Below are 126,204 nucleotides of genomic sequence, written 5' to 3' on the forward strand. Positions count from 1 at the left end.
TACAAATGAGAAGAAAACTAGAGAAAAATTTATGCAATTTATGTTCAGGTTCTCCGTTACCGCTTTTTAGAGGTAAAAAGATTAATTGGATTAATTGTTAAAAGATGAATTGGAGACGTGGCATAATCATATAAATTTAAAACAATGGAAAAAATGAACCAGACTTCACACATACAACTTTTAGAAAGATAAAAATATGTTTGTATTCAGAAGTCCGTATGACGAAGGACAAAAAAATCTTACAATGCTAGTGCATTTATTTATAGAAAATGAACATAAATTTTGAAACATAATTTGTTTATTTTTTTTATGTTTCGTCCCACATACCTCTTCAACGTCTGTGTGTCTGTCTGTCAACGTCTTCAAAATGAACACGGAGAATGAACACGTCGATTCCAACAAGCTGAGCGTTACTGAGCGAAGCCGCAGCTGCGTCCATAATATTTTTGTCTACAACCAGCCCTTGACAAGCGCGGTCGCGAGTACGGCGTGTTCGTTGTATATGCCTGGTAAGAGCCGTAACGGCTGTTCTGTTGTTTTTGTTGTTTACCGTGTCGCCCGAAACCTGTTTTTGTACGTTCGAAACCCTAACCGTCCTATGCAGTGCTCGTGAAACGTGTTAAGAATTGATCGTTTCCTCTTGTGCCTATAACCACATGGTCCAAGCGAAATTGTGTCTGCGGAACCTTTGCAAACCGTACCGTTCAAAGTATTATCTTCCACGGATCAGGGTACCGAGGAGATGCGGTTAGGTTAGCTGGGTGGAAGTGACAAGTGACGGCAGTGAACGGAGAATGGATGCGTTCCCTCCAATTTGATTCGTACGATCACCCTAGAGATTTGGATGGAAGAATAAAAGTAAATTCTGCATAGTGCTAGTGACAGTGGTGTGCTCTATTGCTACTAGTCTGTTGTTGTTTAGGAAATAGTTATCATACAATAGTTGTAACGAGCATCTCAATGCATCATAACTAAAGAAAAGTGTTAATGTATGCAATATATTATCGTGCTGCAGTCCAATTGTGGCAACTTGTTCAAAATAACAAAAGTAACTTTGTTTAGCTACCAGCCTAAAAGATGCATGCTTGCTTCATAGAGCATGTTGACCCTATTTACTCCAGAAACATCAATGACCTCTACCCACCCGTAGTAGTAGTGCTTTTGGTATAATAAAAAATCTACAATTTAAATGATAATCAAACCATGTGTACGCATTTGCCCTGATGAAGGGAGTGGACGGAAGAAAGGTCAAATATGCTGGCATCAATATGTTCCCGTGATACAGATGTGCTTATGATGCGAGTGTGTCTTCTTTTTCATAACGTGTTTGTCGTTAAATTTCAGCTCACTAATCCAGAGCGATTCATTTCCGTGGAATGCAGAGAAAGTACGTTGTTTCAACCAGAGCCACAAGAACATTAGCTTCTACAGATAAGCTATTGTTCTCAGAGTGATACAAAAAACAGTAACAGTAGTGTGTTAAGGTATGTACAAAAAAGTAAACTTAAGTGTTGCAAAACAACTAAGCTATGTTTAATGTTGAACTTGAGAATGGGTTTTAAAAAATAATGCCATGTTTGGAGGCAGTATGAATTTAAATATTGAAATACGTCTACGGCAACACATTGCGCCACCACTGATGACATCATTTGTGATGACCTTTTCGTCGAAAATTAATTCCAGCACCAAACTCCTCATGAGCCAAAACATATGAAAAAAAAACGTTTGAGTTAATTTAAGTGACTTTAAAATATCTTTCTTTTACTGTATCCCTTTTTGGTGTAATATTACCTTTCAAATTCCTCCTATGTATAGTCGATCATTTGAACGTTTATTTCGCTGTACAGCTGCGTTATTACCAATTGTTCAAATAACTCCATCGTAAGGTCGTATGAGATGTTTTAGAATTTCAAACATCTGATTGTTTTTTGCTCGCAACTCATCGATTTTCGACGAATTTCGGTTTTAAAAACGTTTGTACCAGATGAATCTGAGAGAGTATTTCACCAGTTTCTCTATTAGAGTTTTGTCTGCCAGCATAATAACAAATGCAATTATTGTTTTAAAAGCTTCCTTTTTTATGAAAGACGGTGTTTTGAACATGCTATGGCCGGTCATTGTTCACTTGCACCGTGATAAAACCGTCAAATTACACGACTCAACAACGTTCCCATCTGAGGTTCAACTATCGTATGAACCAAGTACCGCATCATTTTTCAAAACCTACAAAAATACAGCTAATATACAGCTCAAAATATAAAACAGTAGTAGCTGTCTGGTATGGTAACGTCCAGTAATCTGGATTCTGTTCCCTTAAAGTAAAATGATACTCAAAAATATATCTTTTTAAAGGTTGGCAGACAGTGAAGGTCTACGGCCGGTTAAACGTAGTCCGTTTTCAGACCTGTTGTCTGTTCATTGTGTGATACACTTTAAGGTTTCGAAACAGGTCACCAATACCTTTTTGTGGAATGGAAGATGTAGAGAGTGGATATTCTCATTAGGAACAGGTATTCTGTTTTTGGTTACTCTTTCTTACTTTTCATCTTAGTTTTTTTAGGAAAAGTTTTGGAATGGATGAAGGTACTGATAACTTTAAATGGAAGCTTCTACCACATTTATTACACATTTGTATATAAATAATTGTATTGTAAAAACTTAACCACACTCAAACCGGCCTCATTTAAACCATCTAGATCGGGAGGTGTACTTTTAATTGTGTAATAAACTTTCTTACCGAAAACGCTGAGCAATCTCGTTTCGATCGGGTGCATGCTGCGTTGCAAACTGTGCACAAAGGACACAACCGGTTGCATTAAATTGCAGGTGGTCTGAGCTAAATGTTTGCACGCATATTATGCAACCTACCGCCAGGGATACGATCGACCTGTTTTCGTTGTTTTGTAATATATTTCTGGAGCACGCTGCAACCATCTGGTGATGTATGCACTCAATACTGCAAGTTATGTATCAGTTGACTTGTTGAACTAACATAAAACAAAACTTTAACTCTAACATAGGCTCGTTTAACCTTTTAGGTACTCGACACGAATAGTTTTTCACAAGCAAATAGATCCGGTTTAGTATATAATACGTGTCCTAAAAGTGTCAGTTGCTGTGGTAAAGGGAAATATGATACGAATTTCCCCCCTTGGAGAAGACTTACAGCGAAATGACTATAATGTTTAACACTCGCTGTTTTGGCTTACATTAATGCACTACAAGCAGAGTTGGTAGTCAATGATTAATGAAAAGTTACTTTTTCAATGCAAAAATAAGGTAGTTGTTTAATAAATTTGATGGGATAAATTTATTAAAAATCAACTCTAAAATTCCTCGTTGAACTTCACCTTGGGCGGCTTGTTGTCTTAAAATAGACAATGTGGATGCATTTTTATATCCAATACACTAACAACGTAATCGAAACGACACAGATGAAGTACCTTGTGGCCCTTCGTTAACTACGGTAATTATAAATGTTTCCCTATTTTACGTTGATTTACTGCAGACTGCTAGTCAAAATACTTACTTGCTCAATGTTTTAGCCTCCGAGCAATTCGCTTGGTGCAACTTTTAAGCGAGCCTGTATTAAAACATTAGCATAGCAGTGACTAAAGCTACTAGTTCCGTACAGTGCAGTGATGTCATATCGTTCGGGTAACGAACCTATGCACCAGTATTAGCCAATTGTAGACAAACTAATCATAGTAGGTTCGGACGGCGCATTTTTGCGGTAGCCTTGTTGAGCTTTGTTGTACATTACTGATTTCGACAGCACTCAACCGCATCGTGAAACATGTGCTTAAATGTCATGAGAAAACTAGCATAAAAGTATAACATTACGATATTTAAAATATTTTAATAATTCTGCCAACCACCGATTATTAGGTGCTAAAGGTTCATCCTAAACACTTAGAGCACAAAACTTGAGATTATAAAGTTCCATAATTTTTTTCAATATCATCATCCTATGTAGACCTCTCGCATCCTCTCATATAGAAAGTTACTGGAGTTTATTTACTCAAATGCATTGTATCTACCATACGTAAACAGAATGACACACAAATTAAGAAATGTACTCCCCTCTTGACGCTCATTAACGCCACGTGTTTTACCGGCCTATTGACTAAACTAGGCTACCGTAGGCAAATATATCAGAAAAACGCTCTGTTACTAGTGATTATCTGCAAAGAAAATAAAACAAAGATTATTTTTACAATATTTTTTGACAACATGTCAAAGAAATGTTTCAAACTAAATACGAACTAAGATAAATAATTGAAAGTACTTTAAACAATTAGCAAGATTAACTGGGTTAAGTGATCAAATATTTCATTAATTTACTCAAGTCTAAGATCAGTGAATCGAACGATTTTTCTTTCTTCACCTCTCATGTGAAACAATGAATGATTTCCTCAATTTTCATTTCCAATTCTGAACGTGTTTCCTCTCCGTCAGTAAACCCATTCTTAAGTTTTTCGCTTGACCTCTCGCCGAAAACGTTTCCTGTACCAGTGGTTCTCGCTAGCTCTCAGACGATGGTGTTTATTTTTCCCTCTCCTAAAATGTGGCACCTTATTCGAGATTTCTGAAGCGGCAACTTGTGTGTGACATGGGCGATTTCAAGCCGGCCTTTGGGTATGTAATGGTTCCCAGCAACGCCACCAAGGTAAAAAGCGACGCACACCATCACAACCACTCACAAAGAGGCAAAGAGGGACATGGAAGAAAAAACTACACATTAAATGCAACCGACCGACCGGCCGCCTGCTTGTACCCCATGGAGCATAATTATGCTGACCGCATCGCAAGACGCCTGTAGAACGTGGAAGGAAATGACCACCGTTGCTTGACGAAGTGAGGGCTCTCGGTGCTGCGCGTGTGAGTAAAAAGCAAAGGGGCCAAAATACGGTCGTTCGTATGCGTGCATGGTCGCGAGTGAAAGGAATGAAAGCTGTGCACCACAAGAAGAGGAAAAAACAATACACACCATGTGTGGTGTTGTTTGTGTGAAGATTTTGATTTTTATTTTTCCTCAAAGACAATCAACCCTGCACACAAAGGGAACCCTAGCGCCAGCAGAGTGGTGACCCTCGATTTAGGTAATTCCCATCGCAAGTACGCACATACTAAGTACGCATCGAATCTCCCGCACCTGGGATTGCTTCTATTTTTATGCGGCCCGTTCGTGTCATGGCGAGACTTGTACGATCATACAAAACACACACACACACCGAGCAACATCGAGCTGCCCGGTAGCTACCCTTGCTCATGTAGGTTCTTTCGTTACATCCCTCGTTACAATCGATCTTATGCTGACAACAATAGCCGACGTCAACAAGGGGTTCTTCAAAAGACAACAGCGCGAATAGCTCAAGTTAGCTAGTGAATTTATAACATTTTCTGCTCCGCTGAAAAGCATGATGATCACGATACGCTGGGCAGGAAGTGGACGGAGAACGTTGTCGAGATGTACGAATAAGACACTGGTACGAGAACTAGCTTAAAAGCCGAAGCCTTAGTACGAAAAGTCCGATCGCTGTTTATGATTGTAGAGAATTACACTGGTCACCAGACCCGCGACCCGGGAATCAGTGGACCACGCGAATCAGCTGCAAGCACTACAGTGAACGCATTTGCATAATGTGTGGAAAATGTAATGTACGACGGATCATTACTAAATTGTGATTGCTGGAATAATGCTGCGCTGAGCAGTTTTTGCCGTTTTGATGGTAGTATGCTTCTATCTTGATGAGCTGTATAATTTTCTTAACATTTTATAACGCAGAACGATGGGGTTACTGCACATGCATATTCATGATTTTCGCTGGTCATTTCATTACCCAAGCGCTTTGTTTGATTTGTTAACGAAACAAAAACTAAAGAGGATTTTCAACTCGATATATTTTTTTTATTTTCTTTAACGCACTAGATTTGTTTTCTTAAGCAAATGCACCAGGTTTGTATTAAACGATTGACAATACTGAAGCGAACCATGATAATCAATCGCCTATCACTTTTGCCATGATGTTTCTCTTCTACTTTACATCTGATTGTAACGAAATTTTCTACACAAAGATCTGCTCCGAGACGCGCGCACGTTTGTAACACGAGAATTAAAAATAGCACACCGTCGTCTTAGACCAACAACAACACCATAGGGAAATAGCGAACCCAATGAAAATGGAAACCGTCGTACTCTCCTGTCGGTGATTTCTTCCTTTCAGCCAACGCCGTATCCGGTGGTAAACATAGTTGTGGTAAGCCTTGGCCTATGCTGTTGCGGTTAGTCCCAAAACGTGCCAAAGTTGAACGACCCAATCCCCTCGACGTGCTACAGGCACTGCAACAAGAGATTCAAATGCCCGAAATGCTTCCCCATTCAGTGGCTAAAATCGACTGCGATGACAAGACTCTACCGTTTTTTTTGGGCTCAATTAAAGACAACTAAATGATAAAATTCAGCCAATAAGTAATGCCGCAACTATACAAGGCCGTTAGATTAACGAAAATCGAACGACCCATATTTAACGCATAGCACAGTTTCATCCGGCTGGCGGAAGTTTTACTTCCGGTGTTGTGCATCCTTTCCGCGATGAAAACTTCCTGCTATTTACCTTGCTAAGTAATCCATCAGCCGAATGAATGGAATACATGCCCATATCCTGCTTTTACGAAAGTTGTTATTTTTGATAGCAAACTATAATTAAATATTTCAATCAAATTATTGTTATTTTATCTGTAAATACCATTGGACACGATTTTGTCCAAGGAGTTCTAAAATCCAAAAGCACAATTGAGGTAAATTTCGCTTCTAAAAATGTTCTTCTTATTCTTCTGAAAATGTTAAGCATCGAATTATTAAATCACAAGCAATTATTATGTCAATATCCTGCTACATTTAATTGTGATTAATATTTGTCTTATAAAAGAGCTGTTTTAACCAAGCTCAGCAATGGCAAACACTCTCAAACATGATATAACAATACTGATACAATATATTGAGCACGATAACGGTTTCAGTTACCTTATGTACGGTATGATGTTTTTTTTTTATTCAGTAGAAACTGACCGAATAGGCCGATTGATTAAAAAATTGTTAATTAAATTTACTGTATAACAGTGGTGTTGGTAAGCTTTACCGCTTCTAGCGATCATCTGTGTGACAGCTTTTTCGGTCGTCCATATGATCATTCAATGTCATAGTTCCAAAGTTACAGACCATCGTTACAAATGGTCATTTCTGAACGCATGACACAGAATTCCTGTCCCCGATCGCCATTGGACAGATGACAGATCGTTGTCATCTGTACCGTCATCAAAGTTTGGGCTCGTTGGACGGGTTCCTAATCAATAGTGCTTTTCCTTTTTGATCTATCTTCCTTAGTAGGCGGTTTAAATTTTGCGGTCATCCGATGTCAATCAAGCGTTTCCTGTGATGGAAGTTCAGCCATGTGTACGTTTCAAAGCTTCAATGTTGTGCTTTAAACGTTAACTCAGTTATGCAATCCAAACAACAATACGCACTGTTAATGGAATGCTGGGTCGATCGACAAACCAGTCCCCACTTTGCCAGTTTTGCCAAAACGGCGCCAAACTGTGATGATGTTACGCACAATAGTTTCACTTGTGCATTAGGTCGATTGTCTGTCGTTGCGAGCATTATTGCGTAACCAGTGTGCAGAAGCTCGCCAACCTTGACGCTCCAACAGCAGCAGCATTGAGATGTATATACGTGCGGAGATAGTGCGATAAGAATCGCAAGGTATCATGTGCATGCACGCAGTTTGCGTGCACCGTGTGGGAATACTCTGGACAATCTAGTGGAACCTAGTTGCACATCGTCAACACAAATGAAGGTTTCCACAGAATCATCAGCGAAGTCTCAAAACTGAGGACGAGTTTCAATATGCTTGTCCGGTTTTGTTGGTTTTCGCTCATGAACAACATCCCCACATCAATACTGGCGGCTAGAACTGGTCCTAAACACGTTTCATTGATGGTAGTAGAAGTGACATTTCAATCGACCTTGGAGACGGAGAGTTTATGTTTAGGCTTGGCTGGTACGGTACATTCCATTCTTCCACGCTTCCATAGCTGGCCAGTCCATAAATAAGGGTGTAGTTGTTTTTGTGAAGTGATGTACTAACGGTCTCACTGTAAAAAAAAACCCGTAATGTGTATTCGAACTGATGCGAGCAAATGTAGTATGGAGCGAAACAATTGTGTCTTGGCGGGGTCTTTTTAAACCTGTAGCCATTTACAACGCCTATTTAAAAAAAGGCAACAAAAGCGTACCTTGTTAGAAAGTACCTTCTTTCTTAACCCTAATCCATTGAATCTGAATCAAACAATTTGCGATGCTTTTATACTGTCAAAAGCAAAACAAACGATACAAAAGATTACAGATTGCATCAATAAAACGTGTATGCTTATTCAAATAAGATAACGTGCATGCACACAGCAACTGCACGGGCTACGTTAAATGCATTGTGGATGCATTGTGCGACGTGTTGCGATCGCTTCAATCATTAGACTGCTACCATTCCATTTCGTCAACTTTCACCGATGTAGCTGGCCGTTATGGGTGTTTGCAGTTGCCAACGGGGTGTCCATCCATTCGCAAAAGGGCATTTCTTATTAGGTCGTTTATCCATCGGGAATGAAAGTTTCGTTGATGTCGCCGTCTGTCTGGCCTTGATTGACGGTCGAGTTTCTTAAGTACGTTACAAGAGTACCGTTGGTTGTAAACGTCCATTTGTGGCTTCATTTCCATATCCTGACTTTTACCGCGATCTAAGCAAGAAAGAACGCATACAACATTTGCAAATCATACGCCAAATGTTGTATGTTTGTCACTAAAAATACAAAAGCATGTAGTGTAGCGTTTTGCCACTATTGTTTTGCACATTCATGTGTATTATTGAAATGTACTTCAACACGGTATGATTCCGTAAGATTATTACTACACTAATGCTGAATTAACGAAAGACGATGAATGCTATTGGCAAATCCACGGTCTACGCTCACCGGCGATGCAATCGAGCTTTAGTTTTAGATACATTCCACCGTTCCGTCTGAAGTACGTTCCGTAGCAGGTTTAGTTCCCTTTCCATTCGGCCGCTCTCTGCCACCACTTTTGATTTTCTATCATCTAACACCTTTATGGTTGTGTCTGGAACTGCAAGTTCAACGCAAACGCGAAAGAGAAAGTAAACCCTGGAGAGTGTGCAGTGTACTTTCCTACCAGGCAACATTGAAGCTGATCCCAGGCCTGTCACACGAAACGTTTCCTGTTTTATCGCACTACTTACATCTAGGAAGACTGTGAAACTGGCTACTACCAAGAGACACATTGAATTGTGGTTTTGTTGCTGTCCCATTCATCAGTATCCATGGCGGAAAGATATGGAAGTGATTTATAAGTTTCGGAGGCGGAAGAATATGTTTTTTGTGTTTGCATGCTTCGCTGAACTTATAAATACAGATTATTTAGCCTCGCAAGCTGGACATTTCAACTGCGTAGATAAAACACTTTTCCGGTGTGTTAGTTTTTTTACGTCGAAGAATATTAAAAGTATTAAGTGCTAATTAGCTTTTTAGTGTAAGGAAGTTGAATTATTCATATATTATAGATAATAGTTACTTTTATACACAGAATGTTTTGTATTTGAGAACGCAAAATACAATGTCTCAAGCAATCTTTACATTCTAGAGTCTAGACCATCAGCAATGCTATTGTATTTCATAGCGCCGTTTTGCCGCGTCGGGCATACCCTCGGTTGGGCATACAGTTTCGTAACAAGCATGAACATTTGCACAACTTTTGACGGTCGGCCAATCGACAGGCAGGCCTTTCACATAATATCGATGGGATAGTTTCAAGAACGTATGCAATAATGCATGCAGATTGGTTAATAGTTCCATTCTACTAGCAGACGTAGGTGTGCGTTGGATGTGCAATTAAGATGCTATTGTTTCTCTGCATGAAGTTTTCGCGCCTGCATCGCCGTATACAAGTTGCTTCTTTTCAAGCGTTCCAGCGCTGTAGCAAGTGTGCAAAGTTCAGCAGCCCAGGGGCGCTCACAGTGACCTATCCTTCACGCATGAGAGAATGTTGCTGGTGTGTGTATTTGTTGTTTTTTATATCGTGAGCTGATCTATGATTCATGAAAGGGAAAACTTAAAATGAAGAAAGATCCCCATCGACCACCTATCTACGATTTATCTACCAACTCATTTTTGTTGTTCAGTTGATGCATATTTCCTAAAGATATTTTCGAGTGCTGCATAGATTGTGCTTTTATGAATACTTAAGATTTCTCATAAAAAAACACCGAGAAAACATTCTACGCAACAGACACAAGGTAATCGCCTCTTATGTTAGCAACTTTCAACACAAAAATATGGCGTAATTTTTCCGTGTAATGTTGACAACAGATTTATTGCACACATAAACAAAAGTGCCGCTAGCGCATATTAAAACTTCCGACCATGCCTTGCATCGCTTTGATTGACTAAGACCAACTCTACGGTCAAAAGGTCGAACGTAAATAAAATGCTTTTATGAAAAGTTTGTTCACTTTCTTTTACTATGAACCGGCTTGAAAAAAATCCAACAAAACGGGTGGCCAACGTACACTTTACGGGTGGTGGAGTAAAAGTAATCTCACAACCTGAATCGTACACTCATTATGTTTCGACAATAAAAGGAAGGGAAAATTATCTTCTTTTTTTTTGGCAAAATTTACCCCATCCTCTCTGCTGCATCCATGCGTAAAGCAAAACAAAATGTCTTTGGAGGTGGTGAAAATTTCGAGCGCAATTAGACAACGATTCAAAGTTCACGGCTGACAAGGGGCTTTATGGAAGAAAGGACGGAAGTGGGGGGCTGTTATTCCCACAAATTGTTAACCCCATCCGAGATCGATCATTTCATATCTGTTGATTGGAGAAATTCTGATCCATCAGTGATAAATGATCAAAGATAGCGGAAATGAATGAAAATTTTGACACAATTCTGAGACACTTTCGACATGACAATAAGTTCCAAAAAAGCTGTGTGAACATTTCATTTTGAAACTTCATAATGTTATCAGATAAGTTGTACCAGTGATCTTCTAACGGTTTGCTGTTATAACATTGGTTCAAGTTCATGTCTCACGGTTAGTCTCTATGGACAGCAACCAAGTACTATCGAACGTACCTGCCTCCGATGCCAAAACAGCTTCGTTGAAAATCCCTAACGGGTTCGTGGTCACGCGTAACAGTTGGATTCAATCGTGGCACACCTTATGCGTTACACGGCGTGATCGTGCTCAGGGTTAGCACTGAATGATCGTGATCGAACAACACGGGATCGTTTTGACGGGAAGTTCTTTTTTTTATTAGCTTCCACTGTTCACTGTGTCATGTCCACTGTGCTGACTGACCGGATTACTCGCTGTCAAGTGGAGTGTAACGACAACAATTGAAACGTACCTGCCAACCCACCCACATCAACTGTGACGATTTTAAACGCCTATTCAGTAACCACTTCGTTCTGCAGGAATGCTTTTTTATCGAATTATTTTTCCGTTCATTCCTTGACTGGACAGACAGTTATATGATGTGCCTTTTTTACATGCATCGTAGCTAAATTCGCAAATCCGTTGGTGTTCCTATGATGATCAACCGCTCATTCGAAATAATTTAACGTTTTGGAAATAATTTCAATTTACGCTCTATTTTATAGTAGCATACAGATTCACTTTACGTCAATTGTAAGATATCAATATTCATACTTATGTTTTATAAAAAGTCTCTATAAAAATTCGCACAATGAGCCAAGACAAAAGTTCTACTTCCTTAACCACTTTCTAGGAATGAACGAAGCATATTTTAATCGAAGAAAATCACAGATTCGCTTACTAACCATTCCAACGGGAACGCTCACCGAATGGTAATATCTGCCTATATCAGTTCCAGTGGATCGTTTACTATGGCTTCATGCATATTTATTACGGTTTGTCAATTAAATGTCTACCGACGCCCGGGAGCCCATGGATTTTGATCAATGATATTTCATCGACGTCTGGCATGATTAAGCGTTTCATTTCTTTGCAACAGTTAGCCTATGTAGCACCCGCACCAGTTTGTCACAGCATAGGCTCATCACGGTAGCAGGGGCTTGATGTATTGTACACGTGGTTACAGCATTGTTCAACAGTCTGAGCGGCGCTTTTAGAGGCCAACTTTCTTCCATCCAGCTCCATACACCTTGCTTATTTACGCCCAAGGAGACATCACGGAAAGCTCTCACCTCTTTGATTTTTTTTTTGTTATTGTAGCATAGACTCATTCATTTTCCGTTTTCCAAGTTCCAACGCATACGAAGGTATTGATTTAAACAATTAGCATACCACCACCTGTACGGGGGCTGCTTGCTTGTACTTCACTGCGCACGACTTTCACATTTCACCCCAAAGGAGTAGTAGGAAAAAAGATCACCAGCAGTTCGCCAGCACCAAGCGAGTGTCCGAGCCAATGGAGAGATCCTGGAGCCAATTGTAGTACTGTGAAGATGGGTCCACATGCGCACCACTCGTACCGAAATCGCTCAAAGGTCTTAAATTACGGCTCACGTTACCATTGTCGGTGCCTTTTGTTATGTCCAGCGTACTTTCTAAACTGTGCGAGACGCCTCAAACGCCTATCACTTCCTCCGGGCAACTCGGCATGTGGGCTGTTGTAATGCAGTTTCCCACTTGTCGTTCGGATTTCTCGTTCGCATCCGATATCTAGTGTCCTATCACTCCCTAAGTGTGCTTATCAACGCTGCGAGAAATTGGCCCTCCAGGCAGCATCATTACATGCCACTAGCGAGTACAGCGATCGACACCGGCAACCGATGAAAAGCATCACTTGCTGGGTAATCAATCTTTTGAAAGATCAATTTTAGGTGATCAAGTATCGGAGTGTATCAAAGAAGAAAGCACAGTGAAGGGATGCTACAATTGTGCATCATTTGCGATTGCCGTCAATTGGCTATTGATGCTGCTGGAGTTGTATTTAGTGTTAGTTTCCTTCACTGTTGCGTACCGCACATTGTTTACAAACATGAAGACGGGTTAGTCCAATTTACTGCATATTACTGACATATCCCAAAGCACATTTGTACGGTTTGTTTGATCGGTACTGTCATGTAGGTCACTTCAGTAAACATATTCTGCAATCGATGGCGCATGAATGCAATCGGTATCATTTGATAACTGGTCCGAGTAGCACTGGCTAGTAATTATAGCAAACAACACGCAAATGCATTGCTGTCAGGAAGAGCTTCGGCAGGAAGAGCTCATACCTTGCGAAGTAATGCTAGTAGGAGAGCTGTCGATTTCATTACTTCACCGTACGTACAAGGTGGTGATATGATCGCATGTGCATTATCACTCCTGCATGATATGCGGAAAGCGGTAGGGGAAGGAATTTAAACTATGTCACACCATGACCAATGTAGGCGCAAAACATTGAAAATGTGTTTTACTATGTTCCCGTACACATGCATGAAACTGTATTCTGAGTAAATATTTTATTGCGACCCAGAAAAGGATGCATTGCTCTTTGTCGTAGCATGTTAAGCTGAAGCATGGGGTTGGATGAGAACGAACTTTATATCCGCGCCAATTAGGTCATTGTCTGGAAAAGTGAAATTGAATTTATAATGCATGGTGTTGCGTTCACATTTTCGTTTTCAATGTTCACGATGCGCCCTACGTTGCATACTGCAATCAACGTATGCATCCGTCAGCAGCAAAATGCATGATATTTTTAGTTAAAGCTACCAAACTATGTACAAACAAATCCTACATCACAAATGCAATAACCGAACCAACTGTTATGGAATAAAATTGCGTCAAATATAGAAACTTAGACTATCTTCCAACAGCAACGATGTTTGCTTTTTTCATCTACGCAGTATTATATCATTGCTTTAGCTATGGGGCAACTTTCTCCGATTTGTGTGCATAGGAGGCCGTTCACATTACAGTTGAGCCATGGAATTGACATTGGGGCACATGGATCGCTCCCGTCATGGTATGTGGTTAATCAGTCGATGATCGATCGGCCCACGGAACCTCTTTGCATCCGTTCAAACCGGCATACCCGCGGAAGCAGATAAACTAAAATGTCGGAAGTGGCTATGCATGATACTATGCAGCTAATAAGAAAATTACGCCACGAACAAATCAACACGATCAAAAATTGTCACATGCCATCTGCTGAGTACAGTTTTCGTTCTCTAAACATTTTTTTATTACATCTTTTATTCAAAATGTGTACATTCAACATACACTACTTCCTGCTTTGGTGTGATTCATGCTTTTGTTGGTAATTTCTGCATAAATAGAAGTTACTATATTCCATTCAGGTTAAGAACAAAAACTGCTCCAGCTGCGCACAGGCAGTGCTTGCGCAAAGGGAATGGATCCGTTAGCATGGCCGTTGAAAGATGGTAATGGATTAAGCAATGCCACTTTTTCACTTAAATCGACCAAACACTTCGTGAAGTATCGTGCAGCGTGTTGCGTGCATGCAGTGTACGATCCAGTATGGTAAGCTGATCAAAGATCCGTCCAAGCTAAACTCACCAGAATGGCTGGAAATGACTTTACCAGTGGGGTGTAAAGGCGTATAAAGGGTATGGGGAAGGGAGAACGAAGGGTATAAGCCTCTCCTATAACAAATGTAACGAATCGATTTGTCTAACGCATGTCTACACATCAACTTTCTCTGTTTTTGTTCATCAAAGAAAGTAAATGTAAAAAATGGAGGAAAGGGTCAATAGAATCTGAGCTCGAGATTGAATCACGTTAAATTTAAAAAAATATATTTTTAATGGATTTTATGTACTTTTTACTTATATCCGTTTGCATTCTATGTTCATGCCATACAGAAGATTTCATATCGTTTCATTATATAAATCAATATAACAGCTTACGCAGTTAAAAACGACCAGCTCTAATAGTAATTTTGTGACTAACAAAACCCATTATGGTAGAAGTTGCGTTACTGTCTCTAACCTCTTCATCATACGCGTGAACAGTTGAATCGCACGGTGCTGCTAGCTTTGACCTGTCATATCAGCTCTTCCGCTTGATTTGATTAAATTCTCCGAGACCAGCAGAGATGGTCTAAATTATGGAGATTCTTCTGGTGCATTTGTCCAGGGCTCGAGTCCAAGACGGACTCTAAACAAAATAAAGCATGCTCAAAACAAGGCAATCATTTAACATTTATCCAGCACCAATTAAGGCAAGTCCGCACATACTTGAAACAATGGTGAATGATCATATAAAGACTGATGTGATGCGTATGAAGTTTGTAATCAAGGAATAGGTAAATCCAAGTCAAGATGTTATCTGTGAATGGAACAGCAATTGAATCCAGTGCCTTAGTTAACCTGTGACTTCTTTAATTTAGACCATGCAAACACGATAACGGTTATCTTTATTCCGACCACGAAGCGATTCAACATGATGAAAAGTGTTCACGATGTCACTTTCCAAAAGTTGTTAATCAATCTTAAAGGATTCAATATTATTTATTACAATGATGGTTAGCAACGTTTCCGCGTTCAACGACTGCGGCACATTGAGAGATCCTAATCGATATACCACTTTTTATCTCCATTGCAGGTCATCTGCTGGTGTCGAGACATTAACCCCGACAATTTACTACATCTGCAGAGTGTGACTGTGTGCAGTATCGCAAACTCACCGTGATCTTTGGCCGGCAATCATCAACATTCCCTTAACAGATCTCTTTCAACATGGGGTGCGACTGTGAATCATGCATAGCAAAAACGCTACTATCCGTATTCAATTTTCTATTCTTTGTAAGTACATTTAGCGCGATCGTTTAAATATGCACTGGAAACGACCACTAGCAACGATGAACGCATCAATTCGAGCTGATCAAGCTTACCAATATACTAATGATTTTTATCGAACGATATTTTAGGTCCTAGGAACAATTGTGCTCGGTGTGGGCGTATGGCTAGCCACAGATAAAACATCGTTCATAGCGTTACTGAAAATGGTCGAAAACGATCAGCTCGAGGTAAGTAAATCGTAGCACCTTTCACTACTCGTACTGCCAATTGCAATACCTGAACGGAATACAAAATTTGTCTGGCACGACACGCCTGGCGTTCTATGGCGCTGCATCATCGGTCACACACAGTTGTATTAATTCGTCAATTTAAATTCAGCATTTGCTCGATGCACGCACCGTTTCGAAACCATACTGGCGTATATTTACTTCTTTTTTTTTTTAATTCTATGCAAGCCCTTGCGGACACCATATAAGACTTCAAAGAAGACTATATTTTTTCGTTCAGTGATTAATTGCACTTCGATGCTAAAACGCATTGCATCACCGAGTGTAGCTGAGAGGTGCAATATAACTTCTAACGTTCGTTGAATCGAATTTGCATCCGGTGTGCGTTGGCGTTTTGAGTTAAAGTCATAGAAACGTAGGCAAAACTAAGTAGGAATTGGCTGATAGTGGGAGCGGTAGTGACACTAACTTACAATCATAAATTATTCTTGTTTATTAGTCGGTTCTAACAATATCGACTGCATTAAATTTTACAATTGAAATGCTAAAGTAATTTAAAGTAAGTAAGCTTACAATCGTATTTTTTTACATTTTCACTATATGCAAAGCTACTTACTAAAGTTGTTACTACGGCAATACAGCAGTTAATACGACGCAAGCGAGGTCATTGACATCGCCACATGGCACATTCGAATAGCAGGTGGACTTGCACTATTTGCCGTCAAGACATTCGGACACATAATTGCATGGTTAATTATAAATTCATTCGTAGCAATTGCATGTAGAAACTTTATGATGGCCAGGTTTTCTTTACGTCTAGACATGGCAACTTATCATCAATTTTAAATCATACTCCGACGGCGCCTATCACCTGATTGAGAGACGAAGAGTTCATTACAGCACCTCAATGCAACGCAGTAAAAAAGCGCAAGATTTTTTATATTCTATAAGCAAGATAAATATTCCCTGTTGGTAATGAGAATTTCATTTTTGCTTGGATGATAAAATTTACTAAAATACATTCAATATATCACAGTACAAAGTTTATTATATTCCGTCGACAATCGTTGATCATAACACTGGCACATCATATATACTCTGCTCATAGAAGAAAAAAATGATGCCCTTCTACATTCACGCATGCAAACGCATCAACCCATCATCTGCAGAGGGGTTTAATTTGTACAAACATCAGTCACACTCGGAGCCATTGCAACACGGCTTACATGTGTACGATTAAGTGACACATTGTTTGTTAATTAAATAAACGAGACATACGTCTTGCATATGCCCACACTGTTGCCTCGGGATCACTTTGAAGATCGCACGTGGGATGAGAAATCTGTGACTAACGTGCTTACAGAGGTGTTTATGGTTAGTAATACAAGTTATCTTATCACTTTCTTCCTTTTCGTTTACAGCATTTTACGCAACCGGCAGTTATAGAGCAGCTAGCTTATCTGCTGATTGTAATCGGATCGGTAATGTTCTTCCTCAGCTTCCTCGGATATTGTGGAGCGATACGCGAAAGCCAGTGCCTTCTAACAACGGTATGTAAACAGAGAAATGCGGATTGAAGATAAGGAGGTTTTAAACGACTACCAAAATGGTCACCCCGTCCAATAGGTTCATCCCTTTAAACGGTTTATGGTCCATGCTATAGGTTCATCCTTCTCCTGTAATATAGTGTGTACTTATCGTGTTCCAAAAGACACATATCATGTTTTACAACCAGCTATTTCACGCACTGTTCTGCGTTTAACCTTTGGACGGGACACGTTATTAGTTGGGCAAATGATCCGTTTATGTCGCGTTTTGTTACACTGGGTACACTATTTTACATTTCAAATATCGCTTTTGTCATGCTCAAGCAAAAATAAATCAACTTTTAATGATAATTTTCCGGTAAGAAACCATTTAAAAAACCCATTATGCGAAATAGGGCCATTAAACAAATTTTCTTCTAGTTAAACGTTTACGTTTTTAACGCTACTAATACATAGCAAGTGATTCTTCGTAACCGTGTTAATGAGTAATGTTAATGAACGGCTCAGTTTAATATACTGCAGCATGGCCCATCATTTTTAGCATCATGCTCGACAATTGGGCATTGAATAGTTAGTTGATCTGATCGTTATGTTTTTTGGGCTCTACGACCCACTTATGTTAGGTAATAGGCGCTCTCGTGCAATGAGTGTCTGTTGGCATTCGTTTCATAGTCCGGTAGCGTCCAATGTGTTACGGTTTTGTAATGTTGAAAACGAAAGTAGTGGATGGCAGTAGTTAAAGTTTCTTTGCCGACGATTCGCTTTTTTTATATTTGTTGTATATGCATCGTTGCGCACACATGGCTTTACGTCATGTGCAAATGATGGCCTCATAGATAGAAGATACGGCTGGTATAGCAGCATCCACTAACGATGATGAGTCAATTTTACATTTTTTCTTAAGGAGTGCGTGAAGTATAAAATGTGTGTATGTGTGTTTTTTTCTATACGTTTCACCAGTTTTGTTTTCCCTTGCACACCACACACACATAATTTAATTTGAATGTTATAATATATTCAATAATTTAAACGTAATCAGTTATGCAAAGGGTAAAATGTTCATTGCATAATTTAATATACTTTCACCTAATAGTAACAGGAGCAGAGTAATAATAATAGTTTGCTTCCTTCCTTCTTTCAATTTTTCGGAACAACCGTAGACCGCCAAAGCTTGCGTTAAGCCACTAATGTGCTTTTTGTGACGGATTGGTCTACCCCATAGCTGGAGAGCACATGAGATTTGAACCCATGACGGGCATGTTGTTAAATCACACACTTTACGGCTGTGCCACGGGATCAACATGCGCAGATAAATAATAGTCATAGTGTTTTCTAAACAAATTATTTTTTACCATCCATCCCACAGTACGGCCTATTTTTGCTGGTAATTCTAGTAGCAGAGGTGACGGCCTTTGGACTAGCAGCAGCGTACAAGGATCGTGCGCGAACAGAAACCAAAAACTACCTCCAGACCACGATCTCGAATTACTACACCAGCAACGATCGTAACCAAACCGATGCAGTGACGTTAATGTGGAACTATATGATGTCGGAACTGCATTGCTGCGGCGTTGACGACTACCGAGACTTTGCTTTGTCTGAGAAGTGGAACGAAAGCAAACGGGATAAGATTATACCGACGGCTTGCTGCGTACAAACGTCCCTATTCCAGCCGCAAGACAAAAACTGTCCCTTCTCGCCAACCGATTCGAACAGCTACTTTAAAAAGGTGTGTGTTTGTTTTATTTTACCGTTTTACGACAATGGCTAAAGTATTGTCCTTCACCTCTTTCAGGGATGCTATAATGCGCTAATAGACTGGATCATGTACAACCGCAACCTGGTCATCATTGTTGCCATAGGAGTCGGATTAACGCAGCTGTTGGCGATTTTCCTGTCCTTCTGTTTGTGTAAATCGATTGAAAAGTATCGAGGAATGCGATTGTAGGTTTGTGTCGTGAAGCGAAGCACGATGCTACAGTACAACATCATCATCACCATCACCATCATCGTCACATTCTTGCATCACGGACCAGGCAGTGCCTCACTGAATTATTTTCATAAACAACGGAAAAGTGCACTTTTGACGTGAAAGTTAACAAAAGAACGATTTTTTCTGCGATTACTCCTTTGTTTACATACAGAAGGAATCTAGAAGGAATCTCTTGGAAACCTTTAACATTAACGCGAGTCTCAGAACAGTCTTGAACCCATGTTCAAGGTGGGTTGTCAATTAATTTGCAACCATTACAGTAATTACAGCCCGTGTGGATCGGTACGAACAGAAAATTAATAAACGGTTTATCGATTTGTTTCGCCCAAGCCATTATTAGATGCAGATGCACATCTTTACGGCGAATTTCGACTAGAGCTATAATTTAATTCATATTTACTTTTTCTCTATTTCCATTCTTCCTCGTATCTAAAGCAATAATTTGTTTCTCAAATTCCTTCCTTTGTTAAGTTACGTGTTTTTAAGAAATGAAAAGTAAAATATAACGATGTATCATAAGAAAATCATGGTAGTTTTGTGTATTTATTTATTTTTGTATTTTGTTTTTTCTTTTCATAATACGATACAGAAAAACGTAATCATTGTAATCAACAGTTTAATTTTCATAGTCCAAATACTGCTTTTCATATTCCATATTTGTTTCTATTATTATAAAAACCCGTCTCTTATTGCAAAAACCGCATCTCCAAATATTCAAAAATGCTTTAATTCTTCAGACAAAACTTTGAACGAACTGTTACAACTAGGCTGATGTTATCACCAAAAATTAATGATTTAAATGCGTTGATCTCTTTCACCCTTTCCCTAATCTTTTCTCTATTTAATATTTGGAAATTAAAGATATCATACAATGATTACTAAACTAATGCTTGAACAAGTTATATTAAACAAGTACAGTAGAACGTCGATTTTCCGGGGACTGATTAACCGGCGGGCGGCTTAACCGTGCGCATGAATTTGACAGTTGGTCTGTCGTAGCGAACATTTTCTACAATGAACCGATTAGCAAATACATTTGTTTTGCAGCAATCTAGTGTCTAGTGATACTTTTTGACTGGATGTTTGATAAAAGACAATAGTTAAATCTATTATTATTGATTCAAAAAATATTCTACTAGTGATTAATCGATTAATTTTATGTGAATTTAGAATAAAACCAGTGAATTTTAAAAATTTTATAGGAATTTGACATTTCTTGGACCATTATCCGTGGAAAACGATTAACCGGCATCCGCCTGGTCCGAGCTGCCCGGATAATCGACGTTCTACTGTAATATTATTGACAATAATAGACTAACATTTGTTCAAGTCTGGACCCCTAAACCCCTTCTTCTAAACGATGGCTTTGTACTGGCTTATGTTTACTCATAGCAGGATAGGCAGCAAGTTATGAGCCGGTGTGCCTTTCCTTTTATTCGGCTCATTACAAACTGTGCCACTACGGTTACCATAAACTATTTGTAAATAGTTGCAAATAAGTTAATAACCGCAATGAGGGTGACCTGGTGGTCTATTTGATGGGCGTGACAGTTGAAACAAGGCCAGACGATATCGATTTCCATCCGACATGTTCCTTCCATGACAAGAACGGATCTTCCGGCTTCATAGTACTTAAGGAAATTTGTATAATAAAACGGTATTTTTTGTCCGCCCTAAACAAATTATTCAGTTTGCAAAGAGCTGACTCTCCATGATTTATGGCTTAACTGATAACAATACTGTGTTTGAACGGTCATATTTTTTAAGCTATAAATTGGACACATATACCATAGCTACACTACATATAAATTAGCAAGCTTAGTTACAAATTTAGTGAGGAACCTTGTATCTTTTTGAATTTGCATTCTACAGTTTTATAATCGAAATCTTCACAATTAAAGGAAAGAAACTTATCGGCAGACAATTCATGATCACAAACAAAAAATAACCATTAATCCGATGAACCATATTTGCACAATCAAAATATTGATAACCAAACAATATAATTTATTGCTCGATATCATGTACTATCAGGATGATCTAACGACAACTGTTCAAGTGTGTCAGATAATAGACCAGTCGTTTCCAATATATTGTCAAATGTTGAGCGGCTCACTCTTCTTAATCTAATCTTTTTTATCACCACACTCTATCTGAAATAATGCAAACAAAACTACATGAAACAGCATTCTATTCTCCAATGAATGAACATGTAACGAATTGGCTCCATAATGAGCTTTCAACTTTAAGCCTTTGCCTGTTGACCAAGATAAGATACTGCAAAAACCCTTTCGTCATTAAGGCATCCAACATTTCATATAAATAGCTGATACCGTTGACAAACCTCGAACCGATCGGTCGATTGTATACTGGGTTCTTAGTGATGAAGAAATTTCGTGCATTCACCTGTAGTGCACTGCTGTTATCGGCCCTTCTGGCCGTAACACCGAGTGTTGTTCAAGCACGTGGCATAGTGTCCGGACGAGCGTTTGACTCCTACCGACTGCCGAATACCACGGTCCCAACGCACTACACTCTCCGCCTGGATACTGATATACACCGGGAAATCTTCGACTACACTGGAAATGTTCAAATTCGAATAAACGTACTGGAAGCGACCGACCAAATCGTGCTACACAGTTCGCGTAGTGAAATTACGCATGTGCAGCTCAGGAATGGCGTAGGATTAAGCGTTCCAGTGAAAAATTTTGAGTTGGACGAAGACAAAGAGTTTCTTGTGGTTAATGTTGGAACGACGTTGCAGCCTAATACTGGCACCTACACACTTGAGATAGATTTCACCAACAGTATCGCTCGTAACGATCAGGCCGGTTTCTACCGATCGTCTTACGATGACGAAAACGGTGTTAGACGGTAAGATTGTGGAATGTCAATGGAAAAACAATTAACAGAAATAAGATTAATGTATTCCCATTGCACTCCCCCCCTGTAGTTATCTGGGACTTACGCAGTTCGAATCGGTCGATGCAAGAACATCCTTTCCGTGCTATGATGAGCCCGGAATAAAGACAACTTATGATATTCTTATCGTTTGTGGCATCGACTATCACGCCCGCTCAAACGCACCACTGCGCGGGATCCAATTGCTAGAGGGCGGCAAAAAGCTTTCCACATTTGCCACGACCCCTCGTATGCAAACGTATCTTGTTGCCTGGTTGGTGTCCGATTTTAAATACGAACGCGAGGTGTTAACTGACCCACAACTGGCCATCGCTTCATGGTCCAAGCCCAGTTCGGTACATCTGCTATCCTATTCCGTCGATGCTTCCAAGCGCTTTATGCGTGCCATGGAAGAGTACTTCGATCAGCTTTACAGCATGTCCAAGATTGACAATGTGGCCATCAAAGATGAGGACTACGCTGCCGGAGCAATGGAAAATTGGGGTCTCGTGACCTACAAAGAGTCTGCTATCTCGTACGGACCAGAAGATGGTGAGCAACGACAGGTTGGCGTCGTAACGATCGTTGGCCATGAGTTCACACATCAGTTCTTCGGCAACCTGCTGGCACCGAAATGGTGGAGCTACCTGTGGCTAAACGAAGGTTTTGCTAGGCTCTATCAGTACTACCTCGGAGCGATCGTACGTACTATTCACCAAAACCAACTGCGCTCAATTTTCGTTAACACTGCTTTCCATTTTCTTATGCAGAGTCACCCAGAACTGCAACTTCGAGAGCGCTTCGTAACCGGACCATTCCAGACCGCACTGAGGGCGGATAATTCGCTTACTGTTCGCCCCATGACGTACTACACGGAAACGCGCCCCAGTATCAGCCGTCTTTTTGATAACATTGCATACGACAAGTCTGCGTGTGTGCTCCGTATGATGAACTACGCACTGGGCGAGCGCACTTTCCAAAAGGGGCTACGGTACTACCTTCAACAGAAGTAGGTTCTAACGATTTTTCTGGAGAAATCCACGCGATAGCAATGTGCATTTCAGATACTTATTCAACGATATTACCCATTTGTAATTACAGCAAAGAGCGTGGTGTTGTCGAGGAATCCAACCTATTCGACAGTCTCGAACAGGCCGCAAAAGAAGACGCTGTCCTTCCTATTTCTCTATCCATACACGAAATTTTTGGCTCCTGGTCACACCAGCCAGGCGTTCCACTGGTAAAAGTTCGCCGTGATGGCAATGAATATTTGTTTACACAGGAACGTTACATCGCGAACACTCCTCCGGAGGAACCATTCGAAAACTCGTGGTGGATACCCATTTCCTTTTCCACTCCGTCCAACAATGCCTTTGAAAAATTACCTGCATTCTGGATGCCCCCGAATGTCTCAGAGGTAGCGTACACAATTGAAACTGTCCAGGATGAGGTGGTGTCGTTCAACCCTCACTCTACCGGTTACTATCGAGTAGAGTACGAAGAAAGTATGCTCCGAGAGTTGATCGAGCGAATTAACAAAGATCATACTGGCTTCGAGCCTGCGACACGTGCTCGCCTCATCGACGATACTCTGAACATTGCACAATCACGAGGTGGCAATTATGATGTGGTACTTCAGCTGCTGAACTATCTGCAACGCGAAACTGACTACGTGCCCTGGGCTGTGGCGTACGAAAATTTGCGCCACATGCAGAGCATGTTGCGAACGAACGAAGTCGTGTCTCAGTTACTTGAAAGATTTATAGAAAAGATAGCCTCTCCGCTGCTGGAAAGGTACGGTGGTGTAGACCACCGTACAGGGGAGTCTGCATCAGTCGAGGAACTACGAACCATCGCCATCGATCTGGCGTGTAGTGGTAGTCAATCGTGCAACGATGACGCACAAAGTGCAGTTCGTTCTCTGGCAAGCAAGAAGCACTACACGATGGAGGATAATGCATTGTTGTGCCATGGACTGCAGCATTCAAACGCCGAACAACGCAAAGCATTACAAGCACAGTTCTCCCAAGCGCTGAGCGATAAAAATCTTGACAATCCTTCAGCTAAACATTTCCTGCATCAATCACTTAGCTGCTTGGGTGAGGATATGACGAAGGTGCAATCGTTTGCCAAATATTTACTCGCTCTTAGCGAATCTGATCGTACCAAAGCACTTCATCGCTTACTTGTAGAGTTGAATGTGCCGCTTGCAGAAATCGTACAATCGCTACAATCGGAACTATCGCAACGTCGCAGGTATGTATCACATCACGAGTCATTAAAAACGAGATCAAGAATAATTTAAAATAATACCGCTTATTTTTTCTTTTCATTCTTACGCACAGCAATTCTGTTTACTACAAACACGGACCCAAATTAATCTTTGAGATAGCTCGTTACGTCACAGACCCTGCGGATGTACAGCTACTGAGCTCTGTCGCTTCTTCTTATGACTCTTGGGTAGCTTCCGAAATCGAACAGCAAGTGAACGCTAATCTTAATTGGGTAGAACAGAACGTCGAACCATTGAAAAACGCCCTCACACGATATTTCGATGCCTAATATGTGGCTTAATATATATTAAGGGTTGAAAAACGAATAAAACGACAGTTTGATAATCCGTCATGTATGTGTTCCAAGACCATTATCATTATATTTATCTTTCAAGTACTATAGTACACATCTCCACCGAGTGATCTATTGCAGTGGTCTGCAACATTTGTGGTCCGTAGCGTTAACTGATATTCTCCGCGATATCTTTGATTTTTTTAAACAAAAACTTAACAACACATATCGTTTCAGTTTTTCCCACAAACAAGATCACATTTTCAACAGGCATACCTAGAATAATATTCAATATATTTTTAACCCAATGTATTTTCAAACACAAGTGGTCCGTGGTCCTAACATGGTTGGAGAGAATTGATCTATTGAATGGAAGCACGTAGCGTTGTAGAAACTGACTGTCCAGTTGCATGGTACTGATAAGTTTCGGAAGCCTATATTGCGTAGCCATGATTGCGTTGGTCGTTACGCCAAGTAGAAAAAATGTGTATCTCATGGTATCAGGCAAACAATCCCTAGGACGCAATACTATCTTACTTTAGACAATCATCTTATCCTGCATAATTGCCAGCTACTCAATTGACGTAAAGTATTTCACGTATCAGTTACCGATAATGCCTCGCCTTGTCATGTTTCTGAAAGCAGAGGATCTGCAATAAAAATGCTCCGTACACTTTGACCATTAATTGCAACCTCAATGTTATATCACGTACGTATCTCATTCTTCTTCGTGTACGGTTAGTATTCGCTAACTTGATGCTTTTTAACTGGATGCTCGCTAACTAGGTTGGATCAATGTGCCTACATAGGCTACAGGTGGTTCCTTAGTTCTGATTTTGGTAACCATGTGTATCAAGTCTTCTATGGAGATTGGCAGATAGGGCAATAGTTAGAGTTGTTAAGGACTAAAATATGGACGATGGTCGTAAGCAAACAGGCAGGCAGCAAACGAATGCGGCCCTCGTGCAGCGTTTGGTGCAACACTACAAGCAGCTAAGCCGACAGAAGTTTCTGTGCCGCCAGGAGCTGCTCAGCGAGCCAGCGAGGCAGATCACGGTACTATCCAGTCCACCCGTACCGGTAAATAGGGACGATCCTCTCGATCTTCTAGAGCTGATACTCCACAAACGGTGCCTGATGAAGGTTTCGACACACCCCAGCAAGCGGAAGATGGCCCCGGTTAACGGTGTAAAGAAGCCGCTCGACCCCTCGACGGTCAAGCAGGGCAGACGGTCGGGGATCGCTCCGCTGGATCCGTGTTATAGTCCGCTCCTGCTGACGTTTAACCGCTCAGTGCAGAGGAAGAATATCTCGGACACGCTCATATCGCCCGTCAATATTGTATTGTTGTATTGTTGTATGGTGCTGGATTATTTTAAGCTGCACGATTTAAACGACATCTTTGACGATTGCGCCAATGAGGCGGACACGCCCGTTTGTAACGTGAAGGAGGACCAGGTGGTTGCCACCAGAAACGTCAATCAATAGCATGCTGTTTGGGGAGTTTGTAGCCTACTCGCCTGTGACGAATGTTGTGCCCAAGCAAATCCAGACGAGTGAAGATCATTTATTTTTGAAAACGTCAAGAAGTTTATTTTCTACTTTTCTACTTCTTAGCGATTTATCTTCTGTAAAATACAAATACATATTTTTGTCTTTTTAAAATGAATGTCTTTTTAAGGCGAAAGGGTCTCTTTAAGCTGCCTGAGATTAGGTAAGTTTTCTTTTTCAATAGCAGTTCACAAAAATATAGGTCAATTGATTCCGGATTATTCCCGTGGTTTCTCAGGATTCTCCAAAGTAGTGATGTGCAATTCCGGTTATTGTTAGTCCGATTACGACTCCGGCAAAATTCGAATCACTAATTCCGCTCGGAGTTGAAGTCGTATGAAGTCGCCCGGAGTTGCCCGAAGTTGTTTGGAGTCGTCCGGGGTCGCCCGGAGTTGTTCGGAGTCGTCCGGAGTCGTCTGGAGTCGTCCGGAGTCATTCGGAGTCGTCCGGAGTCGTCCGGAATCAACTGGCGTCGGAATCGTCCGGAGTCCGTCGAAGTCATCCAGAGTCGAACGGAGACAACAGAAGCAGTCCGGTGCAATGTGCTTGTGAACAAGCATTTCATTTCGTTGAGTTTTTTTTGTCTTTCACTTTGCTTGTACACCTCGTTTATAGGCCTTTGTTTCGAAGGCCGACTCCGACCGACTCCGGAGGACTTCGACTCCAACTGATTCCGGATAACTAAAACCTCAACAACTCCGGCCGACTCCGGACGACTTCTAATAACTCCGAACGATTCCTAACGACTCCGGACGACTCCGTATGACTCCGACTCCCAACGACTCCCAACAACTCTGGACGACTCCGTACGACTCTGGATGTCTCTGGATAATGCTGGGTGGACCTACCTTCCGGAGTCGATTCCGAAATTATCCGAGTAGGATCGGAGTCGATTACGGATTTTAGCCAACTTGACCCATCTCTAGTTCAGACTGGCTTTTCCAACCACCACAGTGAAAAAGTTGTTGTCTGGAAAAAATAAACTTTTCGACAGTTGTTTCAAGTTACATGCATTCTTGATCTACTTGCTCATGAAGGCAAGAATTGCGATACCAAGAATTGATCAATGGATTACTGTTGCCACTTGAAGGTGTTCCGTATGGTTGTGATGCATATAATCCTAATATAACTGCACTTTTCTTGACCTGAAACCAATTGTATGAAAAAGTGCCTTCCGCATAACGAGTTGCGTGAGGCTCTTTTTCATTGAAACGGATTAAACTTGTTATGAGGGGTTTCACTGTATTAGCTATACTATTTCGTTTAAACAAACAAAAAAAAACTATCAATCTGATCATGTTACATATGGTTAACATTAAAATCTGAAACCTACTTCATATCCTATTCGGATTGAATTACCCAAAACTATAAAATAACAGTGACTCATTTTTAAAGAAGTAAATTGTGGTGTAGCTTTCATTACATATGTTCATTTCAATAACTACATTTTTTATAAATAACAAAAAAAAAAACATATAAATCAGCGATGAATTTGTAAAGAAAATGTAAAATCCCCATACCAAGATCGAACGATCACACTGATAGAAACGGCACACAAACCCATCACTAACACTATTGCGCACCAACGCAACAGGTTCTTCGTTCCATGTTGTTCAGCTCACTGCACATTAACAAGTGGATTGCGCTCCGGAGATGAAGTCGTTTGCGAAGATACTGTTCCTGTCGTCAGTGTTGTGTGTTGCTTTGCATGTACAGGGAATCTTCAGCCAAAATCCACAAACATCACACATTGTGAGTGAACTTTGAGACGCGTTAAAACGAGTATTTTATCAGTCTTTTCTTTATTACAGGTATTGCTCGGATCGACTAGACCGGATGGAACACGTGAATTTCGCTGTGGAGGATCGTACATTGGCCAAAACATTGTGCTCGCCGGGGCACATTGTGTTACAGGGAAAAATCAACCGGCCCTGGACACCGTACGTTTTGGCAGTGGCACGGATAACGTTATGCACTTTCGCATCGTTAATCACACGCTGCACTATCGCTACAAACCACAGTTCGAATATCACAACATGGCTGTCTACTATCTGGATGCGAGACCCGATCTCGTCAATGCAGGACGCTTCAAACCGGCTTGCATTCTGAAACCCCACATGAAGCAGGGCATTGTACAGATGGTTGGAGATAGCTCCAATGGTCGCGGATTGGCACTTCAGTCCACTTCGTTGGACGTTGTAGCGTCCGAGAAGTGTCACGAATACTATAATCCCATACCGAAGCTTCGCTTTGGTGTGTTGCTCTGCTGTTTCTGTGCAATGAACTCGGACACAACCGAATGCTCGGTGAGTGGTGCCGAAACTGTAACGCCCTAGCACATTGACCATTGATCTTTAATCGTCTATTGCACATTGTTTCAGAATATGCACAGTTCTCCTCTACAGCTGGTGATCAACCGAAATGGGAAAAGTGTTCCCTTCCTGATCGGCCACAAATCGATCGGTAAAGCTTGCGGTGTCAAAAGTCCCGCCGTATTCACGCGCTACGGCTCCTACTACGAGTGGCTGGAAACGATCACCGATCTACCGCTCGAGGCTACGGGTAATTAGTAGAAGAATTTCTGGTCATTTTTTTATTGATTTACAAAACGTGTTCTCGGCTACTTTCAGCTTGCTTTAGCCGCTACTGACAAAGAAGGATGAGTTTTAACAAACGCACCGTGTTGCCTTGTCTTGCGTGGTACACAATTTAGCTTTTAGACAAAAGTAGGACCAGCCACGAAAACCTGTTCACAATTCGGGGTTTCTTTGACGGTGGACGGGATTCCCCCAACCTATTACTTCGGGTTTAGTTGTCCAACCATTATGTGCTGTTTTTTTCAGTGGCTTTCAAACACTTCACAAGCTTTTTTCACATAACCATTTAACTTACATGGAGTTTGCTACTACTAAACATGTATATTTATTCCAATAAAACAACTTTAAAATAAACACTTTAACTTAACTTGTTATTGTTTAATAATTATTTCAATTTATTTTTATCTGCTTGCGAGTGATTTTCACGTTAGGAAATACATCTCACACAATAAAATATATTCTACCTAACTTTTATCAGGTTTTGATGATATTAGAATATGTTTTATAACTATACAATGAAGATGAAATAAATGAAGAAAGAATAAACAATAAAAAAGTCGTACTGCTTACTACAAATTCATTCCATACACATGTGAAACAACAATCAGCATTTTAACGAGGAGATTTAACGAACACACAGCACTTTTTGACCATCACCTCAGCGAGACAACATTTAAGTACTAATTAAGATATTAGTATTTAAATGATCTCTCGTTAAGTCTTCGTGGCGGAAGGGTAATATATTTTCATCAACAAATTTACACAAATCCTTCTACCTTTTTTTCTATGTGTTTCTGTCTTTATTTTTTTAATTTTACAATCATGACTAAATTGACCGCTGTTTTGCGCAGTTATTATATTGAAGAACTACGCACTTCTCTAATGTGAGTTAGCATGCTGCTCTTCGATGGACGCGAGGATTACAAATCATAAATTGATGAAACAATCAGTTCATTGTAAGGTACGATTATGCATGTGTGTCATACATGGATCAAAAATGAATAAAAATCGAAGTATATCCCCGTGATTTCATCGAGTAATTACAGCTAATTATACAACATTTAAAACAATCGCTTGATCGTACGGGTGTGAATTTTTATATTTACATCTCTGCTCGTCTTAGTGTTTGTTACTTCTCGGGCTGCATCTAACACAAGACACAACTTTACATTATCTCAATTAAATCACGCACACGCTAACGGATACCGGTCGACAACAAAAGTCCCCCAAATGCATTGCCTTTTCATTATACGTCTTAAAGGTGCTATTGCTCCCCAACGATCTATCAACAGAGCGCGTCTTTAGTGTGCGTATTGAGCACATTTAAAACTTGCTCTCTACCATCCCAGGCGACTTTGATAGATCCAGTACCGCGTGAACTGCGAGATCGAGCAGGTGCTCCCGGCATAGGGCAGAAACCGGCTTCTTCTAAGCGAACCGGCGAGGCGAGCACTCTAGATAGGGAGAACCAAACAAAAAAAATGGCAAGAATAAAAGGATTCCCTTTTGTTTTATTTCTGAGCTGCTTTTGCACCGTTCACAACCGGATTCAGCCCGCGGAACAAATCTTTCCAACCGACATTAACAAAGCGTTCATGCCCACTGTTCGTCAAACTCTCAACGGTGAGTAACATGATTTGTTTTACACTTGCACGATTAAACGGGGTATAATGCGGTGCTGCTTCTCCTGCGTGTCTTAGATTGTCATCTGCGTTATCACAAGTATGGGGATTACTATCTCATCTATCCGATCTATGGTGTGCCCGCACGGCAAGGAGAATTCGCTCATATGGCTGCAATCGGCTGGAGACAGACTAACGGATCGATCAGTTTCGACTGCGGCGGATCTCTCATAACGCCTCGCCACGTTCTAACTGCAGCGCATTGCGCACTGAATGATGATGGGTGAGTAGCAGAACATCATTGTGCTTTCGGCTGCACGGTTAGTAATGCTTATGTTTCCTGCGGGAACAGTGTGGCCCCGCAAGTGGTACGCCTAGGGGTAATTGACATCACGGCCGGCTTGTACGATCCACAAAACCAGTTTGCCCAGGAGTACGGTATCTCGAGCTTCAGGCGCCATCCGGAACATGAGTTTCGTGCCGAATATCACGACATCGGTCTAGTCACACTGGATCGCCCTGTAACATTGACGGATGCAGTAGTACCGGCATGCCTCTGGACGGGGGCGCAGGTTCCACTGCGCCGCTTAGAAGCGGTGGGATTCGGTCAAACTAGTTTCGGCGGGGAGCGTACTCCAATTCTGCTGAAGGTGCAACTTTCCCCGGTCGATAACTCAGCCTGTGGCCGGTTTTATCCTCCCAGTCGCCGACGGCGCCAAGGGTTAATCGATCAGCAAATGTGCGCATCAGACGAAAGGATGGACACTTGTCACGGCGATTCGGGCGGCCCGTTACAGCTGAAACTGATGGCAAACAATCGCCTCATACCGTTCGTGGTGGGAATCACCTCTTTTGGAAGATTTTGCGGAACAGCTACGCCCGCAGTTTATACAAGAGTGTCCTCATACGTGGATTGGTTACAGACGGAAACAGGAGTATCGTTCGATGCTAAAGGTAAGGATACTACTTCGATGCTAGCGGTAGGATACTAGCAAGTTCTGTATGGACTACATACTGCCTCCTTATAGCCTGTGCTGGAAGACACTTGAACATCCGCGAAATCGAGGAAGCCATGGTAGCTAATCGTATAGGTGGTAAGGTATTTGTTGAGCCAGAAAAAAGCTACATGGACCTGGAAACGGTAGCAAAGCATCGCGTTTACCTTGGATACAGCACTGCTAGTGGACGGATACAGTGGAACTGTGGTGGTATGCTTATCAATGAGAACTTCGTCCTAACGGTGGCTCACTGTGATCGATTCATTCTGAACAAAACGCCCGATTTCGTGAAAGTTGGCGATTTGGACATTTTCAACGATCATCCACATTCCCAAGTCATCAAAATCGAACGATTTATTAAGCATCCTGACTACCGAAGCGGCAGTACAATTGATAACGATATCGCCCTCGTTAAGCTGCAGCGTAACGTTAGGTAAGTGTTTTACGAAAAAAGAAATGCATTTTAGGATTGATTGATTTCATTTCTGTTAAGGTTGGAACCAAATGTGGTGCCAGCATGTATTCTGAACTCGGAAACGGTTACACTTCCATTCTACGAAATGGCTGGATTGGGTCCTTACAACATGAACAACTTCGTCATGGAGAACGAAGCGTTATCCAACAGTAAAGTATTACATGTCCTTCTTATTGTTTTATGTACAAAACATTTCTTTTTTTGAATCGCCACTTAAAAGTAAAACTGGTTAATCTATTAAAAGGAAGCTTCTTGCCAACTAAACCTCCATCGTAATCAATCTTCCAAACCCCGCAACATGCATTTCAACAACATCAATGGTTGAATGTCATATGGTATAGGGCTTCGTGATCATTAAACGTACAACTGGCAGAATATATCTAAAATTTTACGGATTAATTATAAGCTGGTTTGTGAGGTTGAGGCTAGATTAACTCTTTAAATATTACTTTTATAAGCATTTTAAGGATATGTCTCAATAAGACCAATTCGATGATTGATCGAATTGCATAAACATGATTCGATAATTAGATTAAATCATTTTTCAATCACAGATAATACGCTAGTATTAACGAGAATGAGAGCTGACAGTAACTCTTGCAGCTGGCAGAATAGCAACAAGATCATGTGCACTAAAAACAACCAATCCTTAGTTCCTGGAACATGTCGAGTAAGTAGAAATTAAGTTACAAATTATGTTTATAAAATATAATTATTTTAATTTTACTCAGATTGAGCATGGAGGACCATTGGAAAGGGAGATCTGGCATCATGATAGGTACTACTCCTACGTGTTCGGTTTGACCGTTGCTGGTGACGACTGCGGCTTTGGTTCGGAGGCGAGTTACGTTAAAATTGCTTCCCATATCAAATGGATAGAGGAAACAGTGCTGGGTAATAGTGTAAAAAGACGGCAAGTGCGATCGGCCAGACCCAAACGGCAAATTGTCTTCCCGGACTCGGGAGAATCGTTCTACTCCTATACAGTAAGTCAATCTTGTCAGCTGCAAGACGGGCGAACAGGTTCCTGCACACCGTACCGATCCTGTCCGAAAGAATCGGTGGGCACAACCATTTCTATCTGTCAACATGGGCTAGAACCGATTATTTGTTGCCCTACCACACCCACTAACACAATATCCCGACCAACACGGCTATCTGCCACCGGATCGCGACCAACGAATCCATCTTCCTCGTCCGGCTACAAGCTGAACAACTGTGTTTCCTACTGGAAGCAGTATAAACGTACTCCGACGGAAGAGTTCGAGCACATTCCTTCAGAAGGAAGACCAGTTGGACGGGAAGAGTATCCCCATATTGCCGCCATCGGCTATGCGCAACAGAATGTATGGCCTTGCACAGGAGTTTTAGTAAGTGATCAATACGTGCTCACCGCTGCGAGTTGCATTGCATCCGCACGTGGTTTGAAATCAATAGGACTGGGATTTGGAATACCAAGCTCCAACGTGCAAGAAATAGATGAGATCATCATTCATCCATCCTACGGGAAAGGATTAAATGACGCCAATAATGTGGCTTTGGTGCGGATGATGAATCGTGTGCAATTTTCCTCTAACGTCTTACCCGCTTGTCTATGGCCCAAGAGTGATAAGATTCCATTGAAACTATATGCTATTGGCAGTGGCACTGGTGGTAAGTGAGACAAAATGTTCTTCGAAACAGAATATAATGCTATTGTTAATATTATCTTTCATTCGTAGGTCTGAGATATGTCTATCCCAGAAGTGCCATGTACAATTCAGACTGCCGTTCCCTTCCCGGGGGCGACAATTCCATTACAGACGATGAAAATGTGTGCATAGAAAACTACTATGCCACCGACACGGTGTGTGCGGATTTACCTGGCAATCCCGTCGAGGGAATTGTCGATCAGAGCGGTATACGTATACCGTTGGTCGTAGGTACAACGTCCCGTACCATTGGATGTTTAACTTCCTCCAAAGCACAGACAGTATCAGTCTTATCGCGAATCGCAAATCACATGAACTGGATAAAAGGTGTCGTTGAGCGTTAGGTTAAATTCTTGCCCTAAATTAATGGAAATGGAAGAACGATAAAATCGCAACAATAAAAATATTAACGATTATTAAATTATATATTTAAAGCATGCTGTACCAATGTGATCCAATGATTTTGTATGCATGGCTTGCCTCTTTTCATAATGAAACGAAACAATTAAACAAACATATAAATGACTGCACCAAAGCATAGAGAGGAAAATGTTGTTGCCTTCACAAATTTCATGAATGTTTCATTAAACTTTTATTTTCGTTGAATAGTTGGTAACTTAGGGCTAGAACTGAGAATGTCTGTCGAAGGATTATTCATGACTAGTTTGCTACACAGCAGTTTGAAAATGTCGCTTTTCCTTAACGTTCGCGTTTGTCTTAACTCTAAGGCCATTCGTCAGCATTATCAGACGCGATTTCGTACGTTAACCATGTCAGTCCATTGCCTTCTGGCTTATGAGAGGACGGTAGAAGTACGTGCCGCCACCAAGTACGTTTGCGAGTAATTCCAAGAAATATTCTCCAATTCTGTCTCGAACCGAAATCGTACGGATTTCGATACACTTTGTTCATTGCTGCTAGCCGCTTGGTTTCGGATTTGTTTATGTGCGCTTCGATGCTGGTTTCACCTCGCGTAATTAGCGTACTGTGCCAGGCGGTGAGCGAACCAAGAGCGAACAAGGTGGCCACATTGATAAGAGCCATAAACAGTATTGCACCGTGAATAGTTTCCGTTCGATCGTTTGGATGTGGTATGGGCAGATCGTGCTCAGCAGGAGCCATCCCGTCATGTTCGTAGTCATTCATTTCCGTCTAAAATGGGATAAAGTAAAAAGGGAAACCGGAGTTTAGTCGATTCGTTGCGTTTGAACTGCTTCCTGCTTCTACATTTACCACGGGTATAATATGACCGGAAAGGTTGAATCGCACAGGATGTCCTTGCAACGGCTCCATCTCTTTCCAGCCCGCCTCATCGAGGAACAACACACCATAGCCCAACTCAAACCCAAAAGATATTATAAACAGTGTACCAATTGTCGTGTACAACATGTACAGGAAGAAATATCTATGATTGTGGTAACCAACACAATTATTGAGCCAGGCTAAAATATATATACAGGTTAAGCAACATTAGTAAACGTGTCAAAACGACCCACACGTTGAAACTTACGACAATGGTGGTCCATTTTTAGCACGCACCGGTTACACACGGAACAGTGATGTGTTCGAGGAGGTTTTGGGGCAATACACTTTTTGCATATGCTCACTGCTTCCGCTATCAGTTCTTTCTGTAAGATTTTAACAAAACCATGCATTCAGTATACATACAACTGGTTATGGAGGTCTTTGAATTGCTTTACCTCCGGTGGATAGCCTGGCGATACAGACGCAGCTTTATAGAAGTTGTACACCACGTTTAATAACAACCAATGTCCTACTATCATTAAGAACACGGTCATATACCGATTTCTGTTCCACCAGTAGGGCAATCCGATCCAGTAGCATATCGTAACTACCGCAGTTGTTAAACATATTACAGCAAATACAAAAAACTAGAGGAAAAAAGGGCAAACGTTTAGCACAACTCATACTATATGCGATGTCAAACGTGCATATTACCGGTCCTAGAAGATGGGTAAAATTGTCAACGAACCAAAATATTGGTTCCATGCAAACATCCGAAGCGTACGATTGGTTCATGTGATGATTGTAGGTTAGTGAGCGAATGCATTGTTTGCCGTACTGCCACCGAAATCGAATTGTTTGGCTAAAAGCAACAAAAAATACCATTAATCTCAGCACATACTCAGCAACAGCTTCCGAAAACAAATCGGTACACGAATGATCAATGAAATGTATGCATTCGCTCCATTTACCTGATGGTCTTTGGAAGCTCTCGAACACGCCATTGGATACGACTCATTATGCACAATCAAAGTACGTACGGTATCATCACAATTTACTTTTCTTATTACTTTATGAATCCCATGAGCTGCAGACAACACGGGCGGTGAAAAGATTGGGGTGAATTTGTTGATGTTTTGGAACCGCGCACGGGAGGGAGGCTGTCACTTTCAATTGACGCGTGCGCTAAACCAAGGTGTATATAGTTCTTACAACAGCCGAATGTGCAGCCATCCTGCACATCGGATTTTGGGGGTTCGACAGCCTTGCCAAAGGATTGTTTGCTACGAACATAGTTCCGCGAACACACCAGAAAAACAGTTGGTACACAAACAATTGAAAAGGAGTTTCTTTATGCCCTTGTCGATTCATCAGGAAAATAGAAATCGAGAAAGTTTTGCCGGTTCAACCAAGTGCATCCACCATAAATCGCTCGTGAATAGCCAACGGATTGTTTACATATCGAAGGATGTATCATAATTGGTAGCAACTAACGGACAACTGCATCCAGGAACTGTTGCCGCCCATAACAAAGCGAAATAATCACTGTAAGTTAGCATATTCATATTTGTGTATTATCTGGTTTGCCATATTTTACAGTATATAAGTTAGTATTATATTTTACAACAACGCAACGTTATGATAGCATTGTGTCTGGCAGTAGGAGATGCTAAGAAACAAGAAGTGTTACACACTCTCGCAACTACCACATAAAAGGACAAAAGTTGGTCGAAATTGGCCCATCTGGGTCAGTGAAGTTGTGCGTAGCATTTGTATAATTAACTATTCACACAAACTGCACTCACATTTGTTGTGAGCTAACCTGGACCCTAACCTGGACTACTAATTGTCCGCATTCGCTGTTCCATAGTTTAGCATAGCATTATTCGAATACTATGCAGTCGAGAGCGACACAGAGGATTTCCCAATTAGCATCAACGTGCAATTTGACCTCACGCTTTCACTGTAGTTGCGGTTTCACACCTCTCTGTAATTCACAATTTTCTCAGCTTCATTACCTTCCCTATGCTCCAGCCAACAACAAACCAGGCATTATCCGCAACGGGTATTGTAAAATTTAAATTTCATATCTTTATTGCTATTTTACATTCATTGCCAGTTGCCTATCGTTATCGTATTTAGTTACTATCATCGACACAGATAAACCCCAAAAAGTAGTGCTTGACGCAACCAAACGACCCAATTTTATGGCTTCATATTAGCCACTATCCAGTTCATGTAGCTCGTCACACGGGTGTAAATGCCGGGCACGCTTTCCTTTCCGCAGGACCGCACTCCTGCCGATACGATTCCGAACTGCACAAACTTTGCCCCAGCCACATCCACGCTAAACCCTAGCGGGCCACCCGAATCACCCTGGCAGGAATCGACCAGCCCCTCGCCCGCCGCACACATCTGCCACTCGTCCGCCAGCGTAACGTAGAGGAAGTTTTCGTTCATCTTTTGCTGACACTCCGGTACTGGCACATGGTTAACGATGGCTTGCAGCAGCAGGTCTGACAACGATTGCTGTTCCGTCGTACCCCAGCCGGTGATGATGTACTTTGGCAATACCTTTCGCCTTACGTCTTCATTAACCGGCAAGCAAATTGGTTTAACGGAATCTGCCGGTCGTGCGAGATGCGGGGAAAAAATAGTTGAACGTTATTTGACTGTCGATCGGCAAGGGCATCACTACACGTTCTTACCCGAGAACTCAACTTCCTGTGCCATCCTTAGCAGGGCAATGTCGTGCCGGAACTTGATCGGGCGATTGTAGTCTTTGTGCACGATCATGGACTCGATGTCGACATCGACTGCCGGATCTGCACAATCCTTTTCACCATCACTGTACACGTGACAGTCAATCTGCTGGCGTTTGTCATGCTCACCTAGTCGCACTTTCACCCTGCAATGAAACAATTCAAACGTTATATGCGCGCGTTACGACTATTAATGCAATGCTTTTGTACTAGCTATATGTTGGAACCCTTTTAGGAGCGATGGTAACGTAATTCGATGGTCGAAGCATTCATACTCACAATCGGATGCTGCTCGATGTCCGGACACAATGTGCCGCAGTCAGTACATAGCGATTATTTATCAGCGATCCACCACATCGGTCCGACAGCACACCGTTCGATTCGTACCGCAGCAACACCATCCACGGATACTCAAACACGCGTGTCGTATTACCGTGCGCTATCCGGTTGACCGTGATGGTGCCGCAGTTTCTCGTTGGCAGCAGATTCCAATTGAGCGTGGCGCCAGCGTCCGGCTCGACGCCAGTCACCATCACTGGCCCGGCGTTGGTTTTGACCGGTGCGACAACGGTACTCGGAGCGACGGTAGTAGTGGTGGTCGTTGTTGTCGTTGTAGTTGTTGTGGGAGCGGGTACGACCTCTAACGGTTGGCAACAGACGCTGCGGGGCACATCGGGCAGACTGCAGGCCGCTCGGTTGATGTAGTTCTGAATGCCTCGCGAAGGTGGCGTCGGCGAGATAATGATGGAGTAAATATTCCGGCACCGTTCAATGGACACGCAGAATCCGTCTGACATGGTCGGTGTTTTGCATTCGGGATCTTCCTCTGTAAGCGTGAGCACGAATCCCCGGAGAGACAAGGTCAAGGAACAAATTAAACAAACACGTATACATCGATGGCTTAGCTTATTAACCCATTTTTAGTGATCGGTAATGGGGCTTCGAAGGAGAGCGGAATATCAGGGGAAAACAGCACAGTTATTACAAATCAAACTCACGTGATAACACTCCGCTAGAGGATGTAATCAGCAGCAATGCTGCCAAAATCCTTCGAACGCCCATCATTGCACTGCTATATGTATGTGGGAAGATATCGTCCTTTTTGCCAGAGTTGTAGTAGTTAATATTTATAAATCGAACCTTGCAGCCTAAAAAACAGCGCAGATCGATTTATGGACGACTCTCCGACGCAGGCAGAGGTCTAAAAATGACTGATCAATTCGTAGATGCTCCAATCGGCAAGATCCCAGCACAAGATCATCATCTTTCGTAAAGCAGGCGAGAAGCTAAGATGTTGTTGATCACACTCACACTACCACTCCAGTATTACGGTGAGAGAAGGAATAGGTGGAAACAACACTCGGAGGAGCATTGTTTAATTCAGCTTTTTTTTTTATTTTTATTATGCTATGTTAATGAAATCATCACGATTGTATGAAAATCCGAACAGTGGTAGAATGTTGAACCGGTTACAAATTTCACACTTGCAAGATTGTTTTTTTTTTTTTCAACCAAACTAATTGCTTACGATTAATTTTTATCTGCTAATGACGCAGGCATATTTTGCGGGTATGAATATTTAACATTTCTTTTCGATGCTATCTTTTATATCGAATCATCACGGGTAAACTAATCGCAACTCCGCCCATAGTGCGGTACGTTTCTGCGAAGACAAATACACACACATACACTCACAGACATATGCATAAACGGGGCACCCTCTCTCTATCAGTTATCAAGGAACTTCAAGAGATGAGATGACCCCTATAAACTTGATCCGGTCAGCCCGTTTTGACTTATACACCCAATGGCTACGGTTCGTCCCTGGTGTATGTCAATGCCGTCAGTACACTCGCTGGAGGGATAGTTATTGATGCTCCACGGAGTCGTACGGCGGTTTGATTCACGTAGCCGCTGTGCCAAAGTGTATGTATTCGATCCGTAACCGATCCGAAAGAAAACAGTGCTATACTGTAGTCAGCAGGAATTTCTCGCTTTACGGGGATTCCCGTTTGGGACCTTCCGTAAGCGTAAGCTTTGGGCTTTGCACAGGACCGGTTCTGTGCATGGTAGTTTTAACCGTAGCCGCGTCCCATTTGCGGATAAATCCTTTGGGTATTTAATTAATCCATTTTATTTTAAATCGAAATACCCGGAAACCGAAATGTGTGAGAAAACGTGTTCGTTTACCGCGTTCGTAAATTGCGTAACGTTACTATCCCAAGGCATGTTGCACGTTTGATAGAAATCTACGTTTCTGATCTTGTGTCATCATAAGGAGGAAAATCCAAACAATGAATGAAACAAATAAACAAACAAGCAAACAAACTCCCCACACGATGCACTCGTTCCATTTATAGAATTGATATTCCGGAAAAGCTTAATTACCGGAATAGCTGAATTACGCGCAATGGTGTACGGAAGCATTGGGATATTCATTAATGAAGAAGGCAGACATTTAATAGTTCCTCAGAAGAATACCTACTTCAAATTTACGAAGAAGAACATTTAAAACCGGTTTTGTATTTACAGCTACCAAACTGTACAACTAAGATCAATGTTTGGAGGCTCGTCCAGTACCAGACATGCACATATGCTGCACACCCCAGATAGTGCAGAGAAGACTCCTTTCCTTCCACTATTGCAAGCAACATCTGAATGCTCTATCTTTTATTACTGACAACTGTGGACAACTTTGAAATAAAATGGAGAGTGCAGTTAGGATTTAATATTCTTTACTTGATGCATAATCGACACAATAGAAGCCGATCAGCTTAAGTTCGACTGAACTGTTATTGACTAAAGAGATATAAATGCAAATTGAAAATATACCTGTGTTCATATGCAAATGGCATTTGTGATACATTCGGAAAGAAAAATAACACAATATTCTATAGCTAGCCTTGATTGTTTATTACTAGAACGAAACAGGGCTATATAATTAATTTTTATTTGATGATTTCAAATTGCTGCAAGCTTTTCACAGAGCAGCCACTCACAAATAATTCTAACCCTGCGGTCTGGTCCAAAAGTGCTTAAAGGTGCGTGAGTGTGGTTTGGTGGATGCGCAGAATTATCTACGTAAGATTAGTTTCTTTTCATGCTTGCTAATTATTCCTGCAGGACCTTAATTAAGCCTTATTAAGCCTTATTATAGAGATCTACACCACCCCATTTCCCCATGAAGCTGGATTGAAACGCAGTACCGTAGCATAGCAAACGAAACTTGAAAAGGAAATACTTATTAAATCTATCCATGTGTTGTCTACTTCGATCGCAAATTGCACAAACGTGACATATGCTGCTGGTTTGAACCGTTTGTGTATGTTACAATTAAAAATAAGCATATGGAGAGGAATCTTGCAAGCCATAAACACGTCAATGTAATGCAGAACGTTCAACTAACGCATTGCATTTAGGAGCTTAAAAAAGGTACTACATAATGCGTACGCGCATTGCATCTTTCTTCCGAATGCAGCGGGCAAGACCTGGTTGCATTCTTGCAACAATGGCAACGGCGAACGGCCATATCATCAGCAGCAGTAGCAGTAGTAGTAGTAGTAGTAGTAATAGTAGTGCTAATCGTCATAGTTGCCAGTTCAACATGCGCACCCTTGTTTTAAATACATTGCCAGCACAATGTCAATCACTGGCATTTGTCCTTCTATTCCCCAAACACTATTGGCATGCTTTTGCTTCAATGTAAGAACAAAAACGTGTATCAAAATATCGTAAGGATGCGATGATGGTCTACGATTCCTAACGTTAATTACCTTTGTCCTACTGCTACTTTCTCATTTCTAACACTTCTACTACAAACATCTTCTGCGAAAAGGCTATACAAGCAGAAGTAAAATACACTTATTTCAAGCATTCGTCCACTAATTCTGCTTTTTTCTCAAAGGAATTCTTTTTTTTGTGTTATGAACTCTAGTCCAGTTGAGAAAATCTGTTTCCAAAACTTACTATCTAACAAAAAAGCTAGTGTCTAATAATTTAACCGAAACAATTCATTTTCGGACCTTACTACCTCTTCCTTAATTTGTTCATTCTCTTCGACCTCATCAAAACGGAGGATAAGAATCATCAGGTGGGCCGTTTTATACCTTTTTACACCTTTTTGTTTAGGTTTTTTTGTCACTTCAACACACAAATATGCGCTGAAGTAAATATACTCAAATTCACTTATTTCAGTCACTCGTTAACTCTCAATAACTCCACCTCATTTGTTTCCGTATCCCTCGACGATGGATCGCTGTCTGTGTCATCATAAGCTTGTTAGATTGCTCTGTGGGTTGTGTTCTTGTCGCTGCCGGTCGTGCGGTGGATAAGAAGCGTTCGTAGAGGTACTAACGCCGTTGGCACCGTTCGCATGACTTTTGCCATTTGCAGACACCACTGCCAACGGTTGACTAGTGCTCTCGGGACAGATGGTTTTAGTTGCACCGGTCACGGCCCCTTCTCCACCAGGGACTTTAGAGCTGTGTCGCATCTCCCTTTCCTCTTCATCGAGGTGCTCCACATCGTCTAGCGGTTCCTCTTTTATTCTAGCGCTTGTGCATGCCGGCAACAACCCACTTGGTTGCCGTTCCTTTTCGTCCGGCGGTTTGCAACCATGGCACCCATTCCGTCCCGTCGGTCCAAGACAGGCAGCTTCTTCCTCATCCTCGTCCTCATCTTCTGCTTTAACCTCATCTGCCGCCTCTTCGTCGTCTAGCTCGTCTTCCGCTTCGTCGTGTTCGCCAAATTTAAAGGAAAAATCGTCAAAACTGCTTCCTCCTTCAGCTGTTGTCCTTTCACTTGCTCCTTCCTTCTCGGGAAGAAAATCATCCTCGCTTAAAGTTTTCATTTGCAACAATTGTTCCATAGATGACAAACTATTACTATTACTGTGCTGCTGATGATTCTGCTCCTGTTTTACCTTGCTGTGCCTTTCATGATGCCGGCAATGATGATGATGCTGCTTATGCCGATACTTCCGTAACACGTTCGCTTTGGCCACCATCTCGTAGCACTTGGCGCAATGATAAACCACATCGCAACCACTGCTACAATTCAAACGATTTTCCTGCTGCTGCTTCATATTGTCGTAGCGTCCGAGCATGTTTTTATCGCTGCTGGTTCCCATGCCACCATCCGACTCGTTCCAGTCCAATAGCAGCTTAGCTCGCAGCAATCTCTTATCCTGTTCGGCGATGCTACTGTCCTCCTTTATTTTTTTCATGATTGTTTCCATTCCACTACCAGGTATTACCGGATCGTCCAGATTGGAGATTGAACCATTTCTTTTTCGCTTCTGCGACGATGCAGGCAAAGACGATTTATTGCGCCACTCGTCACCACTAGCTCCGATGAAGCCCATTGAGTTGAACAGTAGCATCTGACCACCATTTCGATTGTAGCAGCCACCGCCCGCAGTTGTTGTACCGAAAATTGTTTCACACAGCAGCTTGCTTTCCACCTCTACTGGCAGCAGCTTGGCGCGGTTGGCCAGATTTTGGAGTGTGTGGAAAAAGTTATAATTTTTGCTACTTTCTAGCGTTTCGATCGCATGTAACCATTCCTTCGATTTATGCAACGCGTCTTTCAGCTGACCAGCCAATGGCAAGAACTCCTCGATATTTTGCGCACGCTCTAGAAGACTATCAATTTCGCTGATCTTATGCTGCGTTTCCGTTTTGAAGCATTGGTTAGCAGATTGCTCCCAATCCACAATCTAACAAGAAATTCAGTAACGAGAAGTAATAGTCATTGGTTAGCTGCAAAACATGCAAAAATATTTAATTTCATAAACTTACCTGCAACATAATACCGTGCAACTGTGACAGTTCCTTCTCTAATACTGTGTGCGGTAGTATTCGCATTCCTTCATTGATGAGCTTTTTAATTTCCTCCAGCGACAAGCGATCGACCGTATTTTCACGTAAGGTTCGCACCTCTCGATACCATTTGTACTGCGTAAGTCGATCCCGCAACTCCACAATTTGCGGCAACTCAATGCATAGCGCATTTCCTTCTTCGATGAGCTGATTCAGCTGCTGCACATTCGTATCCTTAAAGCGCAATTTCAATGCCTTATCTGCCTGGCGCAGCCATTCTTGCCCGATGCGCTGCAGCTCTCGTACACTGTCACCCTCTCGAATTACACATCGGAGATTGTTGATTTCGTTGATGAACAACTCCAGCTCATCCATCGACAGCTTGTATTTGGCACACTCTAAAGAATTTCGCGTGCGCGTTCGTATTTTATTAATATCAAGCTGCTGAATGACCGTAATGCACTTCTGGGCCTCCAATATTGACAGATTTAAACGCTCCAGAATAACGCTGTTGGGGAACTTTTGACTTTCGGCTTCATGCGCTATGCTTTGCAATTCCTCGAGTGTAATGCTACTCGCAACCGATGGATCAAGAACGTCGCGCACACGGAACAACCATTTCTCAAACGATTCTGCCTTTACCTTCAACTTTTGCACCATCAACGGCAACTCGTCCAGTGTGTACCGATACTTGAGGGTGTGGTTTTCCGGGGGGCATTCGCACAGCTCAGCAAAATGGCGCAGACAAGCTAGGTTCTTGGTGCATTTACAATTCACCGCCGAAAGGAAGCAGGTAGTTTTGCAAATCTCGCATTGTCTAGCGTCGTCCGTCAGCAGCTCAAATGCCTCCCGTTCAGCATTCGATACACCCTATCAAAATACACAAATGGTGAAAAAAGGAATTAAATCTCAGAAACCAATACAGAAACCTTCCAGTAACTCACCCATTCTAGAAGATTTTTTCGTAGTTTCTTCTCGGTGTCAACCATCTCTGCCATATCGATATAGCATGCTGTTGCAATACCCAAATTCAGCCTGTCTGGTTCCAGTGCCATCTTGCAAACGAGCTCATCATGAGAAAATACGCAGTACCGCCGCAACTTTGAATAGTGGTTGACGCACTCTCTGCCCATCTTCATCCAATCAGCCGGCGCAAAATTGACTGCCTCGGCGAAGTTGTATCCTTGGTTAAAGCCGGCGTGATACGCACGCGGGAATGTTACGACAAATTCGCCCGCGTGCTGATCCGTCCGGTAAACAGGGACGTTGGCGTTCATCAGAATGTTGGGATTCATAATTGTAACCAGCTGGTGCAGCAAATCCGGCTGTGAATGGAACAACTCCGGGGCAGCCGATTTCATCGCTAGCTCAAAATCTTCTGCTCGGCTGCCGGGCACACCGTACCATGTTTTCGGTTCTCCCCAGTGCAAATAGTTAATGGAGTAACTCCAGTGGTCCTCATTATGCCAACAGAACGTGGCAAAGCACATTCCAACATACATCCATGGTACCTTCATGCCGCTGATATCGGCATTAATGTGTCCAAGGATTGATTCGTCAAGCACGGGCAAATTATTGAGGTTCCAGCTCGACTCTGCATACTCCTGATCAGTGGACGAAAGAGACGACGACTTGGTAGGAAAGCCACTGCCATGGTCCATCGTGTGCAAGTCGGCCCCATACTCTACCGTCACGTCTTCGTCAATAGATGATACGATGCGCCAAAATTCTCTCTCCACCAGCTCGGTCGGTACGAGATGAACCGGCATGTTAAAGTAGTTCGATTTGAATTGATCAGCCATCTCACCGAACTGCTGCAGTGTGTACTCACGTTGTGCCTGCTCAAACCCAAACGCTTCCACCGGTTTTGAGTGTTCCTCCACGATGCACTTGGGACAGCGCCAGTCTCCCTTCGGAATGTCTTGTAGCGGCGGCATTAGACAGAACGTGTGATACGAAGCATCGCATCCGTCGCACAGTAGCATCGATTCTTCGACATCACCACGATTGCACATATGACAAATGTACTTTGCCATCGGATCGTAACCGTGCGTTCCACCGACTCCAACTTTTTCCTCCTTCGACGCACCGCCGTTGGTTGCCGCTTGGTCTCGGGCGGCGGCCGCTAATTTACTCGCAAACTCAAGCATGCTTCTGTGTCGCAACTCTTTCTTGCTCGGAGACATCTCGTCGGATGAACCACGCACACTTCCACCGGCACTGCTTCCGGTGGTCGATGAGGGTTTGCTGTTGTTCTGTTGCTGGGCAAACCGCTGGGAGCGACGAGCTGCCGTCATCGGAGGTTGAACCTGTTGACGTGACTCAATACAGTGCGGCTCATACTCGCAGTCTTCGGATGGCTCTGGGTCAATGTTTGCCAAATCCACCACCTTGCCCGAGCGATACACATCAAACGGATACAGCAATCGGTCGTAGTGAGTTCGCAGATTTGATCCAACGCTCTTGCCTTGCTGGTAGCCCATACGACATGCTACTTTGGACCATTTGCGCTCCTTTGTAACCACTTCCAGGCCTCCTTCTTGATTAACGATCTTATGTAGGGTGTACAGATCTAGCGGCTTTCTTTCCACCATCGGTATCTTGAGAGTTGTCCCTTGCAACTCGCAAAACTTGGCAATCTGATCGAGAAAGTTAAGTTTAATGCGTGTTTCCGCTTCCAGTTCGTTCAACCGCTGAATGCGTGGCGTAAAGGTCAGCTTTTCTACATCCACAGTGAAGGGAGGCTGCCAGGACTGCAAGGTGCACCATCGATCGCAGGATAAAAACAGAGTAAAATCGATACAAAAAGAAGAAACATTATTTTTAGTCGTATTCTTACACGGTTATCAGTTTCTAAGCAACCAAACAGCCACCCATCAAGAAGGTACGTAAGCATGCATTTTATTTTACTTTTCAAAAACAACGTGGCGAACTTTTTTATAGATTTAATAACAACAATGAACAATAAGAAAGAAAAAAAACAAGCTCCTATATTGAATATACTCACGCTCGGTGGACGAATTTTGCAAATTCCGAACTTTTCTGCGGTCGGACGAATTTTGTTGATATACACGAGGGGATTTTTAAAATCTTCCTCCGACGGCTCGAAAACAGGAGCTTCCGGCGGAACATTGAATTGAAAATCATCGCACTTATCCAGCGATATATGTGGTCGGTGCGGATTATTGTGATGGTTCATCGGTTGCTGAGGCTGCTGCTGGTCTAGACAATCCGCATCCACACTCGCCACTCTGATATCGGTAGCGGAAATAGTTCGACATGGAATATTCTCAGCACTCAGGCTGGAAGAGGATTGTGGGTGTCTGCTGCTGCCTCCATTCATGGTCCCAGCGGAGGCACCACTGTTCCCCGCTGTGCCTGTCATCGATGCCCCGGCGGGCCCATAGTTGCTGCTACCATTGGCGTAATTATCACTGCCACTGCCACTACTGCTACTACCGCTACTGCCACTCCCGTTCGTCAAAGAGTTTTTGGACTTACTTTTCATCGTTCTTGGTTACTACCATAGCTTTCAGTGCCAACAGAACAACCGGACTCAAAGATGGTGTAATGCAATTGATTTGCTTTACCACTCAACTTGGATTATGCGAAGCAAGGTAGACTTTTCTTCAACCAAGGACACCATACGTACACATTTTTGGGTTTTCTCTCGCGTTTTCCCCCCTACCGTTTCACTTATCGTCCTCCCTAGCGGCCCAAGCAATTACTTCACGGGCGAACATTACACATCGGTAACATATTTGATTGCAATTGCTGAGGCGGAAGTGAGTGATGAAAAAAGGGCCTGCTGGATAACTCACTTTTGTTTGCACTTGGCGTGAAAGGCTAGCTCACATCAGTAGCCGATTGGACTCAGCACCAACGGAGAACCAATTGGCGATTGCCGATAATGTCTGGCCGACAGTTTTTCACTGCGAACGAGGAAAAATGAGTCGCACGCGAGTAATTTACCAGATTTTACTCTAATCTTTTACAACCAATCACGAAAACTTCACCGACTTTAATAACACACTACAAGATGCGAATTTTCACACGAATAACTGTCTGGGGTGGCAACATGAACGTATTTCGGTGCCTTTGCCTTTTTCGACGGCAAAGTGGCGTACGTGCAATTTGTTCGACGGTTCACCGTTCGGAGATTGGCTTTTTTGCTGCAATCACTGGCCAGAAGTTTCGTCAGGAAGAACGCACTGCTAGTTCGATGAAAGAAAATCGAGGTCATTTTCGACGAAAGTCCGTTCGTCGACACGATACGGAATTGTAGCATCGATTTGTATGAACACAAGGTTGCCTCACCTAAAACAAGATGACAATTAACGTCTAACGCCATTTCATGTTATTGACGTCTGAGGAACTTCCTGAAACGATTGGAACCCCAAGTGACATTTGCTCGAAATTGTTTTTCCATATCTGCTCGATTAGTACTCGATACGCCTGAAATTGTAAATTTGTGTGTGATCAAGTGTATTGAAAGCGTTAAGATTTGGTGAGTTCGTAAATTTGACTTTCTTCTATCGATGCACGATGAGAGAGCGGTACTTGTTCCGACGCAATGCGTTGCGATTTTGCCAAAATGTATGGGATTTGACAGACGCATGCGTTAACGACGCACGACGCAGCGTCAAAGTAGAAAAATTTCTATTTCGACGCACGTCGTGACGCGTCTGTCAAAATGGTTTAACCATATCGGGTGAAAATCGATATTTTTTCACGTTAAATTGTTTCGAGCGCAGTTTTGCGTGTAGTTGGACTACTAAATAATTTTATTAACAAAACAAAATAAATGTAGAGAAAGTAATTTCGTAATTGCTGCAAAACAGGTGTGTGCGGGTCAGCATCCCAAGTGCCACAAATCCACTAAACGACCACTAAACGGCTTCTAAACGACTCAAGCACTCTACCTAAACGGAATATAGAAAGACTTCGTTTAGCAGACGGCAAACGACTCATGCATTCTAAAAATAGCAAAAAAGCTGGTGGCGCTCTCTGTTTGTGGGATACCCCAACCAGTTGAGCTTCATCGCTTGGAGGAGAGCTTTCTCATTTCCTCTGTACTGTTGTATGGTTTTGCATTGAAGTTATGCATCGCTAGAACTAGAACGGCGATACAATTGTTTAAATACTAAACTCCAATGAAAACCACCAGCACTGAAGCAAGTGATATTTGAGTAATGGTCGTTGGTGTTGATACCCACGTATCTGACCACACGACCATTCATATAGATTTTTGCTCGGAAAGTTAGAAGGCTATATAGGTCATGATAAGATGAAACTTGCCGAAACACATTGCAAGAAAAGGATAGCAATATAATAATCAGTTTTAATACGCCATCTATTGATCAAACCAATGAAGCTGTGGAGCTTTCATTTTTTTTTCTATGGATATTCAATTTTCCAGTCGTTTAAGCTTAATCTGTGGCGCTTAGGATGCTGCGTCGAAACAAGTACCAAGCCCTGATGTCGAGCTCATTTTACATTCGTAGATTTTTTTGATTTTTTATGAAAAACAAAAGCAAATTTTGTGTGACATTATTTTATCAAAAATCGATATTATTTAAGTATAAAATGGCTACATGACCAACTATAACGATAAAAAACATCATTTTCGAGCGAATCTAGACGAAAACAACGAAAAAACCGCATCACAGTTGATTTTAAAGGCCTTTTTCTAAATTCCCTTAAACTGGTGCAGTTTACAGGCCGGGCTACATTGATCATACTCTTTGGTGTAATTTTGATTTTCACTAGCGCACCTGGTGGCGGCTGACCGAAGCTTTTTTTGGCCATCGAGGGAATGGTCGTGCTGGATCTCAAAATTAATTTGTTTTTCCATCGTTTTTTGCCATGAAAATGGATGCAATTCGCACAGGACATGTGCATCTACCTTTTACAAAACTTTTCTTGTCCAAATTAGGTAAAAACATGGAAAAATTACATATTTTCTGAAGCGGCTACAAATTGTTTGGAAAAATGCTTCGATCAGCCGCCGCCAGATGCGCTAGTGAAAATCGAAATTATACTTGCGACTACGATCAATGTAGCCCGGCCTTAAGGAAAGTTTAAGGCTAAGTTTAAGGGAATTTGCTCGAATTCCCGATTATTGGTGCTCGAAAATGTCAATTGGAACATGTAATTAATTACAGTAGAACCTCGATTATCTGGGGGCGGATTAACCGACGGGTGGCTTAACCGTGCGCATATATGTGACAGCTGTTCTAGCGCGCTGTTCTACGGCGAAAACTTGCAGCGATAGTCAAGTGGGCAATCAGTTTCTTGTGCAGCTCTGTAGTGTCTAGTGATATTTTCGAAATTCATTTTTGTTTATAAACAGTTGTAAAACCTATAGTTATTAATTAAAATAATATTCTACTAACGATTAATCGATTGATTCAAAGCGAATTAATCATAAAACTAGTGAGTTCTATAATTTTTATATGCGTTTGACATTTCTTGGACCATTATCCGTGCAAATCGATTAACCGCCAATCGTCCGGTCCCGAGCTGCCCGGATAATCGACGCTCTACTGTATTCACGACATTGGATTTGAAAACGAATTTTCTCCGAACGAATTTACTGTTACGTCACGTAAATTGTAGCATGCTGTACATGATTCTGAACAAATGATTTTTTTTGTGCAGCACCACAGATTAAGCTTAAACGACTGGAAAATTAAATGTATTCAAACAAATCGGAAGCTAAGAAGTTTCACTGGTTTGACTCATAGATCCCAAGCGCCACAGATTAAGCTTAAACGACTGGAAAATCGAATGTCCATAGAAAAAAAACGAAAGCCCCCTCTAGCTTCTTGGTTTACACAATAAATGGCTTATTACCACTCATCATTATATTGCTGTCCTTTTCTTGCAATGTGTTTCGACAAGTTTCATCTAATCAAGACCTATATAGCCTTCTAACTTTCCGAGCAAAATTCCGGTCGTGTGGTCACAGATACATGGGTATCAATACCATCGACCATTATTCAAATCTCACTTGCTTCAATGCTGGTGATTTACATTGGAGTTTAGTATTTAAACAATCGTATCGCCGTTCTAGTTCTAGCGATGCATAACTTCAAAGCGAAACCATACAACAGTACAGAGGAAATGAGAAAACTCTCCTACTCTAAGCGAGGAAGCTTCACTGGTTGGGAGATATCCCACCAACAGATGGCACCACCAGCTTTTTTCTATTTTTAGAATGCATGAGTCGTTTGCCGTCTGCTAAACGAAGTCTTTCTATATTCCGTTTAGATTGAAAGCTTGAGTCGTTTAGAACCCGTTTAGTGGTTGTTTAGTGGATTTGTGGCACTTAGGATGTTCATAGACCCAGGCCTTAAGGTCTCATTTATCCCAAGGTGCTTGCATCGGTCAAAACCGGTCTTCGTGAGCTCGTCAACATTCCAAACTGGTGCGAATTTCCCTCGCTGACGATACTTTTTGTAAGTCGTTGTGACGGTTTCTGGCGTTTCGAGCGAGGTTTTGTGCGTTCAAGATGGAAAGCAGTTTTGACAAAGTTGAAAAAAATTTCAACATTTTCACCTCCGTGGCCACGCTCCAAAATATGCACGAAGCGTTCGATGTAAAGTGCTACGGGGGGGAGACAAAAGCTCACTTTGAAACGAGCACTGTCGGCGAGTAAAGGAAGGGTAGAAAAAATGAGCGAGATGCAGCAATATGGGAACGTCAAAAACCCTCGCCATGTTGTACGGGTGACATTTTGTCAGAGGTATCGAATAACAACAACACATTAATAGCTCGCCACTCGTAGATATCAGGGAAAAAATCATAACTAGCTAAAGTTGGACCAAAATACGATGCTAAATTGCATCTCGCCTGCGTACGTTGTCGAATGATGCGCTATTCTGAAATACCGCGTGATCTCGCCGACAGACACACGTGCAAAAGTAAGGTAGGTCGAGATACGAAAACTGGTCGGAGCTTATCGTCAACAGGCGGTCACAACGAATCGTACGATGGCGATGGTGATGATGGATATGAGCAACTCTCCTCCTCCGATGGAAACGTTTCGCAACCGAACCAGCATGCGGAGAAAGCACTGGACGGAAGCATCGATACGCCATTGATCGAAGACGGTAAGCGAAAACCGGAGCGCCATCGCGATCGCCAACCCGATGATAAACACTTGTGCCATAAAGCGACCGCAGGCTCGATCGAAAGTCTCAACGATGGATGTTCAGCAACGTCGTCATTTAGGTAAATGGGCAAAGTCAATCAGTTTACACGATTGCTAGAGTGTTGATGTGTTTAGATAATGAAATATCATTGACGTAACATTACATCCTACAGGCCTTGGCATAGCTATTCCAAAAAATCATACAGTCTACCGCCGAATACAACGATTAGTGACGTCGGCTCAATCGTATTCAGCTGCCAGCAAGTGTCGCCGGCTGAGCTGGCCGCTCAGATAACACTTTTGGATTTTCCCATTTTTAATGCAATACAACCAGAGGAGCTGACCAGCTGCGGCTGGACGAAGAAAAACAAACATACCCTAGCGCCCAATGTGGTAGCATTCACGAAACGATTCAATCATACGACATTTTGGACTGTACAGGAAATACTCAACGGCGTTAGCCCGAAAGATCGGGCCGAGATCATCAGTCATTTTATAAAGGTACGAACTACTGGCTGTCATTACACATGTGCCTTCAATGGAACAGCTTCCTGAAGCAGAAAGAGCAATTAGGAATTGCTTTATGTTTAATACTGTGTTTTGTTTTAGGTGGCGAAGAAATTACATGACATCAACAATCTTCACTCACTGTTTGCCGTTATATCTGCACTGAAGAGTGCCAGCGTTCATCGGTTAAAAGAAAGTTGGTTGTTAGTGTCCCGAAAAGATCAGCAACAGCTGGATAGGTTGAGCCACCTGTTTGATGAAAGCGATAATTGGTCCTCATTGCGGAAATGTTTAAATCAATTCAAACTTCCGGGAATACCATACCTAGGTAAGCAATCTCGTTTCACAAGCAACAGCGATACATTATTGTTACTATTTTTTGTGTACTGTTTTTCTTCGGACTTAGGGATATTTCTTACGGACATTATCTATATCGATTTGATGCACCCCAACAAATCGGGAGAGGAGAGTTATGCACGCGAAACCAAAATGAACAACGTGTTGCGAGTGTTGTCTAGCTACCAAAGTTCGAACTATACGTTTATCAGTCCGGTACCTCCGACGCTACGTTACCTACAGTCTCGGCGGTATATAGACGAGCTACAGAATATATTTGAGGAGGATCAATATAAGTATGTATTGCTTTTGATGCTACCAGCCCAATCAATCGAAAATTATCCAAAAACCTCTTTTTTAGAAAATCTCTCAACTTGGAACCTACCGCCGGTGCATCAACCATGTCGTCTGGCGGTACTGTGCGATTACTAAAACCAAAAATAGAACAGAGTGATAGCATTGGCCGCAACGTGAAAACTACTATCGCTTTGGCGGAATGTAAAGATTCTCCAGACTCGACGACATGCGCACCAAACACTAGCCAAACTATCGTTTCGAGCGCACGACAGTTCATACCTGGCCATAGGAAATGCTATAGTTTAGGAACAAAGTATGATGTGGCGATAAGCAGTTGTTCTGTTTACCTGATATTGTGCGGAAAATTAATTTAATGTTCCTTTTTCTGATGTTTGTCGCAGCATTTTTTATCCTAGATCTTCCGAACAGTCAAGCAGCTCCTCATCGGCATCGAGCAGTCGTCATGCCAAGGTGGCAGATGGATTGAATAAGATGCGACACCTGCTCGATGATTCCTATGTCGAATCGAAACGCGCAAACAGTATCGCTGCAACAGGAAGCGGGGGTAGTCACAGTAGCGACCAGGAATCTGAACATCCGACGGCCCTGCAGTTGGTCGAGCTGGAGCCAATAACGAGTGGAAACTTGGTGGAAGGATACTTGAAACGTAAAACCGTACTCAAGTATGGACGCAAACCTACCGTAGCATCCTGGCAGCGGTATTGGGTGTTGATATGGTCCAACACGATGATATACTTTCCACCAAAAACATTCAAGGGGTATAATAGACTTCGAAATATCTCGTTATGTGTCATTTACAAAATAAATAAATAAATGCATGATTTATCTTCCAGCAACGAGCGAAGCAACTTCAAAAAGGAACCATCCAAAATATTTCCCCTCGAAGGATGGACGGCCGAAGAATCGGATCTTCCGCTGCAGGACGAGTTCTTCCAGCTGGTAAACTACAACCATGGACATGCGTATCGTTTCAAATCCGGCTCGAATGCTTCCGCTAATCGATGGCTTGCGGCGCTGAAACAAGTCACAACACCTAAACCGGCGGAACCATTGTCCATCTCACTGAATCTTATATCCTTTGAATAGTGCGCGCTTAACTTGCATCGACGTTTGCTTTCAAAAGGCTACTCCTGATATTGCACATGTACTCAACAAAATGTTCACAGTACAGATACATTTAGCAAGACTGGTTGACATTATGCATTATGATTTCCTCAAAATGAACAAAATGCACTTGTTTAGTTTTCTTTTGCATTGTGATTAGCTCCTTACGATTTGTTTTACCCACATAGTTTCCACGGCGAGTTCGGACATGAATTGCTTTGTGCCTAGTATTGATATCGGTGGTATCGATGGTGTTAATCAAATATCCATAGTTGTTATTACAGGCCTCTCTTTATGTTGTGGTATTTTGAAAAGGCTTAACCTCGTTTCTAGCGTAGATGAACGGTGAAAAGCAAGAAATAACTCACAGCAGGAACAACAATGTATGCTGTCTGCATGATCGTGTAACACATTATCAAGCTTACAAGTACCAATAAAGGTGTTTCAAAAATGTTTAAAAAAGGACTTACTATATTTCATTACAATCTTTGTATCGGGAAGAAGGATTATTCAACGCAATATTTCAGAAATTACAATTTGTAATTCAAAATTATGTTTTAAAACCAGTAAAAAAACTTTATTTTCTTAAAGAATCCTAGTACATACAAAATAATTTGATAAATCTCAGAATTTAATCAAACACAATCGTTCTTTTTTTTAACCACAGTAGAAAGTTGATTATCCGGGGGCGGATTAATCGTGTGTATGAATTTGACAGGGAGCGGTCCCGTGGTACAGTCGTCAACTCGAACGACTCAATAACATTCCCGTCATGGGTTCAAGCCTAGAATGGACCGTCCCCCCGTAGCAAGGATTGACTATCTGGCTACGTTGTAATGAATTAAGTCTCGAACGCCTGTATAGGCCGGTATGTCCACGTAAGAGGTTACGCCATATAGAAGAAGATGATGAATTGAGCAGGCGTTCTACCGTCATAAATATTTGGTCTAGTGATATTTTCGAATTTAATTTTTGTTCAACAATAATTGTTACGCCGTATTATCCCTGAAAACACCTGTAAGAATCAATCATCCCTGAGATGAAGAGTTTTTAATTAATGAAAAAAATGTATCTTAATTGTCCAAGCGGCTTAGCTCTTTTGCACAATAACTTCTTATATTAGTTAGTGGTTAAGCTCTCTCGAATCGTCATGTGTAATTTTTTTCAACCGAAAATTCTTACGGACTACCCTGTTCCGAATTAAACCACGCACATCGTATCTTAAATTGTGCAACCATTTTTATACACATCATCTGTCAAAATGACCGTCATGAGCTAACCTTATTTCCGCAACATTCGTCGGTAGAAAATTTTTCAAGTGCTCAGAGAAAGAAGACGCCGAGGCGAAATTGAACGAAAATTTGGGAACGGAAACAGTGCAGACAGGTGAATAATATTTAGACAAAGATATATCTGCTTTCTTGGGGTGCTGCTAGCGTAATACAATTGATATGTGCAGTGTTTGACTGGTGAATAGATATGCCCGAAAATAGGTCCCCGATCCAACAGTGGGCTCAGGTCAAAAAGTGAATCTAAATTGTCAGGGGCTCTCGCGGATGGGCGTGCCGCTGTATGTGCGATATCATTCGAATTTGGAAACGGCTTATGTGCGAGCGGCATTTCATGTGTGCGTGTGTGTAGTCGTTGCGGTCAATCAAAAAGAAGATGAGGTGATGATGATGATGATGATGATGATGGGTATTATGAGGAGGAAAAGTTTGGCTGACTAGCTGTAAAAGAAACACGAATGGCACAACTTCGCCCAAGTGGTGTTGTGCTGAAGAGGGCAAGATGGGGTGAAACGAAGCTCTATGCACCGCAATCGTGTATACGCGACATGCGTGTGCTTTTGTGTGTGCGTTGTTTTAAGGATTCCAAATTTTCTCTATTGCGCACCCATACGTACGCATGCGGGCGTATAGATTTATGTATGCATAATATATATGTCACACGCTATACATGCCCCATCGATAAGGAAAAGAGGATGGTGGGAGCATATACATTTAGGGTGAATGCGGTCATGAGGTGGATTTCGGTGTATGCGAGTGAAGGAAAAAAAAGATTGAGAGGAAACGCGCGCCTGCCTGTGTGTGTGCGTGCAGTTCGCCGTAGCGGGGTGACGAGATTGAATGGAACATAAAAAAATGCAGCAATAAACAGGGGGCGCGCGAGAGCATAAATGACCCGAAGAGCTCATAGATTGATAGAGATGACATCATTTCTATATATTTACCAAGTTTAGAGTGGCTCCGACATACAATGGAACAGTCTGTATGCGCGGCGCAGCGTTGGTGTTTGTTAGTCGTTTGCACTTGTTGTGTGTTCGATTCTTTTGAACTCTCGCAATCGTGTCAGATTGCGTTAAACGGCTAGATAATCGAATCTGATCTCGAGTAGAAATAGACAGTAGAGTACGGTTACAAAACCGAATCAACAGTCATCATCCATAGGGCTGGGCCAGGGCTGGGCCTACACCTCTAATAACTAGCCAAGTGCAGAAATCAAGTAGGCGATCGTAAATGTCAATATTTAATCATTCGCGAGCAGTGAAGAAGAGGAGCATCGCAAGAAGCAAAAGATTCAAGGTATCGCTATGTTATCGCTAATAGATATTGGGGGTAAAAAAATTCATTGCAGGATGGCAACCGAAACCGAAACGGCAACAATTCATACAAATGGAGGGCTGGAAACGGTATCCGAAGAGGAGGGCATGAAGCCGCGCCCGGCCGACATCGAGGCGGACATGCGAGAGATGGAACGACGTAAGCGCGTGGAATCAATCATGAACTCGCGCCTGTTCCGGGAGGAACTGGAACGAATCGTGGACGGTCAGATGCGCGAGGGATCATCGACCATACTGCAACAACTTTCCGACATCATGGGCATGCCGGCGGCTCGCATTGGTAGCGTATTCAAAAGCTCCAATTGCGTAGTGCCGATCAACGACATTCGTGGCGTAGAGTCGATGGGTTACGAAAAGGGGGAAAAGATCCTTCGCTGCAAGCTTGCGGCCACATTTAGGCTGATGGATCTGTTTGGCTGGACGCAAGGAATCGCGTGCCAGATAACGGCACGCCTCAATGCCGACCAGGAACTGTTCCTCGTCAACCCCTACGGTATGCTGTTTCATGAGGTTACTGCTTCTTCGCTGAACAAGGTGAACATGCAGGGGCAGATCGTCGAACATGGCACTACTAATTTCGGGATCAACAATAATCGTAAGTAGTAGACTGTTAATTTCGGGAAATGTGTTTGAGCTTTTTCCCTTTTTGTTATTGCAACATGTTTGAATCCTATTCATTCCACAGAGTTCACCCTCCACTCCGTTATACATGCTGCCAGACCGGACATTCGTTGTGCAATATATGTAGCTTACAGTGCCGTAACCGCCATATCGGCATTAAAGCAAGGATTGCAACCGCTCACGAAGCACACTGCCCTCTTGGGAGAAATAGCCTTCCACACGTATGCCGGAGGTAAGAACCTTGCTGATGCTAAATACTACACGGATATTTTTTGTTTGAGCTGTTTTTGACCAGAACACAGTTTTCTTGTTTATATGAAAATATACACAAATCAAACCAACATACCATAACCAAACCTCGTAAGAGAAGGCTGTATTCGACATTCTCGCTTCATGAATACAGTGAAACTTTGCAAATAATAATTAAAGAATAATGCGTCGTTCGGCATTTTTCGTATCTTTCGTTATCTCTGGATGAAGCGACATACGAGTTTCAATGATTAGACATTTTGACAGTCGATTAATGGTTTTATGTATATTTTGATACTCTCTTTTCTTCTATGACTTTGATTGTTATTATATCCGAAGCCTTGAACGAACCGGAAGAGAAGGATAAACTGTTGCGCAGCCTGGGACCAGTTTCCAAGGTATTGCTGCTTTCCAATCACGGAGCGTTGTGTTGTGGAGAAACTATTGAAGAAGCGTTCTATCATGTCACCCATATGGTGCATGCCTGCGAAGCTCAGTTGAAATTGTTGCCTGTTGGTTTGGAAAACTTGATTTTGATCCCGGAGGAAACCCGTAAAGCTATCTACGATGCTGCTCGCAAACCATCGGGCGAGGGACAGGAGGCAGCATCAGCTCAAACGGCGGATAATAAGGAGGGACAACTTACTAAGGTGAGCAGACTAGGTTTTCAATATCTCTGTTACAAATCAGCGCGAATACGTATGCGATAGGCGATTTTGTATGATTAACAATTTTATTCAATTCCATAACGTTTTCAGACCCCGAAGTGGCGTGTTGGGGGTTCCGAGTTTGAAGCCCTTATGCGAATGCTCGATAACGCCGGCTTCCGTACCGGTTACATCTTCCGCAATCCGTTGATAAAGGGCGATGTTCCAAAACCACGCAACGACATTGAGGTACCACCAGCTGTGTCATCATTAGGCTATTTAATCGAAGAAGAGGAGCTGTTCAAGCAAGGGTATGTTGAAAAAAGGGTAACAGGATCTATTATGAACTTTGAACAAAAAAAAAACATTATTTTTGCTTTCTTCTCACATTTCAGCATTTGGCGTAAGGGTGATCCGCGTAAGGTTGGAGATCGCACTCGTTGGCTGAATTCGCCTAATGTGTACCAGAAGGTGGAGGTGCTAGAAACTGGTACACCAGACCCGAAGAAGATTACCAAGGTAGAGATTGTTACCATTGAAGGAAACCTAAACTAATGCAGCTATTAATAGCATTTGACACTAAGCAATGAGCGATTTTTAAATACTTTATAATGGCTTCGTCTAATAACGCCTTCGGTCCAAACAACTAACGGTCATGAGATTGATCTTTTGACTGTTTGATCTTAGCAATTCGTCGGTTGGATTTGGAACCCTTACGCACGTATTTGTCTTCTCCTTTACACCACATTTACTCAATGCTACTAACAAACAATTGTAGTTTGATTTTACTTGCTTTTGGAAAAGGTTGGAAAGGGCTCGTGTGTTATATTATTATACATTCTAATGCACAAACTAATTGTAGCTATTCCAGCAAAACAAACAACAAAAAACAGGAGTTGTGCTTTTATTTCAATTATACTAGCAATTTATGAATAACCAAAAAACGAAGCTGTCGGTCAGCGAAGAATGTTTTATTTTATTAGCGTTTTATTTTTAACATATTTTGGTGTATTTGGTATGAGACAAGCTGCAATATTTTGTTATTTTGTCAAACCACACCAAAGAATTATTTAATTTGTTTTATTTATGTTATTCGAAACATTTATTCATCGCAAACACCAATTACCAATGTCTTAAAACATTCCTTTTTTAGTGAAGATACAGGTTCTATTGCTGACAAATGAAAGTAACTAACATTCCACGGTGAAAACAATAGAATATTCATTGTGCAAAAGTTACACAACACAGATTAATACTCGTACATTGAATGTGTTTAGATGCATATAATTAGTTGTCAGCGTAAACAACTGCTAAGGTTTTACTTTAATCTCTGTCACAAAAACAAAGCAATAGCCGATTGATCGTCTTACAAAATGAAATGGATTTTAATTTAACAAAATCAAATATAACATACATTTCAACGCCCAGTGTATTTAGCGTGAAGCGTTGTTAGCAAAGCACAGAAAGTAGTAACTAGTGTCAGAACATGGATAACTTGCGGCACTACAAAAAGAACCTTGTTACTCTAACTTCAAGCACATTAATCTATTAACAATAAAAGGCCACTAGCCACTTGTGTGAACCAATGCCGGTGGGTTTGTGCAAAAACTGAAGTTGTTGTTTTTTTGTGTTTGAACTGTTAAATGTTGTTCGAAACGTTGGCGCTTTATTGTAGCTTCTACATGAAAATCTAGTTCGAAAACAAAACAACACTCAGTTTTTCTCACCGCACTGTATGATGATGGCATTATGGTGCATCCACTACATCTTACAGCTATAAATGTAAATACAAATAATATATCGTACAGTTTGGTCTAACCCAATCCTTTCTAACATCTTTATCGTTTCATCAATCGTGCATTGAACTCGTGCAGTGGGTCGCCGAACCGTCTCCGACGCACTCGTCGACACCTGTTAAAATCGAACATGCCCATCAGTTTGTGCCGACAAACACGAACCCGCGGGAATTCAAAAGAATTCAGCAACAGGTAAGCGACTCTAACGGCAGTAAGATATTTGACATACATCCTAACATAAGTTAGCTTATGAAAATACTCGATCCATTTCTTTTTCTTTTGCAATACTATCGTGTGCATAGATAAAAGATAATCGCCGAGCCGATAAAATATCGGCTGGACCACAGTCCCACATTCTGGAAGGAGTTTCGTGGGATGAGGCAAACCGGCTGAAAGATGCCAATGTTTCGGCCGCTGGAGATCATGTAGTACTAATGGGTGCCGCTTCTAAGGGTATTATTCAACGTGGCTACCAGCACAACGCCACTGTCTACAAGGCACCGTACGCGAAAAATCCATTCGACTCCGTAACTGACGACGAGCTGAACGAATACAAAAAAACGGTCGAAAAGAAGCGACATGGTGACGGTGAGTAAAATTATCCTGTCCCTGACATTTGTATACACGCATCCGTAATGCAAATAACCAATGACCTTCATCACGTGCTTACAGGCACGGACACTGATTTCTCCGAATCGGAAGCACTGAGCTCATTGCAGATCAGCGGCCCTGCCAAGGGCGCCTCGCTCGTCAGCCCGCCCAGCCAGTCGGAGCAGGAAGACACAACAGCAGGTAAGTTGTTTTATTTTTGTGAGATAAAGTTGAGCGAAAAACGTGACCGTAACCACTTTTTACGTCCGATTTGGTTGTTTTGTAGAACATCACGTCCTAAGAATAGAAACTAAGCAAGCGCCCAAACCAAGCCAGCCAGAGGTGGTACTAAGCGATGGTAAGTACGAAAAAACAACCACAAATACCATTTTGGTAGGCGATCGATCGATCGCTTTACTGTTTTATGTTTGAAATGTTTATGTGTTGTGTTTTGCTTGTTGGTTGGAACAGAATCTGTTATTTTATATTTTACTAAACTTGTCTTCAGAAATTGGAGTTTCAGGTGTATGAATTAGCAAGGAACGCGCTACTAGTGAGTAAAGAAAAAATCGATTTAAGTGATCTTTTGCTACTTTGAACTTCCAAGCATCGGAAATTAAAGTTGATTTTCGAAATGCATGGTGGTTATGTTCACGGTAGAAAATATCATGTTGTAAGAGTAATTTTCCATTGTCCGGGCACACCAGATTGGTTGCTGTCAATGTGGTGGTGGACGGTTTTTAGTGACTATACTTCGTGTATGGTACATGTATGTATTTCAATGTTTTTTTTTTATTTAAAAATGAATGAAACTAACATTTTTGTTCTTTTTCTCCTAAACATGTTTAAACAAAAATTGTTTGAACAACGAACTCGAAAAAAACAATCCTATATTATGATGTTTTAGATCTAGGTGCCGTATATCCCACATTTAGGACAAATAATTACAATGGATTTCGTGTAGCCACAAATATGGCAAAAGTGCATCATTTCCATTGCGCGAATAGAAACAATCCCTTAACACAGCTTTCGTATGAACTTGCGGTGCCTATTTGGCGTTTAACAGACGGATGCGCTATATGGCGCATGCCCAGATTTACCGATTCACCAGAAGCGTATGGCGAAAATATTCGTTACCCGACGTTTCGGAACTCTCACAAAATTGGTGCATTACGAAATTGGCATTATAGAACAGACTGTAATAACAATGCTGCCGGCGTGAATTATAGTACACTGTTCGTGGAAAATAACTGGTCAGTACAGGAATACAATATGGTAGAAAACACTGACTTAGAGTATGAAAAGCTTACGGCAATCGATGTCTTTATCACCGTCGGAATAATTAACAGAGTGTTCTGTAAGATGGAGCATGACATGAAAGAGTTACAGGAGTCATTTACAACGATCGTCGAGACTATGGGAGAGAACAACAATAAGAGAATTAATATTTCTGAATGCGACGATTAGTAGAAGCATGTTTTGTGTTTTTGTTGATATAATTTAGCTTTTTTCAAAAGTGTGCCGTGTTAGAATAAAAAAAAAAAAACAATGCAATTTATCATGACAATTTTCAACAATTTTTGTCCCAGGCGAACAAGTACAAAATGGCGAACAATCCGATGCACACATGAGCACATTTTCCCACAGCAGCAAAGAGGTAAGAGAGGCAAGCTAAACATTGGCTTAGTCATAATCACAACGATTGGATTCGTGCATTCGATATTCTAAAAATGTGTCTTCCTTCTGAGTTGCAGGATATTTCAACCGATGGATCCCCCAAGAAGGACAAAAAGAAGAAGAAAGGATTGCGAACGCCGTCGTTCTTGAAAAAGCGAAAGGACAAGAAACGCGTTGAGTCCTAAACACACTCGACCAACATCACTATGCAGGCAGCAGGATAGATTTTTTCAGCAAACCTTTTTCCTAATCAATTGGAAGTACAGCAGCGGGCGTACCCTCGCTTGTCAAATTAGAACAAGGAGCAGATGCATCCATCACACGATTTCCTGAACGTGAGCCGAACCCCGCTCGACTCGATACAAATGCCCATTATTATACCCTTGTAGTATGTAAGTTTTTTCAAAAGAAAACAAATTGTATTTTGTTTTCTTGAGTTTATTGTTTACATTTTATATTCCCGTATTGTTTGTTGAAGCCTATTCTCCTTGAGCCTAGGATTTATAAAAAAAAAAATACCGCTGACGCTAAGTAATTCGATGATCGTAACGAATGATGATTTAAACAGAGAAAACAGTTAAACTCTAGCCAAGGAGACAGTGTAAAATGTATGGACAAGTGCTGATTAAAAGTATACAGATTTTGAGTTAGCAAACGTAAGTGAATATTAATACTATTTATGTATCGACGCAGTTTGCAGGATTTAGTTACATATTTATGTTTTTTTTTTGGGCAATGAATAAGAACATCGCGAGTCAACCAAGGGTACAAAAAATGACAAATCGCACATACTGTTTTGTTATTTAGTAAGGGTCGGCATTGAATCGGTGTGGCAATACTATCAAATAATTCAATTATTGGATATTAATGTCAATGCAACCGGAAAACCAATGGCTTTCGTCAACTGCTCTGCTCATCTGTTTATCATCCTGCCGTAAAATGTTAATGCGAACATGCAATCGCCGAAATGATGTACGACGTTTTTTTTTTCTTTTTTATTTAACTACTACAACATTACTCATTAACTGAAATGTAGTCACTGATCTAGCCTAAAATCAGTCCGAACACAGATCCATTGAATTTCTTTCCCATTGTCAGTGGCAATGAAATCACATAACAGTGGACAATGAGCTATTCATAATATTAAACAATGACCGGAAAAAAAGAAACATGCCAGCTTATTCATCGTAAATGAATGACGAAAGCAAAGAAGTACGATAAATCGAAGTTGATATACTGAAGAAGAAGAAAAAAAATAACGAGAAAAAAACATGGAGGGATTCGAGAAAGACGAAAAATTCGCGAAAACTAAGGTTTTATTATAAAATCAAAAACACCCCGCTAATAGCTTCCTACAATTTGCATCTTTATCGGCGCTGCAATATGCGACGCAATACTGCATCATTGTCACCCTTCAAACAAGCTGTGTGTGTGTGTGTGTGTGCGCGCGCGTGAGAAAACGAAAGAAACGTTTGTAATGAGACGAAAACTTGGAAGGGGCGTGATAGAAATGAAAATCATAACGAACAAGACGTTACATTTATAGCTAAAAGTCAGTTGAACAGGATATCCCTCAAGTTGTTGAAAGTGGAGAATTAGAACGTGGTTGATGCGCATTTGCATTGCATACTCTGATTGCATAAATAGCTTCTTACTACCGATGAACTGTCCTTTTTCTTTATTCTCTTCGTTAATGTGAGTTAATGTGAGTGTCCTTATTGCGTGCTATTATCCTCGGGCGTGAATATACACACGAGTGTGTGTATAGTAACGTCATGCTGGTTGCGTTACCGCATGACGCTCTAAACCGGAATGTGAAGGCTTCGTGACAGTTGTTTGAAGCAAGAATAGTGTTAATCCTTGCCTAAATTGCTAACATTACAATTTCCTATCTGCTGCACCAGGTGCGCTTTCGCAATTTATCTTCAACCGTTTGCACCTATTTATGACATTGTGTGGCATGCGTGCGAGCGGAGTCGTTTGCTCTATTCTATGCTTGAAAATGGACTATTTTTCTTATGTTACAAATAATGATTTGTTTATTTAGTTTTTCGTACATGTCGCAAATGATTTCTTTTTTAATTTAAAACTGAAGGAACCCTACCTATCTTTCCCTACCTGAACGCTTTTCGAGTCGGTTTAAATGTATGATATGGAATTTATCCGATGAAAGCATAAAACCCGAATAAGTGGCAGGATTACAAATTGAAGGGGGTCCTCTGTCGCATGAAGTGTAGATACACACAAGGGCCGCAACATTTACACGCAAAACGATTACGTTTGATTTTCCTTCCCCGGGGAAAGCAAAAAACAATACACAGCGCTTGGGTGTTGTATAATCTTTCCATAGTGCTTTTCTTATGAACCCTTCAGTATGTAGGATATTTACAAATGAAATTAAATCCGTAATAGATGAAACTAACGCATTTTGTGAACGTGTGAGTGTGTGTTGTTTATTACTCGGGGGGGGTGATGGCATTAAAAAGGTTCGTGGACGAGCTGCCCGACCAAACCATAGTGGGGAAAGAGACCACCGATGATGGTAGCGCAGTACATCCAATTATGCATCGAGAAATGTATTTTGTGCAGCGTTTGTGTGTGTGTGTGTGCAATGAAAATAAGAGATCCACAATGACTGCTTTTTTGTAAGTGAGCGCGCATATAAATGTATATCCTTGTAGTTCACACGTTCCTTGTGCTTATTTTTTTCCTATTAAAACTTGTATGCAGCTGTGTGTGTGCGTGTGTGGGGGACACGGATAATGCCACGAGAAAAAGCGAAACGTATTTCGATCTACAAACTGATCGGAGTGAACAAAAGCATCCCGTAAAAATACATCGGCCAGAACATATTTATTATAACTTCTAGCGTTACTGCATACATGGCTGCTTATCGTAAAGAGAAATGCTTTGAATCGATTGAGTGTGTAATTGTGGGGGGGGGGGGGGGGCATCCAATTGGAGAGGAAAAAAGAAAAAGAGTATAATCAAAATTACATTTCAGTTGCGTACATGTGAACCGAATGTTTCCAACAACGGCCCTCTAGCGTGCGCGTGCAAATGTGTTAATTTCGCAACCAGGATCATTCGTTTTGAGGTTTTTATTAAACATTTGAATTATGTTTTTAGTTTTCGTTTGTTCAATATCTTTGCTGGCACAAATTTAGCCGTTAGTGAAGCAAACAAAAAAAAAGCAGAAGAGGATAAATAAAAAGTCCTACATTTAAGAGATAAAGCTTGATTTTCCTTCAACTTAATAATGGGTTTTTTTATTTACAATACACATTGTTTTGTTAATTTATACTGTATTATATTATGTTCTAATAAGCCTCAAGAATCTGAATAGATCACACCGAAACCTAATTTTTGAGGAGCAGGTAAGTAAAATTTGTAAATAAAATTGGCAAAAGATAATAACACATTTTACGAGAAATGTTAACAAGCTGAGACAATGTGTGGAAACAATGATTAACTGGGACACAACTCCAACAATTGCGTGTTTGTTTTGCTTTCTTTTCCATTACAAATGCTGAACCCGGGACCGGAAACATGACCCACAACGTTTCTAAGTTCCTGTTTGGAGGGAATGGAAATGGTCGAAGAGAAATGGCAACTCTTTCGATCACCCACCACACCAAACTCAAAATGATAGAACTAAAAAAGCAAATAGACTGGTGGAGTACAGGTTTATGACATTGAGGCACAGGCACAAAATCAACATTGAGCAATTGGAAAGCAAAAATCCCCCATTTTACGGTCTTTCCTAAAAATCTTCCAATACATTACATTATTTTTCCATTCCAAGCTGAACCCGTGAACTGATTGTAACAAAGGTACAAAATGTACTGATAATGGTAACCTTTTTGGTGTTCCTCTTGCTAGTCTGGTTGCGTGATCGTGCGAGTGTGATAAAGTACAAACCGTTAAAGAATTCCCTTTGCATCAGAAACATTGCTTCCAGGCGGAGCAGTACATGATTTTATCAGGATGTTTTTTTTTATCTGTTTCACTCGAGGAGATAGAAATGATGCAGTATAAAAGAAAAACTTATTGGCGATATACTTTCATTTGTAGTTCCATACTCGTTCCAGTACTTTCGCCCACGTGTCCTATCACTTGCAGCTGTTGTTGCCCTGTAGCGGTTACTATTGGGCAGTTGGTATTGGTGTAAAAAGGGTTACAACATTGTAAAATGTTAACTCTGCCGGTGCGATTGGCTTTATTTGTGGTGGTACGTCTAACATCTAGGATCGGGATACAAACTATCGTCTATTGTACCAAAGTCGTGATGCAATCTTAGATCGGCAACATTATATGCACTGAACACTATCGGTAATCAAAACCATTTCCAAGAAAGGGCAACTGGTAAAAAACACCGACAGAAAAAGTTTTTTTTGTGGACATCGTTAATAAGAAGTGAATCAAGTGAATACTGCATGTACTGCAGTTGTAATTTGTTGTCTTGTTGTAGTATACGACTAATTTATTGCTGAAATTGAACTCATAATTTAGTATTTGCTTGACTAAATGTTTCAAATAATTCTTCATTCTCAACTTACAATTTTAGTATTTGGTTAGTGCCACCGGTGGAAGCCATGTAGTGTCGGTGACACAATTTCAAACTTCATCATGTGCCGACCGCCAAGCGCCCGGTATAATTTGCGCCAACTGCAACACGGTGGCCGTTTGCGTTAAGATAGGCTCGGTGTGGGAACCGTCTCTGGTCGAAGCCTGCAACGCGGACGAGGGCCTGTACTGTAACGAGTTCGAGGGAGGATGCTCTACCAGCATTGGGTCGTGCAATCCGACCGGGGGAGGTGGCTTTGAGTGTAACACGCCCGGCGTGTTTCCGGATCCGTTCAACTGTCGGCAGTACCACATGTGCTTCCTAAACGGCAACAATCCAGTTGCGATTAATATGGACTGTGGAGGGGCGGCCTTTTCACCAGCAAGTGGGGATTGCTCCCTACCGCTGAACGATACCGTCTGCCTAACGCCACAATTCAACTGCAGCTTCGTGGGACAAATGGCGGCCTGGCCGGGAAATAACAACATCTACTACATCTGTGCAGCGGAAACGGTACAGGGAAATCGTCTACTGCGCCCACGGTTGTACCGCTGCCCGGCCAATCAAATGTTCGTCGAAGGACAGTGTGTGCAGCGTGACTGGTCCAACATGCCACCCGGTACGATAGTTCCTTACGAATGCGTACGCCCGGGGTTGTTTGCTGATCCTGCCCACTGTCGGTACTACTACAGCTGTAACACGGAGCTGGTCGCAACGCATCTACAATGCCCAGAAGGAACCTTCTTCAATGAAAATACCCTCTCGTGTGTGTTGGGAGTTTGCTAGTAGGAAATGTTTAGTTGCCGTTTACTTCATGTTGCAATAAACAATCACTTGCGAATCGAAATGGCTACAAATAAGTTGTGCGAATGCTAGAATCATAAATTGAAAGAAAGGAATGAAATGCTGTTAAATGCGAACCAGCTTCATTTCAGATGAAACACGTAGACATTATCGTTTTAAAACGAAGTTATCGAAGTTGTAACGAACGCGTTTAATGTAAGGGATGATCCATAGCTAACGTAACGGACACAGGGGGTGGATATCTTCCATCGTTTTATTCAGGAAAATACGGGAGAGAGAGAGAGAGAGAGAGAGAGAGAGAGAGAGAGAGAGAGAAAGAAAGAAAGAAAGAGAGAGAGAGAGAGAGAGAGAGCTTTAACATTTTCTTTTGTTTTGTTTTGCACAACTTATGAATTAAACTTTCATAACGAAAAAATCAGGTTAGTGATAGTGATGGAGAAAATATGAATTTGATCCGCTACGACGCATATTCGTCACTGTCTTATGGTGTAACGTGGGACGCGTAATACGCGAAGAACATACTACTAGACCCCTTTAAGTAACGCGTTACTCTACGAGCTCACTGGTGGAACTGTTTTCTAATTTTTTCTTAATGTCCCATGAAATTTAAAAACATAAATATTATAATGGACCACACGGATATGAGGAATACAGAATACCAACGAAAAAAAATACTAAAAATCAAACACTGAAAAGAGGTAATGTTCTGTTTCACGTTCAGCAAAAAATTACGCAAAAGAGATTCCACTTTTTTTCAGCTATCTTATGCTTTGCATTAACATAAATTAATTTTTCTCAACATAATTCTACGCAAAGCCAATTCCATTTACGCGATATGTCAACCAATATATCCACGTGCGCGATTCATGTGCCTAGCAGGCTGCACGAAATTCGAGCAGTTCAGCATAGTTCGAGCACAGTGCAGGCGAGCAGGAGGGCGGTCTTCGTAGAGTAGCATTTAAATGGAGTAAAATAAATGAAATCCTAACTTTTAACTCTCAAATCAAGTTGTAAAGTGTGCGCGAAAGGTTTAAGAAGAACCAGTGATAAAGGGTTGCTTCGGAAAAGTAAGTTTTTGGGTAGTAAATTCAGTATTCCGTTCATGCAGTGTGCAGTGTTTGAACCTGTTTCCCGAAAAAAAGGAGAGGGAGAGATTTGTTTGCGAAGGTAGCGTTCCTTGGTGTGTATGGGTGTGTGGTGGTGTGCGTGACTCCCGGTGTTTGTGTTACCTTTATTTGAAAGCCAACGAGAAGAGCGATACAAAACGAAACTGGAGTATGTGCAATAAAGGTGGCAAAGAAAAGGGGCGAGAGAAAACATAAGAATGCGTGTGTTTCCTGCGTACAGTGGTTCATGAAATTGCACTTGTCGGTGCGGTGTATCCTTTAAGTTGTATAGTGTGTGTGTGTGTATGTTTTTTTTTAATTTAAAGGTGTGTTCTTTGGAAGTGTGTTTTGTGAGAATTCATTGAAAAGGTTAGATGATGGAAAGATTTAAATAATTGTTCAAGATCAACGTGCGCCTGGAGCCTCCATTAAACACTCAACCGTGTGAACCTACGCCGTAGTGAGCGAATTGTGGAGAACGATATTCAATGAATGAATTCCCGAAAGCAGGACGGGGTAGAAACGCCACATCTCTTGATGGACCATGCACACATCTCCCCCCCCCACCGCCACCCTTATTTGTGCAGTGAGATTGGCACACACACACACAAACCCTCGCATACATGCTTCTCTGGAGATAGTGTTAAGCCAGATCCGCAAGACATCCCCCCGCGTATGTGTTGCTCAAGACGACCCCAACAAAAAGTGGTTGAAGAAAGAAGTGGCGACGGTCATTGACAGTTTACCGCTAGATTGAGTTTGCCGTGTGTGTATGTCTGGCTGGCTGGCTGGGCGTATTAGGAGGTGCTGCACGGGGAGATCAAGCGTACGGTGCTGCGTATGCTGTAGCCAACATACGCGAGCGCGCTGGCATGATGCTGTAGGCTCGTGAAGCTGCTTTCTGCTCTCCGCAACCCGAAGCGCGAAGTTCTCGCGTGATTTTGCTTACGCAAGCATATTTTCCTTTCGCAGCATGCCTAGGGTGAAAGATGCTGTGCGGCTGGATCGTGGATAACCTGTTTGAGATAAGCATTTTTCAGCGCTCGCTGGAGAGTAGCGGGAAAATGTAGGGCGGTTGGTCTTGGCACAGGAAATGCTATGATAATGAAGATGGGCTCAAATTGGTTTGTTTGCTACCGAATTGTGGAATGCGTGTAGACGGGGTGTGAGTTATTTAAACCCTGTTTTATGATACTTAAATGCATTTTATTGAAAACCGGAATCGAACGCGGCGGTGAAATAGTGCTGTCATGCTGCTTGTCGTTTTGTTAAAGGCTTGTTATGGGCTTGTTCTATAAACAAATTAAGAAATCTTCTACAAACAGTAAAACATTAACTATTCCTTGCGAAAGTACTGCTCTTAAGACAAAAACTTACTCTGTTGCTCCATTTTTGTAGTAATAATATTTTTAAAAGCACCTTAAATCTTGCGTTAAAAATACCGATGTGTGTAGTTGGAGGGATACCGTTCCCCCAAGTTCAGAGTTCACATGTGCAAAAATGTCGTTTCTCTGTGAGATTACTTTATTTAAAAGCAAACTTCGCGTGTACGCTGCCCCGAAAGCCCCCCAACCCGTAATGCTTGCACGCTATGTGGGGAAATGTTTCTGCATTTCGCAAGCGAACGATGGATTGGCGTATTATATGTATATCAAGCCCTTGATAAACCAAATAACAGGCAAACTGTGTACCACCTTCTTCTGTATGTATAATTTACACTCGCCAATGGGGTGAGCGAGAGCCCTGCTTGTATTGCCTGTCTAACGTTCTTACCGATTTCTCGGAACGTAACGGCACCGGGAGAGCGAATTCTCTGTATATCCTTGTCGGCTGTCTGCCGTACACAAGAAATGGGGGAAAATCGATATTTCCCTCGAGTCAGCGGCATGTTAGGGAAAACGCCGCCGCTTGCGTTGATGATTCATCCTGTTTTCGGGGCGTACGGAGAAGAAAAGCGCTTGACTGCTAGGGGTGCATTTAATACGCGACCAATCGCCGTGCGTTGTGTACGGTTCGTGCGTAAGGCTACGTTTCGTTCGTTACCATAGGGTTGGAAAAAGTTTCAAATCCGTAGGGTGTGCGCTGTGCTAGTGGTTGTTGTTAATTATTAGTTCGGTATAGCGGATTCTTTCGGTTGGTGTTAGTGGCGTGCATTTGTTGACCGATTGTGTGGGATTCTCTTTTCTCCACAGATCGTCTACCATGTCCGGCAGTGTAGAACGCTAGTGAACAAAACTTAGGCTGGATACGCGGAACAACAAACGGTAGTGCCGGAAACAATTCGCCATGAACGTGCCACGGTGCACTCTGGCGGCAAGGCTTGCTCTGATAGCGGTGCTTTTGCAGCTTCTGTTGCTTTGTAGCACCTGCAATGGATATATGATAATAGCAAGTGAAGACGACGAACCAGGGAAGATACTGTTTAACTCTTCCGTTTACAAACTTGGATCGGAACGGCAGTACAAAATCAATGCCCATAAATCTGCCCACTACGTGCACCATCTGCTCCGGGTGGATCCGGACAATGGGCAAGTGAGCTTGAAGCGAAAGCTCAAATGTGATGGCATCTACTATCCTACACTATTTACGTTTTACGTCGATTCTACCTCGAACAGACTGCGTAGTATAGACTATTACAGTTTACCGATAAGGATATTCATCGTTGGGCGCAATTGCTCCGACGAGGACGAAGCGGTTGCGGCTAGTTTTCGTAAGCTCTTCGAGGAGGATGATACCGGATATCATCATCACCAGCGACACAGACGAGAAGCAGTGTATCGCTTAGCAACCGCGAAGGATACTCCGCTGCCAGTGCGGGAAGACGATGATGCTGAAGAGTACGAGCAACGCATGTACGGCGAGTACTTGGGCGATCGGTTCCATTACTATCGTTCCGAATATCCGTGGTTGGCGGCTACGAGTGTCACTAACTACACGACCTTTCGCGAAGGTGACATCCTGTTCGATACCGTGCTTGAGAATGAATATCGACACGGCATAATCACGCGAAAGCGCCGTGAAATACGGGATCTACCGGCCGATCGAATACATCGCAAAATTGCCGACGCCAAGCAGTGGATCTCCGAAACGTACGCATCGTATGCCATTCACACCACTGACAAGTGGAAACACATTTGCCTAAAGAAGTCACAGTATATTAACTCGATTGGTGCATTTTTGCCGAAAACGGTACTACATCACTGTACGGTTCGTTACCTAGATGTGAACGATGAGCGATTCGAGATTGAGACTCGCACAGGCGATTTGATCGCTACTGGAGATCTGTGCATACCGGAAACTCTATGGAAGGTGATTATAACGTACAATGTGCGATGCGATCGGAAGGATATCATAGATGCCGATCATCGCCTAAAGATCGTATACCACCACCAGGAGCTAAATGATACCGATATAGCAAAGCGCGTGCGACGAGAGTTGAGAAATCAAAGTCCCTATTTCGAGCAGGCATTGTACGTGGCCTCAGTACTGGAGGAGCAACCGCCCGGCGCAAATGTCATTACGGTGCGCGCGCGTGATCCGGAAGACTCGCCAGTGGTGTATTCACTCGTTTCGTTGCTGGACTCACGATCCCAGGCAATGTTCAAGGTCGACTCGCGCACTGGTGTGGTGACAACCTCCTCCACCCTCGACCGTGAGCTAATGGACGTACACTACTTTCGGGTGATAGCAACGGATGACAGTTTTCCCCCTCGTTCCGGCACCACCACGCTGCAGGTTAATGTGCTCGACTGCAACGATCATACACCAACGTTCGAGGCAGAACAATTCCATGCTACAGTGCGCGAGGGAGTGAGCGTTGGCTCAACCGTCATTACAATACGCGCGACGGATCAGGATATAGGCAAAAATGCTGACATCGAGTATGCCATCACAAGTATCCTCGGCGAGAACCAGGAACAATCGGGGACAGCGGCCAACGGTAGCAACGAGGGCAATCCAGTCGAGGGCGATAATAACGGCAGTTCACAAAAGTTCCGCATCGATGCGCGCAGTGGTACAATATCGACAAGAAGTGCATTAGATCGCGAAGTGTCGGGAATGTACACGATTATGGTAACTGCAACCGATATGGCAACGCCACAATCGGAACGCAAATCGGCCACCACGACGGTTTTGGTGAAAATTTTAGACGACAACGACAACTATCCGCAGTTTAGTGAGCGAACGTACACGGTGCAGGTGCGTGAAGATCAGTGGGCAAACGAAAATAATGTGATTGCCCATATACAAGCGTCGGATGCGGATCAGGGAAATAATGCTGCAATTCGGTGAGTATATTCTTCAATTAGACCTAAAAATCTGTTTAATATTGTATATTTAATATTGTCATCAGTTATAAGTTACTTTCAATATTTTGTATTTTCATATATAAATAACTTAAACCCTTTTTTAAAACTAATCATTTTTCTAATTCTTGTTAAAAGATATTGCCTATAAAACTGGCATAACAGAAAAGATAAATTTTGCAATAACGATTCCATTTCAATCATCGAAAACCAATTCCCTCTCAAGTCTCTCGTTTGCTTGCTAATCAATTCTATTGCTGATGTCAGCCACTAGCCAAGTGCCCTCAGTCAGACGCAGCTAATTACTTTCATGTACTTTTCTTTTCATGTTCCATGCGCACGCTTCATTCTGTACAGCTATGCCATAATCGGTGGAAATACGCAATCACAGTTTTCCATTGACTCGATGAGTGGTGATGTGTCTCTGGTGAAACCGTTGGACTACGAAAACGTCAGGAGCTATCGGCTGGTGATTCGTGCTCAAGACGGAGGAAGTCCTTCACGCTCAAACACAACACAGCTACTGGTGAACGTACTTGATGCGAACGACAATGCACCACGCTTTTATACCTCCCAGTTCCAAGAGGCGGTGCTTGAGAGTGTACCCGTGGGCTATAACATCGTACGCGTGCAGGCATACGATTCCGACGAAGGAGCGAATTCGGAGATAACGTACAGTATACAGAACCGCGACGATGGGATGCCACTAGCTGTAGATCCACGCACTGGCTGGATTCACACGACCAAGGCGCTGGATCGCGAAGAGCAAAGCCGGTACAGCTTTCAGGTGGTTGCGGTCGATGGTGGAATCCCTCCGAAATCGGCCAGCACGTCAGTGATAGTGACGATCCAGGACGTGAATGATAACGATCCGACATTTAGCCCCAAGTACTACGAAGCGATGTTGGCGGAGGATCAACCGCCAGGTACACCGGTAACGACAGTGACTGCCACCGATCCTGACGAAGATTCACGGTTGCATTATGAAATAACGGCCGGCAATACGCGTGGTCGGTTTGCAATAACATCGCAAAACGGTCGGGGACTGATAACCATTGCACAGCCGTTGGATTATAAGCAAGAGCGAAGATTTGCGCTTACCATCACTGCCACCGACAGTGGCCAGCGGACGGATACTGCGATAGTGAATATAAACATCACGGATGCTAACAATTTTGCTCCCGTTTTCGAGAACGCCCCCTACAGTGCTTCCGTTTTTGAGGATGCACCCATCGGTACAACCGTGCTGGTAGTGTCTGCATCTGATAGTGATGTAGGTATCAACGCACAAATAACATACCTACTGAACGATGAGTCAGTGAATGGACTCGGAGCGAACGAACCGTTCACCATTAACGCACAAACGGGCGCAATCATAACGAACGCTAAACTGGATCGGGAGAGTACGAGCGGATACCTGTTGACCGTAACGGCAAAGGACGGGGGCAACCCGTCCCTGAGCGATACAACGGATGTCGAAATCAGCGTGACGGACGTGAACGATAATGCGCCGGTGTTTAAAGTTCCGTTGTATCAAGCGACGATTCCCGAGGACGCATTAATCGGAACGTCGGTGGTACAGATTGCAGCTACCGATCTGGATATGGGGCTTAATGGGCGCGTAAAGTATGCGCTCGGTCAGAAGGACATGGACGAAGGTTCATTTGTGGTAGATCCCATCTCGGGCGTGATACGCACCAATAAAGGGCTCGATCGTGAGAGCATTCCGGTGTACCACCTGACTGCCATCGCTAGTGACAAAGGTACGCCCACAATGAGCAGTAGCGTTGAAGTGCAGATCCGGCTGGACGATGTGAATGATTCTCCGCCGACATTTGCATCCGATAAGCTGACGCTGTATGTGCCGGAAAACAGTCCAGTGGGTTCCGTGGTCGGGGAGATATACGCCCACGATCCTGACGAAGGTGTGAACGCGATCGTACACTATTCGATTATTGGAGGAGATGATTCGAACTCGTTTTCGCTCGTTACACGACCAGGTTCGGATCGAGCGCAGCTACTAACGATGACGGAGCTGGATTATGAATCGCCACGCAAACGGTTCGAGCTAATCATACGAGCAGCTAGTCCACCGCTTCGGAACGACGTTTATGTAGAGATTCTGGTGACGGATGTCAATGACAATGCTCCCGTATTACGCGACTTTCAAGTGATTTTCAACAACTTCCGGGACTGTTTTCCGAGTGGAGTTATTGGGCGTATTCCAGCGTTCGATGCAGACGTAACGGACAAGTTGACGTACCGAATCCTTTCGGGAAATAATGCAAACCTGCTAAGATTGAACAGCTCCACCGGTGGGTTAACATTGAGTCCGCAACTCAACACGAATGTACCGAAATTTGCAACCATGGAGGTATCGGTAACGGACGGAATCAATGAGGCAAAAGCAATCATGCAATTGATTGTGCGCCTGATAACGGAGGACATGTTGTTCAACTCGGTAACGGTACGACTGGACGAGATGACGGAGGAAGCATTTTTATCGCCGCTGCTAAGCTTCTTCCTCGATGGGCTGGCTGCAATCATACCGTGTCCCAAGGAGAACATCTTTTTGTTTTCAATACAAGAGGACATCGACGTAAGCGGAAAGATACTGAACGTTAGCTTCTCTGCACGCAGACCGGATGTGGCGTTCGAAGAGTACTACAGTTCACAGTATCTGCAGGAACGGATTTACCTAAACCGAGCCATACTGGCACGGCTGGCGACGGTGCGTGTGCTACCGTTTGATGATAATCTGTGCGTACGGGAGCCATGCCTAAACTACGAACAATGTCTGTCTGTGTTGAAGTTTGGCAATGCGTCTGGATTCATACACAGCGACACGGTTCTGTTTCGTCCGATCCATCCCGTCAACACGTTTGCCTGCAAGTGTCCGGAAGGATTCACCGGCAGTAGGGAACACTATTTGTGCGATACGGAGGTCGACCTGTGCTACTCGGATCCTTGCCAGAATGGCGGAAGTTGTATGCGCAGAGAAGGAGGATACTCGTGCGTCTGTACCGAGCAATACACTGGGGTTAATTGTGAAACGTCGATAGCCGGCTTGAAACCGTGCATATCAGAGGTGTGTGGCGATGGTTATAGTTGTCTTACCAGCGGGCAAGGCGGACATTGGCCACCGTACACGAAAACGTGCGAGCTTATGTCGCGATCGTTTACGAGAAATTCGTTCCTCACGTTCCCAGGGATGAGGCAACGGCACCGGTTCAATATACGGCTAAAGTTTGCGACCGTGCGCGACAGTGGGCTCCTGCTGTACAATGGTCGCTATAACGAGCAGCATGATTTCATTGCTCTCGAAATCATCAACGGAAAAGTGGTATTTTCCTTCTCGCTAGGCGACAAGGTGGAAACAGTGACGGTTAACCAGCAGCGCAAGGTGTCGGATGGCAATTGGCACACAGTGGAGGTGAAGTACTTCAACCGCACCGTGCTGCTTTCACTGGACAACTGTGACACTGCTACGGCACTGGCAGGCCTTGGCGAGCGGTGGAATTGTGCGAATCAAACGACTCTCGTGCTGGACCGAAGATGTGCTTCGCTTGTGGAACCGTGCCATCGATTTTTCGACCTAACTGGCCCTCTGCAGATCGGCGGTTTGCCGAAAATTCCAGCCTACTTTCAGATACGCTCGCACAGCTTTGTCGGTTGCATCTCGGACCTGTACATCGATCAGCGGTATGTGGATCTGGGGGCGTACATTGCCGACAACGGTACTGTGGCTGGCTGTCCGCAGAAGGCAGCATCATGTGCTTCGGAGCCTTGCTTCAATGGTGGCACCTGTCGTGAAGGCTGGGGGGAAGGATGGGAGTGCGACTGTCCGGACGGTTTCACTGGTAACGCATGCCAGGAGTCCGTTGCGTTACCGTGGCGCTTTCATGGCGATGGCATATTAAGCTTCAATCCTTTGCTGCGTCCGATTCAACTGCCCTGGCTGACTGCATTTTCATTGCGGACCCGTAAACGCGATTCGTTCGTGATGGAGATACAGGTAGGGCAGAACAGCTCCGCCGTTGTTTCGCTGCGAGATGGCATCCTGCAATACCTGTACAACGGTGAGCCGTTGCAACTGGCTGGTGCGGATCTGGCCGATGGGCGCTGGCATCGGGTGGAAATTAAATGGATGGGCACCGAGGTCTCGCTCACGGTAGACTACGGTCAGCGAAGCGGCGTGCTACCCGTGACACAAAAGATTCAGGGTCTGTACGTCGGTAGAATTGTGATCGGTGGATTGGAAGGCACGATCGGGCAGCACTATGGAGGGCCGTCGGAAAACTTTGAAGGATGCATTCAAGATGTGCGTGTCGGCGGAGTACAATCCGTTTTGAAACGCCCAACAGTGCGTGAGAACGTGCTTGACGGATGTGTTTCCAATGCAAAGTGTCCGGAGGGTTGCCCGGAAGAGTCCGTTTGTGTGAGCAACTGGGATGAAGCGTATTGCGAGTGTTTGCATGGATTTGTTGGCGGTGAGTGCAAACCAGTGTGCACAGTAAAACCGTGTTCCGATAACGGCATCTGTCGGGCGGATACGGTCAACACCAAGGGTTACCGATGCGAGTGCAATAGCAGCTTAAGCTCCGGAGAGTACTGTGAGAACACCGTGCAACAACCATGCCCTGCCGGGTGGTGGGGCGAACGTAGCTGTGGACCGTGCAAATGCAACGTTAAACAAGGGTACCATCCAAACTGCGACAAAAGCACAGGGCAGTGTTACTGTCGGGAGAACCACTATCAACCGGTGAATGATACGGTTTGCTTGCCCTGTGAATGTTATACGGTGGGATCGTATGGCAAATCCTGCAACAGCTCGGGACAGTGCGAATGTCGCGAAGGAGTCATCGGCAGGCGATGCGATTCGTGCTCCAATCCGTACGCGGAAGTCACCCTAAACGGGTGCGAGGTCGTCTACGACGGTTGTCCCAAGTCACACTCAGCTGGTTTGTGGTGGCCTCGGACAGCGTTTGGAGAGCTAGCGGTCGAAAACTGCCCTGCCCCGGCTCGAGGCAAAGGTACTAGACGCTGCGATCAGGTACAAAGTGGATGGGGTGCCCCTGACATGTTCAACTGCACATCGGAAGCGTTTTTAGATCTGCGAAAGCAACTATCGCAAATAGAGGTAGATGGACTGGAGCTGAACACGTTTATTTCTGTAAAAGTCGCCGCGAGCCTACAGCAGGCCTGTATCAGTGTAGGTGGCCAGACTAGTGAGAAGGATGGAAATGGATTGCGCGATAGTAGAATGAACGATTTCTACACAATTGGTGCAGAAAAGACGATGGGCAGTTCATCGGCGTCGCTTTGGCGAGAAGACGATTTCGAGCTCGACTACCTACTGAACGATGGTCAATCGTTCGTACAAAGCAAGCTGTATGGGGCAGATCTATTAATTACCGATCGGTTGCTGCACGAGCTAATGCGCTACGAGGCATACCAGCACGGGTTGAACCTTTCCCACAGCCAGGACAAGCACTACGTTCGGAATCTGGTGGAAAGCGCCGGAGAGATACTGGATAGACGATACGCGAGCGAATGGAAAAGGGTACAAGACTTGACCGGGCGTGGACCGGATGATTTGGTGGATGCGTTCAATCAGTATATGATCGTGCTGGCTCGATCACAACACGACACTTACACAAATCCGTTCGAGATAGTCCACAAGAACATGGTGCTCGGAATGGACATTGTAACTACCGAGTCGTTGTTCGGCTATGAATCGCAAATGGTAAAGCAGCAGCAATTCAAGCAGGCCAAAGGGCATCAGGACCTTCATGGGCATCCTGCGGAAACAGTCATCTTGCCGGATACGAGTTCATTCTTGCAAAACTCGCCAAAACAGAAGCAACCGTTGATTTCGTTTCCGAAGTACAACAACTACATCCAAGATCGGTCCAAATTTGATCGTTCCACAAAGGTGCTTGTTCCGCTGGATATGTTGGGCATCACCGCGCCCGACAAGAACGAGGTGGTCAATCAAATCGCTGAGCATCGTGCCATTTTTACCTACGCACAGTACAAGGATGCGGGCGAACTATTTCCGACCAATTTCGACGAAACTGTCACACGTCGATGGGGCGTAGAAATGCAAATTGCCAGTAGCGTTCTGTCAATCGCTATCGTTACACCGGAATTGGACAAAGATTCCTATACTCAACCGTTCCCATCGTCGGGAGGACTAGAGAAGTCGGGTGGCAATAATCAGGTGGAAACGATCGCTCCTCCGCCCGCGAAACCTGTACCAGAACGAACCAGTGAAAAGTTGTCGTTGAATGAGATTAAAATATCAATTCACGATATGAGCGACCGGGAGGAAGGTTTAGATACGCTGGATCAACATGCACCACAAGTGCCGATGGTAAATACGGCGGAGAATAGCGAAGACTTCTTCCACGATGATGATCTTCCCGAAACGGTAGTTCTAGCACGCAGTGAACAGATGTCCTCCATCGAACGTACAGCAGAAACAGCAATCCGAAAGCGGCGTAGAAGTATTGTGTCGGCCGATGGTGGCATTCCCGAGTCGGTTGAGATGGATTCAGCTTCCCGCACGAATTACGTTCCCCTCGGTCAGCCACATCTGAAGCAGGCGATCAAGTTGCAGATGTGGTTAAACATACCCCGGAATCGATTTGTTTCCCGTTCCAACCCCCAGTGCGTCCGGTGGAATACGCATGCAAACCTTTGGACGCGCATCGGCTGCCAGACGGAAATACCGAACTATGAGATGATCGGTCATAATGATACAATTGTGGTGAACTGTACGTGCAACCAGCTGGCAACGTATGCGGTACTAGTAGACATTATCGATCCGGAAGACATCCCCGAACCGTCGCTACTGGTACAGATTACCTCGTACTCAGCGTTCCTGCTTTCGTTGCCAATCCTTTTTGCGGTAATAGTGTCGTTGGCATTGCTACGCGGCCTGCAGACAAACTCGAACAGTATTCATCAGAATTTATTGTTTTGCATCTTCACTGCGGAGTTGCTGTTCTTCGTAGCCATTCAAGCACGCAGGGATCTGCTGGACAATGAGGTAAGTGTTTGTGGATTGTTCAGAATAGCTCATAGTGGATTGTTGGTTTGTTAATACAAACAATACATTTGTTTTCTAGTTCCCATGCAAACTGGTTGCTATTGCGCTGCATTACACGTGGCTGGCAGCATTCGCGTGGACGACAGTTGACTGCGTGCATCTATACCGAATGTTAACTGAAATGCGTGACATCAACCATGGACCGATGGGTTTCTATCATACGATAGGCTACGGTGCGCCCGCACTGCTTGTAGGCCTTTCTGTTGGAGTGCGTGTACATGAATATGGAAACAGTATGTTGTAAGTATTGTAGATAGAATGTGTTTTTGGTACGCGGTTTTTACAATATTTACTAATTTCCAACAAACGTTTCATATCGTTGCACTACAGTTGCTGGTTGTCGGTGTACGAATCCGTCATTTGGTGGATGGTTGGACCAATCGCAATCGTGTCGGTATTCGATCTTTTCATCCTATTTTTGTCGGTAAAAGCAGCATTTACGATCAAGGATCACGTGTTAGGATTTGGCAATCTACGTACACTGCTTTGGTTGTCAGTTGTGTCGCTACCGCTCTTGGGTATAATGTGGGTACTTGCAGTGCTTTCTGCGTCAGAAAATTCGCAGCTGCTCAATATGCTCCTATCAGCTGTGGTCATTATGCATTCGCTCTTTTCCATCATTGGATATTGCATTATTAATAAACGGGTGCGTGAAAACCTGCATAACGCGTTTCTACGCTGCATGGGGCGCAAAGTACCGCTACTCGAGTCTTCAATCGCCATCAGCAATAGCTCACAAAACGTAGGATCCCCGAAAACACCCGGGTTCGCCGGTAGCTCTGGTGGACAGTACGATACGGCAAGAAGAAACATTGGAATCAGCACGTCGAGCACCACTTCTCGCAGCACGGCTAAAACAAGCTCTAGTCCCTATCGAAGCGATGGTCAATTTAGACACACATCAACGTCCACTTCCAACTACAACAGCGACGGAGTGGCTTCGTATATGCGCGGACATTACGAGGAGAGTGCACTGCGTAAGATAAAGAATGGTGGACAAGGACGGGACGGAGAACGTCGAAGTCACAGAAGACATCGTCGAGATTCCGACTCTGGCAGTGAGACTGATGGGAGAAGTCTAGAGCTTGCCTCAAGCCACTCGAGCGATGATGAAGAATCTCGCGTCGGACGCAACAGTAGTACGCATCGTAGCACTGGAGTGTGCAGCACATCATACCTACCGAACATAACCGAGCATGTTGCAACAACTCCACCAGAATTGCACGTAGTGCAGAGTCCACAGGTAAGAAGTAACTGCCTTTATTTGCATCTTTATGAAATTAATAATGCGACCCTTGATTTTTGCAGCTATTCCCCAACGTAACGCCTACAAGATGGCCAAATCAAAATGCTAACAATTACATGCCACCAGGCAATGGTAAGTGAAATGGAAAACAATCCATTTAGACAAATGTTTCATTCGACTATTATATCTCTACAGGTCGATGGTCACAAGAAACGGCATCCGATAACGAGGCACATCCACATAAATCTCCTACAACCGGTGGCTCGCTCCCAAACCCGGATATCACGGAAACGTCATATCTGCATCAGAACCGCATGAACATGCCACCATCGATTTTGGAAAACATTCAGGAAAACTATAACATAGGATATTCAAACACGGACCTTCACAGTGATCGAAATTACAGCAACTATGGTAATGCGGATAATTATGTCCCTCCGGCTGATTACGCGAAGCGGTACGACTCGCAAGCATCGGTAAATCCTTCCAGCACTCTTCCCCATCATTACGCATCGTCGGTAAACGGTAGTAGTACTGGTGGAGGAGTGCCGATTGCCGAAGCAAGGCACACAGGCTCGATGCAGGTCATCAATCATATGCGTGCGTACCAGCATGAAAACCCATACGCACTGAAAGAATCGCTCTACGAACGGTCACGAACGCTCGGCTATGGTACTAGTGCAGGTGGCGCAGAGTCGCCGTACCACGCAGGCCACCCTCTAACCGCTCCCAACGATCTGTACAGCCCACCCGGAGCCATACACGGCATGTCATTCAAGTCGAGTGTGCAATCGCTACTCAAGAACGATTATCAACAGCAACAACGACAACAATACAAGCACCACCAAACAGGCAACGGGGGCGAATCAGACAGGATGTCGGAAGGCTCTGATAAAAATCCGTACAATTTTCCCTACACCGCCGAGGAGGACCATCTAGTGCATAATGGTACAGCGAGAATGCACCATACTGGAGGGATGGAAAATATTGGACACATGGAGCATATCGCTTCGTCGTCGCCTTCGCCACCACAGCTGTTGATGAGAGCCCCGGAAGGGCTTTCTCCGGCACCACTGCAATCGATAGGGCAGTTGAATGGTGCTACTAACGAGTAAGTATTCTCTGCTGCTTAATTAACCCCACTAACCAGATGGAGAGTCGCGATTGAATGATTGATATAATTCAGTAATTTAAATGATAAACTGAGCTAACTTTTGCTACACCGTTTCTGTTTACTCATAACATTGACTGTGCGTACATTGGATTAGCTGGTGTTGGGACCGTCTAAAAATGTTAGAGTAAAACCGTAACAGCTGGATCTGGAAATTATATAACACATCTGAAGAACAACAGCGATCGACCTGTATGTAAGTAGGGTGAGGGTAGTGGGCATGGGTTTTAATTTAACGTTATTATATAATTCTTTTGTTATCGTATTAATTTCTGTAGCATGCAAACCCCCTAACGAAACAAACCAAAAAATCTTAGTCACATGGCAGTATATAGTAACAATAGTGACGAAAAGTTGAAGACATGAGAAGTAAATTGCATTTGGGTGTTGAATCGTTTATTTTACAACACATTAATTGAATTACTCGTTTTTTTTCATCTAAAATACAGTGAAAGCTGGATAAGAGCGATCTCATGAAAGTGGATAAAGTTATCGCTTATTGAGTTTGGAGATTTTGTTTCACATCTACTAAATACTTTACTCAATTCCGTGTAGTAAAAAGTAAATTTACTTTATTTTCCATTTGAAGAGTTTAAGGAATTATTGTAGCAAAATAATTAAATAATTAAACAAATTAGTAGTTTATGATCGTACACAGATAATAAAAAGGGGAATGTATGGAACTTATAACCACAAATGTATTAATTTAATGAAATCGGCTTTTAATTTTATTCTCTTTTAATCTTTTAACCTATAATGTTCAATTTCTTGTTAAAATTCTATCGAGTTTTCTCTCAGAGTCTTTAATATCCTGGTTTCACTGTATATCAATTGATCGTGTTGTTTTAATTTTAACATCTTAAACAATTTTTTACAATCGCATATAGGTAGGGTAGTAGTATTTTAGTACCTGAAAATGTGTGATCCGCACTGTATCCTTAACTATAAAGTAATGGATTGAATTTATTTTACTTTTCACAGTACACCCAATGATGACGATGAAACAACGGTGTAAGCCTGAAGCAGTGAAAGAGCGCAAAATCACTGTTTTGATTGAATTGCGCAACGTGTGTACATCGTTGTGCTTGTTCTCTTACGAGAAGCTCTCTACATTAAAATAGATACTTCCCGCCGCAGATCCATTCGGTTGCATGTATATTTGTGAAAAAATGGGACTTACAAAAAAAACAAAAAGCAACAACTGAACAAGAAACAAAGTTTTGTAATATATTTATACTAACAATAGCATGAATATAGCCACATGGCTCAACGAGTGGTGCTGCATTCATGTTTTGGATGTATATATTTATACAGATCGATATATGATATACAATGAATGTGGTTGTATTTTAAGTACCAGGCTACTCCCTTACCGCTTTTGCTTTGTTTTCAATGCAAACGAACTGACATCCTGTTTCCTGAACGTGTGTCCTTTTTATGCAAAAGAAGCACACACAAAAACATCAACAGCAACTTACTCACTTATTTGTGGATGTTCCAAATGTAGTTAAAACGAGCAACGCCTGAAAAGCAACTCCGAACGAATCTCGTGCGGTAGGGTTATTTATGTATATTCGCACGCTTTACTGCAAGCAGCAGATCGATAAACTGAAGCCAACTGCCATCATCTACACGAGGGAGCAAAATCCGACCACTGCCTTGATTATACTCATTGTTATTGCAGTTAGAGGGGAAAGGCACTCGAACCCATCACACGCAGCAGGACCGGAGTAGACATTAAGAATTTGTAGCGCAATGTGCTTTTTATACGATATTTAGGTTGTTTTGAATGCTAAATTACTGCAGCAATGGAATGGTTCAGAGACAGTAAAAAACAGTAAACGGGATTTATTGCGAGGAAATTGAGGTTTGAAAATAAGAAAGCAAAAAAAAAAACAGAAACGAAAGTACGTTTACACACGATTAATGAAAGTGCCTGAAAGTAGGTGAATTTTGTTTAGATTTGATTTTGAACGTGTTTGAATGAATTTATGCAGCTGCATTTTTAGTACTAATTTATCATCGATTTTAATTTGCAACTTTGCAAGCTTGAATGAAGCAAAACGGTGGCAAAATTTTAGTGGAAAACATTTATCTAAAACATTACCAGTGGTGTACCAGTTTCTCGGTATTTTATGAAATTTTCCAATCCTACTCCCAGGAATACGACCCTGTACTCGATATTCACTCTCTCTCTCTCTCTCGCTTACTATAGGCATTCTTCATAATTACAATATTTTTGGCTTGAGACATCCAAAAGCCATTATAGCTAAGTTAATAAACTGGTCTCCTAATTATGTGAATGTCTCAGCTTAGGGATTATTGCATCTCAGACGAAACAAGCTTAGTAGTGCAGCAGAGAAGTGAATTATTGAAGGAATTGGGGAGAGGGGGGGGGGGGGGAGAGAAAAACTTCTACATTCGAAAGACTTATTGTAATCCTTACTGCTTTATGCCATACAACTTAGGAAATCCGCTAACAGATAAATTATTTTAGCAACTAGACTCAACGGTATTTGTACAACAATATTGATTAAGTTCCCTTGTTCCCATCGAACGTCGTACTCTCTTAATTTTACCTGTTCCCAGTGGTGATAGAGTCTAGCACGATATACTACACACATTCCATCCAATGATTTTATCTCAACGCTTTAGTTTAACTAGTTAGTTTTATCTCAACGTAACCACCGGCGTTGTGCAGGCTCTCCTTGTATGTATGTAGGTGTACAATTAAGGGCTACACAATAATGGGTGCTAAGCGACATTCCAGTGATATATTTTTATACTCGAGATTTTAAACGTAACAAAACCGCACTTTTAAGTTTACAAATCCATCTCTCTACACTAAGAACGGTATATTGTCGGTGTATGTGTGCTTGTATTCAGTATAACGATTTACGTGTTTTAACTTTACACACTGCTTTACCCGCTCAACCACACCCAATCTCCATTTGGGGGGGGAGTAGGTTTTATTTCCTTTTCAAGTCTGCGTGCTGAAACTGTTGTGTAACCGAGTAGTTATATTGACTATGTACTGCGAAAGTGAGATTTTTTTTTAAATTGCTTTAGTATATTAGCATTTTTTAGATAAGATTGAACATGTAACATTCCGTGTGTACTACTAACTCGACTCACAAGACGATCAAGAGTGCACAACTAAACAAGGAAAAGAGTAATAGTAAGACAGGCTGGAGGAGGTTGCGATTTTAAAGCGATTTCCACGAAACATGAATTATTTTCATGCAAAGAAGAGATTGCATCAATAAATATGAATGAATATGTGACGATAGCGTACGCGTAACACATCTTTTACTCACAGCCATCCGAATTCTGGCAATTCTGCGTTTCTAGAATATATCTACTCGGCTCTTTTATAATTCTGCAGTTTTCAATGCAAAATAATTGGATGCTTATTCGGGAGTTTATTTAACACATCTTATCAATCTTACAGGGTTTCGAGTAATAGTTAAGAGTCATAGTTAAGAGAATGATTCAAACCGGTAGTGGAATCTTGCAAGCGTTCTGTGGAGGTTTGCAATCATATAATGGAGTTTGCAACTGAGTTGTGGAGTTTTGCAAGCATACTGTGGAGCGGCTATCAGACTGTGTGTGCCGCTGTAAATACCCCAAATCATTTTCGTTAATTTTACTTATTTATCATGTTTAACTATGACTCCGCGACAGGATTTATTTAGTTTACCTTGAATAAATCCTGAATGCCTGAATGCCACACGGAAACAACTAAAAATGATAGTTAAAAAAATAAACATCACCGGCAGCTTATTTAAAACTAATAGTAGACTTAAGAACATTCACACGGATCACTGTTATCCATTGAACGAGAAATAAATAATTAAACAATTTAAAAAATCAACTCCAAAAGCTTTTTACGCTGGCACGCACAGTCTAACAGCCGCTTCACAGTATGCTTGCAAAACTCTTGCTTGCACGATTTCACTACCGGGAAAAATTCTCTTAACCGATTGAACTGCTCCATTATATGACTCGAAACCCTATATGTCCCGGGGCGGTCCCGTGGTACAGTCGTCAACTCGAACGGCTCAATAACATGGGTTCGAGCATAGAATGGGACCGTCTCCCCGTGGCAAGGATTAAGGATTGACTATAATCCGGCTTCGTTGCGTGGTAATCAGTTAAGTCTCCGAAAGCCTGTTGTGTTTTATAGGCCGGACATATCTGCGAGGACGTTACGTCAAATAGATGAAGAAGATATATGAATCTTATGTACGCTATTATTGGGATTTTCAGTTAATTAAGATGTATGTTAAATTAAAAATAAATAGATCGATGTAAGATGATCAACGGTTTTTTTTGCACATGAAGTGCATTCGAAAAGTCGTATGGAGTCGTTCAATCGAAAAGGTTCTTCCTCGGGGCTTCGAGTCGACCAGCTTCCAACGAATTAGTTCAAATGTCTGTTACCTGATTCAAGGAATGGAATCGATTAATTTGTGAATACATCTGGTTCTACTATGTAGCTAAAGTCTATTAATGGATTGAGCAGGCGTCTGAGAACCTCATCCGGCAGATAAACGATTCAAAGAACGAATTGATGGCGACACTACTAATAGTTCTGCCCGACAAATTGGGATCTAGAAAGAGGCAACTTACGGATAGGGGAACACCGACAACAGCATGGAAGATGAGTAATCAACGCGTCGAAGATTAAAAACCTGGTCAGTCGAGGTGGTGAAAGAGTCGGACAACGCACACATTAGCAGTGAATATAGGAAAGGATGTAGCTCTACGCAAGAGTGTGCTTTCGCGCAATAATGCTACTTCATTCAAGGATCTTGATATATTGTCCTTAACCCGAGTCACTACGGCCTTTGTGGATCATGCCATGGATTTCAAAATGGAAGATAGCGAAGACATTTGTCATACCCCCACCCTTTCTGGAAAATGTTTGGATCAATTAATCCTTTTCGTTAAGAACGATGTATTTTTGTTGTTTCTAGTATACTGCATGCAATTGCTTTATTGTAATGTAATTACCAATTACAAAAGTGGAGAGAGGTTCGCTTCATTATCGTTTGATTTGTTTCAATTAGTTTTCTTAGTTCCTGTTCAACTATCGCATCAAAGATGATTACAGAACCGAACCCGTAATGTATGTGCCAAGAATGCCACATTCGTGTGTCTTTCAAAACGGATTTATCACGAGTTAAATTTAAATTAATTCGCTTAAAAAGTAATGATTTTGAAGCGTGCAAATAGTAAAGGTGTTTCAATAATGTTGGATCATAAACTCGTTTTGCCGCAGAGCGCTTATTGTTAACCGGCTATAATCGGTAACCAGCTGTCGGTTGGCCCGCCTATCGGTAAATTTTATCATACTTGTGTTATTTGCGTTGGTCTCGAACCTACTTGGATGATTTTCTCTTCTTTGCTGACACCGGCTTTTTCGGAGCTGTCTTCGTTGACTGACGTACATTCCGTTTTGCTTGTTGTATCTTCCGTTTTTTGGGCGGTTCCTCTTCACTCTGGTAAAGCTCGTCGCTATCATCGTCATTGTTGCCATACTTTGCTTCTAGCGATTCAATCAAGGAGCTGAAAGCGCTCTTTCGCTTGAGTGCAATTTGCTGCTCCAACGAGGACGTATCATCCTGCTTCTTTTTCATCTGGCTGGCCATTTTGGCTTCGCGGGCGTACTTCTTGTGCCGTTGTTTGCGCTTTGCTTCCGGCTCATTCGTAAAGATCTTGTATTCTGGGACCTCCTTGCTGTCGATCATTTCTTGCACAATTGCTGCAATGCGCGGTTCGTCCTCGCACTGCATGAACGGAACCGTACACATCATCGAGTTTTTGCAACCTTTTCCACGCAAGTACGCACGCTTGATGTCATTTCGCTCCGTTTCCGACCCGACGTAGCTTTTCTGGTAGTTGTCGATGTCCTCTGTAGTCAGTGGTTTGAAGAACTGTTGCCATCTAGCTAACCAGTTCGTGCTAGCGTTGTCATCATCATCGACGGTGCCTCGCTCGTCGTAGATCGCGCGCGAGTCTTTGTTGCTGAGAATGTTGTACAGTTTGCTTAGAACCTTAAATTTTTCGGTCGCCTCTTGCTTATCACTTTCCGGCACACGATCCGGGTGAGTTTGTAGCGACAGTCGGTAGTAAGCTTTCTTTACTGCAAGAAATAATAGAACCGAGAAGGCACATTCGGCGTCAAAACGGCTTCCCTTGCCAGATCGGGCACAACAAAGCTTTACTTACTTTCTTGATCGGACGCGCTTTTTTCGACGCCGAACAGTTCGTAGATGTTTTTCGTACCGTAGTACTTTTCACACACCTCGAGGGTTGACATAATTTTCACTGGCGTTAGTTCAGAATGCGCTCAAAATTACCGGCAACAGCGACAAGCAACAAACAAACAATGAGTTCAGTGTAAATATCCAACTATTTCTACCAGCCAATCGACTTTAGCGGGAAAAGCAAAAAAATGACAGCCAGTTATGCTGGGTAAATTTCGCCCGTTTCAGCGGCGCTGAATCGCAGCGCCGAAAAGGGACTTCTAGTTGGTGATATTCGTCTTTTATTAAATAGAAATAATGATTTGAAACAAAATTTGCAATATTGCTGATCAATCAAAAGCGGTCCACATGATTTATTCGTAAAATAACTTTTAACTTTAACTTTTACATCAACCGATATTAGCGCCATCTAGCGTATATTTTCGTTCCGTGCGAAATTGCCCAGGGCTGTGCTGAGTGTTTCAGCGCTTCACGCTGACAGCTGTCATCTTAGGATTGCATCAGAAACGAAATTCAGCATTTTCAGCACAAAATGGCGAAAGAAAACAGGAATAAGCAGGAACACAAGTGAAATAATCCGAAAAGCGCGATTAATAATGGAAATACCAGCCAAAAATATAGTGTCCGACGAAACATTCTGCATCTGGAAAGGGTGTATTCTGAATAGTGTTGAAAATTCGCAACCGTTCGTGCATTGGAAGTCGCATAACTGTGGTCCACGAGTTGATGTTGTTGGTGGTGTTGGTGTGGCGGAACAAAAGATTTCGTGCTTAACCACTCGAGTTTTCTCGACGTCGTCGAACAACGGGCAGTCTGTTCTACGCGTAATTATGCCAATGTTATTGATGCTAAATTCGATCACGATGACTAAGAACGCACGTTTGGACTCTAATATCGTGACCGTGACGTCGCACCGCTGGGAATAATAGGAGATTTCCCCAGGTGGAGATTGCATCGCAATCGTTAGTGAAAATATTCTGTATATAGAAACCCGTTCTGGCGGTGATACTAAAGATTCGTAGCAATAACAGTGTAAATATTCACCTCGTACGCAATGCTGTCCGAACGAAAGCAACCTTACTACCCTTCGTCGGCTGGCGATATCAACGGTTCAGTTCCGCCCATGAAGGAGGCTGCATTTGATGAATGGTCAAAACATCGACTTCCGCAGCACAACTATTCCATTACAGATGGTAGCGAAAAGCTAGCCGACCTTAAGATGGGTGACTCTAAATCTCCCGCGGTTGCTGTGTTAGCGGCACTCAAGGGCACCTTTTTAAATATCGTCAGCTGGTCAGCTGGTCAACTGTCTGTTCTTAACGGAACGAAACCAGAGGCACACGTATCGCAAACCATGGTGGAGAAAGAGGAGCAGGCGAAGAAAGTGACGAACGCTTCATCGTCGTGCATTCCTATATTCGAAACGACCAGTAATGGAAAGGGTCAACTTACGGTGCCATTGGACTACAGTAGCACGGTCGACGATATTTCCATGACCCCAGCTGGTGTTTATTTCGAGGAAACAGCGCGTAGCGATCGAAACGCGTCACGGCCTGGGCGGCGAAAGCGAAGGAAAGACACTTCCAAAAGCAACCAGAACGTACATGCAGGTAGCGAGGGCGGCAGTAGCAAAGGCTGTGGTAAAAATCGAAAAGATAAGAAACGACACGCGCTGCGTAGAGACATTCTGAGCGATAATCTAGCCTTATCTATGGACGATAGCTGCTATGGCTACGATTTCCGGGAAGCTGTGTATAGCAATCCTGTGATGGAAACACACTCGCTGCCCCAACGATGTTTGTCGTCGAGCTTCAGCCCGTCATCGACTGGAAGTATTGGAAGCTTTCACGATGCACTGCAAGACATCGTTCCAACCGATAATATGCACCTTCATGCGTCTTCCGACAGTATGACCGCATCACCTGCGTTGTCGGTCAACGGGTGGTACCAAAATGTCCCTGCCAAACAAGCGCTTACTGTTGCGCCCGATTCGGTGGACAGGATCGGCGAACAAAGCAAGCTGAAATGTGATATCGAACCTAACAACCACAATGAATATGTAGTGTTCAGCGACTACGACGTGTTTACTACTCCATCTGCCAGCCCTGCGCGACGACGTCCTCCTCGTCGTAATTTTTGTCCAGCTTTGAGTTTTGTTTTGCACCACCAGCATTCAGACGATAGCCAAGAGGAAAATAATGACGAGGAGGAAGACGGCAAGAGTGATTACACGAGCGAGGACATTTCGGATGACGAGGGTACGGATGGCGCAGATGGGCTTGAATATGACGATGATGATGACGATAGTATCGTTTTCTGCGAAGATTATGACGCCCTGAACGATGATTCCAACTCTTCGTCCGGATTCGAGGAGAAGAAGGTGGGTGTGCTTTAACCATAATTTCTTACACCTAGATTTCTTTGATATGTTTACTGATTAAAACAATGCACACACACAAACAACAAAGCCGCAGCGACGATAAATAGTAAACAATCATTTAAACAACAACTTGATATAAAGTATCGAAAAAGTTTATTTATTTCGCAATGCACATAGATTGTGTCCAAGACTGTATGTTAGCTAGCTTTGATCTTTCGTCATTCATGAGTCAGCGATCACTGGGAATTCCCATCATAGCCATTCCTCCATGTAACGAACGGCTGAACGAACGGCTGAAGGTCATTAGTTGTTATTTTTTTACTGACGCAGTTTTGAATGGTTTGTGCAGTTAATTTGTCTAAAAGACGTATTTCATTCATTTGTTGTTGTTTGTTTCTGTTAATGACACCCTTAACGAAATATATGTTTTTTCGAATCCACGTGAAAATTAAAGCATTTAAGTGGTCATAACGAGTATAACATTAGGTATTAGAGCATTTAAAGAAAATTCCGTACGATCTATTATGTATGACTATTGCTTTCCATAAAGTGCATTCTATAATAGTAAGGAGTATTTTACAATGTATTAATGGCGTATCGTATCGTCCTGTTTCGTATCATTATTTCGTCGTTTAGGTTCGGTTCAACTCAAAACCGGTGGTGCACGTTATGAGAGCATGGGACTTTGCCTACCGCCAAGCACGCAAAGGCGAATGGGAGATGGCAGCCAGAGATAGAGAGCGATTCCGGAAGCGCATCGCCGAACTAGAACCTTTGCTAGGTCCAGCACTACAGCCAGCGTTACGTGATAAAGTGTACTCCGAGCGGTTCAGCGGGGAGGAAAGTACGCGCAAGATCTTAAACTGAAAGTGAAACAAACCCAAGAGGAGTCCCGTTACTAGAGTTACATGTGTATGCTAGTTTGTTTTTGTTTGCTTTTGGCATCATTACACATGTGCCCTGTACAGGCGGTTACTCCCCCACACACCTGCACATGCGCTTTCAAAGGGTAGCCAATAAGTAAAGTTTCTGCATTATATTTATACGGTAAAAACTGTTTTTGCTTTAATTTAAACATTACAAAGTTTTGTTTTATATTCCTATCCATGTGGAAATGTTAAAGGAAATTCAAACATTTTCGCATTGTGGTCACGAATTAGGAATAAACTTCTGGCTTTTTCAGGATCGTTGATAATTTTAAACACCTATGTAAAGCATAAAATAAAGTGAACCTGTGGTAATTAAGAATGAAAACAATAGAACTAACGATGTAAAATATTAGAAGGTTTTATTTGTTTGCTTTTAAATGAATGAATTATCACAAATCAGATGGCTCATGATGACCGTGAAAAGCGGCATACTGACACTGTAGGTTGTCTGTTACGATTCGGCGTGCTAGAGGCTAGTTAGTTGAGGTTTGGTATACTTTGCTGGAGATATTTTTCCTTGGATTTTGTAGCGTGCTGCCTCTCGGAACGCAACCGCCAGTAGCAACATAAAGCACAAGTACAACACGTAAGGCAAGTATGGTTCCACATCCCGTATGACGTAAAATGCCTGCAGTGTACGTATAATATAGATGGGCAGTTCTTGTTGATGCTGTTTGCAGGGGAGGGAAAAGTACATAAAATTATTTTTCATTCATTTCAGTCAGAGCACTGTCAGATAGACGTACATATTCAATCCAGAACATTGGAATGATCATGTCACTGAACCGTTTGATGTCTGCCGAGTAGCCGGTGAGTTCTGGTATAGCAAGATTCGTTTGGGTACGGGCGCACTGGTCCAATGGAATTCCGAAGGATGGATCCACAATTGCATAGCTGTGTTGTTTTTCCCGATCTGGTATCATTCCTGTAATCTTATGGGCGTTGGAGAAGTTGCGTGCATAAAAGTGTGGACTTGTAGCTACGATTGGAACATCTGGAAAACAAGGTAAAATGGTTTCGCATGAAATCACAAGGAATATGGTTGATATAGGAAGCTTGGAAAATGGAAAGGATTTATTAAAATCATGGACTACATCAACATGACATGGCAAAAGATAAGTGTTTTTATATCAAGCTGAAATTGCCCTTTCGCCAGGTATGTAGAACTTACATATGGTACGAATTAGTGTTGGGTCATACGATTATAACGGTAGGTTCAGTTTGACCCGAGGGTGCAGCGAGTTCGGGTCAGGTATTGAACCTACCTTGACTCGACCCGACCCGAACTCGCTGCACCAATGGGTCGGAGTCGCTTATGCTTTCTCGCACCTACTGATCTTTCGGGTCGACCTGAACTCGCTGCACCCGCGGGTCGGAATGAACCCCCTCGCACCTACTGATCTTTCGGGTCGACCCGAACTCGAACTCGCTCGGATCAGATATACAAAGGGGGTATACTGTATATGCAGTATATGCATATGGGTATATGCAGTGCATTTATAGTCGTTTAATGTAATACAAACACATAAAACCAGTTTTTCAGCCCCTGAAAGTTTACCATTAGGTTAATTCAAATGTAAATATAGAATGATAATAGCATAATTTTTAAAAATAGTTGTGCTTTCATTTTGAATGATACAAAATTTTGAACTTAATAGGTTTGGACGGAACGGTCGAATCGATCGAAAAGTTCTCATCGATCGGAAAGGTTGGAACGCTCAAACACAATGCAAGCAAGGTCACTAGTAAAACACAAATAGAAAAAAAATAAATAAAATAAAATATTTCACTGCTGACACACATAATGATACTTCATTGTGGATTTTAATATAGATCTTTTTTTATATCAGACGAAATTTTCAGTCAACAGAGCCTCACGGCCCATCAAACTCATAAATAATCACAACAGCATACCTAATACCTAATACCTGTAATACCTGTTAATCTACGCGTGTCGTTCCGTTCTCTTTTCATATAAATTGTGTTCCATTCCGTTCCTAAACATTCAACGTTTACCCAACACTGGGTTTGGCCTAGCCAAGGTCGGACTACACGTGGGTGACTCTGATAGTAGCATGGCAGGAGGGGAGCAATGTCTGTTAGATAGAGTGGTTTGTGTATGAATCTTTGTTCTTCCTGACTATCCATTGACGATTGGACAAAGTGCGCTGGACAAACAACCCTGTACTAATTTACAGGACCTCAAATTTAAGCTTTTAATTTGTAAAATGTTACCACTGAAATAACTCAAGTTTGACATATAATTCTGCTTCCATATCTTATTTCATTTGTCGTATTTTTCTTTAATAAGCCGTTGAGTCTAATATTAAAAGATATTACTACGACTTTCAAATCTACGTCTGAATACTCTATTGTAGTGGCCATTATTTGCAATGCGAAAAACTCACATTCCTCAATACTTTGTTGTAGAAAACAGCATTTTATTCGTAAAAAATTACAACCATATTCCACCAATTAAATATTGTGAACATCTGTGAAAAAGGAGGCGCGTCTTTAGCTTAGCATCGACTTTGAAAGGCTTTTAGTGAAAGTCTCCCAATGTCTAGCCACATTAGTGTTCTAGCTATTGTTGTTAATAGAAATTAGATTTTTTTTTGTCAATCCTTCTTCTTCTTTGGCAACACAACCGTTATCGGTCCAGGAATGCCTGTACCATTTGTGGGGTTGGCTCTCAGTGAGGTATGGATTACCCTCCATAGTAGGATAGTCAAGTCCTCTACACGTATGGCGGCACGGTCCATTTGGGGCTTGAACCCATACGAGTACGAGTTGACGACTGTACCACGAGACCGGCATTTTGTCAATATATTTTGTTTTATTAAGTATAGAGCGGATCGGAAATCTTTTGATTGGATCTACTAACTAACTCTTACAATGTCGGACGGGTTCGATTCCTATCACGACTATATCCCGTCCTAAGGACAACGGTACATTTTGTTTCCAGTACCTCTTATTGATCAATGGGTATTATTCCTACTATTTGCATTTGCAATCACAGCGTATCTATGCATGCAGCTACATTTGTCGTAACATGAATGAAACGAATTGATCTGTACTTCTTTTGGGATAGGTTAGGCTTGTTGACCCACTGATCCGTATCAGAACGACCTAGTGATAATGCTCTTGCTGCTTACCTCAAGGTCGAATGACAAAGCACGGCCAGAGATAATGAACCAAATCGTGTTTGTTTGTCTACACCGTGGCCTGCAAGACTCGAGCAATCAGCATTGGCTGACATTGACACTCTTTGGCTTGAAACATAACGATCCTGCTTAGCTCCATTAGACGATCGTATAAGCAGAGGCTGCTGACGTGTCGTGCATGTCAAAGCAAACACAAACAAGGGTTTCTTTCACATTTCGCTCGTAGTTACACCATCTCAATTCTGCTTGTTTTTCTCTACGTTAAAAACGATGGCTTGCGTACTTTTCACTCGCTTATAAGCTCGTTTGTTTTTAGTGGTTGATAATTGCTGCTCTCGAGATTTGGTTGCTTTTAGACAGATTACTGTGGCAAAAGTACGCTTTGTGGGCTCGGTCGAGGGGAAACGTTTCTTTTTAGCTTGCCGAAAGCTATGCTGGCCTTGCTCTACATTGAGGAAATTTTCGCTTGTGCTGCGTTTGGTGAAGCATGAAGTGATATTAAGTTAAGCTACACAGATAAACCTTTGTGTATAGTCACGATTAAAGCCTTGTAAATATTATGTGCTTGCATTGCTAATGACAAATGATTCTTATGCACATTGATCTACCAATAATGTATACTCACCATGGGAACATTTGGAGGTGTCCGTCATTCCATCCTCAAGTAATCCGAACTGGCCTTTGTAGCAGTCAGCGTCACTGTCTGGCAGACGATCGTACGAATTATCGGGTAGCACGTACTTATACCCCGTTAGTGGACCTTTCTGCACTCGTCGCTCAAAGTACAGTGGCACTGCCCTGCAGAGTGTCTTGCGCCAGTAGATCAGCACCGATTGTTCGTCCAAGTTTTGTGGATAGGTAGCTCCTTCGGAGGAGTTCAGAATGGAAGCAAAACAGTCGCCCTTGGCGAGACTGAAGCCCGGCACCGTGGGTTCGTACTCGTAAGTGTTCATCATGAAAAATTGATCATCACCGTACCGCTTTCCATGCCGTACATTTACGTGATCCTCGTGATCCTCGTACATCTAAGCGCATGACGATAGGAAAATACTGTATATTAACAAACATTCCGCGAGGATGGCGAAAACAATGCGAAAGGATCGTACCGTTTTCAAAACGCCCACATTATCTGATGGCACCATTCCCGGGACAAACTTTCTAGCCTGGTCCAAGAATGGTGGTCTCGTGTTCCATAAGTAGTCATAGATTGTCATGCGGCTGAATACAGTATCCCCAGACATGGAGTAAATGAAATTGAATCCTCGCTTCATGAAGAAGTTGTCGTTTTCCATCCTCGCGGCTACACCCTGCAAGCAGACACGTTGGATATTATTACATCTCGACAGTATACCTATTACAGTTAGCACATTGCACATTTGAGCACACTTACAAGCAATGAAATGTTTGGCACGATGATGGTTTTATTAAGTATGCCCGGAACATTACGATCGGGTAAAAACACTAGACGCCTTCTGGTGACGTACGACATGGTAGAGTTGTGCTCGTGGAAGGTAACGTTGTCGTGTTCCAGTATTTCACGGTACACGATTGGAACCACTTCTTGCATTTTAAGCTGATCGTCTAGCCCACCCAACCAACGTTCGGAGTTGGTTACATTGAAGATGAATATTCGACACGTGACCTACGGCAGATAAGTGTATTGTTTTGTAGAGAAAATATCGTACGATAGCTATTTTAGTAGCATTATTGCAATAATGATGATAAATGCTGCCACTCATACCAAAACATCATCTGTATCCTTCCACCATCGGTAATAGGGCATAATCTGACGCATCGTTAACCGATCATCTAGTATTAATTTTGTTGGTTTATAGATATGAAAGAACAGTCCCATCGTAAAGCACGCAATTGATAGAGTGGTAGTCAAGCAGATGATAAATAGGGCTGGAATGGATCGAGGAAGAAAAAAAAACAATATTGATCAAGAAATCTAAACTACTTTTCATCCGAAGTGTGCTACATGTTTTCGATCTTACAAAACCATGTTTAAACAAATAAGCATATTTAGTAAATAATAACACTTTATTAAATAATAATATAAAAAAACTTCGATACCTTACACCTGTTTTAATTCTCAATCAATTGATCAACCATAATTATTAATAATTGATAACATTCTTCTAGCATCTACAATATTTTTTATTTGTTACAGCAACTTCAATCAACCAAGTCATCTGCTGCTATTGCCCGTATGGAACTTAAAAAAAATATTTAAATTATAAATTATAAGAAACTTGTAAAAATCTGAGCTTTTGTCATATTATCGTACCCAGGAGGTGCAACAATACAAGTAAACATAAAACAAAATCACAAATATAAACGATTATTCAAAACGATACATTAACGGCTATTTGCACAGTAATTGATTGTAAAAATGAAGTAATGAAAAACTAATTCTTAATTCATTTCAACCCATGTGCTCATTTAGACGTTGTTTTTATTTTATTTTGAAAACTTATTTTTGTGCCGCAATACATGTCTTTTTTGCAGTTGAAAATGTTTATTTAGCTCTTCATGGTGATGTTGTGATCATGATCGTTCATTGCTAAGTAAACATTAAAATCACTCAATCATTTTCATTAAATCACCGAAGAAGACACATCACTATTGTTGTATCCAGAGTAATGTAATCCCGTTCTGTGGTTTGTGAGTGGCTCGGTCTAGACGAGAGTTGAATATGAGACGACTTGCCAACAACACCTCGGGACTAGAATCAACCAAGTCAGGCATACCCCAAGATGGGTGAGCTAAATTCCATAATTTCTCATAAAATCTGATTGTTTACAACTTTTCTGACCATTACTAAGGTTCAGTCTAAAGAGCAACCATCTTCTTTCTACAGAACATAACATCAGAAGGATGTTGTAATCAGTTTCGTAGCATGGTTTACGGGTGCCCTTTGACACAAAGTTTCACCTAGCCATATAGCCAGAGCCAGATGATGAAAATGTTTTTTGAATAATTTTTTTTTTTTATTCTTAGTACACACCACGCAATTGCAATAGGTAGTTAAGTTAAAATTCTTAAGTTTGTTTTTATATTAGGATACAAATCCTTGTTTTGATGCTGTGTTTCAGTAACAATAGACAGAGCCACGACTGCTGATATGAACAATCTGTTTCGCCATTTCGAAAAAATAAATGTAGCATTCCGTGCTGGCCCGTGTGACCCGAGATAGAATAAATGTTGATGAAAATATACAGCTACAATCAGGAATCTCCTTTGCATAAGAATGCTGTTTTGCCAAAATTTACCTGGATTGATTTGAATGTATGTGCGTATGTACGAATAATATGCTAGCCTTAATTATCGGTAACAGTCGGTTGTGTGGCTATCTGGGCTTTTGCATCGGTTCCACTAAACAATCTAATTAATTCATTTTTTATATTGCACACGGTAGCAACGTAGAAGAGACACACGTACATGATTCCTCCTTTGTAGTGTTTCTCGTCATTGCGTGTCAAGCTCATTAGTATTTTTTAAAGACAGTTTAAACATATCGTCTTGTAATCTAATGGTTCGAAATAAAAACAAAAAGTTTTCAGTTCACTCCCCAAAAAAAATGCAATGGATTCATACAGTAGTAGCGTAGTCAGATCTCTTTGTAGTCAGGTTACTTTGGAGCAAGCAAGAACTTTGAACAAGCTCAATAATCGTATTTAGGGAGCAAGTTTGCGTGATATAGCAGCCGTAAAAAATAGCAGTTGAACGATATCAAACTGTATCGACTTCAGGGAAATTGTCATTTTTGTTCATTGACAGAGGCCTAAAACTAAACAAGAAGTACTATTGGCAACACGTTATCATATGCCATTCAAATCAAATGTAGCCTTGCGCTAAAATACTATTTGGAAAAGACAGTTTTTGCTTTCAGCTGGGTTCAGCTCCAACCCATAAGGCTGCAATCCTTCGAAAATGGCGAGCGAGGAATTTGTTTTTATTTCATCAACTCATCTGAATGGCCTGCAGCTTCTCAAGAATTCATACCATTGGACTTTAGTGTTTGCGGATATATGCTAGGATATTTAGGCATTTGAGTTAGGACGAATTCAACAATCGTTTGGTGAAGATTTGGGATAAAATACCGAATGAAGTTTGTCAGTGCGGTTGGGAATGACATTGAAAAGAGTTGACGGGCCTTTTTCAAATACACAGGAGAAAGAATTAAACACAAATGAGAATAGTGTAATTTTACTATTTTGCTATTTTACTATGTAATTTACTATTACTATTATGTGGTAGACATCAATTCCGCAGATAATTAAAATTTAGTTTGTATTTTACAACATAAACCAAATGCATCACATTTATATTACCACCCTATTTAATTACATGTTTTTATGTTTTTTCATCTTGTCAAAACGCCAAAGTTCAATTGAAAATATATTTAAAAAATGCTAATTGTGTTCTTTTCTGATAATGGCTTTGTAGTTGGAAGTTACTATCGGTGCAAGAAGCTGTAGGAATATCCTTTGATGCTCAGATTATCGGTGGAGGTAACTTAATTTTTTGTATTATTCTTAATTAATTTTTAATTTTATTAAAAAAGTAATCTTAACTTCGTAAATTCTAATAAAAAAAACATCATAATAACGGTACATCGGTGCTAGCCTTAGTGAACGACTCTAATTGCCTATGAAACATTTTTTTATGCGTTGATAACACTTTATTGAAGCTTTGAGATGTTGCTGCGTGTCACAACAAGAAATATATGGACGTACCATTTCCACGAGGCGCGCAGTGCACACTTACGCGATGATTGATGGCTAGGAAATCAGTTATAACATAAAGCTTTGATCGATTTACTTATCTCGAAAGCACATGCTGTGTATCACATAATGTACGTAGCAATAATGTGCATGCAAACACTTGCTATTATTAATATACTAACGATTGGATTCTGTCTGTTGATCGTCATAGACGACTGTGTACTCCGAAGGTCATTTACGCAGTGAGGAGATAAGTGAATCTTTCTCGCAGAGGTATGTTTGCACTGGTAGATCGCGTGTAACGCGTGTGTCAGTAAGACGAGTGTCGGTAAATATCAATTTTTTCCGCCCATAACTTCCATTATTTGAGAAATGTTTGATTTTGTTAGCTTCTTCTTTCAAATACGTTACATTCACAATCCCTAAACAAACACATCTGGCGGCTACTGGGTTCATGTGATAGGAGCAGCGTTATTTTGATTTTTTCACTCACATTTCCTATTTGTTATTGTGTCGTGTCTAGCGATGAACATTGCGCGAATGCCTTATCAATGGCCTGGCCTGGCAAGCTACAATATCACACAATCATATTCCATTTCCCTATGCAAGCAATCAACGTCACATTGGGAATTTAGCAGTTTAGGTTTACAGTTCCAATGCAAGGTATGACGCTCATTACCTTTGGTGTTAGAATTCCTCCTTCGACTAGGAAGGTGAACAGGAACTTTATTTGTTTTCAGTAGCTTCACATCCATCGTCGGGCGTATATTCCGAGCAGTTTGCAAAATTAAACCTCACGCTTCACCAATTACACTTCACTTCACCACTTCATGCAAATGCGAGGGGATCTTTACTGTTGGGACACTGTGCAACCACACTCAGTCGTTTGTACAATATGTGTATGCACATTCGATCCTCTTCAAATGCTCGAACTCCCGCAATACCGCAGCAGAAGTCTCGTGTTACACCGCTTCTGTACCAACGAGCTGCTGGCAAAGAACTGGTGGGCATCCCTTGCGGCTATGATTAAAACCCAAATATGCCCGCAATAACTGAACTATCGCCTCTTATCAATCCTATTAAGCGATGCCGCTGCTACTCCTTACGATCATCGGCTCCATCGCGCTAGTAGTAGTCGGCAATGGTGTGTGAGTGCTGTGTTTATTATTTTTAAGACAGAAATGCCTCGTACTACATGCATTGATAAGTGCCAGCGGTTGGGTGTGATTGTTTGCAAACGGCGTGCGAAACGCTGCATGCTACAAAAGTCATGCCTCCAGCGAATTCCAAATAAGTATACCTTATTAGATCTTTGCATCCATGCCGTGGCCTATTGTATGTATTAAGTGCTCTGTTTTTTCTCGTAACAGTGGGATAATTTATTTATTTGCATTTTTTTTGTTACTTTTCGTTGATTACATTATTTTGGAGTTATTCCGGTGGGCGCATGTTTGAAATTGATAACGCTGAAAGTATCAATAGAGTTATCAATATGAACAGCTAAAGATACGGTGTGTGTGTGTGTATGGGGCGGTTAGTAAAAGCGTACCCATAATCAGAACCGCGTGGCATTCGATCCAGCGTGCTCAACTGTTGCGTAAGCCGGCGAGCTCCATAATGCTCTAGATTCAGTCTACACGCTGCTAGTCACCTAGTCAATCGTCGTACCAATTTGCCATTGATATTGAACCCCTTTCGAACTAGCGTATTTAGCGCAGCAACATTGACCACTGCCACCAAATGAATGTGCGGAATGAACTGTACAAGCATCGAACGAAGATGAATATGCGCGAAACGTCATTTCGTTTGCGCTGCGTGTTATCAAGCGCTGCGGGTCGTTATAGAATAGGATTAGAGTAGTAGAGTGATGTGTTTTTTTTTGTTTGTTTTGTAACAGTAGCTCATGGACGATGAACATAACGATCTTTCTATCATCTTGGGATCTTGGCCTGTCATTATGTGTTAGAATTAGAATACAAAAGCTTCGGAAATGGGGAATCTGTGAAATATTTTTACATGCCGTTTTTCTTTCTATGCAAGTACTCACCTTACAAATGTTCTGTCATTTTGATTACTGGGTGAAATAAAACTAAACCGTTTTTTTATTGATTGTTTATTTCTGTCCACTTTGTTCCATAGTACAAAAGTAACGCTGTAATCTTACGCGTCAGCAACGTGCTACGAAGAAAAAAGTATCTAAATGTACCTATTCACCCACGGGAGTCACGGCATATCTGCGTTTCATCGAGTCATTCTAATCAAACCTAAATTATTCGATACAATCTGTACCCATCACTCGCCTCATAGCGCACATGTAACGGGTTCGCTTGCCTGACCTATTATATATATAGTCTTACGTGTACAGTGTGTTTGCATTTATTGTTTTGTTGCTCATACCGTTTCCCGTTTTGTAGTTGTTGTTTTTTTTTTGTTGTTTATTGTTAAAGAATTAAATTTTATCCCCACCTGACCTTAGCCACCGTACTATTTATACACTTACTAGCTAAAATATTACATTTTACCAGTACACACAGTGCGGTGTACGATCGTAAAAATGGACGATGCTATGCCAGCAGTAGCAAGAGGATAAACAAATCGTTCATTTATATTTGGCAACTGAAGCACTACGCCGATGTGTCCAGCAATCAAATGCCGGGCTTGGAGTTGAGCGATTGTCCGAAACTGGATCGCAGTATGGTATGTTTTAGGGAGTTGCCTCTAATTGTCAAATGATTGGCTAATTTTCACGGTCGGTTAAGAACTGTTTTTGGAAGCGAATTTGACCTCCAGAAGAAATTTGAGCGCACATTTTAATTTGAATTTTAAACAAAATTTGAAAATGTTCCTGATCATGTTTTTCCTACGGTAGAAAGTTAGGTCAAAATATGATTAAAATAACAATTTTGAATTGCATTAAACACACACCAAGCACTTAATAAATCGTACGCATTGAGCAAAAGTGTGATGTGTGCAATAATGATTAAAATAGATGCCATTGATTAAAATCTCCTTTTCCTGCACGTTGATCGCTGCAGCAAGCAGGTGCCCGTAACCTAAGACACATACACCATCCACTATAATAGTTGTAAACGATTGTTTATTGCAAAAAAGGCTCTCTTCGTCGTATGACCTCAACCATTACCTTAGATGGCATATGCGTCTTAGCATAAATGTTTCCCCCCTTTTTTTGTATAAATCACATAGAATAATATAACAATGCAAAACTTTTGTTCATTTGCACTTTCTTTCTAATCCGTACGCTAGGCGTATTCGAGTTTCCCAGTTTTTATAGTTGTTTTAACCTCTGTTGTTATTGCTTTGATCTCCACAAGCGACTCTGTTTTACTTACTTACACACCAATTGGCAATAAAGAATAGAAATTTCCATGACCTTCACTTCCATTACGCTGTTTTGGGATACTTTTTCGAATGTGGCATGAAATAATCCCTCCTGATACGATAGCGATAGAGTGTTGAGCGAAGGATGTTACCAATAAACGATCGTGCTTTCGCGATCAGTGTTTCATTTCGACCAACGGATGTCCTTTATCACGCATGACACGATTCAGTATTCCACGAAATGGCTATCAGCCCTACATATATCATACAGCTTGCTTCCGCGATGAGTCTCTTAATGGTTTGCTTCACACCAGTTGCATCGCCGAATATCGTTTGCCTTGCGGCTTACAGGCGAAGAAGTTATAACCGACAGTGCTGCTTAGCGGTACTGTACCGAGTCTAGTTGCTCTTGCTGCTCATACCATTGTCCATTTTGGCCTTCTTCTTGGCTTGATCGACGGACGCCGTGGCCAGATAATTTGAACCTTCCAGATGCAGTGTACTCTGCCGGTGCGACTTTCGCACGAGACAGATTACGGCAACAACGAACAGGAAACCGCCGAGCCCGAACAGTGCGATCGTCAGAATGAACTTCGCTCGGGGCGGTATGTTCGTGGCCACCTTCATCAGGTCCAATATCTCATCCGGTAGCGAGTCGATACCCTCCTCGAACCACAGGATGGGGAAAACGATGTCAGGGAAGTTGGCAACCTGTTTGATGTCCACCACCTGGCTAACGGCAAGGTTGATCTGGATTCGTGCCCGTGCCCTCAGGGCAGTGCCCATGTCCTGTTCGGTGATACAATAGGAAAATTATTAGCATTCAGTATGCCGTGCCGTGGGTAATTGTGTCGATGTTGTACGGAAGTTACTTACCGGTTGCACATCAATGAACAGCTGGTGCTTGTCTTTTTCGGGCGGCGAAATACCCTCTACCGCGGTACGTAGCGTTTGGTCAGCCATGTAGAAATGCGGGAAACTGAGCAAAATCGGCGAGTCTGTCAATAGTCAATTCGATTAATTTCGATGAGGAAGCTAGCTATGAAGAAGTACTACATAGCTACTGAAAGCACAACATTCAGTTTGATTCGAATCTTTCAAATCTAACTTGCTTTCTTTGGAAATCATATCTGCAGCAATACGTACCATACTGGCAGAGTGATACATTGAACAATCCATGAGGTGCGCACGGCGGCCCGGCTGGGCAGTAGCACATATTGTTCGGGTTCTTGTCCACCGAAGCAAACACATCCGGGGACGGTGTGAAGCGGTATCCCTTCACTCCTCCACGCACGGTGACCTCCTTCTCGAAGCTTAGGGGCAACAGTCGGCACAGATCCTTCTCGTAGACATGGAGTGTCGAGTTTTTGGTAATGCGAGGTGGGAAGATCGACCCGTCCGTGCCGTTCAGCCGGTTGCACTGTTCCGACAGCCAGTGAGTTTGGTGCGATCGGCCATTATACTTGTCAATGATGCCGTACTGGTTAATATCGTCCACACCGGTCCAAACAGTCACAGTGTCCTACAGATCGGTGATATGAATAAAGCAGCAGATAAAGAATTACAATTTGTCGACAGACGATGGGCTAATTGGATTATCGTCGCATATTTCAACCCGGAATGCGGAAGTACTATGCTTCCGCTTCCAAGAAGGATCGTTCATTTACATTTTACAAATGTCAGACGATTGACGTCACGCTCTCAGGCGGCACAAGTGGCGGAACTCTTCCATCGGATCGGTCAGATAGAAGAGGTGTAAAATGTCACGTTGTTAATACGGCAAGTACGTGATTTTAAACAGCACCCTAGTGTATGCGCATACCTCCCCGACGGGTGCTTAACGTTTGCTTTTTCTATTATGAAGATGTCACACAATGCTTACGATCGCACTCGATCGGCCCGATAGTGTTTACATCGCTCGGCAGTTCACCATTCGTCAGTGGGACAGATGGTGGGATCGTTGACTCACCTTCGAGGTGCTGTTTTTGCCGTACATCAGTCCGAACTCTTCATACGGTAGCTTCTGCTCCTTCGGCACAACGTCCTTCGCCAGCTTTAGTAGCGGGTCTTCGTAGCCCCACAGCAATTGGCCAACCGACACCTCAACAAACGGTTTAATCTTCAGGATGTCCATAATGCTCGCCATCGCTAGTCGTAGAAACCTGTTCCCCAAAAGACATCGTAACCGTGCATTAGTTAACACGTGGAGCAATCGGCACCAGTCCGCCGTTGCTATTGAAAGCTAGATTTTTTTTCTTGGATTTTTTGGAATGTTTGCTACACCCCTGCTCTTCCAAAGATTCCGTGCTTACCGTGCAGCGTGTTTACTCTGCGACGTGGCGCTCAGCATTGGAATGTTCGGTACGATGACTACATCGTCTTCCAGACCCCCGGACAGGTCCTCGTTGAAGATATATACTCGCTTCTGGTTGTAGCTGATAGTGCCGTTCGGGTTTTCTTTAATGTTGACCTTTTCCCATGTTTGACTGGAGGAAGAGAGCGGAAAAAATAAACAGAAACGTACGAACAAAAACACTATCACACAATGATGAAAGGAAATGATGGGAAGTAAGAAAGCAAAATGACATCCAGTCCCAGTTTGTATTCTAATTATGTCTCTAAGCATGAAACCAAATGATTAAATAAAACTATCATCTTTGCATACTGTATTTTGTAGGTTATGCTAATTGCTAACTCAGCTTTGCACATTCAATTAAAGTCCTTGAACTAATCAGCCGATGTGCAAATCGAACAGGATATCGCAACAGAAAATGACCTTCTTTCAATTGGTTCATAGATCTTATAAATGTTGAATATCGCATATGAATGATAATCATATGCGTTCACCAGGTTAAATGTTTTAACAAAAGTTAAGTTGAATATCAAGTCCTTGAATAACAGCCATGGATGTATGGACTATTCTGCAATGAGTACACTGACAAGTCACAAATAGCTAAGCTCATTAGTGACTTACACAGGCCTAGATCGACTAATGTTGCTGCACCAACTAAGCAGATCTTGATTTTTTAGTATTGATATACTAATACAAATACTGGAACTGGATGGTTTTTTGTTGTCTGATCTTTATCACTGCGAAGCTAATTTCTTTCAAAAGTTGAAGGTCACAATTGCAATCAACTCATGCACTATGTCAACCTTCTTACAATTGCGCACGTAAAGACGTCGGTTAGTGCTTTACAAATAGAAGAAAAACAGATATCTGGATGTACACATCGGTAATTGCGGTTTAATGACTTACACATAAACGTATGGTCCCAGCTCGTCCAGAATGGGTTTGGTTCCGTTGTTCAGGAACTCGTCGGCATTCGTGACGTTGTAGACGAAGATTCTGATGATTGGCTCGACTGGAGGCCGCGACCACCAGCCAAAAGACTGTCCGCCCACCCTCAGCGCTACCTGATGATCAATGATCGTCCTGATAAAGGCCGTGAAACCGAATGTGACTAGAGCACCAAGCACGAGCAGGCTTAGTGCGAACGCTATCACGAACCCTGCGGATGGATACAAATAGGAAATAAATAATAAGTACACTGAACATATAAGAAGTTTATCTAGTGCAATCTTTGCAGCTTGAGTTATGCAGCTGCAGCTTCCCTTGAGTTATGGAAATGATTGCTAAATATTCTAATATTGCGGCCTGAATGCGATCGATCAAACCCCTGGAGGTGATCCGGTTCCGGTAGCATGTAACACATCAGAAGTTTGATGCCATGGGAATGCATTGATGCCAGAACGTAGATTTATCGATTAGACGGACAGCTGACCTGCCACCGCGGTGATAAGTTGTCGTGCAAGTGCTCGCCCACCAGAAGGTCAAGATCACCGCGAGGCCGGTGCTAAGGGCAACTAGGTCTCGCACGGGCCAGCAAATGCAAATAAATTAATCTCCAATAGCAAATATCGCGAGATGTGCATCTTTGTTCGTGTTGATTGCATCTCTCTCAGTCTCGTGGTAGCTTTCGCTGGCTTGTTCGACGGAATGCCTTGAGGTGGCGAAGGTGATTGCTTGACTACAAGGGGCCACTGGTTAACGAGGCCTTTTTGCGAGCTAACAAATGAAGAGGCTGGAATTGCATTTCGAGGATGACCTAACCCGAACTCGCCGGTCACCTGCTACGGTGGTTCGGTATGATGCAATGCGCTTATGTCGGTGGTATGGCGGTACGGTTTTGCAGCAGTTTGTGGAACACATTTTTTTCCAACGGCTCAAAACCCACCCACCGCACCCTCTCTAATTCACACCCCACTCCATCTTGTGACTACGCCCCGGTAGGCCGGCCATTCCGCTGTATTGCCTTTGTGGTTCGCAAATGACCCGAAGCCGTTGTAACCATGGCTGTCTTGAGGGGTGGTCGACGGGCGAAAAGCTGAGAAAAATTCCCACCTGACTGATTGGTGGAGTCGGTTTAGCTTTTTTTTCTAGGTGGATAATGAGATGGCCGCGGGTAAGCCACGAGCGTAGAAACAAACCCTCTGCACGGTATATGCATTGTTTTATGACCGAACGCAAAGGTAATTCCTCGGTGCGCGGGTATGTGTGGGAAAAACGCACGCCGAAACGATAGCTCACCAGCAGCGGATGGCGCAATAGGGCGTTTGTTTGTGTAACCGAGTACGTGTGCCATGTGGTTTTTGGTTTCAATTTCGGTTTCAGTTTCTGCTCTGCTTCGATTCTCCTTTGGCGCACCGAAACTAGGTTTCGAGAGTGTCCTTACATTGTAGCTTCATTAGCAGCGTGTCAGCACGTGGGCATTGAACGGGTTTCGGTAAAGAGTCGTCTATGTGGTATGTGACCGCATACAGGGGTTGACACTAATGCTAGATTTAGTTTTGTAAATATGACTCAAACGATGTAAAATTTCTGTTAGAAGGCAACAACTTAGACAACTTATGTTACAACAGCGTTCATAAAGATCGATTATGTTATCTAAATTTTTATTTCGAATTATTGCGATATTTTGAAGTCAGTTCCCCTACAAACTCTGCGCAACATTAACGTTAACATAAGCATACAACAAATAAAACAAAAAAAACGCTGCTCATAGATGATCGTTAAGGCTACAATGAAAATTTACCTCAATTCTTTTTCGCTTCATTTACGAACACCAACCAACCGCATATGATCGTTCTAAACCAAATGTTGTTGCGCATAATTGAACATTCCTTGAACTTCTTGCTTCATGGTGCTTTCTCGTACCATTTGCCAAAGACGAAAAAACGGGCTAATGTATCTTGTCGTACCATTAGACGACCAGAAAGCAACCTTATACCGGTGGGTAACGACGTTACTATCATTAACAAACGTCGTAGCTTTGCTACTCGTTGCCTAATTGATATCGCTTCCGTCGGTGACCCTGAAACGGCCATCAAAATTATCCTTCAAACGCCATCGCACTAAACCTCGAAACGTACGTTGAAAGTCACACTAGGTCCACCATCTCAGGTTGTTTCTACCCTCACACAAACACAGCACCACAGCATGCAAGATGGGCAAATTAAACCGGATGAAGCATCAACGTTTGCGGGCCCGGGTACCACGTAGCCGTCGTAGAATAGAAGAGATGAGATTTCCTCTTCCAACGTCATCGGACCTCTCTTTCCTGTCCCTGGTTCGATCTCCGATTTCTTAATTGCCTACGAAAACAGGTCTTTGACCCGAAATACCCTTACCATCTTGGCGAGTTCTATGGTGCATCATCAGACATGCGGGGACCGTTTAGCAGGAAATAGCGTCACGAGCTAAAAACCTGATTCGTTTTATTAACATGCAAATTCCAAAGTCTCGCCGAGTCTCAGCGCAAGCTGTCGAGAAGCTTTAGTTTCAATTTATATCGCACAACATGGTTGGAATGTGTTTGTTTGTGTTTGTTGATTTTAAAATCATATAATTTTGCAATGAGAAATATAAAAACATATTCAATACATTTGAATTTTGAGTTAAGTTGGGGTGAAAAATCTGTACTCTATGTGAAGATGATATGTTCTTACGCGCCTTACGTTGATGGCCTTACATGAAACAACAGTCAATTTCTGGGCAAAAATGTACGCACAAGTGTATACAAATGACTATGATTCGTGGACTATTTTTACCACTTTCAATTTCGCCCCAAACTGTTAGTTTCAACAAACTCTCTATTTTTTCTTCCCCAGGGGATAAGTTTAGGAAAAAAAAGAAACGTATCAAAATTTCAATCCAATTTTATTCATACTACTTGATCTTTCATTTACCAGCAATGCATGAGAAAGAAAGCATGCACAGTCCAAAAAACGAAAGGAAGCACGACCTAAACAGATTGAGGTTTAATCTGTAAACGTTATCTGAAGCACACTAAAGGTTTATTTAAATAGCTGGTGATGTAACGTAACACAATTATTTCTATCTCATGGACCGTTTTCTCACCCCCAAAAGCTCATCTTCGTTGCCATTGATTGCTTTCGCGTCGTGTGAACTGCTTGAACGTAGCGCTATTTTCTCATGAATTACTTTTAGCACTGCGACTCATGTGCGATACTGCAGTCTTTGTAACACAACTCAAAAGCAACACCGAAACACCGGGCGCAATGTGTCGCCTTGAGTTTCCGAAAAGGTGTACACAAACCAAGTGCGCATTCGGCTCTTTGCGGTGTGCGCATGACAGCCAACATGGTATTTCGGGGTTACTGCTTTTTGCCGTGGTGTTTTTACAACAAAACACACCTTTTTTATGTGTGCCATATTTTTGCTTTCTTTGTTTTCCGCCCGTTTGCCTGCGTAGCCTTTCCCCTATCTACCCACGACTTCGCCAACTCCCTTACGCAATGGCAATTTCTTTCCATTAACCCAGCACCAAATCACCAACACTATGCCACGTGCTTTCGGCATGGGGAAAGGAACCGGATTCATTACGTATGGCTCACACCGGCCGCTCTAGACCGAGGGACAGTGTGGAAAGGAACTTTCGTCTCAAGGTGGACGGACGGCGGCTGTACCACATACAGCAATCATCAATGAACACCACTACCACCGCACGTTTGGTTCAACGTTAGCCATGGCTGATCATAGCAAACCGCACACCAATAGGCAGCGAATGGGTCACAACTCATAGCTGCTGCACTCACGATCGCGAAGAAAGCCATGCAGATTTTGCTTCGGTTGCTAAATCCACCGTCTCGGAATAGTGATGGTTGGCAGCGTTGCGCGTTGGTCAGGTGGCTTTCGATCGTTTGCGGCAGACAAAGAAACAGAAAATAGCACAAAGAGAAAGAACGATGGAAAGCAGTGTGGAGAAGTATTGGTAAAATTGAAAATTGTACATTCCCTGGTAGATGTTCATCATCCACTAACTACAGCGCTGCTGCAAAACAGGCCCTATGTGAATAATCTTGTAGCAGAGTAGAAACTCCAGTTTAGGACCATGTTAATTTCATCATATGAAAATGTTATGCTTTGTAGTAAGATAAATGCTTACTAAGCTTCAAATGACACCGCAAGAGGAAATAAACTCGTACGGAAAGTGAAATACTTTCACTCTATATCATTTAAACCCTTGCATGATAAGCATCTAATTGCTTCCTAATGGATTTTTTTTAAACTTTATAGTTAGTAATGGTTTTTTTTCGAATTATACTATTAATTTGATTGCATAGTATTCCATCAAGAAAATTTCATACTAAGCTCCTAAATACTAGATTGGCATCACTCGTTTCCCACAAATGTTTAATTGAAATTGTACAGTTTTAAGCTACCAAGCTCAATATTTGATGGTTTTTTAAACTTTCTAAACGCATCATACTTACACCACTTTCGAAGAAAAGCGCTGGACAGTTTAGCACATAACCGATTGCTTCTGCCGTACATTTTTTATGTTTGTTCCGTCGTGCTGTAGATGGACCGATATTTGTAGATCTATTCCGGCGAGTTGAGGTATGTGCGAAAAAATTTCCGCAATTTCTAAACACTATCGCTATTTTAACGGAAAAAATATAGAGTCACACATGAATGGAAGAAAAGCCGTGCCACGAATATCTTAGCTACACTTATTACAATCTTTTACGACCAAGGTGATCTGCTTCGTTCACTCCACCATACGAATGGAATGGTGGAAAATGGGGTCCCTGGTACTAGTTTTACTCTTTGCGCATCGTGAGTTATTCGTTTACTGGTGTTCATTGTTCACTACACGTCTACACTCTCCTTGGTGATCACTTTCGAGGAGGGATGGTGTAAGTCTGCTTTGTTTACACGATATACACGAGCCTGTGAACGATCCGTTCTCTCTCTCGCGATTCGATAGCGTGGCACGACCTTGCATTTATGTCCGGTTTGGTTTTGGGGTATGTTTTGTTTTCATCATTTACGCATATCCCATTTGTTCCGATGATCATTTTGATGATCACTTTAGTTACTTCTTCGATCCCGTGGCATACGTATTTAGCTTAAAAAATCTCTTAAAATCTTTGCCCTCTTATCAACCAGAAACCGACACCGAACCATTCAAATTAGCTTAATTTTAATGCAGATTTGAGCTGCATGGCTACCATAATCCTTTTTTGTTAAGGGTTTGCGGCCATTTTATCTCACGGACGACCAGTGTAATGAGTCGATCATTGGCTACGAAGTTCGCCTTGTTCATACGGCGATCGCTTGAAGGCAGGCTGCCCGGAAAAGTGATACCCTTCGCCGACGGAAACCAGTTCTCAAACTCGATCGTCCACAGCCGTACCATGCCCATACTGTTCGTGTTTGTTTATACGTTCGAAAGGTAACACTGGTAGAACGCGGAAGTCAGTCGTTTTGGAGTGCTGTGTGAAGGAAGAAGGTCGTTCAGGGATTGTCTTGTCGTTTTTGTGTTATCAGACTGGTTCATATTTTGTTATTGTTGCTTGTGTATAAGATTAGCATCATCTTCGCATTATCTTGCCAAAGTTAAGCTTCCGAAACCTTTTTGCATAAACTACGTTAGCCCACTCCACGCCACACCATGCGATATCGAACGAGCATGGTAGCGCAACCGAATTGCAACAGCCGCATGAAGCAGGTCCTCGTGCAAATGTCACGTTTGCGATCGCCATCGTCATAGAAAAATAAAACTGGTTGGCGCAAAATGATACCACCGGTAAACGGGGTCCTAACGATTGCTAAACTGAAGAAGAAATATCCTATCGAAAACCCGGCCCGTTCGGGACGGGCGGAATTTGCCGTTCGCCTTCAAGCACACGTTCGGGGTCTGCGTATGGCGGCAATTCAAGGGTTTCAGTGTTGGGCGAACGAACGAACGGCATTATGCAATACATGGCCGAGTATGTAGCAACCATGCAGCAGCAATAGGCCATGTGCACTGGAACGTCGTTTACGTTACCGCTTGCACCGTATCACCGTGCCCATAACGCACTCATTGTACACCATGTGCTCTTGCTGTTGTTCTTATGCGATGAAGAAGACCCCAAAACCGTATGAAACGTTTCGAGTGTGGTAACGTGAGCCCACAAACTGCAGGCTCAATTCTAAAACGTGTCGTTTGACATGTTTCAGGCATAACGTAGAAAAAAGACACACAAATGCTCGTAACAGTAGCGGACGGCTACCAAAGATGTTGTTAGAGTATGGGACTAGTGAGTATCATCTCAGGCACACCGTTGACATCGAACGGACGATACATTCGTCGCTCGCCATTTCATTTGCCAACGTCTAGTGTATTGATTACTACATTACGCCTTTTTGACGCAGTGCGCAATATCAAACAGCAATCGTCACCAGTTCTCTCATTCCAAACGTCTGGCACGTGCTAAAGAGTGGTCTGCTGCTTCGGTAGTGCATGGGGCTACTATTTTCACCTTCGGTTTTCACCTTATTTTGAAGCATGCGTCGAGATCGCAAGTTGTTCAAACGGCGCTGCTCTCGTGGTTCGGCTCAAATGTCGATTGACTAATAGACGAACTCATTGCTTCAAGCCCGGCCAAGAACTGCTATGTGGTGGTGGTGGTGGGTTTTGAACGAAGGTCACAGCGACATGTTTTCTCCTCTCAAGACGCGCTACATCCTCCGCATGCGTTCGCCAGCAGCGTGCCAATATCTCGTGGCGTTACGAGATAGACGAACGAACGAATGGCACTCAAACATTTGGGCGCTTTTTGGGGTTGCGAAAAATCATCAAGTCAAAATCATCGACCAGATGATGATGACGATGGAGCGGAATCAAATCAACCATCATCCAAATGTGCCACCATCTGTGTGATGTTGTAATTTGAACGCAGCCACGCACCGGTTTCGGCGAAAAAACTTGTTCGCTCATGGTGTATATGTGTGTGTTATTTGGTTTATGTGATCTGTGTATCTGTGAGCGTCTATCGCTGTTCTGTTCACTAGTGTTGTGGCACAAATGTCACAAGTCCACACCGTCTGTTGAGGCTGCGTCTAGTGAGGCCAGTCACCCGAACAGTTCCTATTGCGTTAGAAACACTTCTCGTTCAGATCAAACTAGCAATCGACCTGCGTATTGACCAATCGGTCCATTGAATGATCTATTCGAATCGAAAGAATCCCACCAATGGTTCCATTGCCGTTCATTAGACACCGCGATTGGGACATTCTGTCTGCTGAAACCGAATCACTCGGAATGGAATTTCTTGAGCAGTTTTCGCACAGGTGACCATCAACAATCTACTGCTACTTCTTCTGCTCGTTGCGTATTGGTGTAATTTAACCAACAACAACAAAAAATACGGCAAGATTGTACCGAAGCATGAAGCACTTTCTATGCAATGTAACGATAACAGCGGGAGGAGCGAATTTCACCAAGAGTGAGATCATCCAAAACACCGCTCTCCGTGTGGCACCCTGGCAACGGATGGTAATGGTTGTTTTCATGCTGATCCATAAACCACCTGCATTGCTGTAAGTCTTGGAACGCGGCTACAAAACGACTCGTTTGCATCGTTTGCATTTAATTAGAGCACTCGTCCGCCAACCGCCTCTTCTGCGCTAGGTGATAGCCATCATATCACTACACTTTGCTTTCTATTAATTATATCTAGGCTAACAGTGCGCTTTTTGCTCGCGAACAGCCCACAGATACGCTTGCTTTCGATCGCTCAGTGAACAAATCACACTCCGTTTTGCTTATCGATCGATGGATGAGTCGGCCAGCGCACAGGGGTGATGTAGGTAGGATTTTTGCTTTGAAGAAAGCATAAAAATCACCCAACCAAAGGTAACGTTCGGCGTAGATGTATCGTATAGCGTTTTTTATGTTGTTACAACTGCTACTGCTGCAGTCTGTGTGGCCTTTCTATCTTACCCCTCGAACAGTGCATACAGCTCGAGATATTTGTTTTGTTTTGACAAAGTGAAAACGCTACTTCAATCTGCTATGAAGAGAAAAATTTGCAGGTTTATGGATTGCAATGCTTATTAACAGCAGAATGATTTAGTTTTCAAACAAACGTTTACTATCATACGCAGAGCGTAATTATCCTTCGAAAAAGGCGGTGCTTATCTGGAAAAAAGCATCTGAAAACAGTGACGGGTGGTTTTGAAGGTAAAACACTTTTCAAATGCCCTACCAAGGGGCAGGTTTTTATGTTTTGAGGTCACAACCTAGGGTCACCAATGCACGAAACTAAATTAAGCTGCGTCAAGAGCAGAGTGGCACTACTCGTGCTCAGTGGCCTTAGACAAAATTGTTTCTTGCCCACAACGGCGTTAGGAGGTTAGCTTAGTCCAGTTTGAAACCCTACCCTCTCTCAGCCTCCTGCACTCACGATGTCATTATCATTTAGTATCAAACAACGACGCTATGTCCTGTGCATTCAGGGTGAACCTTGACGTGTGGAGGATGCTGACAAACTATCTAGCAAACGCTCCATTGGGGTAGAGACGTGCCGTGGCGGGAAGGGAGTTAATTGCCGGCTATATAAACCATTGCTCTTGCGTCGCTTAGAACAAGTTACTTAATTGTAGTCGACCCACGGGTAACTCTCCTCCCCCTCCCCTCCTCCTCTCCCTCTTTCCCAACAAGGATTATAATACTAGGCAGCGTCAATCGTGAGGTTCGATGTGGCACGGGCTGTAAATAGCACCAGCATATGGATGGAAACGAAACGGTTTGAAACGTGCCTCAGTTGATACTGTTGGAAATTGCTTTTTTTGCATTATTATTGCACTTCCCCTGGGTCCCTGGGTTGTACTCTAACTGGGAAGCCCATTCGCAGCAGCCCTGCACTCCCGTGACATCAATTGACTTCACTGTAAAGTCCGAACAATGTGAACCCCTGCTCCGTTGGTCCGGCAAATAACCGACATTGCAACAAAGAAAACAACAAAAGAAAGACAGCGAAACGGATAATGTATATAGACACGGATGTTTGTAAAGACCCAAGCCATTTCTTCCACAAACATCCGCCTTTAATCGAATGAAAAGGGAAACCTTCCAATGGTTTAAAATATTCATTTCCGTCACACCAAGACCAATCGTAAACTTTCGTGCCAGTAAACGGCCACAACGTGACACATAAACTGTAGTTTAAATTTTTCTCACGATTATTTAACGTTTGAAAAGCGCTGCAATCTCGCCTGTGGCAGAATTGTACTGTTATAAAGCATTTTACATTTGCTTCTGTGCAATCGAGCGAGGCGCAGATAAAACAGCTTACGACGGTCTACTTTATCCAAATTCAATCAACAGACGAGTTTGCGCAATGACGCTCCATGAAAAGTGAAGCATTCATCAAACACTTCAATGTTAATGGGCCACAAATTGGGAGAGAGGCCACGTTCGTCGCTTGCCGTATCGTGCGAGTCTTTTGTTGCTGTTGTCATACACGACCCAAATCTCGTCTCTCCAACGTTCGAATCGGTGACGGGGACATGGACGAGCAGTCAGTTAATCTTTGTGGCATGTAGAAGGCTTTCCAACCGTGCACAGATACTCCTTCCGGTCCTTCCTCGTCATATGTCGTATGCGGTTGGTCAAATGCAAGGTCGTAAACGAGCCAAGCGTTCGGATCCAGCTCGATGCGAATCGTTACGCGAGTCACGGGATCATTCCACAGAGGTGTATAGGTAATATTACTTCACTACACTGACGGCTAGAAATTGCATACAGCAATCTTGCATCTCGTAAAACTAGTTTCTAGCCCGCTTGCAATCGTTCGAGACAGTTCTTAACGTGATATTCCCCTTCTCTCAGGCTCACAGGTGGCAGTGCTTCCCAGCTTTCAAAGGTACTCTGAACCCGATTGGTAGTACACACATTACCAGAAACATATTCACACATTCGCGTACAAGTCTGATCGATAAATGAAGAAAAACGAACGAATCCTCTGAACAGAAAATTAAAAAAAAAACACTGCTCCTGACTTGCATTTACAATGCAGAGTATAATAATATAAGACAATACAAAAAAGCATACGCGGACACGTTATTGGGCAACCGGGACGGACATGTTTTCGCCACTTGCACCACTGATCCTACACATTCACATAGGGTGTGCACAACACCCCGTTTCACTGGTTAAATATTTATCAACCCCACAAGCGAGCTGTTTTGCTACGCCCGTGTTCAGGAAACAGTAGCTCTGAGCGAAATGTACAACCGATCGGTGTAAGTACGTTTGTGTTCGACCGTTTCTCGGCACTGGTAAACTCGTTGCACAACGTACACTTCAACTTTAGCAAAATTCCACTTTTAGCAGCAGTGACCACAGAAAGAGTAGTATTCGGAGATTGGATTTATTTAACGGTCACATTTTTTGTATTGTGTTTTCCTATTCTGCTGGATTTTGGATATTGAGGCCGATTATCTACCCTTTCCCATCGACACACACGAACACACACGCAAACACATATAATCACACATGCTCACAAACGCACACACTAAATATTCATCTTGACACATAAGGGTGGCGATTGCAAAAGATTTTTGTACAGCCCTCTCACAAAAAAACGGCTGTGTCACACGTTCCTTTCCAGTTCGCCCAATTCACCACGTTCTCATTGCTGCACTCGTTTGTCCGTTGATACTCGCACCATGAACGAGAGTATGTATGATTTAAGAAAAAAACACTAAACGTGCTCAAGTGAAATAAAACTGCTATGGGACTGATTCGAACGAGCCTGGGAGAGCAAAACATGAAACAGTGAACAAATAACTCATACGAAAGTACACAAAATCATACTGTTAAACTAAAAAAAATCAACAACACTAGATTAAATCGGTTACGTATGAAGGTACCAGTAGAAATGTGGTGGGAAAAAAGGTGTGAATGTTATTTTGTAAATCACAAACGAAACAAACAAAACGACAGAAACAAAAAAAACCGCAACGCACGAACCACAGCACGTTGCGTGTGCGCGCTTCAACGTTCACTCGAAAACTGGTCCCGTGGACGTCTTGCAAGCAATTCGAAGTCCAACTCATGCTGTGTTTTCCCCATCACCAACCAGACGATCGTCGTCCACAACGACGACGACAAACCTAGATCGCTAGCCGCAGCGATCACCAAGACGCGCGAAATCAAATAACGACGACGGTGACTTAGCGGGCGCACTGTAGAGACTTGAGCCTTTCGGAATGCTTAAACCAGTATGCCGCAGTCAGTGTGTTGGTGCAAACTATTCGCTTACATCTGTGTGGATGATGGTGGGCCGCTGCAGACCTGGTGGTGAGCTACAAATTACTACTGCTCCACTACTTATTGAGCTTTGCGGAGCATAGGCGCGCATTGGTGTAGATTGATAAGTCTTAGGAAGAGCACCGAAACAGTTGCTATCAACATGAGTATGTAACATTTTGGAAAAAAAACTATACAAATATAATGACACGTTCTTATTGACATCTGTGTTTACAAACAGCGAAATGCTATTGTTATAACAATAGTAATAATATTGTGTACTACACCTCTCAATGTAAAATTTGTTACATATAAGGTGAATTGTGTATATATTGTATTCGTTGTTACAACTGTTTTTGTACTGCTGTTGCAAAGAAATGATTTTAAAAGAGATATATAGTGTTTCAAATATTGCGTTTAACGGAGTAGGTCTGTCAATGGTTCAGTAATGAAACTGAAAATGAATTCAGTAAACTATCCATTGTTTCGGAAACGATCCATTTTATAAAAAAAAGATCATGTCGTTTAAATTGTCACATTTAACATAACAAATATTAAACAAGACAATATTATTTTTTTTTAATAAAGTATATAAGTAAAAGTATGAAATTTTCAGAAAAATGTCAAATAAAATAAAACAAGAAGCTTCACTTGGAGTTCACAAGGTAGTATGCACGAAAGTGCAGAGCAACACAAAGTCTTATTCTTTACAAATTGACCTAGTACCTCAAAAAGAAGTAATTCATGCATTCATAGTTCTGACATTTCGCTTTTTTTTAATACAAAATACTTTTCAACCATTACCACAAGCCACAGAGCGATTGCTAACGCCAAGGAAACGAAGGAATTACCTTCCCCAACTAGGAGCTGTTTAAACCGCACGGACAGTACGGTTGGTTCATGGCTTTTTTTCTATTTTGCCCATTCCCTGCAGCCGCCCAGCCGCTCTCCGTCCATAAACGTCTTAATGTTCCACAGCCATTGCAATGCACCGCTCGGGGCCGCTGGAAGGGAAACTTACATGGGGCGGTATACAGTGTTTTACTATTGTGCGCTTCGTACGGTGCAGACCGTAAGCAAGCCGGGAAGAACCGGAGGTGCTGAGCCTGCACATAAGCCGCACGCGGCCTCATGTACCGCTTTCTTTAATTTCTTTAACGCACGATTAAGCAATGTTTCCATGCCCGGGACTGACTGCCCCATTGTATCTTTAGTGCTTCTAGAAGCTGGATTTATGGCGTATGTTAGTGGTAGTGTTGAGGGATGACGTTGATCGTGCATTTTTTCTACTTTTATTGATACTGTCACCCTGCTGGTGTTTCTCATTCGCTGGACTGGGTACAGCGGTAAAGAGATGGTGGATGCTCTTCGCTGGCCAAAGGCGTTGAAACATGACGGCAAAAACATCAAACCTTGAACTCAAATTGACGAACCTCGCACTGTGTAGCGATTCTCGCCCAACCGCCAGGCGAACAGAGTCACGGGAAGAATTTAATTTCCATTACCGTCAGTGCGGTATTGTAAAAGTAATTTTTAAAAGCTAGACGCTTTTGTCGTATGATGCTTTCGGCTATGCATCTTGACGTGTTCATCTTTCATCTTGACCTGATCGTTGACGTAAGATCTATTCAGACGGAGCCATTGTCACTTATCTGAACAATGGATTTATTTATTTATTTATTAAGTTTACAAAGAGCGGTCCCATGGTACAGTCGTCAAATCGTGCGACTTAATATCATGTCTGTCGAGGGTTCAAGCCTCATATGGACCGTCTTCCCGCACCAAGGACTGACTGACTACCTAGCTGCGTGGTACTGTGTTAAAAGCCTGAGGCCGGCATGACTGCGTAGATCGTTACGGCAAATAGGAGAATTTATTTAGTTTTTTACGGCCCTGTCGTTTTGTGTACAATGAATTTAGTTGTAAGTAATCTTTGTTTTCTGTTAAAGTGCGTTTGAATATGTTTCACCATGGAAAAATATTTCAAATAAGTCTGTTTAAATAAGACAAACTGCCGTCAAACAATGTTTGTTTGTGCGAATTAAATAGGAAAGTAAACAACAAACTTTTTTCAATAGCCATGGTCAAAAACAATAAAACCTCTCTGCCAATGTCTGCCTATATATTTGCTAACGCAGAGACGCCAACGGAAACATTGATCAAAGCCAACACCAGACGCGCTAATGAACCATGGGACACTATGCCATGGTTGATCTGTTTCGATGACAAATTACCATCGCTTCCATGGAACGAGACATTGGATCACTGCTGAAGGCATGTCAAAATCGGTAAGCTACTTCAAATTCAGTTTCTAATCACCATTGGCCTCTATCCATCTTAAGGTCGTCGGACATCGGGTGTCACGCTCACACTGGTCAAGCGACTGATTGAGATTGAAAGATGCACTCATCTTAGAAAGGGACCACGAGCGGTGGGCAAGGACAGCGAAGGTCTTCTCTTTCTTTGTTTTTCTTTCCTCTCATTCGGAAGCACACAGATATTGCCGGTGTCAGCAAAAATAATCATAAGCTCGGCGAGCTTTGTATTATTAGCAGGGACGAACCAACGTTGGCAAAACAGCACGAACAACATTGGGATAAACTGCTGACGCAAAACGATCAACATAACTTTGTCCATCGGTTTAGCTCGTCACCATTTCATGGTCTCATCTTTTTCGCCACAAACCTCGGGTATGCTGAGTAGACAAAATTAGAGGTAACCAAAACGGTGGCAGCTAAAGTCCAGAAAATTAATCACCACAGAACGGAACGATGAAATGCGAAAACTACACAAACAAATGGAGAACAGCAAGAACGAACGCGGCTTGAAATGTACCTCAAAACACTAGATTGTTTATTTTTGGGAAATCCATTAGCAAACGCTTCCGATGGTAGCATTATCAATGCTGAGTTCTCTTCGTTTATTTATTCGTGAAATATTTAATCTTTTGGTTCAGTTCTTAACACCCGGCAACGCGATTTACCTAAAATTTTGTGTTTTGCATAGTGGAAATGCAAGAAGCTTCATCCACTATGTGTTTTGTGACGAGATGGGTTTCGGTAAACATGCTTAATATTCATCTTGATTCTATCTAACCATTAACGAAAAGGTTGCTCTTGTCAACCGGATTGGTATTTCCTGATTTGATACGTGTTTACGTATTGATAGCATTATATTCTATCACCAAGAGTTTTACCGTGTTTTCAAAGAATGGCATTGTGTATTTAAGGCTAAGAATTATGCACCTAAATGTTGAAGAATAAATGCTATCACACAAACCAAATTACATTTAGCCAAGGTCGTTAAAATACAAACGTCTCATACAGATCGTAAGTAAGTGTAACACGCAAAGAAAATGATTCACATCATTAGGTGTAAATTATAGGGAAAAGATTTATCACTTTTCACAATTAGCCAATTATTTACGCTTCATCACGTAATATTTGATCCACGTGCGGTCATCGGGTACGAGTGTGTCTCTCCGATGCGGATTTCGATGTTCATTAATAACGAAACGGAGAATGGTGCGGTGGATAGTAAATGATTCTCGCTAACGATGAGAAATGAGCTAAGATTCTTTTTCAAGTATGAATATACACTGCTAACACAACCGCATTGATTTGCTCTGGTATCGTTCCAATTTACAGAGGTGCAATCATCCGGGATCAACGTGATGTGCATTTTGCGATGCTGATACGATCGGATTTTGCATCTTATCTCGCACAGTCGACCATGTTGTGTTAGCAAACTATTTTTTAATTGCGCTGCCGGCGGGATCAATGGTGTGTGGTGGAGTGGTGGTGTGATGAGGTTGGGAAAATTCACATCAGTTACAGAATGAAAATTTCGGTGCTGTTAGTTCCGGACGATCAGGGAGCCTGAGAGAGCATCACGTCGCTGTCGATTCGCTATAATCGTAGACACGAGCTGCTGTGCTGAGCGTATTGCTCAACCGTGGAATAGAGCTAAAAACCAGAAAACAATCAAACAACCGCAACCGCTTGAACCAGCACTGCCTTCGATCGTCCAGCTTGATAACCGTTTTTTTTTGTAGACTACGATTATGCTAATTATCTCAAATGTTGTTCTGACTGATAAAAACACATGCATTGGAGTGAGTCGTACTCAGCCTCCCGTAGTACAGCAACGATGTGTATCGTTGTAGATCGTTGAAAGGTGACTCGTTTCTTCTGACCTTCTAACAATTGTGTATAATAAGGATCGATAGCGAGTGGCACCGAGGCGACAGCGCCAGAAAGTGGCATGGGCAAGGGGGTTTTAATTGCTATCACTGGGAAAACATGTTTTCTAGCGGTGATATAATTCAATTGGTTTAGAGGCGTAGTAGGAAAAAGTCGTAGATCCTTCGTGCGGCGGGTGCGTTACTGAACCGGACGCAAACGTTCAAACCACTTTAAGGGTAGCAATCACCATCGCTGTTACACGTCACTGGACAGCGATTTGCGTGAGGAACAGAGCTTCCTGGAACTGGGCTGGGCAGAAAGCTAGCATTATGAATCAACGGCGGGTATCAGATCTTGCGATGCGGAATTTAACGAATACCAATACAAGTAGAATCTGTTATTGATGCGTTAATGCGAGTTTTTTTTCTCCATTGACCAATAATTGAAGACGTACGGTACGATCATAGCTGTATAGAAAATGACGAAGCTTTTTCGAATTTCGGCAAGAACCTTTTCGAGTGTTGACGGCGTGGTATTATTCGATGAAGAAGTTCTTTGGAAGCAAATATAATTCAAGAGCAATCTAGAAGGAACTGAAGTTGTTTTTGTGTTTTTAAATTTAGACATGATTAAGAATGACTCTTAATTTATATTGGAATGTTATTCTATTGGTAAAATGCAGGCCTTGGAAAAGTAACTTCTAAAGTAATTGTTTGATCGCGTTCATTTCGCAACCCCGCAATGACATACTTTGGTTTTCTTCGAACTCTTATTTTACAGCACCATGTAGATCGCATACACCAACAGTAAAGTAATATTACAACGCAAAAATAAAAAAAGGCGTAGTTTGAATGAAAAGGTAAAACTATTGTGATGCTCGGGTATTATAGGCACAATGTCTTTCAATGGTTCATTGTGCTTACAAGGATTCGCACGCAGTACGCCCGTCTAGTCATAATCGAAGGTCATATTCTGCATACAAGCTGCGCGCGCAACCTTTTACGATTGGTCAAAGTAACCCTTTGCATACCCAATGCGGTTTGGTGGGTTGGTTACTGTGCATCACCACATACAACTCAATCAGCACGCTAATACTGACCTTACAATAATTATTCTTAATGGAAGTGCGTGAAAACGTGATCACCAAGCGAGTACTAGAATTATAAGTCGTACGATGTTTAAAAAGTTAAAATTATTGTTTCTAAACTCTTTCCATACACCGTTGTACATGCCAGTATAATAATAATTGTTCTATGTTCGATCATATAAACAAATACATTATTATTACTTTAAAGGTGAATATAATATAAAGGTGAATATAATAAATATTTTGGCAAATATAGTCAATATCCACAATCTGTAGTAAACAATTTCATAAATAGATAAGTAAAATACAAAAAAAAAGATTGTGGTGCAATAGAGCTAACTCTAAAAACCGCCACCATTCAAATCAAAACGTACACGCTACTCGGGTTGCATACATCGCGGCGCTTATGGCCAGTGCTGTCCAACTTCATAAGTCTGTACTTGCTAGTGATCGCGTGCCGTAAGTGCAATAAAACGAATTTAGATGTTTGCATACATATTGCATATTGCATTGTGTAAACATTTTCAACCGGCTATCGTGGTTGAAGTGCATATGGATGAAAGCAATAGGTGATTTCATTCAATTCATTTCGCCTAGATTCCATTTGGTACTATTGACATTGAAGCAGACGCAAAAACACTACAGCACATTGTAGCAACATCAACCGACCTAGCATTGATCATTTGGTAACGAAGTCACGCATCCACACCGATAAGTCAATGAAGGTTGTGGAGTATTTCTAGTCTTGTTTACTTCCCCGCCACAATTACCAGCACTCGGTCATTAGGAACGCACTTCGCATAGACAACAAAATAAAACATTCACATTTTGAGGAGTACTTTGAAATTTACAATACCTTATGTGTCGAGAAATCATGGACGAGGTTTTTTTTTCGTCTTTTATTTCTAAGGAGACCGTTGAGGGTCATGTTTGGACTTCATTGTTAACAATCACCTTTACAATTACCATAAGAAACGGTGTAATAAAACATTGAGCCTGTGACAATGAGGAAGTTGATGGGCAGTTGAAATAATTGCTCCAAAATCAATTAACCTGATCGAATGTCGAGCTACGCAATAATAGTTAATATAATAGTTATTATTTAATATTTTCAGCACAGGTACAAGAACATTGGCCAGTTATTGTTCAATTAATCACCAATATTTTGGTTTATTGTAAACATAAGTTGGGGTAAATAATAAAATTAAAGTTATTTTTGACAACAAAATCATTGCTGACGTTTAGTTTAGTAGTTTAGTGAAAAAAATCCAGTTGGATACATCAAAAGTTTCACATTATCATTACATTATTCATTTTCCCTTTGAATGGTTTTTTATTTTTTTAACGATTTTTTTAACAATTGTTTTATTCAATACTACGTATGTAAACCCTTTATATATTTTTATTTTAAAACCATTAAAACAGTTTACCAGGTTTATTAAGTTTCAAGTTACACAATTAACGGTTTAATTTTGAACAACATGATGTTTTCAACACGATTTTCTAGCTTTTTCTAACATGTAGCGTATTAACAGAAACAAAAGTTCTGTAAGCAAGCTGGTACAGTTACTGCTAATTAACAGCACGTTACCCGAAAGGAATTCATTTGCGCATCTGCACGCTCATGTGGCAAAAATTTCGCAGAGCCAGAGGGTGTGTATTTATTTTAGCGGAGCTAAAACCTTCAACATCAACCAAAACCCTAAATGTAAGCAAGATCAATTATCGCTTCACATCCCAGTGCACGCGCTCGAACCGAAGCGATTCAATCCGTCATGCCAGCGCGGTGGAAGTTTTCGGTTGCGTTTTTGGATTAGTAGACGCCGTAGTGTTTTCCTCTGTGCGTGGTTCGCGAAACCAAGGATCTTAGCACGGCATGTGACCTACTGACAGTGAAACTGATCGATTTCTCGGTCCAAGCGGAGGCTACGTTCCGTTTTCTGTTGTTGTTTTTGTTTTCTACCTTAATTTGCTATACTCAAGTTTGCGCCGGAATCGGTTTTCATGCGTCGGTTAGCAACTCCGAACCACGCAACCAATTCGCATGCAGCACGACATTGTCGTGCAGGTATAGAAAAGAGAGTGAATGTATGGGGCACCGAAAAAATAGAATTGATACCACACGCCGATGCGCACTGCATCGGGGAAATGTATTTGCTTTTTTATTGCTACTGCTTGTGAAAAGAGAAAATTTCCCTCCTCCGAAACGGGTCATATATAGTTTTTTTGCATCAAATCGAAATTGGAAAGGATTCCGTACAAGAGCGAGATGATTCATATTACGTTACGATAAATTTTTTGAAAGCACTTACACAGCTTAAAGTTGCGCCTTCCGAGAAACATGATGAGTTGTTCCTTTTGGGGTTTTCTCGTCGCCTGGTACTAGTGATCCGATATGGCCGATGGCAATACTAGACGCTTGCAGATCGTTAAACCGTGTTGCACTTCTGTCGAGCGCCGAAAGCCCAACGTGGTGCTGGTCGGTGTCGGATGATGTCAACACACCACAGTTTTCGCACAACAATCACAGAAACACGCACGTATAACCACGATCGCACTTGATCCTCACCTCAGAAGTGGAGGCCACGCGTAGGTGCGTTTGTCAACTGAATTGAACACTCAAAATTTGGGGATTTTTTTGTTTTGCAACCCAGGCGAACTCGGCACGCGGACTCACGAAAGCAATATCGACCGAAAGCTGCGATTA

At 42.3% G+C, this 126,204-nt stretch overlaps 14 protein-coding genes and 1 long non-coding RNA gene across 20 annotated transcripts; 10 read left to right on the top strand and 5 right to left on the bottom strand.

The window, feature by feature from the left end:
* Positions 1-407: 407 nt before the first annotated feature.
* LOC120948554 (tetraspanin-9) lies at positions 408-20,162 on the top strand. The gene is made up of 7 exons (XM_040365001.2): positions 408-509; positions 1,345-1,484; positions 15,675-15,874; positions 16,000-16,098; positions 17,520-17,648; positions 19,012-19,374; positions 19,441-20,162. Exons 3-7 carry the CDS (start codon positions 15,809-15,811, stop codon positions 19,591-19,593), a joined length of 810 nt encoding a protein of 269 aa, XP_040220935.1. The 5' UTR covers positions 408-509; positions 1,345-1,484; positions 15,675-15,808; the 3' UTR covers positions 19,594-20,162.
* A 1,814-nt stretch (positions 20,163-21,976) lies between these two features.
* Positions 21,977-25,164, top strand: LOC120948553 (aminopeptidase N-like). Its single transcript, XM_040365000.2, has 5 exons — positions 21,977-22,512; positions 22,592-23,240; positions 23,310-23,548; positions 23,641-24,795; positions 24,885-25,164. The coding sequence occupies exons 1-5, from the start codon at positions 22,022-22,024 to the stop codon at positions 25,099-25,101; spliced, it is 2,751 nt and encodes a 916-aa protein (XP_040220934.2). The 5' UTR covers positions 21,977-22,021; the 3' UTR covers positions 25,102-25,164.
* A 3,099-nt stretch (positions 25,165-28,263) lies between these two features.
* On the top strand, positions 28,264-29,619 carry LOC120952464 (serine protease snake-like). The gene is made up of 4 exons (XM_040371794.2): positions 28,264-28,407; positions 28,467-28,961; positions 29,037-29,217; positions 29,286-29,619. Exons 1-4 carry the CDS (start codon positions 28,309-28,311, stop codon positions 29,303-29,305), a joined length of 795 nt encoding a protein of 264 aa, XP_040227728.2. The 5' UTR covers positions 28,264-28,308; the 3' UTR covers positions 29,306-29,619.
* A 983-nt stretch (positions 29,620-30,602) lies between these two features.
* Positions 30,603-34,472, top strand: LOC120960989 (transmembrane protease serine 9-like). Its single transcript, XM_040384499.2, has 8 exons — positions 30,603-30,875; positions 30,953-31,157; positions 31,227-31,828; positions 31,903-32,305; positions 32,366-32,496; positions 32,902-33,017; positions 33,079-34,000; positions 34,069-34,472. The coding sequence occupies exons 1-8, from the start codon at positions 30,734-30,736 to the stop codon at positions 34,380-34,382; spliced, it is 2,835 nt and encodes a 944-aa protein (XP_040240433.2). The 5' UTR covers positions 30,603-30,733; the 3' UTR covers positions 34,383-34,472.
* Positions 34,473-34,588: 116 nt separating this feature from the next.
* LOC120960991 (palmitoyltransferase ZDHHC16) lies at positions 34,589-36,443 on the bottom strand. Its single transcript, XM_040384501.2, has 6 exons — positions 36,255-36,443; positions 35,998-36,145; positions 35,739-35,930; positions 35,549-35,666; positions 35,272-35,480; positions 34,589-35,190 (listed from the first exon to the last, which is right to left on the bottom strand). Exons 1-6 carry the CDS (start codon positions 36,299-36,301, stop codon positions 34,762-34,764), a joined length of 1,143 nt encoding a protein of 380 aa, XP_040240435.1. The 5' UTR covers positions 36,302-36,443; the 3' UTR covers positions 34,589-34,761.
* A 906-nt stretch (positions 36,444-37,349) lies between these two features.
* Positions 37,350-39,258, bottom strand: LOC120960990 (serine protease easter-like). The gene is made up of 4 exons (XM_040384500.2): positions 39,044-39,258; positions 38,325-38,871; positions 37,992-38,191; positions 37,350-37,907 (listed from the first exon to the last, which is right to left on the bottom strand). Exons 1-4 carry the CDS (start codon positions 39,108-39,110, stop codon positions 37,489-37,491), a joined length of 1,233 nt encoding a protein of 410 aa, XP_040240434.1. The 5' UTR covers positions 39,111-39,258; the 3' UTR covers positions 37,350-37,488.
* Positions 39,259-39,519: 261 nt separating this feature from the next.
* On the top strand, positions 39,520-40,874 carry LOC120960992 (uncharacterized). Its single transcript, XR_005752684.2, has 2 exons — positions 39,520-39,971; positions 40,578-40,874. It is a non-coding gene; the product is annotated as an uncharacterized LOC120960992 (long non-coding RNA).
* A 60-nt stretch (positions 40,875-40,934) lies between these two features.
* On the bottom strand, positions 40,935-48,127 carry LOC120960987 (lysine-specific demethylase lid). Its single transcript, XM_040384498.2, has 4 exons — positions 46,872-48,127; positions 44,809-46,617; positions 43,844-44,734; positions 40,935-43,761 (listed from the first exon to the last, which is right to left on the bottom strand). The coding sequence occupies exons 1-4, from the start codon at positions 47,370-47,372 to the stop codon at positions 42,313-42,315; spliced, it is 4,650 nt and encodes a 1,549-aa protein (XP_040240432.2). The 5' UTR covers positions 47,373-48,127; the 3' UTR covers positions 40,935-42,312.
* A 3,400-nt stretch (positions 48,128-51,527) lies between these two features.
* LOC120950682 (ras-specific guanine nucleotide-releasing factor RalGPS1) lies at positions 51,528-54,749 on the top strand. The gene is made up of 7 exons (XM_040368935.2): positions 51,528-52,099; positions 52,193-52,520; positions 52,629-52,854; positions 52,933-53,158; positions 53,224-53,472; positions 53,561-53,938; positions 54,014-54,749. Exons 1-7 carry the CDS (start codon positions 51,735-51,737, stop codon positions 54,264-54,266), a joined length of 2,025 nt encoding a protein of 674 aa, XP_040224869.1. The 5' UTR covers positions 51,528-51,734; the 3' UTR covers positions 54,267-54,749.
* Positions 54,750-55,536: 787 nt separating this feature from the next.
* Positions 55,537-65,437, top strand: LOC120953939 (protein hu-li tai shao). Of its 4 annotated transcripts, none has more exons than XM_040374378.2 (12): positions 55,537-55,670; positions 56,922-57,502; positions 57,593-57,760; positions 58,117-58,427; positions 58,536-58,735; positions 58,820-58,943; positions 60,299-60,412; positions 60,523-60,808; positions 60,893-61,012; positions 61,098-61,169; positions 62,401-62,468; positions 62,560-65,437. In XM_040374378.2, the coding sequence occupies exons 2-12, from the start codon at positions 56,923-56,925 to the stop codon at positions 62,671-62,673; spliced, it is 2,157 nt and encodes a 718-aa protein (XP_040230312.1). In that variant the 5' UTR covers positions 55,537-55,670; position 56,922; the 3' UTR covers positions 62,674-65,437. The 4 variants fall into 4 exon arrangements, with proteins under 4 accessions (XP_040230312.1, XP_040230311.1, XP_040230313.1 ...); XM_040374377.2 differs by lacking the exon at positions 55,537-55,670 and adding an exon at positions 55,930-55,954; XM_040374379.2 differs by lacking the exon at positions 55,537-55,670 and adding an exon at positions 55,930-55,954 and having other exon boundaries at positions 62,566-65,437.
* Positions 65,438-65,918: 481 nt separating this feature from the next.
* Positions 65,919-67,902, top strand: LOC120953940 (uncharacterized). The gene is made up of 2 exons (XM_040374381.2): positions 65,919-66,719; positions 67,056-67,902. Exons 1-2 carry the CDS (start codon positions 66,681-66,683, stop codon positions 67,839-67,841), a joined length of 825 nt encoding a protein of 274 aa, XP_040230315.2. The 5' UTR covers positions 65,919-66,680; the 3' UTR covers positions 67,842-67,902.
* Positions 67,903-68,750: 848 nt separating this feature from the next.
* On the top strand, positions 68,751-86,092 carry LOC120948532 (protocadherin-like wing polarity protein stan). Of its 3 annotated transcripts, none has more exons than XR_005750958.2 (9): positions 68,751-68,926; positions 71,158-73,254; positions 73,630-80,326; positions 80,406-80,626; positions 80,717-81,629; positions 81,695-81,764; positions 81,828-82,743; positions 82,901-82,999; positions 83,785-86,092. XR_005750958.2 is itself a non-coding variant. In XM_040364970.2 (8 exons), exons 2-8 carry the CDS (start codon positions 71,252-71,254, stop codon positions 83,816-83,818), a joined length of 10,854 nt encoding a protein of 3,617 aa, XP_040220904.2. In that variant the 5' UTR covers positions 68,751-68,926; positions 71,158-71,251; the 3' UTR covers positions 83,819-86,092. The 3 variants fall into 3 exon arrangements, 1 of the variants encoding a protein (XP_040220904.2); XR_007452067.1 differs by lacking the exon at positions 68,751-68,926 and adding an exon at positions 68,938-69,334; XM_040364970.2 differs by lacking the exon at positions 82,901-82,999.
* A 1,674-nt stretch (positions 86,093-87,766) lies between these two features.
* On the bottom strand, positions 87,767-89,260 carry LOC120952411 (J domain-containing protein CG6693). Its single transcript, XM_040371727.2, has 2 exons — positions 89,038-89,260; positions 87,767-88,951 (listed from the first exon to the last, which is right to left on the bottom strand). Exons 1-2 carry the CDS (start codon positions 89,126-89,128, stop codon positions 88,188-88,190), a joined length of 855 nt encoding a protein of 284 aa, XP_040227661.2. The 5' UTR covers positions 89,129-89,260; the 3' UTR covers positions 87,767-88,187.
* A 320-nt stretch (positions 89,261-89,580) lies between these two features.
* Positions 89,581-92,733, top strand: LOC120952409 (uncharacterized). The gene is made up of 2 exons (XM_040371724.2): positions 89,581-91,455; positions 92,092-92,733. Exons 1-2 carry the CDS (start codon positions 90,130-90,132, stop codon positions 92,320-92,322), a joined length of 1,557 nt encoding a protein of 518 aa, XP_040227658.2. The 5' UTR covers positions 89,581-90,129; the 3' UTR covers positions 92,323-92,733.
* Positions 92,727-118,010, bottom strand: LOC120952408 (uncharacterized). Its single transcript, XM_040371720.2, has 15 exons — positions 117,848-118,010; positions 111,415-111,581; positions 106,877-107,129; positions 105,930-106,103; positions 105,587-105,779; positions 104,764-105,139; positions 104,494-104,615; positions 104,025-104,406; positions 100,958-101,071; positions 97,290-97,453; positions 96,939-97,190; positions 96,655-96,855; positions 96,174-96,573; positions 93,131-93,378; positions 92,727-93,054 (listed from the first exon to the last, which is right to left on the bottom strand). The coding sequence occupies exons 2-15, from the start codon at positions 111,473-111,475 to the stop codon at positions 92,851-92,853; spliced, it is 3,144 nt and encodes a 1,047-aa protein (XP_040227654.2). The 5' UTR covers positions 111,476-111,581; positions 117,848-118,010; the 3' UTR covers positions 92,727-92,850.
* Positions 118,011-126,204: the final 8,194 nt, after the last annotated feature.

This window comes from Anopheles coluzzii, chromosome 2 (genome assembly GCF_943734685.1).
Source record: "Anopheles coluzzii chromosome 2, AcolN3, whole genome shotgun sequence".
Lineage (NCBI taxonomy): Eukaryota > Metazoa > Arthropoda > Insecta > Diptera > Culicidae > Anopheles > Anopheles coluzzii.

Coding starts and splice junctions, on each gene's coding strand:
- LOC120948554 (XM_040365001.2), top strand. CDS start 15,809: ATGGGGTGCGACTGTGAATCATGCATAGCAAAAACGCTACTATCCGTA. Junction 15,875..15,999: donor TATTCAATTTTCTATTCTTT/GTAAGTACATTT, acceptor ACGATATTTTAG/GTCCTAGGAACAATTGTGCT. Junction 19,375..19,440: donor CGAACAGCTACTTTAAAAAG/GTGTGTGTTTGT, acceptor CACCTCTTTCAG/GGATGCTATAATGCGCTAAT.
- LOC120948553 (XM_040365000.2), top strand. CDS start 22,022: ATGAAGAAATTTCGTGCATTCACCTGTAGTGCACTGCTGTTATCGGCC. Junction 22,513..22,591: donor GACGAAAACGGTGTTAGACG/GTAAGATTGTGG, acceptor CCCCCCCTGTAG/TTATCTGGGACTTACGCAGT. Junction 23,549..23,640: donor CGGTACTACCTTCAACAGAA/GTAGGTTCTAAC, acceptor TTGTAATTACAG/CAAAGAGCGTGGTGTTGTCG.
- LOC120952464 (XM_040371794.2), top strand. CDS start 28,309: ATGAAGTCGTTTGCGAAGATACTGTTCCTGTCGTCAGTGTTGTGTGTT. Junction 28,408..28,466: donor ATCCACAAACATCACACATT/GTGAGTGAACTT, acceptor TCTTTATTACAG/GTATTGCTCGGATCGACTAG. Junction 29,218..29,285: donor TCTACCGCTCGAGGCTACGG/GTAATTAGTAGA, acceptor GGCTACTTTCAG/CTTGCTTTAGCCGCTACTGA.
- LOC120960989 (XM_040384499.2), top strand. CDS start 30,734: ATGGCAAGAATAAAAGGATTCCCTTTTGTTTTATTTCTGAGCTGCTTT. Junction 32,306..32,365: donor AAGCTGCAGCGTAACGTTAG/GTAAGTGTTTTA, acceptor ATTTCTGTTAAG/GTTGGAACCAAATGTGGTGC. Junction 34,001..34,068: donor TATTGGCAGTGGCACTGGTG/GTAAGTGAGACA, acceptor TTTCATTCGTAG/GTCTGAGATATGTCTATCCC.
- LOC120960991 (XM_040384501.2), bottom strand. CDS start 36,301: ATGAGTCGTATCCAATGGCGTGTTCGAGAGCTTCCAAAGACCATCAG. Junction 36,146..36,254: donor GAGCTTCCAAAGACCATCAG/GTAAATGGAGCG, acceptor TGTTGCTTTTAG/CCAAACAATTCGATTTCGGT. Junction 35,667..35,738: donor CGCCAGGCTATCCACCGGAG/GTAAAGCAATTC, acceptor AAAATCTTACAG/AAAGAACTGATAGCGGAAGC.
- LOC120960990 (XM_040384500.2), bottom strand. CDS start 39,110: ATGATGGGCGTTCGAAGGATTTTGGCAGCATTGCTGCTGATTACATCC. Junction 38,192..38,324: donor ACATCGAGCAGCATCCGATT/GTGAGTATGAAT, acceptor GTTTCATTGCAG/GGTGAAAGTGCGACTAGGTG. Junction 37,908..37,991: donor ACAGGAAGTTGAGTTCTCGG/GTAAGAACGTGT, acceptor CACGACCGGCAG/ATTCCGTTAAACCAATTTGC.
- LOC120960987 (XM_040384498.2), bottom strand. CDS start 47,372: ATGAAAAGTAAGTCCAAAAACTCTTTGACGAACGGGAGTGGCAGTAGC. Junction 44,735..44,808: donor GAAAAAATCTTCTAGAATGG/GTGAGTTACTGG, acceptor GTATTTTGATAG/GGTGTATCGAATGCTGAACG. Junction 43,762..43,843: donor TGCACGGTATTATGTTGCAG/GTAAGTTTATGA, acceptor ATTTCTTGTTAG/ATTGTGGATTGGGAGCAATC.
- LOC120950682 (XM_040368935.2), top strand. CDS start 51,735: ATGATGCGCTATTCTGAAATACCGCGTGATCTCGCCGACAGACACACG. Junction 52,100..52,192: donor TCAGCAACGTCGTCATTTAG/GTAAATGGGCAA, acceptor TACATCCTACAG/GCCTTGGCATAGCTATTCCA. Junction 53,939..54,013: donor CCACCAAAAACATTCAAGGG/GTATAATAGACT, acceptor TTTATCTTCCAG/CAACGAGCGAAGCAACTTCA.
- LOC120953939 (XM_040374377.2), top strand. Junction 60,809..60,892: donor AAAGAAGCGACATGGTGACG/GTGAGTAAAATT, acceptor ACGTGCTTACAG/GCACGGACACTGATTTCTCC. Junction 62,469..62,559: donor TTTCCCACAGCAGCAAAGAG/GTAAGAGAGGCA, acceptor CTTCCTTCTGAG/TTGCAGGATATTTCAACCGA.
- LOC120953940 (XM_040374381.2), top strand. CDS start 66,681: ATGTTAACTCTGCCGGTGCGATTGGCTTTATTTGTGGTG. Junction 66,720..67,055: donor GATTGGCTTTATTTGTGGTG/GTACGTCTAACA, acceptor TTACAATTTTAG/TATTTGGTTAGTGCCACCGG.
- LOC120948532 (XM_040364970.2), top strand. CDS start 71,252: ATGAACGTGCCACGGTGCACTCTGGCGGCAAGGCTTGCTCTGATAGCG. Junction 80,627..80,716: donor GAATATGGAAACAGTATGTT/GTAAGTATTGTA, acceptor GTTGCACTACAG/TTGCTGGTTGTCGGTGTACG. Junction 81,630..81,694: donor ACGTAGTGCAGAGTCCACAG/GTAAGAAGTAAC, acceptor TGATTTTTGCAG/CTATTCCCCAACGTAACGCC.
- LOC120952411 (XM_040371727.2), bottom strand. CDS start 89,128: ATGTCAACCCTCGAGGTGTGTGAAAAGTACTACGGTACGAAAAACATC. Junction 88,952..89,037: donor AAGCGCGTCCGATCAAGAAA/GTAAGTAAAGCT, acceptor TATTTCTTGCAG/TAAAGAAAGCTTACTACCGA.
- LOC120952409 (XM_040371724.2), top strand. CDS start 90,130: ATGCTGTCCGAACGAAAGCAACCTTACTACCCTTCGTCGGCTGGCGAT. Junction 91,456..92,091: donor CCGGATTCGAGGAGAAGAAG/GTGGGTGTGCTT, acceptor TTCGTCGTTTAG/GTTCGGTTCAACTCAAAACC.
- LOC120952408 (XM_040371720.2), bottom strand. CDS start 111,475: ATGTACGGCAGAAGCAATCGGTTATGTGCTAAACTGTCCAGCGCTTTT. Junction 106,104..106,876: donor CTGGGACCATACGTTTATGT/GTAAGTCATTAA, acceptor CTCTTCCTCCAG/TCAAACATGGGAAAAGGTCA. Junction 104,407..104,493: donor TGTTCATTGATGTGCAACCG/GTAAGTAACTTC, acceptor ATCACCGAACAG/GACATGGGCACTGCCCTGAG.